The sequence below is a fragment of the Tiliqua scincoides genome, chromosome 2, assembly GCF_035046505.1.
Source record: "Tiliqua scincoides isolate rTilSci1 chromosome 2, rTilSci1.hap2, whole genome shotgun sequence".
Taxonomy (NCBI): Eukaryota; Metazoa; Chordata; class Lepidosauria; order Squamata; family Scincidae; genus Tiliqua; species Tiliqua scincoides.
Window position 1 is genome coordinate 97738812 of NC_089822.1, and position 110374 is coordinate 97849185.

Consider the following 110374-nt stretch of genomic DNA (forward strand, 5'->3'; position numbering starts at 1 on the left):
GCAGGGAGGTGAGTCCACATCCTGAACCATGACCTGTGTTTTCTTAAGGCTGATAGTCAGTCCAAAATCTTGGCAGGCCTTGCTAAAACGATCCATGAGCTGCTGGAGATCTTTGGCAGAGTGGGTAGTGACAGCTGCATTGTCGGCAAAGAGGAAGTCACGCAGACATTTCAGCTGAACTTTGGACTTTGCTTTCAGTCTGGAGAGGTTGAAGAGCTTTCCGTCTGATCTGGTCCGGAGATAGATGCCTTCTGTTGCAGTTCCAAAGGCATGCTTCAGCAGGATAGCAAAGAAAATCCCAAACAAGGTTGGCACAAGAACACAGCCCTGCTTCACGCCGCTTCGGATGTCAAAGGGGTCTGATGTGGAGCCATCGAAGACAACAGTGCCTTTCATGTCCTTGTGGAAAGATCTGATGATGCTGAGGAGCCAGGGTGGACATCCAATCTTGGGGAGAATCTTGAAGAGGCCGTCCCTGCTGACCAGGTCGAAAGCCTTTGTGAGATCTATGAAGGCTATAAAGAGTGGCTGTCGTTGTTCCCTGCATTTCTCCTGCAGTTGTCTAAGGGAGAATACCATATCAGTGGTGGACCGGTTGGCTCGGAATCCGCACTGTGGGGAAACCTGTGGGGAAGGCTTTCATTTCAAATGATTACACATGAGCAAAACCACTTGGGAAGCCTTACACTTGTACCATACCACCTGTGGAAAAAGCTTCTGACGGTTCTACCTGTGTTAAATGTCAAATGATTGATACAGCAGAGAAATTCTATTGGACTCAATCAGTTTACTAGAGATCTAACTGTATTGAGAGTGATGGAACCTATACAGGAGAGAAGCTATACACATACAAAACTGTACTATGAGCTTTGGCTGGATGTCACCCCTTGTAAAACAAAAAAAACCCATACGCATGTTCAGTCTGTGGGGAAAAGCTTCAGTTTTACATTATCTCTTGGGCTGTGCAGCAGACTCCAACAAGAAAGAAAGTCATATATATGCTAAGCATGCAAGAAACACATCAGAGATCATCTCTTTCAATGAGTGTATCCACACACCAGAGAAACTAGGCACTTGGTCTGGGGGAAGAGCTTTCATTGGCAATCAGACGATACAAGGTAACTTGTACATCGAAGAATGGTAGTAAACTGTAAGAAAACAAACGTTGAGTGACTGTATAATATATAAGAGAGTCCATCCAAAAGGATACACCATACTTGTGGAACCTATGGAAAAATGTTTTCAGTGCAAATTGCACTTTGTTATACAGTGGAAGATCCAAATCGGCAATCAATCTTATAAATGCTTAGATGGTGAGAAGCGCTTCATACAGAAATAATCTTTTATTACACATATTACATTAGAGGCACTGCATGTATACACACACTGTGGTGAATGCTTCCAGAGCAAATCATGCCTTGTACATCAGCAAATCATCACATGGAAAGAAACCAGACAGCCACTCAACAATTGCTTGAATGTGGCACAAAACTTGATAAGACAGCAGCTTATTCCATTAGATTCATAAAGTGGAGAAAGTGCTAGAAATAAATACATGTGGAGTCCCACTGGAGGCTAAGCCAACAGGATGCACTAAAGATGTCTTCAATACTACTAACAGCTTATGGTAAATGTATTGGTGGGAGTTTGCTTCACAGACAATGGTCATTTAGCACACCGCATTTATTCAGGTCATTTAGCACACCACATTTTAGTGTCGTTGCTAACAGAATGTGTGTTCAGAGGAAGTATCTAAAACTGCAAGCCTATGCCCACTTTCTTGGGAGTAAGCCCCACTGAACCCAATGGGACCTACTTCTGAATAGACATGCATAGGATTGTACTACAAGTTCAGTGAGATGGGATGTCCAACCAAAGAAGGTCTTTGAACTCACTGTTGTGGCAGTGTTGTGTGTGACCATGAGTGCAGGAAAGCATCTCCTACACTTTTCACATGGACTGCACAATCAGTGTTCTTTCTGTGCTATATGCACTGATAGGGGACCACCATGGGCAAATGGCAAGGATCCACTGTGCTGAAGTGACGCACCCAGTCCCCTACAATAGCACCATCTGTATTGAAGGATTGGCTATTAGTGTCTCTAGAAACTCACTTTACATGCATTGATGAAGCCCCCCCCCCAAACTCCTATATTATGTTTTGCCTTGGTCATTATTTGCACATATTGGCATACCAAAGTGAAAGGATTTTCAATCCATTTGTCCATGTGATACTTGGCCTTACATTCCAGCTAGTCCTCAAGCAATTATGGCTAGTGATACTGGGTACCATGTACATACCATGGCAGGAAGAACCTCATCACCACAATCAAAAGTAATCTCTAGTGTATCTATGGGACAGGAAAAAGCAAGTTGGACATGCAAGATTCTACACAAGAAATGAGTTCTGCTGCTGACCTCAAGTTATTTAAGCCTTGAGGGCTAATATCCATTAAAGAATGGGACCAAACTGATGAATTGTTTATTTCAGCCTAGCTGTTTAAGCTATCCACTATTTTTATTGGCAGAATGATTTTAACAGCAGACACTTAACTAGGCACTCCCACAAAGGATGGAGAGTCATTTGGATTTGTCATCTCACACGCAGGATGGCATCCTGAATTGTTGCACAAGGCAGAACAAGGCTGCCGTGAGGGCAGTATACTGGCACACTAGTAGTTTTACATTCAGTGTAGGATAGCCCCTCTCACAGGCTTGTTTAGCTGCCTGAACAAACTGGTGGTAACTAGAAACAAGATCCTTCAGATTGACTGCAAGGTCTTTGTGCCTCCTACTGCAAAGGCCACAGTTTGTGAATTGAAAGCACACTTCTGTCAGCTGGAGAAGGTTCTGGAAGGTATCTTGAATGGCATTTTGTATCTCCGTGGAAGGTCCATATGTTTTAGTCACTTTCTGGCAACTGGACATTAGCCTTTGGGATTCCATACACAAAATGTTCTTATTTTCAGAAAAATTGATTGAGCATCTATCCCGAGTGTGTTTCATTCTGTTTCCCCCAAACTGCCTTAAAATTTCCTGTAGCTTTACCACATTATCTAACAAGTGGCAGAAATCAAGTGGTGAAGCACACATTCTGTTTTTTAAACAGCTCAGTGCTTCAATATGAGATTCTGGAAGCCACACGTGATTCTGACCATTCTGTGGGCCAGTGTTAATTGGGTTACATTCTTGAATGAGTCTTGTGGGGTTAAAATCTAGAGACTGTGGGCTTCTTGGTAGTGGTGGGGTTGTTAACGGCCTCTCGGAAGTGCCACCTGCATTTGGCCTTGAGTCTTTGAATTCAGCTTCATTGTCTAGCCCACAGAAACAACTAGCATAAGTAAAACGGCAACTGCATTTATCCATTCTATCTTTTGGTGACAATGTCTCCTTAGGATTTGCCAAAGCTGGAGAACCTGTGCTGTTGCCGCTTACAGGCGACTTAGAAGAACATAGAAATATTTGATTTGAAACACTATTTTCCTCATTGGGCTCTACAGACCTACAGAAAGCAGCAAGTGAAAAGTAGTTCCGTTCATCTGAATTGTCAGGTTTTTCTAGCTCCCCATTCCCCTCGGAAAGAACAGTTAGTGTGCTGTGCTGTTCATGTTTGTAATCCAGATGGGGGACATCTCCTGTGAAGTCTTTTGTCTTTGACTTCTGGTCACCAGCAAGATCCGTAGAAAAGGCCCTGTTCTGAGAAGTGGTTAAGGCTGATAAATAGTGTGGTTCTTGACTCAGGACATCTGAAGGCAAGTGATCCTCTTTTGAAGAGAAATGATTAACAGCTGGGACACTTTGACTAGCAGTCCTCTGGTGTTTTTCATTTGGCTGCTGGCATGTTTCTGCCTGATCTACCATTGGACAAAAAGAAGGACAGTAGGGGTGTGTTGGTATCCTTGAAGACTCATCACAGTGGGGAAGTAGACCAGTCACATTTGAGAAACCCAGTTGGTTTTGAATTGGGCCTTCATTGCCATTTTCTTGGAGCAATAAGTCACCAGGTGCCTGGCTTGATTTACGCAAGATGGGATCACAGGAGCCGAGCACAAGCTGTTCATGTTTCTCCACAGGAAGAGCATCCAGGTCAGAGGTTGGCACATAAGAAAACCGTTTACCTTGAGGCCTGCCCAGAGAGCGGGAGGGTTTGGTAGTTGTGTGTATTACTTCCTCAATCAATACATACCTGACTTCTGTTTCAGGGGAGGCTTTTGTCACCCCCACTGTATTCTCTAATGTTTCCTTTGCAGGATGTCCTGTGCTTGCTACACAGTGTTCCTCCATGCTACAAGATGTTTCTGCAAGATCTGCTGTTTTTTCATTGCAAATTTTGTTCCGATTTTCCATCTGATGACTGGAGATTTTTGACATGCTTAAACTAGTGCTCTGGTCAGACACACAAGAGGAGATAAAAGAAGTACCATGCTTCTCTGCAGGCAAAGAGTGAAGAATGAAGTCTGAACTTTGTGCATCTTCCTGGGCATTTTGGGAACCAACAGCAGAGATAGAAGGCACAAGAGAATCAGTTACTGCCTTTGTTTCTGATGTTTCTGTCTTCATTAAGTCTGAAGAAGAGGTTGTTTTCTTGGATCCTCTGTGTGTGTCTAGTTGGACTAGGTGACTGGATTCAAGGAGACTGGTTTCTCTCTTACTGTCTATCAAAGAAACCACATTTGGGGAGTACGAAGTACCTGAAAAGTCACAGCACTTTTGATTAGTGTCCTCCAGGGAGTCAGATGGTGCTAGAGGAAACGTAACTTGTGAGGTATAATTAGTCTGTAGGAAGGACCTTCTTTTCCTCAAGCTATTGACACACGTTGGCTCCTTTTCTGGGCCATGCTTTGTTCTCCTACTTTGTCTTGCCAGAATGTTTCCACTCACACTGCAACAGGAAAGCACCTTTGGGACAGTACAGTTCTGCGGACTCTGTAAGGAAATCTTTCCAGAACCTGTAAATAAAAAAGATTATCAATAGCTTCTTTTCTGTAGATAATGGAGCAATTCTTTAAAGTAGGGTGACATATTTGTGAGGGGCTTTTTGAATCCCCTACAAGTTTAGGATTCAAGGGTTTTTCTGCTCCTCCTGCACAATAAGCCATAGCAAGCAGAAGAACTGGGGACAGCAAGCAGTTGGAAGACACCAGCCCACTGAAGGAACAGTGTCTCCTACCCTGTAGTGGCTACATTCCCTTCTCAATTCTCGGTCTTTCTTGCAGGTGGGTAAGGGGAGTAGGACAGTGTTCCTCAAACTGTGGGACACGACTCACTAGTGTGTCATGATCTGATGCTCACTGTTGTACTACAGAGCATTACTGGGAGCCACCAGAGGCCACTTATGGGTTGCGCAGGCCCACAAACCACTCCATTAGTCTCCACATTAGTCTCCATTATCCCCTGGGGGCTGGGGATAAGAACAGGCCCTCGGTTTGGCTGTACTTGTCGTAAGAGGCGACTAAACAGCCACCGGGTAGATGGGACTCGTCAGCCTGGGAAGGCAGCTCATCTGAGAGAAGGGAAACTCTGATTCCAAACCTCCGCTGCCTTGTGGCTACATTCAGTTACGGAAAAGGCTTCAGGAGTCAACCTCGAGGCAAAATCCGGAGCCGGAGTCCCTGAGGCAGTTCATGGCTGAACACAGTCACGTTCTGGCAACTCCTGCTGGAACCAACCGTATTGGCTTCTGCCTTTCCATTTCAGCGACGTGGAGAGGGGAGGATTTGCTGCATGGGAAACAGTCTATCCTCCATATCTACTTTACCCAGGCTTTGCGCACTGGAGAGGACACTCTGCTCCAGAACCACCATTCAGAGCGCTATACCATAGTCTTCCGAGACTGAAGGATGCCAACAACCAGCCTCCACAGGCCTCAGAAAGCCTTGTGGAAGTGACCAAAAGCAACTTCTAGTTTTTGTCTGCAACTTCCATTTTGCTTCCGTGACTTCCAGTTTGCTTCCACAAGGCATTCTGGGGCCCACAGAGGCCAATGCAGTGGCCTGTTGAGGTAATGTGTATGAGTGTTCTCAATAGCTAAATGAATATTCTCTGAAGAGACCAAATTGAAACCAGTTTTGCATCTTACTCTAAGAAAGAATTGTGACTCTGAACAGAATTATTCTGTCCTGGAGGAGAGTTTGCAGTATTTAAAATCCTGTTATTATCACTAAAATTAAATTTCAATGTCTGTAAAGGCACTGTGAATCTGCCACAGACCCTTCCTAGGCGGCACACACAATTAAAACAGTGACTGTTTGAATCCACTCTTGAGCAATCCTTGCCCGGTTTCTTTCTCTCTTACCTCCTCGTGCCTCTGTTGGCATTATCCTTTCTGCTGCATCGTAGAATTCATCATCTGAACTGGTATCTCCAAAGCCAGGGGGAGGCGCCAAGATGAAGCCACGGGTCTCACCTTTACAGTCTCCACTGCCATCTCCATCAGGTTCAATGGCCAGGTCTTTCAAAGAGCTACACTCCGAGCTACCGCTATGGGCGTTCTTCTCCCCACTGCTAGTTGGTGAGATGTTGGCACAGAGGCTGTAGTACTCCGTGACGTTGTTTTCTGCCAGCTTGGACTCCAGTGTAGCAATGCTTATTTCACTTTCTCTTTTGAATTCTGCATCAGGCTGTGGCAGCAAAGGACTGGGCATGTGGAGTGGTGGGAGAAAGGAAAAGAAATACTCGGGGGCTGCTTTGCTTTCATCTTCTCTGTCGACACCCAGCAAGGCTTTGTTATTGCCAGTCAGTTCCTGAAGTGTGGGTGTATAGAGATGAAAGAACTCAGGCCTACTTGAGGAACATGCTTCTAAATCATCCTCCTCCAGCGCATCTAGGGAGTCGCTTGAACCACTGGTCTTAAACCCCCGGCTCTCTGTGTTGGCAGAGTCTGAGGCTTCTGACAAGCTATCATTTGTGCTGTCGTAGCCGTTACAAAAAGTCATCTCTTTGTCCTGTGGAGTCTTTCTTTCTTTGTCCAGCTCCTCTTGCTCGCTTCTCCCTCTAAGCGGGGGGCTAATACACTTTGGTACATCTGAAAGTCGGTCCAAGGAGGAATCTCGCCCAGAAGATTCTTCAGAATCACTGCCGGTTCTAGATTCATACCCTTCAATCAAAAACATGCAGAAATGGTTTGTTTTGAGTTGTTCACATTTGCTATCTGCCTTAGACCTTTACTAGAGAGAAAGACTCTCCACAGTAAAATATGTTCTACTACTACTGAATAACCAGGGCTGACCCATCCTTGAAGCCAATGGAAGCAGTGGCTTCAGCCAGCAGATCTGTGAGGAGCATTCATCTCTCTCCACCTACTTACCTCCATTACTTTTCCTTCTCCTTCCACTCCCTGAATTGCAAAAGGAAGAGGGGGGCAGAGACGAAGAGGAAACGTGGAGAAGAGAGTGCTGAGTTAGAACACTGGAAAGTGGAAGGAACAGTCTGGAATGTCCTTGGGTAAGGGGGGCACCATCTGACAGGTCACGTCAGGCATAAGCGGGTCTTGGGCTGGCCCTGTGAATAGCTTATAACTACCCCAGGTATTTCTCGGCTTAGAGGAAGTGGTGGTCAACAACCCACCCTCATTATTCACTCTTTAGTTAATAAATGCTCTGCATTCTCTTTCTTTAGCACTTTGATCCCAAGAATCAAGGATCCCAAGATCCCAATGGAACCCAAGATAAGGTTACGCAGATGGGTTGCAATCTGAGGTAGTCTGGGAAGGGGCGAAAACAGCTTCTGCCCAAAAGCAAACATCATTGATGCATGAGGTAGAAGTGCACACCCAAATGATAACTGTGACAATGCTTTCTTACTTTATCTTAAGTGAAAGGCTGATATTGACTCCTATGGAAAAAATTGAGCGCTACACTATATTGGCAGATCACGAAAGATCCATGTTATGCCAAGGAGTTTGTGGTCTGCACAGTTCTCCCAAAGGTCAGTCTGCCCCTCCATTATTGGGTCAATCTTTGGAAGAAGTGCCGAGTCACACTTCATTAGTCTGCACCTGTTAATCTTATCACAAGACATTCTGGGCAGCAGGCCAAGATCACAGCACCTGGCTGAAGTCATCCTCTTGGGATATGTCAGATGCTTTTCCCCACTGTATGATATAAAATGTGGTTTGAGAAGCCATTTGACAGAATCAGCAGAAGGAATCACATGCAACCAGCTGCAGATGAGCCATATGAAACTTGCTCATGAGTGGGATCCATCAGTTAGAGGAAGGCCACCTCTACCTTCTTAAGAGGAACATAAGAATGCTGTGTTTTGTTGTAATCTGTTTGAGGGAAATTGTTTGCCTGTGCAGAGTAATAAATCCTGGCTTCTGTCTGTCTCCCACTGGTCTGCAATTTGTCACTGTATCTGAAAAGAACCTTTGGCCTTATGGCAATACATGCACTTGAGAACTCCATTGTGGCAAAGAATCCTCACACACAGCTGTAGAATTACAACTGTTCACCGAAGCCATAAGATTAACTACACACAGTTGACAAAAACAGCAGCGTGCTCTTACCTTCCTCAGTGGACAAGCGGTGCAGTTGGGGCTTCCTCTCCTCCCAGACAAATATGGACCTGCTCGAATCCACAAGCAGCCGGTAGTAGCCAGCAACAAGACAAGCCAGATCTTTTGCACTGTTTGATTCCAGCAGCAAAGTCAGCAGCTTCGAAGGGGAAAACCAAAACAGACGAAAAGGATTCAAACATATGCATAAACCTGCATCCACATTAACTAATAGATCATTTGCATCTATCCCATCTTCTGCATACACTTAAACATAATTGCATAGGCATTTTATTCCCAACAACCGAGAGAGAGAGAATAATGGATGAGTATTATCAAAAAGAACCCAAAAATGACTCCGCTTCTGATTTTTCACATGCACAGTGGTTGAATTGGACCACTAGAAGAATCAGTGGCTTCCGATTCATTATTTTTTCATTCCAGGATGCCATGATGTTGGAGGTCCTTTTTTGATGGAAAAGTGGCAAATACATTCAAATTTTAAACACAAAATATCAAGATCATTATTATTTAGTAAACGTACAGAGTTCCTAGTCCCATAAGGAAAGACTGCATGGCTGAATCATTACTAGGCTCCTTGCTCATACAGACAGGGGACTACTATCGCACAACAACATCTGGCATTACAAATGCTGAATCTTGACTATGTAATTGGTTCCTCCAATTAGGAACAACAGTACTAGGTTTCATGAACATTGTTTTCGCCTGGTGTAAAGTGGCTCCTTGTAGCTCCAGTTTTATTAAAATGTAGAATGGTAGATTTTAAAGAACTATCTAAAACATGTCACTCATACAATCACAAAAATGTTGGTCATAAATAATTACCTTGACATCTTGGAGGTAGATTTTTACCATGCTGACTTTCTCAGATTCTTCAGTAAGCTCCACTCTGCTAATATTTGCAAACTCGGCCAGCATGGTAACAATGTTGAGTTTGTTATTCACAACTTGGCTGATTCCATATTTGGCTCCCACCAGGAGGGCAACACACGATTCTCTGTCCTGTAGCTATATGGGGGAAAAAGTGGTTTAAACGCTAGCCTACAACTCATTATCAACAGTGAGTTGGTTCACCCCATGCATGTTCACCATTTGACAGCCTCAGCACTTGATAACTTGTATGTGCTAATGAGTCACCGCACATCAAAATGCCACTGTCAGGGAAAGGGACTCTTGAAATAAGGCAAGCTGACCAAGGGGAGTAGTGCCTACTGGTTTGCATGTACATACCCCTTCCTGCTCCCCACTTTTCCTGTTACTGGACCAGCAGCTGAATGGGGGGAAAGCTTTGGTAGTTTGTATCTGCCGCCACAATCCCAGGTTATAGAAACCAGGCAAAGACGGGCTATGGGAAAAAAACCCTTGCAGAAGAGCCCTAAATCCCAGAAATTCTTATTTAAAATCAATCCCACAGTAATGTCTACATGGTGAAGAGATACGACGATCCACTGAACTACCCATGAACAAGGACCAGGCAAACAAAGGGTCAAAGTGGAACTAGTTTATTAAACAGTCTAAACAAAAGGGATTAAACAAAATTGGGAAAGAAAGGTAGTTAGTAATAGTACAACCATGCTGAGAGAAAATGACTGAGCTTGGCTGGAAAGCATAAAGAAAGGTTTTCTCCAAATTGATGCAGTAACCATTCATGCCCAGTAGATGGAGGTGGGAAGCTACTCAAACTCTAGCCCACCCATCACCCCAAAAATGTCTCTAATCTGGGGAAGCTTGCAGTCTTGTTGGAGTCACTTAGCAGACAAAGCAACAAAAGTTCCCTTATCGTGATTGTGTAGACGGTCCCCAGTTTAACCCATTTTTGCCCAGAGGTGTACACATTTGATCCCTGTTGCGTACATGTAAAGTTGGGCAAAAATGGTACTTACATTGCTCAAGGACTTTCTAGTCTTTGCACTCGCAGGTGAGTAACTGGGTGCTCCTCTCTGAGCTCCCAGTAAAAGAATCACTCAAGCAACTAGCAAAGAACAGCCCCCACTTCCAGTGGGTTTGGAAATACAGGTGTATGCCCTTTAACAACCTTCTGGCCAGTGACAGCTTTCATATGAGATGGCTGCCACTGGCCAGGAGGTCACACCTCCAAGCCTCCGAAGCTGAGGGAAGCTCTGCTATCCTCACTTCCAGAGGCTTTTCTGGGAGGCTCAGCATGCCCCAATTGTGCAAGAGACGCGATGCCCGGTTTCCCATAGGAAACCAGAAGTCACGTCTCTCTTGCAATTCCAGCATTCTGAGCCTCCCAGAGGCAGCACGTAGACATGCACTGTCTCTGGAAGGCTCAGAAAAGCCTCCGGAGGTGAGGAGAAGAGCAGAGCTTTCCCTTGCCTTCAGTGGCTTTGCACAGCATCAAGTCCTGCTTGATGACAGGGATGCATGGTCTGCATCCCTGTGGTTAAGCGGTGCACAACTGTATATATAATTCTGCTTTGATGTTGCCATCATGTGATTGGAGGAATGGAACCACATGGTCAATCCATCCTACTGCCTTGACATAAATGGACAAGTTTAGCTGCCTAATCACTGAACACTGCCAATCTCAGTACTGCCTTCATGGAGGAATTCCCCCAAACTACAATGCAGATGGGGTTGGGTAACTGGATTTCGAACAAAGGCTGCTTTGCTTTGTTTGCTGCCCCAGAAGGTTATTAGGTTGCTGAACTTGTACAGGAGTTCCTGGGGAGTTAAAAGAATCCAAAACCACAGGAAAATAGGAAAAAAACATAGAGGAGGGAAAAACAGGGGATTTATCACAGCCACAAACGGACCTTTCATATTATAGCACACAACAGTAGTGAGTGGAGACAGTGAACATATTCTGCTGAGAGTCACAGCTTCAAAATGTATGAATCTCAGCCTCCCACACTGCTAAGAATTGTAGAAGATTCCATTTATTACATTTTAGCAGGTTGAGCTCATTTCAGTTCACATTGCCTGATTGCCAGTTAACTCTACAAATTCCAAGTGGAACTTAGGAAAAGCACACTGTGAGACCACCCTGGCCTGAGGATTTATCCAAAGTGCTGGTGCCCAAAATGGTCTGGCATACCTTTCAGAATGTTCATAAGGCTTCCAAAAGAGCCCTCCTTATCAAGATTTTGAGCCAGACTAGTGTTCTGCCCCAAGCAAGGTTGGCATGATTCCAGGAAGGTCACTTGTAGGAGTGGCACCTCAATGATGGAATGCTCTCCACTATGAAGTGCATAGTTCAAGTTCAAGTTAGAACTGCAGTATGCAGGCCAACATTATTTTGATCCAATAGGTCTTTAAAATTATTCTCCAGTCTGTCTGGTATGATTTCCCTTGTCATGACTTTTGGGTTTTGTTTTTTTATAAATAATGCTGTTGGTTTCAATTTATTGTTCTATTTATTCGTCTGATTTTCATTGTTGTAAGCTACTTTTGGGATTGACACTGGACAGAAAGGCAAGACAAATATGAATAAATTAATAAATGAATTAATGAATGAATAAGTGAGCAGTCTGACTGCACTGCAATGTCCCCACCAAATGGACAGAATGGCAGGGAACAGAGGCCCACTGGCGTCTCCACACACATGGAAAGAACAGGTCGAGTATCTCAACCTTTGATTTAAAAGGGAGCATACCTTTTCTTCAGCATTCTTGGCATCCTGGAAGCTAAAGCTAGCAACAATATTGCTGGCCGAGGTCCATAAAGAAACACTTAAGAACACATTGCAATGGCAGCCTCACAGTGCAACTGTTCCCTTACTGTTGTCAGCAGCTCTTCACTTGAAGGACGCTTTGAAGGAGGTTGAGAATCGTTGCAAAGTGATAATGCCTTTATGGCTTTTATTAAAGGCCTGCCAGAAAGCAGAAAGGGGAGTGAAGGAAGACAAGATGCCAGGCATCTAAGAGCCCACTCTCACTGGACAGTGGTAGCTTTGCTGCCACATCCAGTCCCTGGCAAGAAAGGCAGAGGCTTTTTATCCTGCTTCCTACCAGAGATGCCCTTTCTCAGAACAGTTATTAAGGTAGTAAGACTGGCACAGGGTTACACTGGCATTCAGAGGGTACCAGGAGGCCTAAGAGGCAAGATTCTGTGTATGCTGCAATTTTGCACCAGATAAAAGCTCAGTGCATGGTCTTAGAATAAGATTCAGTTTCCTGTAACTTACAGCTTTCACATTTTCTTTTAAAAGTTTCTAGCTCTTCTAATTGTGAAGATATGTTTGAACATTTGCAGGCATTGCTTAAATGAGATCTCAGAAGCTAGACACTAGTCTTGAGGATCTGCAGTAGCCTGAGAGGTGGGGCTTCAACATCCTATAATTCCTTGTATCTCTGCCTCTCCCCACATAGAAGCAGAATGAAAATGATGAAACACACACAAAAGAAAGGGAATTTGCTTAAATGGCGTAATTTATGCAAGCTTCATATGATATAAAGATTTTCATATAAAAGGTATATTTAAGCAATGGGTGTCATACACTAAACAAATCACAATCTTACCATGAGTGTGGCATTAAAGATCTTTCCTCCATAGAGTTTCAGGTCTCCAAGAATCTGCAGGTAACACAGGCGCACTTGTGCTGCTGAGAGGAGATGCTGCCATTTGAGAGAAGAATGGTTTAGGACGTTAATAGTAGTAAGCTCCTATACCAGCCATGGGTATTGGGAAGCACTGAAATCATTGCGCTTTCACTACCATCCAGCAGATGGCCCCAGTAATGGGGACAGGTAAGAAGCGAGTGCTTCCACTGTTCTGATGCTACAAGACTAAGAGACAGCAGCAGTGTGAGACAGCTGGCCATTCCATTTCCCACCTAGGCTGGTACCTGGGACAAATATGCCATGTGTACAGAGTGCAGCCCTGACCAGGGCAATTTCTGAAAACACCATGTGGGAATATAGAGCATGACAAGCTCAGAGAATACATGCTGATCATTGATCTGTATAGTTGCCCCTTGTCTTACACGCAGTTAACTTATGTGAATTCAACTCGTACATGCCAAAATAAACAAACCCAGAGGAAAAACAACAGCTTAAAAAGAGCAGGTGATTCCATCAGCCATCCCATTTACTAAATACATGCCTGAGACAGAGATCGGAGAATAAAATTACTGCTCCCTCAGTCAGTCTTAGAACCCTCCTGTCTCTCATAATTGTTAAAGAGACAATACATTATTTCCTGGATGCAAAGGATTTTCCATGAGATTTTGATTATATGCAGTTTTAGCTTTATGCACTGACTCTGGAACAATGACTCTGGCATAAGATGAGTGGCAACTGCATTTTATGGGAATGCTCCTATGAAGATTTCCTGCTACAGGCAGGGGGTTGGACTAGATGACCTTGTAGGTCCCTTCCAACTCCATGATTCTATTCTATAATCTGAAATTTAAAAAAGACAGTCCAACCTCTTCCCCCCCTACTGACACATATAGAAAAAGGTTTGATCTGATTTCTTCTCTGACATCAAATACCAAGTACATGATACAAATGCAGACACCTGTAATAGTTGGTGGAACTGATGATCAGCCATTAATACAATATGGAAGCTTCTGTACATATAGAGCCTTATTAAGAGGCTAGTGAAAAACCACCTCAAAAGCTCAATAAACAAACATTCGGGTCATATTGCATACATATAGCCAGCTTTATCTCAGTTTTTCAGTGTGCTGCCTGTCTTCTCAGTTGATCTGGAATGAACTGGCCACCAATTTTTTCAGAGAACTCTAGAATACTGGGTAAGATTAGAGAATGCACTCATCCTAGTACAATTGCAAAAAAACTAGGTCAGCACAGCACTTGACCTGACCCTCTGAGAGTCCTTTGCTAAGCAACCTTTAGCAGGTATGCCATGGTTACCTTTGGTCTTGGATCCAGCAAAAGTTGATTCCTCTTCATGTGGAAGCTAATGGCTTTTTTAATATCTTTACCTCTCATGTTTCGCAGCAATGTTGGGGAGATAAAGTTTTCTATTCCCCAGTCCTTCCTGTACCAAAAGTGGAGGGAAAAAAATCCTTGAGATTGTATCCCAGAAGTGTTCCTTACACAGAATCACCCAGGAAAAAAAATCAACTCATTGCCATGCATAACAATTCGGGCATCACTCACACACACACACCCACCCCTGCCCAACACTACTAGCACAGTAACAGGAAAAAAGCACTTTTCCATTTTTTCCCCACCAATGCTGTAGCTAGTCTGGGAGAGAAGTCTGAAGTAAGGAAAAACAGGAATTGCCCCTGAAAGTTTACATACTGAGGAGCAATTGACAAACTTGGGCTTGAGTTAAGAATGGCTGCAGACCTTCCAGAGCACTGCTACAAACATTAATTTAGTTATTTTTAAAGATATTTTTATCCCGCCTTTCCCCTTACTTACAAGGCACCCAAGGCCAGCCAAGAATTCCCAGCTTTTGGTCCTCAGAGAGACCCCTGCTGCTGACCTCTGACTCAGCTGCTATTGTGAAAGAAACCTGTAGTGGTTTCCTTTTTTCACCTCTACCTTGGCTGGTACTATTCAGCAGCCCAATGTACGTTATTGTACAAGACTGGTGACCTTCAGTCAGTGAGAAGTCCCAGCAAGGCCACTCTGTCTGACCTCATGCCTGGAACATGAAATCTACATGTAGATTACTACTATGCAAGAAATCAGTTAAATGTAGGAGCTGATCAAAAGGGGAATGTGAGATGCTAGGCTATCACTCTGGCACGGGGTAGGTCCTAAGCTGCTTGAACCATTTCCATACCACTTTTTTGTAGCAGTATCATCATCAATCATCAATCATCATCATCATCATCAAAAATATTTATATACCGCTTTTCAACAGGAGTAGTTCAAAAAGCAGATTACATAGTAGAATAAATAGGCACAAGTCTTGCATTCTCTGAAGATACAAAGATGCATTTTCTTTAAAAGCCTGTGGAATTTATGACGACACACATTGTGTCACTTACTCTATATATTTTAGAGAGACTTTCTGCGGCTGAGCACAAGTGATAATCCGCTCTTGTATGTGCAGCGCAGCCAAGCGCAAAGCAACGCTGCACTTCATCTCCACAGCAAATCTCTCCTGAAGCACATCACTGCAGCTCTGAAATGGACAGAGCTAGGTTAGCAAGTGGGGGAAAGGTCAAACACATTTAGGACACACTATTGCACTGCCTCCCCCTCTTTCAAATCACTTCTGTTCTTGACACCCTGGAACAGATGGCTAAAAGTCAGTTGTAGTTCTCTGGTCTTCTGTGGGATATGCGTCTGGTTCACACACTCAGGTGTATCACTGAGCTGTAGCATCAAGTGATGACTTTAATAAGTGAATGCACTAGCACAGACCAAAATGACATACACATATCAACTCCCACACACTGCCATAAACATGCAGCCATGTGTCCTGAAGTGTCTAACTAACATGTGATGAAAAACCAGGAAATGAACGTGGATAACCAGGTGAAAAATTCCTGAGCAGCTTTCCTGTATCATCCCCATTGAAATGAAAGGGAACAATGCAAATGTACAGTGCTCTTGGACACGTCCCATTCATTCAACAGGATTAGTGCAAGAGAACTTCTCAGCAAACTGTGATTTATTTAAATAGGTCAGCAAGGAGGGCTGTTTGCATCTAGTATTTTAGATATTGGCAGGTATTCAATTGCATCAGGGTTTTTTTTTAAAGTCATTTCTGCCCAACGCTGCATATATGCAAAAGGAATAAAATGTGTACACCTGTGGGCTGGGCAGAAATGGGTTAAATTATATGTTTCAGGTGCAGCAATGAATCCTCATGAAGTGGCAGAATGAAAAACTATAAGCAACATAAAGGTCACCAATGTTATGAATTAAAATGGGGCAGAAGCAGGATGAAATAGAACCTCAAAGTCTAATTTAATTAGACCAATTCATAAGCGATCCCCCCCCCCCAAATTTCTATGACTTGCTTACAGGGCTGTACACTTGATGTTGTATTTTTGTTCTCTTTTCTCCTCAGTTGCAAATGACAAGCAACATCAAAATATGGGTGCAATCCAGAGTTAGCTGTGTCAATCCTACTGATATAACAAAGACCCAAATCCTAATTTCCAGTGCCGGTGCAAGTGTGCCAATGGGGCATGCATTGCATCCTGTGGCGGGGAGACAGTCACAGAGGCTGTCACAGAGGCACACTTTCCCTAGGAAAGTGTGAATAGGATTGCAGCCTTATGGTGGACTGGGCCTGGAAGGAGGGAATGTTTAGCGGTGGAAGCACATTCTAAATTCTGACCCAGTTCCTGGACCTGATCTGTCTGTATGGACCAACGCTGACTTGAACCAGTGATATCGCTGGCGCAGGTCCAAGATGACCCGTTGCAGATGCTGGGTCTTACTGCAGGGCAAAGGGACAAATGTCCCCTTACCCAGAGGAGAACTCCAGCAGCTAAAAATCCTCTGTGGAATAAAGTTAGTGCCACTGCATCACCACAAGGGGATTTAGAAAGGATTGGGCTGTTAAGCACACCTGGCTTTCTCTGGACCTAAGCCCATATTTTTATTTGTCTGTTAAAACATTGGTTGCAGGCATCTCACAACAGTTCAAACAGCACTAGTGTGATTTTCTCACAGGTTTGACAAACTTTCAGTGCCCACAGTGTCTCTTACATCCACACCGTCACTCAAACTGATACCCCAAGCAATGACCCTCAAACCATAAAGAAACACAGATATGAACAAACGTACAGAATTAACTTAAAAATACAAAATACCATGTACAGCCCTAGTTTACTTATACAAATATGCCCCTCTTCTGTATTTAAATACACTTAGGACAGATTGTCTGAATTTGGTTCAAATCTGAATGGGGATTTACAAGTTCTTAAAATACTTCTACTCTGAAAATTTGTATTTGAGTTCTAAAAATAAAGATTATTATTTTGTGAAAATTTTGCTGACTCAGGGCCCAATTCTATCCAATTTTCCAGTACCAGTGCAGCTGTGCCAATGGGGAGGTGCATCCTGTGGTGGGGAGGCAATTACAGAGGCCTCCTCAAGGCATGGAAACATTTGTTCCTTGACCTCAGGGCTGCATAGCAGTTGCACCAGTGTTGGAAAGTTGGAAAGGATTGGGCCCTCAGTTGGTTTGTGAAGTGTGAGGAAGTCATTGATGGGACATCAGTGGAAAGATATGAACGGGATGTGAAGGCACCACAGTTGTTATGAAAGTATAAAACTTGAGAAATACCTCTCAGGTTTCTGTCAGGTGTGGCTAAAGACCCAATCAAGGCAGAGAGGAGCATTATAGTCTGATACATGATGTATTACAACTTCACCTGCAAATAGAGATATTCAAAGGCAACTGAATCTTGCTGCAACAAATCCAGCGGATCCTTGGGTATGAAGCAGACTCGGAAGAGGCACCGATAATCATGAGATTCCTTCCTCTGAACTACCTGAAAGAAAAGAGTATCTTTATAATGAAGCTGTGATTCTGAAGAAAAGCATAAGTGTGTGGCATTAGGCCCATAATCTAGTTTTTCTTTTTTTTCTTTTTTAAAGCAAATTTCTAATGCTTATGGTTGCAAAGATACTCTTGAAGTGAAACCAACTAGCCTAGCTGAATTCCAGAAGCCAGAAAAATAAGAACCTAACTAGCTTGGCCCTCTGCATGTATATTTAAGGTTTTGTTTTTTTTTAAAGGAATAGTCATGAGGGACTCTCAATCAGGACCAATGGTGGACCTGGAGGGGAGGCAGGGGTGCAAATGCCCCGGGCTCTAGGAATTTAGGCGCCCGGGGGGCGGTACCATGACCCACTCCCCACCCCACCTGCCACCACCAGCTATTGAGGTAGCAGTGAATCATGCTGACAGTGGCTGCGCTTTTTCAGCCACTGTCAGCATAGTTTCACGCTGATCTGAGGGCTGCCCTCCTCTCTTCCCTTTCTTTCAAGGAGAGGAAATGCTGGCCCTCCAATCAGCGATGAACTGCTCCTAGAGTGGCTACGCTCCTGTTTTTTTGCAAGCCTGTAACATTATTCTAAACTACCAGCTGTCGTGGGGTGGGGAGAGTTTTTAGGAAATGCCATATCTAAACCCTTGCAACAGGAAGTATCTTTTGTATAGGGTTCTTCCTGTTTGCCCACCACCATTACTGGAGGTTTCTTAAAGCACTGTAACTGACCTGTTGGATGAGCTCATCCTCATGCAGAAGGTACATCTTCATCACATTATACTGCTCTTCCAAAACCAAGGCAAAATGATCAATGGCTCGAATGGAAAGTTTCTCTTTCAAAGTGAGAATAATGTCCTGCCAATTATTGATGGCAAAAACCACAAGTTAAACAAGCACTGAAGAAACTGACTACAGAGTCCCTACTTTAACATTCTTGAAATGCTTCATTTATACAGAGGCAGGCAGCAGATTTGGGGCCTCATTAAGAGCAGTAGAATGAGAGACAATCATATCTGGCTCACAGGTCACTGGGAAGTTCTCCCCACACACTTGACACACTCAAATGAACATGAGCTGTGCAAGAATGCCTTGTAGCCCAATCCAATCTAATTTTCCAGTGCCAACGCAGCTGTGCCAACAAGGTACATACTGCATTCTGCAGTGGAGGGGGTGGCAGCCATGGAGGCATCTTCAAGGTAAGGGGATGTTTGATCCCTTACCTTGGGACTGCATCAGCACTGGAAAGTTGGTCAGGACTGGGCTGCCAGTTCTCCTGGTACATAAGCTTGCCCACTGCTGTCGATAAATTGATTTCAGGTGTTACTGAGCACCTACAATCCCATTCATTTCAATGGCAGACACTAATTTCAGTGTGCATAACTGTATTGGATTATGGCTACAGTGTTTGTAATACATGGCAAGAATTTCAGGCCACTCCAAATCCACGTTGCATGAAAATAGGAAAAATCAAAACTAGATGTTCTTATCAGATAGATATCAGTAGTATGTTGGGTTTGGTGGATAGAAAAGTTGCCTTCCCAGGAGTGGCTGGTGGTCAGACAAATCTATACCTTTGCAATCTCCATAAACTGTCTTTAAATCACTTTACAGTCCTAAAATACTGAAATATGTTAGTCTGTGCTACCGGCTTTCATATGTTCTATAGCCATGCTATTCAATCTATGATACTTGCAGCTCTGGTGATATTTCACAGTGAGACTTCACTGTGGCAGGTGGTATTTGGCCCCCACTGTCACAGGGGCCTCACGATGCTGCTTTGTTTGGGCTAAATCTGCTGGAAGCGGGGCTACATGTGCTGGTAATAAGGTGTGGCTGTGCAGCGGTTTGGCCCTTTAAAATTGTTGCAGGTCAGGCAAGAAGAGTGCAAAGCAGAGAAGAGATCAGGATGAGGTAGCAGTCACTGCAGAAGTGTCCCCTTCTCTGCAGGGACAACTGTGGTGCAAGCCACCCACTTCTGCACACAGCAGCCTTCTCTAGTAGTTGTGGTCATTGGAAAAGTGGTACAGGTAGTTGCAAAAAAGAGGTTGAACTCCCTGCTCTATAGCATGTCGGGTCATTACCTAACCAGCTCACAGTAAAAAGTAAAAAACAAATGTTTGATTTGAAGTACCTTGACAGTAGTATTTCTTTCAAACTTGAAAGCTTTAGTCTGTCCATTTTCCAAGTACACCTTGAGAACATTGGGCATGCACAGCAGTGAGCTCCCCTACAAAACCAAAGTACAACATTTAATTAGAATGCAGCGCATCAAACATGGCTCTAGCATTCTGCATGCCACCATGTCACTCCGGAAGACCACAGATGACCCACAGGTAAACAACGAGAACTCTTTAAATAAATATTCTCCCACTTACAAAATAAGCTATGTTTAATCAAACCTGGCCTTCCCTGCTCCATCCTGAATATAGACTTGAGTAAATAGGGCTGAAGGATTAATTTAATTCTGTTGCTATCATCTGCAACCCATTCCAGGGACAGTAACCCATTGCCCCATGCTTTGGAGAAGGAAAAGAGAAGGACTCTCAGTAATTGAAAAAAAACTGATGATACTCCTTCAGTACAGTAATAGTGTGAAGGACTGGCACAAGCAACAACGAAGGAGAAGCTGTTCTGAGGCTGCATCCAAGTGGATGAATAGATCATAACTGAATTTGGACAAGGTGATGCTGGTCAGAAATGGCCAAAGAAGGAATAAGACTGCTGGTGCTCTATCTAGGAGGTCTGTGTTACCAGATGAAGAACCAGGGGATCCTCCTGGAAACAATTATGCTTCTAGAGAAGCTGTTCAGAGTTGCCATCAGAAGTGCCTTTTTCCATTTGCAACTGCTCAGGAGTCTCTATCCCTTCCTCCAGGTCAGATTGTGTTGTGCTGATTCATGTATCTCTAACTTCCAGGCTAAATTATTGCAGACACCAGATTGTCCCTCCCCTGGATCACTCCTTGCGGCAAATTCCCCCTTGTCCTCTTGGTGCTATGTATGGAGATGCACTGGTTTTTCACCTATACAGTTTCTACTGATAAGTATATCTTGTTTTCAAGTGCCATTTCCCAGTGGACTGTGCTTTAACCCATTTCTGCCCAGCTCAAAGGTGTACACATTTGATCTCTGTTGCATATATGGCTTAAGTTCCCAGTTTTACAACAATTCTGATGTGGAATTTTGTGGTTGTGGGAATTTTATCCTTTGGTTGGAAATCACTATGAACACTTTTAGTAGAAAAGTGGCTGGCAAATTCATAGATAAATCATAATGTCAGACGGCAACCCAGGTCATGCAGAGAGAGCATTTCCGATGGACATGACAAAGCATGGCAATCCAGAACTCCTGTCATTTACCTTGCAAAAATCCTTGGATGACTCAAGACTTGCCACCAGGCAATAAACAAAACTGACCGGAGAAAATTAAGGTTTGAAAGCATTTGGTCTCATCAACTATTCATGCTCTCAAACAAAGGATTCTTATTTCCACTGTACGGAAAGCACTTCTGGATTTTTTCCAATGAAAACTTGATTTAGTTACAGTGCCCTATTAGAACAATTGGGGTGTGCTTTTACAAACAGTTTGCTATGACAATTCTGAGAGTGTACTAGGGTTATGTGGACATTTCCTTTTCCTATACAAGTACAGCACCCATGGAAGGATCCCCACAGGACAAAGCAAAACTCCCTTTCACCATCCCTAGGTGCATATGCATGAAATTCACATTTCCTGATAGCTGGAAGAGGAGAAGGGAGTTGTGCATATACCTCCGATTCCACGTATAGGTCCATGCCTATAAATCAAGAAGGGAAGCGGGGAGGGAAACAGGCTCCTACAGGAATAAGTCCTATAGAATATATCTGTGAATGCTGCAATGCTAATAGAATTGGATCCCTTTCTTGATTCTAAAACGTGTAACTTGCTTTACTTCAACTGAACTCAAGGCAGCTTACACATGTGGAAATACAATGAAAAAGACTCCACAATTCCATTTTCTACTAGGGGGAACATACTGAGATCAGAATGCTAAATAGTTAATTGCTTGACTTAAATACTGTTTCACAGTAGTAAAGAAAAAAATTAAGCGTCCTTTCAACAAAAGACATGCGCGAAGTGGTTTACAAAGCAAAAGGAAGAAGGTAATCATTTCCTGTTCCAAAGAGTCTCACAGTCTAAAAAGAAACACAAGGAAGACAAAAACAGCCAGTGGGAGAGATGCTAGACTTGGATGAACAGGGGTACACGCTTTCTCCCCGCACAATTTAAGGTAACTGTCACTTTATAACAAACCTCTTTGCCTAGTAGAGATGATCAACTCACATGTATCTCAAAAAGATACTCATAATGACGTTTTGGCAATACACAAATGAATAGTGAATTGTAATTAATCAATTTCATTCAATACATTGAAAGGCAGGTAATTAAACAACTAAGTTTTTTGACTGTTAGCCCTCTTCATCACTGCTTCCATCCAGTAAACCTAGTGCATAAACGTTGCTTACTCTAAGCCCTTAGAAATTAAACAAATTTTAAAGAAAACTTGGAATTGAATCATTCTTCCACAACCTGTTTCATGCAGCTCGGCGACTGCATTTGCACAGACCTGAGTATGTCCATTCACAACTACTTCTTCTGCAAAACGGACTTTGACTGGATTCGTCTTTAGCTTGGCTCTTTTCTCGGCTGTAAGAAAGGATGATTTAGGGCCACCCTGGAAAATAAGAGCATTGGGTTTGCAAAGCAGGACACAACACAACAACAAACATTGCCAACAAATCTCGACCAAGGTCTCCTGACGCCTGAGACAGCAAGGCAGAAGCTGGCCCCCCTTACCCCAATGATGCGCCAGCCTCTGCCCCTCCCACTCTCCAATGCCCCAATTATCTTTCCCACTCTCCAATTCTCTCAGCGCTCTCCTCCCCTCTACATTTCCTTCTCCTCTTCTTTCTTTTCCAATCTAGAGGTTGGAAGGAGAAGGAGATGCACAAGCCACTGGACAAAGATGGGTGCCATCTATCAGTCTACTCCTGCTTCAGTTTGCCTTATGGATGGGGCAGCCCTGCTCTGCATTGTGAAGAAATTGAAGGAGGGGGGAGAGGCCAGACAGCAGCTGAACAGGGAGCGGCTGGATGTTTTGACATTCTTGTAGACAGAGGAATGGCGTTGCCAAGGCTACAAGTATATACAAGATAAGAGAAATATAAATAAAACAACAGTACACCAGTGACATTTAGTGGATTTTAAAAGACATTGCAAGAACTGGATTTGTGTTTATAATTGAAGCAAGGAAGATAATACGCTGAAGACATCTAGTGGCCTTAAAGAACACTGCGAGCGGAAGGAAGGAAGAGCGAAGATGGCGGGCAAAACAGTGAAAGTCCGAGGCTCGCCAGCGTCGGATACGGGACTTGCAAAATTAGTACAAGAGGAACTGAAAGGGAAAGACTGGAAACAGACTGTGCAAGACAACACAGAAAAACTGTTGGCAACGGTACAGCAACTAGCAAACCAATCTGTACAAACTCAAGCTAGTGTGGATGCTTTAACAACTAAACGATTAGATTATCTTAATGGACAACTGATAGAGGTGAAAATTACATCAGAAGAAAATAAACAAAAGATTGAGAGACTGGGACAAAAGATAAGAAAAGATGAAGCTAAAATATCGGAGATAGAAGAAAATCAGCACGATGCAGAGATAACGTTAATGGAAATTCAGATGGATAGTGCAGCTCGAGTGGTGAGGATACAAAATATACCAGAGGAGAAAGGAGAAGATACGTTGTGACGAATTGTCAGATTAATATCAGAATGGATTGATACACCGATGGAGGAGATATCTAAAGAACTGGACTCAGTGAGAAGAGTGAGCACTTCTTATCTGAGAAAACACGAATTGCTAAGAGAAATCCATGTGAAATTCATCAGAACCTTTTACAGAGATAAATTACTGAAGGCCTCACAGGAAAAGGAATGGATGGTGGATGATAACAAAGTTAACATTTTGAGACATGTTTCATGGAGAGTGAGGAAAAAGAGAAAAGAATATGAAAACCTGACAAAATTTTTAAGAGAAAAGCAAATACCATACAGATGGCTTTCTCTGGAAGGTATGTTTTTTCAATATCAGACACAGAGATATAATATAAATTCAACAATGAAAGCAGAAAACTTCTTGAGTACAGTGATGAAAGACGAGATAAGAAAGGAAGAAAAGGAGGAAGAGAAATTGAGAAGAAAAGAATTAGAAGAATATCGACCAGAAATGGAGTTGGATGAAAAGAAATCAGATGATTTAGAAACAACAGATGAATCGGAGAGGGAAGACCCTAGAGGAGCGAGTAAGAGGCGCTCACCAATAGCAACAAGAAAAAGATAAAAAGAGAGGAAGAACAGTAAAAAGAAACGTGATGACTAATGAATAGGGCATTGTTGGTGAATAAAAAATTATAAGTTTTTGAGGCTTCAGATGAAAAAAAAGGTGTCGCCAATTATGTAAAGAAAGATTGAGATCAAAATTAATATATGCATTATAAGATGAACTACTGGACTTTGAGATGTAAGAAGAAACAGTAAAAGAATGCATGATAAAATGGGCATAAAATATAGGCCACAATATCACAATAGATCAATGGGAACAGATCTGGAAGTATAATAAAAAACCTTACTGGAGCAACAAATTTTATATTATTTTAGATATTATAGATAAAGAAAATGATGTATACCTAGTTATTATGATTTCAATTGTAGTGAGGATCTTATATGTTAGATATTGGAAGGATTCTAAAATACTAGTGAAAAATGAATTAATAGAGAAAATAATGAATGTGACGGAAATGGACAGACTTTTAGAAGTTTTGGATTAACAATGAAAACCGACACAAATTGAGCAAGGGAAAAAACCCTTTTATGCTTGGTTGAAAATGAAGTTTTAGAAATATATGATAGGGCATTTAGATGATTGTATTACATATATTATCTTTGATATGATATGATACATGTATGATGAATGAAAAATGATATTAAGAGGTAAATTTAGAAGAGAAATTGATCAAGATATGTAATGATTTATTAGTTTTAGTAATATACGATAATGATATATGATTTCCTGCACCCTTTGTGTTTTTTGTGTAGTGAAGTGTGTTATGTTTTTGGTGTTATGTGTATTTGTTTATAGTTTTTTTTGAAAAAATTAAAAAAAAGAGATTGAAGAAGGATATGAGAAATGGGTGACAGCCCTTCTGTTTGTCTGCAGCAATGGGGGATCAGAAGGGTGCAATTTCTGAATGAAAGGCCTTAACTATTGAACCTAATAGTTTTTAACAGATTAATGCTTCATGAATTGGTCTGATCCTTGCTATCCAAAAGAAGCGGCCATCAACATCATCTTCTGGTAGTGAATTCTATATATTATGTGCCTATTAAACAAGGACTTCTTTTTGTCTGTCTTGAACCTGCATTGATAAACTTAAGTGGAATAGGAAAATACTGGGTGGGGATCTACCCTGATGCCTACTGCTTCTCCATTGCTGATTGCTTCCCAGAAGCAGAGTTCCTTCTTCTAGGTGGGCTGTCAGGACACCATCACACGCGTGTGTGTATTTTGAGCTAAGGTCCAACACTCTATGCCAGAGGTTCTCATACATTCAGCACCGGGAACCACTTCTTTAGAATGATAATCTGTCAGGACCTACCGGAAGTGATGTCATGACCGGAAGTGACGTCATCAAGAAGGAAAATTTTTAACAATCCTAGGCTGCAAACCTACCCACACTTACCCAGGAGTAAGTCCCACTGGCTATCATTGTCAAAAGATAATACATAGTAGCTTGTTAAAAGTACAAGTCTGTACAGATTCCCAAATGCAGTCACATACCATGGTAGCATCAAGTCTAATATATTAAAAATAAAATATTGAAATGAATTGAGCCACCTGAAATTGGCTCAGGACCCACCTAGTGGGTCCTGACCCACAGTTTGAGAAACACTGCTCTATGCACTACACCCCATTAGTTTCACATTGTACTTGATGATGATACAATGAACACAAACTTGTAGCACTTAACTCTTAAGATCACCCTCCTAGAACATCTAATTTGTGAGCCCATGCACACACTTATCAGGGAGCCAAACTCTTCCCCATCAAGGACCAATTCAAACCCCAGCAGTACATGAAGGCAATTTACCGAGATGCATCGGAGAACTGTAAACTGGGTAGACTCTTCCAAATCCCTGTAAGACAAAAATGACAGCTGTTTCAGGAGGGGGAAAGATACAGTTTTTTTTTTTCCTTTTTCAAGAACAGAAACTAAATACTTTCCATCAGACACACTATGAGTCATTGTCTTCTTGGAGAGCACCACTAGGAAGAACTAGCGACCACCAGAAGCCTGGATCCACCTGGGGATAACATAACCTGCTTTCACATCAGCATTCTGCATTGTCTTAATACAGGCTGGTGTCTTAAGAACCATGAAACAAGGTTTGAGACCCTGGGAGGGGGCTTTGGTAGTGTTTGTCTTGAATAGCAGCACCCTCTGTGAAACATGAGCTTTTAAAAAATGGGGAAGGCCTCCAAAACTGTTTGTGATTTGGCATGGCAGCCAGCTGTACTAAGAAAAAAGGCAAACATTTCACAGTTCAGTGCAACTCCCTTGTGGGAACCAAAGTAGCCCTTTGGATCCCAGCCACGAACTTCAACACAGTAAGCACACTTTCACACAGCACCTTAAAAGAACAGCTGCCTGTTCACCAGTAACATCTTCGACCATTTCATTGTTTATTGCAAGAATGTGGTCACCTGGCAGGAGCTTCCCATCAGCAGCGCTGCCTGCAAAATATTAGGACATTCTTAGGGACAAGTCATCTTTCCAGGTAACAAAATCACCTTAAATAGCAGTACAGCATTTCCTCACTTAATGTTGTTGATAGGTTCTTGGAAACGTCAACTTTAGCGGCATAATTCAGAGTGCCCCTTCGGCTGGCGCAAGTCCTTCGTGCTGGGTGAAGAGTGTCGTGAAAGTGCTGTAAAGCACTTTTGCACCACTCTCAGGGTAGATAGGCCAGTGCACGGATGTGTGCAAGAGTCTGGGGGGCATGGGGAGGTCAGAGAGGAGGCATAAGGGAGGCATTTCAGGGCAGGGGAGGGTGGGTGGTGTTTGTTACTGGGGGCAGGCTGCAGGAAGTGGGAGGCGGGGCCAGGATCTGCCACTTATGCTGGATCCTAGCCCCATTCCCTAGCAGCCCAGCGTAGCTCCAGGCTGCTTGGATTTGTGCCACCGACTTCGGTGGCACAGATTAGAGTAGGGTGAGGGGAAAAGTTTTTCCTTGCTTTGGTCAGAGCCTCAGCCAGCCCCAAACTCACTCTGGATATAACCCAGGCCCACCAGCCTGCCTGTTCCAGGGCAAGTTAGGATTGCATTGTAAGTGAAACAACTTATAACAAAACCAATTTCACTGATCAATAAAACTCCTTCGTGTGGTGGGTTTGCTGAGTGCTTTCCTATTGAGCTGCAAAGCATTAATGCGCCCCAGAACACCTTGCAGCTATCTACAAGGCAATCAGGAGCACGACAAGGTCAAGGAAGTGGGTCGTGGGCCTGGCATGACCTGGAGGTGACTTCTGGTAGCCCTACAATGTGCAGCCCTGGAAGATGCAGAGATCAGAAGACTGAGAACCGCTGACCAACTTTAAAATGAAACAAGGTTGAATTAAACAACTTTAGGTGGGGATTTGCTATATAATGGAGCCATGAAAGATATAAAGTATCTCTTAAGATCTAGAAGTGGATGTCAAATATATCAGAAGATCATTAGCTGTACTCATTTAATGACTCCATAGTGCTGGGGGTCAGTAACTGCCTTTTTCGCCAAGTCTCTTCGGAAAATTAAGGTACAGCAACCGAGCCTCTGCTCCTTCTTAACATAGTTTGTTGCCTAACTCCATGCCATTTGGTCCATAACACTTTTGCCTTTAGCTTGGCAACTGTGAGGTTGGGGGTGTATCTTGGGCTGCAATCCTAGGCACTAGTAACTGGGAGTCAGCCCCACTGAACACAGTGGAATTAACTTCTGAGTAAATACGCTTAGGATTGCACTATTACCTAACCAACTTTGATAGCAGGTCGCAGAAGCCTCAGTTTGAAGATAAAACTTAACATCTCACCCATACTGTCATTATACATAATGAAAACTCAACTTTTGTTGCTTTTCTATTTTCTTAAAACCATCCTGGAAACTACGTTGCAGGACAACATAAACATATTTAAAACAGAGCCCTACTACAGTTCTCAACACAGGAAGAGAGGAGAAAAAGGTTCCTTCTCACCTGCAGCAACAGCTGTGACAAGAAGGGGAGGATTTTGGGAAACTTCAAAGCCGTAATTCCCAAGTAATGCATCTTTTTGGATATCCACTGTGAGCTTTATACGAGTTATCGGTTGAGCAATAATATCAGACGGTCTATCACTCACTGAAGCTCTCCCTCTGGAAATTAAGAAAAAACATTTGAGAGGGTTAATTTAAGCTTCCAATTATCTCAACTCAGCATCTGCCCCAAAAGGTCCCTGCCAAAAGAAACCATACAGTACAAATGTGCTGTGACCCATGCTTAAGACCTCAGGTGCATGAAGTTGACAGTAAATATTTTGGACAATATTAGATGAATCAACCTAGGAAGCTCAGCTTTGCTCACTCTGCGTAACAATGGATGGACAGATCATTGCTGTTTGAAGTGACTTGGCCTTAACAGAAATTGTGGTTGGTTATGTTAATCCTCATATATTCACTGAATACAAGGAGCAGGTCAGTTCCAGCTAAGTGAGGGTAAGGATTCCCCAAGACAAATAGCTTGCCCCTCCTGCCTTCCTCCATTGCTTTAAAGCAGGGGTGCCCAAACCCCGGCCTGGGGGCCACTTGCGGCCCTCGGAGGCTCCCAATCAGGCCCTTGGGGAGCCCCCAGTCTCCAATGAGCCTCTGGCCCTCCAGAGACTTGCTGGAGCCTGCGCTGGCCCGATGCAGCTGCTCTCAGCACGAGGACAACTGTTCGACCTCTCATCTGAGCTGTGGGATGAGGGCTCCCTCCACTACTTGCTGTTTCATGTCTGTGATGCAGCAGTGGCAGTGAAGGAAAGGCTGACCTTGCTCTGTGCAAGGCCTTTTATAGACCTTGAGCTATTGCACGACCTTCATTCATCCATATAAGTTCCATCTCTAATATATTCATTTATGTAAATTCATTCAAATTTGAAATGTAAATTAATTCTTTAGTTCTCCTGCCAAAATGTTTGGACACCCCTGCTTTAAAGCATGCATCTCTCCCCTCTTCCCTAATTTATGCTTGTGTTTATGATGGAAGCATTCATAGGAAATGCACCATTAGTTTTCTTTCAGAAACCTAATATGTGGGAAACCAGCTTCTTTCTCTTAAACCCACTTGCCCCCTCCTCCACATATTGTGAGCTGTCACCACCTAGAGTTATACGCACACACTCAGCATTAATGTGAAAGGGTACTATGCATGTGTATCTGTTTGAGACAAACATGAAAACCTGGGGCAATCATCGTTCCAGATCAGGAGGAAGAACTGGATGCAATTATACTTTCATACTAATACCAAATGTGCAGATGTCAAGGGTGGGGGCAGTGGTTCTACTCCCCCTCCGCACATTCAGAATATGCATTGGGGTGTGTCTGTATGTGCAGATACCTAGGATGCCAGATTTATCAATATTCTCCAGCACAGCACCTTCATGCTCTGTCCATTCCTTATTTCACTCCGGAAGGAGTGCTGCCCTTTTCCGAACTCATGCAAGTAAGAGATTTTCTATTAGAAACCATTATACGGTGAAATTGTAGGCTCCATTTGGCAAAATGCTATTTTGTAGCCGAACACAACAATTTGCCAGCATTATCCTCTGGTTTCCAATTACATTTTTAAGCAAAAGTCTTTAAGGTGAAAATGCTCAAGATGCGCAAATGGTTTAGGAAGGAATGTGAGCGTTCGGGGGTGTTTTGGACAAACATTCTGTAAATTTTCAAATTGCATCCCCAGGGATGCAGCAGTTGCTTGGAAGCCTATCAGCAAGGAGTCTCTTCCTTGCTAAGAAAACTGATAATGGCATGTTATCCCTGAGAGGCAGCTTGTCCACTACCAGAGAGCTTCCCTGCTCATTGAGGGAAATAATGAGGATGTTCTAGTCTACCATTTGGGGCTCAGTTCGCACCAATAGCAGATGAGGTGCAAACCTTGTTTGGGCCAAACCATGTTAGACAATGGGAGCATAGAGTTCACATGTCTGAATGTTCCTCAGTATAAAATAATCCCTGCTTGTAGAAAATTAGCATGGCAATGAAAAAAAGAGTTCTAGCCTTGCCTTCTCTCCCATATGCCACTTTTCTATATGCATGGATGAGGTGTGTTGGATCATATCAGCTTTCTAAAACACTACAGTCCAAACAGAAGCTTGCCACCCCAACTCCCATTTGAGAGAAGCAGACATTGCTCTACGTGAAGCCAATGAGGTTGCAAAAAGCTGGACTGACACCCCCATTCATTTAGAGTGTACTCTAGTGGATAACCCACAATCCACTCCAACATGCAGGACTTCCATGGCAGACGTGCAAGACTTCCTCAGCAGACAAGTCCAGGAAGAAAGAATCACCTGAAATCTGCTGCCATACAAGTAGGGCTCCATCTTGTTTGCAAAAGAGTGCAAAAAACATAAAATACCTAAAGTAAAAAAAGTAAAATACCTAAAGCAGTAGCAAGTGAGCATCTGAAAGACCTATTATCTTGAGTTAGTTGTCCGTGAACTGAATGAATGGCCTGAGCTTATGACAAAAGCATGCCTGTGTTTCTTCATTTATTGTGGTTGGGGAGCTGTGCTTTTTGGTTGCAGGAGAATACTTCTCTTCATTATGCTGCTCTTACAGGTATCCAAACAAAGCAACATGTCTCCAATACTCTCACCCAAAGGAAATGAAATCCCACAGTATTGCCCCTGGAAACTCTCAGCACTTGGGGAGGTGAAGAGTATACACATTTTAAAGGCTTCCCCAAGATCAACTATGAGCACTTTGTTAGTTACACAGAATAATTTTAGGGGCAGAGCAAGTGGGTGGCAAATATGCACAGCCATGTGTAAGCCATTTACTCCTTTATCACCACATTACAGTGCTTGCCTAGCAGGGCTGTCAACTTGGACTAAAGGTATTCCTAGAGATTTATTTTCTAACCTGATGCAATGTTGGGAGAGGCTTCATTACAATCTCCAGGATTGCTTTTAGTGGATACCTGGAGACCGATGCTGATTCCTGGAAACTCCTAGGCAGTCATGGATGGCTGGCAACCAGACTGCCTTCTAATGGGGCCGGATGTGCCCATCAGTAAATGCTTTCATAGCTTATGCCACAGTTAACAAGACCCGAACCATCATTGGCCACTATAGCAGCCTGACATATTCCATCCAGCCTGCACTTGATCCAACTGCATTCCCCAATGAACTGGATGGGTTCAACAGGCATCTCTCTTTTGGACAGCAGTGTGAGTAGTTGCAACACAGCAGAGACAGAGAGACGAGAAACTAACAGCCCAATCCTACCTATGCCCCATACTGAGATGCAGTGATGCCAACGTGAAGTCTGCTACATCCTACAGGGGTGTTTTGGCCTCTGGGGTACCACTGCCACTGAGCCTGACCTCTTCCCCTGCCCAATCGGTCCTCCTCCCCACTTCCTGTTCTGCCCCCACCTCCCCCTAACCTCCTGTGCCCACTTACATTGCACTAGTTTTAGGTTTGCCTTGGATAACAGTGCCAAGGTTCAGGTCAGGTGGGAAGGCTCAGAGTCCAGATAACTGCCAAAACAGTAAGAAGTACTGCTTGCCACAGCTTCTACTCAGGCCTTAAGTAGCAAGGTTGGGCTCAAGAGAACACACACACCTATGAAACGAGGGTGTCCTACAGCTAATGAAAAATCCTGAATATCTACACATTAAAATACATACCTGGCAGAATTGTCCCGTGACCGGCGCAGCCATTTCGCTACCATCTGCTCTATCCTATGTGCTTTGCGTGTCTCCAGATCATCCATTTATCTGCAGAAGAAAGATATTACTCCTCTCATATCACAAAATCATAAGTCCCGACAACAGCTTCTTCAAGGAGGAAGACTTTTATATCTTTCAGAAAAGGGGCCCGCCAAGATACTTTCTGCTAGAGAATATGCTTTAAACCCAGCAAGAGGCCAGGGGTGGCTTGGGAGTTTATTAAGATATGCTTCAAGCATTTCTTGGGGTTGAGAAGAAAAAAAAAAGAGTATGCCCCCCCCACCCCAACTAACCTCTCAGCTGCCCGGAACTCATCCTTGCTCTGGGTGGCATACGGTGGGCCTCCAGCTGGAACTGGCTCAGCACAAAATGGCACTGAACCAGCACCAGCGCTGACCTAGGGCCAAGTGTTGCGGGCGTGCCTTACGGTGCATTTGCAATACTCAGTGCCAGGGGTAAGTTGGCACTGAGAGTTCAGGATCAGGCCCTGAGTCACTGTGTCCCAGCCCTAACTTGCCTCACCAGGTTCTTGTGCGGACAAGCCCTGAGCACTCTGGAGAATGTATCCCATTTCAAACATAAACAAGATATTTCCCCAAGCTGATGACTTCCATCCAATATCTGCCCTATTAATGAGATGTCTGAATGTTAGAGGAATATAGGATAAAAACTGGTTTTAGACGAAATTATTTTTGTTTACATAAGAACGTAAGCATCTTTTTAAATGCATCATGTTAGCAATTCCTGATTCTATTCAGATGCCACTCCAATGGCACACACAGCTACCAGTGTGATCAGTTGCATTCCTGAGGCTTTTGCCACCTGGGGCCACCTCCCACTTTGCCGCCCCCTGAACTGGAAGTAATTGTGGCGACATCATCATGTCACCGCAATTACTTCCAGAACCATGCTGGGAGTTGCAGCCACTCCCAGAGCAATTCTGGGCCACCCCCTCCTTCCTCTCCTCCTTTTTTTAAAGGAGGAGAGGAAATACAGGGCCCAGAGTGGCACGGAATCATATCTGGAGTGGCTGTGACTCCCAACAGGATGCCACTCTGGGCCGTGTATTTCCTCCTTTAAAGGAGGAAAGGAAGGAGAGGGCAGCCCAGAGCAGTGCGGAATCACACTCAGAGTGGCTGCAACTCACAGCCACTCTTGGCTCAATTGAGGCCACCTCCTCTTTATTCAGGAGGAGATTTATTTTAAGGGGAAGAAGCCAGTGGAGTTACCAGCTTCTTTCTCTTAAAAAAATAAAAATGGGTGGGGGGGGTGTGAGGCTGGTGGCACCACCTCCACAGGTATGGCGCCTGGGTCATTTGCCCATCTTGCCCCCCCCAGGTACACCACTGAGTGTGATGTTCATCATATCCTAAGTCAACTCTCACCTGTATTGAACTGATGCCAGAGAAGCAACGGGCCAAATGCCAAGCCTCTCTTGACAAAGCAACACAGGTGCAACCCTTCCCTGTGACACCCTCACCAACCATGGAAACACCAACACAGCCTGTTATGGCAGTGCATCATCACCATGATATCAGCACGCTGTCGGTGCAATGTCTGCGTGTCATTACTGCCATGTCAGCACACCATCCCTGTGTCGCTGGTTGCTGTCCAAGGAGCCAATCACTACATCCAAATAGCCCCAATACTGGTGGCTAGAGTAGTTGTCACCAGAGTGGATTGAGCAGGGGGTGGGGGCACATGCAGGGCCAATGAGTGGCCAATGATGGGGGGGCACCCCTCTGCTAGTCACAGGCACAACCATCCAACCATGGGAAGATGTCCCAAGGACACCACATATGCAACACAAGGATCCCACAGCATTCCCATCTTCTACAGGGGTTACAGCACCATCAGCAGCAAAGCGGAGAAAGCAAAGAACTGCTAGGAATCCCAGCACCCAGGGTTTAAGCCCCTTCATTCCCTTCACACAAACACACATATCCAAGAATTACCTTTACCTCCGAGCACTACTGGAAGTCACTTCTGGTCTCATCGGGAGGTCCTCTGTGAACCCCCTCCTCAAGGATCTCAGTATCCACAGGTTCGGTATCCATGGAGTGTCTGGGAATTGATCCTCCATTGATAACAAGGTCCCACCTATACATTGCAACCAGAGATTCCCTCCCCCTCTTGGCTTACCTCTGTGGTGTGTGTTGTCTTTCCCCTGATAGGGTGGTGTTCCGGTTGAGTGTTTGCGTTTGGATTTGTCCTGGGGCAGGCTGCCTGCAACAAGAATTCAAAGAAGACAGGAGTTAACCAATTATCTTTGCCATACTGGTTGTGAGGGGCAAGAAGTTGTTTATGCAAACTGCTCCCTTTACGTGCCATGTACTCTTTCACCATGGTAACCATCACCAAAGTTCCCCTTTGAGAGACACAGCCCCATGCTGTGTTTCTGATAATCTGAGCTGTACTCTCCCTGCCAGGGGCTTCACTTACTGGGGTTAGCATGCCTGACAGGCTGCCAAATGAAATCTGCACCCTTCGCTTCATCACAAGAAAGTGGGCAAGACAGGGGGTGAAAGGAAGTGGCATTTTCTACTGTTTTTTCCCTTCCCCATTGTTCCTTATTGGGTTATTCATACTTATGCCAGCATTGTTAACGGCATAGCATTTCTCTAGTGTTGGAGGCATGTCTGAAGAGGGGTTAGGATACGATGTACGTTGACTCCTCATCCCTCCCATGGAATGCCCAAATCTCCTCCCTGTTTTGGTCTCAGGGCTGGCAGAGTTGCACTGAAGTCAAAGTGACATCTGAGTTACATCAGCACAGCATTTTTCCGGTATTTTTCCAGCATTGTGCCGGTGTCTGGAATGCATCCGTCAGCTGGTGGGCTTTGACAATGGTGGGGCTGTTGCTGGGCCAACGTATGTGGAGATACACTGGTGTACTTCGAGGATAAGACTGGCCCTTAAAACTGAAACCCTATACACACTGACCTGGGAATAAGCTGCATTGGATACAATAGGACTTACTTCCAAATAGACATGTATAGGATGTGTAATCAGTATAGCAGTGATTATCAACCTTTTTCATCTGAGAAGGCACTAAAATTGTCAAGGCACACCATCAGTTTTTTTTTTTACAATTGACAAGGCAAACCGCATGGCTGGCAGAAGGCTCATATCCCCTGGCCCTATTAATAAGGACCCTCCCACAAATTCCCATGGCACACATGTGGACCATTCATGGCACACCAGTGTGCCATGGCACAGTGGTTGAAAACTGCTGTAGTATAGTGTAGGGTAGAAGTTTCCAAATGTTTTTGATTGGTGGCTCTCTTGATCTACTGGGCTTTTGGCCATGGCTCCCATTAGGGCTACAATCTGACACAATATACAGGGCAGGGGTGTTTTTGCAAGGATTCCCTGCCTCCTCTGGGGAGCCATGGTTCATGGTTTGGGAACTTCTGGTGTGGATGCCAAGACTGTGCATTGAAAAGTCTTTAGTTCACATCTCAAGAATGGATGTGCCCAAGGTCCATTCACTTGGTTGCACTGAGTAGAACACCATTCATCTCCACCCTGTATATGGGAGTATTAATATTTGTCTACCTTACAGAACCAATTAAAGGACTGCTGAAATTGTATACGTGTTCAAAGCACTATTTAAATTATTAGTAGTAGTATTGATGAGAGTCTTGAGCATAAGCATTGTTTATGTGACAGCTGCACATTAAAAACTAGAGGCCTAGGGCCTCTAGTCATCAGCGCCATTGCCCTGACATTTTCACATTATCTATTTTACTGTCTTGATAGCTTGTTATTACATTATTGGGAAAAAAAATAGCCATAAGGTCCCATGACACAACCTCAACAGTACAGCTGTGTTGCTTTGCAGCAAAATTCCAATAAATGGACCCATCAGCCAGAGGACAGTAATGATTTCAAGCAATTACGCACGTGCAACTTTGGCTCCAGAACTGGAGCTGCTCAGATTTCAAATTCCATATACTATACAACAACAGATTTGTACCAGATCAATTCATTCAAACTGTAAATGTTCAACAGTTAGCCTGCTGAAAGCTATATGCACAGAAAACTCAACAAGCAAAATGCATTGTCCTAGTTTCTGACGGCAGTCTGTCTACTTAAATCTCCTCCAGGCATCGCAGAGTCCCATCAACCAAGTTAAGCCAATGGACAAAGCAGCCCCATAACAGCTGAAATGATATTTTAATGGGTATGCTATAAAGATTACTGGATCAGGGGAAGAATGAACAAAACGATTAAAGAATACAGATGATGTTGGTGGAAATAGGAAAGCAGGGGGATGGGCAAATGTTCTCTAGTCTAGACAGATGCATCTTCAAACTGATGTTGCAAGCCAGCCTCCAACAACCTTCATTATCAACCAAGTCCAATAATGACTTTACAGTAAGAGTGGCAACTTAGATGCAGTGTCAAAATCAGCCTACACTAAACACGTACAGCTGTTTGCTTCCCCAGGTAACCACTATTGAAGAAGGCAGGGGGCACCATCTGAGGTCACCCAGTGCATGGCTCCGGGCCAAATCCCTGCCCCATTAAATTCCCTGCAACTTTGCTTGAGGAATGTGTTGCTCTTGCATACTCCTTGCTGCATACTTGAAGGTCCATCTGAGTTTTGGTCCAAACTGGATTAACCTTGAGCTTCCATGGGAGCTCTCCCAGGTCCTGCAGAAACTGCCCCTGATTGGTTACAAATTATGCAGGGGATGGATAGAGTGGATTGAGGGATGTTCTTCTCCCTCTTGCACAACACCAGAACCATGGGACATTCACTAAAACTGAGTGTTGGGAGAGTTAGGAGAGTCAAAAGAAAATATTTCTTTACCCAGTGTGTAACTGGTCTGTGGAACACCTTGCCACAGGATGTGGGGATGGCATCCTACCTAGATGCCTTTAAAAGAGGATTGGACAAATTTCTGGAGAAAAAGTCCATCATAGGTTACAAGCCATGATGTATAGGTGCAGCCTCCTGATTTTAGAGTTAGGCCACCTCAGAATGTCAGATGCAATGGATGGTATCAGGATGCAGGTCTCTTGTTGTCTTGTACACTCCCTGAGGGATCTGGTGAACCACTGTGAGATACAGGAAACTGGACTAGATAGGCCTTTGGCCTGATCCAGCAGAGCTCTTCTTATGTTCTTAACCCGTTTCCTTCCTCTGCTCCACCCCCATTTGCTACTTCTGTTCAAGATCAGTCCCTTTCAGGCTTCGAATAGCCACATGGTGGGCTCACAGCCTGGCTGCAAGATGCTAGGGTGGGAAAGCGAAGAAGGGTACAGCTTAGTCCACCAAATAAAGGTTGGCTGTCAATTGCCTCTCAGGCCTCTATAGAGCAATTTCATGAATATATAAGATGCATTTCTGTACAGTACTGTACTTAGAAGGACAAAACACAAGTGGAATGTTTTATGAAGGCGGCAGCAACAATGCTCACAGGACACAGTGTTTGCTATCTTTCTACATAAATATTATATACTATCAATCTCTTCCAGGAGGGGATGAAAATGCTCTCCACTGGTTTGCTACGTAAGAGAGAACAAGTTGTATAGTGCACGTTCAGTACAACTACTGTCTCATTTTATTGCATCCAGCACACAGAGGCATAGAGTGCAATATAAATAAGGCAAGAGTTGTTTGGAAAACCTCCCTACATTAGAAATGCTGGCTAGTTGGAGAATAGTTACAGAGACTGGAGACAATTTGGGTGTAGCTGAGTGGGAGATTGAGGGATCTGATTCATAGAGCAAAATCCATCAGGAAGGCCTTCAGAAAAGTCTCCACAGAAATGAATGGGCAGCTCTTGTTTTATTAGCAGATATTTGATAAGTTATCACCTACTAAGCTTTGCTTGCTACAAACAACATTAGGGTTCAGTTGGGGAGGCACTAGTTGATGGCTCACACACATGGGAGAACCCATCTGGCCAACTCCGCAAACCCCAGTACCCAATGGCAGAAGTATCCATGGGGGGGGCAGGGCAGGGTTTTGCCCCAGGGGCCACAGCAACCTGATGCCACTGCTGCTGTCTGTCCAGGACTGTCTATGCCTAAAGAACAGTACAATATCCTCATTCGCACAATGCCTTCAGGTCATACAGATTTCCACAGTGAATGAGACATTATACGGCTTTCCTTCAAGGCCCTTTACCATTTGAACCATGATTAGTGACTGCAAAGAACTTGGCGTTTTCTGTGGTGGCACCCACATTGTGAGGCCCCCTTCTGGAACTGGCCCTTTCCAGGTATTTCACAGACAGGTGAAATAAATCTTTTATTCTGCAAGGTATTTATTTGATGACAATTCAGTTGACCCACACTTATTCCTCAGCTTGGCTGCTGTGGTAGTTTCTATTATATACAGTTAATTGAAACTACTGAACTTTAAATTTATGGATGAGGTTTTAGAATGTTTTGTTTCTTTCAGACAGTCAGTCAAAATGGTTTACAACCAAAGGCCATCAGAAAAACAAGGCTTCATTTTAGGGCCCAAGACAGAGAACTGCTGTATATACAAATCAAATGACTATAACCATAAATATTACTACGGATTCAAAAACCAAGGAAGATTATTATGTAGCAGAAGAAGCTCATAGGCCATTGTGAAGATGTCCAATATCAAATGATCTCCATGATACATGATGGCACCTAAATTAAATATACTTATTTCTAATTTTTTGGTGGCTACAGCAAACTTAGACTTCTCACGGGTAGAAAATTTGCCCAAGTCATTTGACAATAACAGCAAAAAAACAAACCAGAACTTGTTCAACATCTGAGCCATAACAGTTCAGTACCTATCCAGAGACAAAATGCTGTCTAAAATGCTCATATACTTTCTATAGGAATACAGCTGGAAATATCCTCAGTTGTGTTTAGACAGCCTGCACACATATCCTCAAGGAAAAATGTCTAGCATTGGCCAAACTGAGCACTAGCCAAAGACCCAGCCAGCCAGAGCAACCCAATGAGCACCGACCCCAACTGCTAGTAGTAGTGGTGCAAGTACACCATTGAGGGCACCTGGCATGCGCATCTAAAAATGGAAGTGTCCCATGAGAGGTCCCTGCATCATTGTGGAGCCTGTAGGGGGTGCTTGCATTGGCCAGTAGCAGGGAGAGAAGGAGACATGAGCCTCTTAGAGTCTTGAGTGGTTTGCTCCTGGGTGATCTTGGTTTTCTGCCAAAAGTCCTTGCAGAGACTTTGGGGAGGAAATCCACTGGTAAAGTGTGGAGAGTAAATGGGGAGTGGGACGCAGCAACCACAGCTAAACATTCTCCAGATTCACCAATAGGAAGAGTGAGAGGAGCCGTCATCTGCTGTTGCCACTTGAAGACGTTTTCAAGGTATTATTAATTTCTACTCCACCTTTCCACTGCAGCATTCAAGGCAGCATACAACAAAGATAAGGCCGCCGCCACCACCATATTAAAACAAATCCTACTATATCAATGATATTGGCTGAGTTCAAATACAAATGTGAAACCATGGTTTGTGCTAACCACAGTTAAGAACCCACACTAAAATTTGAGACAAACACAACAGGCTAACAATGATTTGGCGCTGCTTGTCTGTCTTATGTTTCCCCATGCATTCTGGGCTCAATCTCATAAATTCATTCCCATCTCCATGGCATAGCAGCCTCTTGAGGTAGGAAAATAGTCCTAATGGTGGATGGTCAATGGTAAACTGAAACACAACTAGTTCTCACAAATGTTGTTTGCACGCCAGTTTGCAAAGCATGGTTTCAGATCCTGGTTTGTCAGCCCCAAGCAAACTGTGGATTGTCACCAGACTCAAGTTCAGACACAATGTGAAACCATGTTTTAGCTACACAATAGTTTTGCATAACTTTTGAACCCAGTCTTTGTCTGGAAATGCAATCTTGCCTAGGTTTTTTTTCCCCCTCAGGGGAAAAAAATCAGTCCACAGAAATAGCTGATCTGGCTATGATCCATTTTGAACAGATGGTACCTTTTAAAAATGCAGGTAGCCTGGAGGATTCCCTGTCTTAAAAGGTGCCTTTAACAAAGCTCACACTTTGATTGGTTTCTATGCAGTCTCATATTCAGCTGTATGCCACACTTCTGTGGGCAGATCAAACACAAGTAATTGTGCTTCTCACCATTTTGATTTGCTGTCAGCTGATAACTGCTCCATAAAGCATTTTCTGGATAAATTATCTAAATTTTTTAAAAACTGGTTAAAAGTACTGAAGTTAGTGCTTTGCTTAGCCTGGCCTTTTGTCGTGATGGGGTGGAGGGAGCCATGAAATCAGTGCCTCCCTCAGTTCTCCTGATCTGCCCCTATGCCAGGGCCAAAAGTGGTAGACTCTGCTACCAACAGGAGAGCAAAGCAAGCCAGAGAGAAGCCATCCTGAACATCCATACCTGTCTCTGATCAGATAAGGTGGACTCAGTAGACTAGGGCAGGGGTGCCCTGCCCTGGGGCCACTTGCAGCCCTCGAGGCCTCTCAATGTAGCCCTCAGGGAGCACCCAGTCTCCAATGAGCCTCTGGCCCTCCGGAGATTTGTTGGAGCCCTCACTGGCCCGATGCAACTGCTCTCAGCGTGAGGGCGACTGTTTGACCTCTCATGTGAGCTGTGGGCTCCCTCCCCTGATTGTTGTTTCACATCTGTGATGCAGCAGCGGCAGCGAAGGAAGGGCCAGCCTTGCTTGGTGCAGGGCCTTTTATAGGCCTTGAGCTATTGCAAGACCTTCATTCATTCATATAAGTTCATCTTTAATATATTCATTTATGTAAACTTATGTAAATTTATTCAAATTTTAAATGTAAATTAATTCCCCCCCCAGCCCCCGACATAGTGACAGAGAGACAATGTGGCCCTCCTGACAAAAATTTTGGACACTGCTGGACTAGGGAATGACAATCGTAGGAAGTAAACTGGCTAGACCAGGGCTTTTCAAACTGGGGCGTCACAACGCCCCAGCCTGTGGGCCCTGGTCTCTGCCCCCTTAAGGGGCAGGGGCAGCCTAGAGACAGGGAGGAGGCATGGATCGCATCACTCAGGGGGCTGCATGGGCTTGGATGCACTTACCCAAGCCTCCTGCAGCCTCCCTGGGGTGTGGGGAGCCTGGTGCGACCTTTGGCAGGGCTCCCCATAGCAGTGAAAGTAAAAGCGGAGCGATCGCGAAGCTGAAGCGGAAGTGGAGCAATCGCGAAGCTGAAGCGGAAGTGGAGCGATCACTCCGCTTTTACTTTCACTGCTGCAGGGAGCCCTGCCAGAGGTCGCACCAGGCTCCCCACACCCCAGGGAGGCTGCAGGAGGCTTGGGTAAGTGCACACAAGCCCCTGCAGCCCCCTGAGTGGCGCGATCCTAGGGATTGCACTGCTGCCTTCCACCCGCCCCCACTGCTTTCCCCCCCACCCCTGCAAGCACTTACAGTGGCTCAAACTCTCTATGAGAGTTTGAAAACCACTGGGCTGGACCTAGTGTTTTTGAAGAAACCAGAACACAGAATCCACAAAACGATCCAACCGCCTGGCCTTGTGGTCTTTCTGCAATGACGCCGATGTCACAGCATCTCTGGGAAGCCTCTTTCCACTTAAACTTCATGATGATGCTTTCCTTAAGGAAAGGGTATGGGAAAAGAGGAGGAAACAAGGGAAGCTCAATCATCAAATCTTTACTATGGGAACCTACTTCACCTGCCACCATTGCAGCTGGTATTTCCAAAGGTGGACACTAAAAAAACCTTTGAAAAGGGTTCTGGACTGTTTCTAAGATTATACATTGTGTTGGCACCACCACACTTTTCTATGTATTATTTGCTCACAAAAAAACTTGAGTATGAGAGAAAGAGGAAGCCTGGTGGCTCCCTGTTGCTTAAATGGATTTAGAACCAGAAAATCTAATATTTTTTCCCCTGCCATAGTAAGCATTTGCTATAGTGAACCCACAAGAAATTTAATAATTGGGAATCTGTTCTATGTTAAAGACATTCATTATCCACTTACGTTTCTGCAATCTTTTATCAAATGCCATCACTATAGTTCCATTATAGGGTATGAATAGCTGCTTTTTTTTTTTTTTTTTTGCAGAGAGCACTAACATTTTTGTTTTGTTTTTAAAACCACCAAGCCCTCTGTAGGTTAAAGAGATAAGGGCCATGTGACCTTCATATAGTGACACAGGTGTCTTGCAATCTGATAACTAAGAAGGGGAAAATGTGGGCTGCAAGTTCTCCTGGTATTTCATTAATACAGAAACTGCTCAACAAAGTGCCAACCCTGCGTGGCACATCTTTGGTGGTTACAATGCCATTTGTCACCTGACCATCCAGTTTTGTACTCACTATTCAGTACTGTGTTGGTGTGATGAACATAAATATATTAATTTAACAGTCTAATATAGTGGTTCCCAAACTTTTTTAGCACCAGGACCCACTTTTTAAAACAATAGCTTTACATGTAGCTCTACACAAAAGCCTGTATTTATCCTTTTTAGTATGGTATGGACCGTCTTCTGGAGCATATATTGAGCTCTACATACATTGGATCAGGATCATGCTAACTGCTTTGCATACCCCTTCACTTGGCCTTTGATAAGTGCCAGAGCATGTTTGCCTACTCATGAATAAACACACATGCACACCTCAGTTTCACTTTCCATAGGGCTCAATACAATTTCCTTGTCAGTTATCTGCTTGTCAGTTTCATGAACCACCAACAATCAGGTTGAAACCCACTGGTGGGTACTGTCATGGAAAAGTAAGAGTTAGGGACTACTTCACTTTAAATAGCAATTGAGAGATTTTTCTCTCTCTCTTGATCTGGGGTGATTGAACCTATAATTAGGAACTTAAAAACATCTGTGAGGCTAAAGAGGAAGGAGGAGGAGTGAGCTAACTTACATACTTATAAAGCCTCCCCCAGTTAGTAAGGAAGGACTGAGCTTTCTTGAGTTCTGCTGAGCTATTGTTAATTCTTACTTTCCCATGACAGGTACCAACCCACAGTTTGGGAAAAAAACCAGTCTAATATATTCTCTCAGGCCATATTTATATAGCAAGCATCTCTCACTCTTGAATTGCAGAGGGGGGCTGTAAAGTCTATTGGTTAACCATCATCACCACCACTGAGAAAGAGCTGGCTCCTTATCAGTTTATGAAGAATTGCTTAGCCAGGTGGAGAAGAAAGGAAGGATCTGCTCCACAGGATAGCAGACAGAATGAAGTTTACAGTAGAAGGATTGTTTTTCTATACAGTTAATAAAAGGTGGTATTCTGTGTAACTAATACATACTAAGAACTGGGTTTTGTCTGTTTAAAAAGTAAATGGAGTTCTGGACCTGTGCCTTTGGCCTTTCCCTTAGCCATGCCCCTCCACCAAAAGCAGGCAGGTAAAAACGTCCTTATGCCATGCCTTCGTGCAAAGTCATCATGGTAGACACTTGTACACAAAATCTGATGAGACAGGCCAGCCCATCAACTTCAAAAGGAGTTTGGCCAAATAAAGGCAAAGGAAGAAGAAAACGACACCAGCTGCCGGGGGTCAAAAGAGCACTGAACATTTGCAAACACAGTGCAAGTGTTGAGCAAAGTGAGTATTTTTCCCCAGTAGTGTAATCTGTTTCCCCAGTACTGCAATCTGTTTGGCTATATTGTTTGCTGCCTTTTCAAAGCAGATATCAAAATCAGAGGACATTTGGCACGGCCTGATACAAATCACAGCCCTCTCCCCTGTGGCAATTAGATAATCATTTAATGTGCTTTCCTCTACTACAGATGCTTTCCAACACGCATCTACTGTCCCAAGTGGGACAGTAAAAACAAAAACAGGTTATTGAAAGAATACAACATGCATAGAAAAGGAGGGGAACAGGAGCAACTTCTTTGGGAACAGGTTGGCTAGCTGGGAAATGCTCCAGCCCACCCCTTAAAACAGCCCCTTCTCAGCCTGGTGGCTGAATACAATCCATATCAACATCCATCTTGGGGTGCCAACCAAGGTCATGATTAATCCTTTTCCCTTCTTCAGAGATCCTAAATAAATAAAGCTGCATCCATTCTATGACCTATAAATAGGGCATATTGAGCTGACTAACTTCCAAGTTAAGCATGAACTGATTTCTTCTGTTACAAGTGGAAACTCAGGAAAACTCAAATTTTCAATATAAATTAATTCTTTTTCCCCCCCGACCCTCAACACAGAGAGATGATGTGGCCCTCCTGCCAAATGTTTGGACATCCCTGGCGTAGACCAACAATTTTCAATTGTTTTCATTCCATGGCACACTGACAAGACACTAAAATTGTCAAGGCACACCTGCAGTTTTTTTGTCAACTGACAAAGCACACTACACTGTCAGTGGGGGGCTCCCATCCTTCAATGACTCTACTAATAAATGACCTCCCCCCAGCAGTTATTCCGAATCCTGACCCTGTTCCCGGGCAGTGAGAGTGGCCCCAGGCTGTTTGGTTCTGTGCCATTTCTTTAGGAGGAACAGATCCGCTTAGACCAGGGGTGTCAAAACTTTTTGACAGGAGGTCCACATTATCTCTCTGACACTGTGTCAGAGGGCAGGAAAAAAAGAATTCACACTTCAAATTTGAATAAATTTACATAAATGAATATATTCGAGACAGAACTTATATGAATGAATGAAGGTCTTGCAATAGGTCAGGTCTATAAAAGGCCTTGCACAAAGCAAGGCCAACCTTTCTGTCACTGCTGCTGCAGCATCACAGATGTGAAACAGCAAGCAATGGAGGGAGCCCTCATCCCACAGCTCATGCAAGAGGTTGAACAGTCACCCTCACACTGAGTGCAGTTGCGTTAGGCCAGTGTGGACGCCAGCAAATCTCCAGAGGGACAGCGGCCTATTGGAGACTGGGGGTTCCCTACGGTCCAGATTGGGAGTCCTCGAGGGCCACAAATGGTGCCCAGGCCGGGGTTTGGGCACCCCTGGTTTAGACCCATTGGGGCTGCTGCGGCTCTACCCAGCAGAAGGGGAATTACTTCCCCCTGCCTCAGGCTGACCCACAGCCATTCCAAAATTCACCCTGGATACGGCACAGGCCAGCTGGCCTGCCTATTCCAGCACATCAGTATGGCGTTGGTAGTGACTTATCCATAGACAGTCACATCTACCAATTACATTTAGATAATGTTGTGTTCCTTTCCAATCCCAACAACTCTATTGGATTTGCTTTATCTAGATGATGTATTTCTCTTCTCTGGGCCAAGGTTAGGCTACAAAGTGCAATTCTGGGCAAAAGAAACCACTGAATTAAGAGTAAATCCCTGCAAAGGGAGACAACTCAGCACTTCAGTGGGTATTGATCCACGTGTCATGATCTTTCCAAAGTTCCTGTGGTTAAGAGGCAGGACGACTTTGGTTTGCTTTGCTTTTTTCTCCTCAGTACTTATGGTCAGGTCTTTGCAACACTGTTGTCAGCTTCAGCCCCTCCAACAGTAAAGTTGGGGCTCCTGTGAGGATCAGCAGGGCAGTGAAAACAGGAAAATTCACAGAAACGGCAAGTATTTCCATGTGATTAGGGGACTTCACAGGCACACAGAAGACAAAAATAAAACAAAACCCTGATAAGGGCACAAAGCCTCCCACAGGAGCAGAGCATTAGAAACACTTTAAAATTCCAATAACTGTGAAAGCAAAGGGGAAGAGAATGGATCAATTTTCTCTCCCCCCCCCCCCCCAATTTTCAGGATGAAGATGCTCAGCAAGACAATGAGATCAGTACTCATTGTTGGGGATGGGCTGTGTAGCAGCCCTGACACCCTCCCACATATAATTGTAGTGCTTAGGTTCAAGTTCTGGATTGGCAATACAATGGGTAGATAAATTTCCTTATTGTAACACTCAGGTTGGGGGCTGCCCTCACTATCTTCCTGCAATTTTTCCTTCCCAAAGTAATCACTTTTAAAGAGGCAGAGTCCCCCACCTTTCCCAATAAGTTTACATAGCAAAGTAATACAAAAATGGTTCCCATTGTCATACATTTATGATTTCAAATGTGACAGTTAGACTGGGAGACTTGTGATGTTTATTTAGATTTAGATTATATAACTGTCACAGTACTTATTAGAGCTGGAAAGAGATGGATGAGGTTTTAAATTAAGGCACAGAATATGTTAATTTGCAGAAGAATAGTGGTTTTGCACATTGAGAGCCAGGATGAACCAACTCTTACAGAGGTGGGACTTAGACCTGGAATATCCAGGTTCAAATCCCCACTCAGTCATAAAGCTTCCTGGGTGACCTTGGGCCAGTCTATCTCTTAGCCTAACCTACCTCACAGGGTTGTTGTGAGGACAAAAGGAGAGGAGGAAAAATGTACATTGCCTTGACATCCTTGGAAGAAGGGTGGTATAAAAATGTGAAAAATAAATAAATAAATGTGTGTCCCAAATTGGATGAGGTGGATAAAAGGAAAAGAAAACGTAAGTAAATATAACTCAGTAACTTCCACATATTGTTTAAGAGTTCTAGCTCGGTGGATGGAAGTGAGTTCTCCCAATCCACTGGGTCAGCTCATGAAGAGTTACAGAATACGTATGAACATTCCAATTGCTCAGAAGTGTTTTTAAAAGGCATCAACGCACAAGGGCTAGAATCAGATGGAAGTGTAAGAAAGGTGAGTCTCTTCTGTCACAACAGCTGTCACAACTGAGAGGTCCATCTGTGCTTGTGTGAGAGGTATACAGACAGATGGTGTGAATGGGTATCTAATTAGAATATGAAGTGAACCAAGCTCAGAGAAGGTATCACAAATGCCTATTCAATGTTTATAGGTCTCCTTTGTTTATATAAGTTGTAATACATCAAGTATGCTACAACACTATTACTATGTGCAACACTGTTCTCCTTCTACAGGGGTTGCTACCTTTCCATACAGCATAGCAATTGTTAATTACTGGAAATGACTACTCCGATGTTTGTCTGTGATGTTAACTTCCTGGTGTGTATGATCAATGTGGTTATATTAGAGAGGCCTGAATGAATCAGCTATGAATGATAAATACAGTACTAAACATGTCAAGTAAGATTTTACAGTATGAATGAACCTCTACCAACAAGCTTGTGTGGATACAAACTTACAGACAAAACCAGAGAGAGAGAGAGAGAGAGAGAGAGAGAGAGAGAGAGAGAGAGAGAGAGAGAGAGAGAGAGAGAGAGAGAATGGAATATGTATACATACATGACTAAACTGAATCAACAATCCTGCCAAGACTTACGTGTGTGTGCTTCACATCAGCTTTAACACAGCCAAGTTATTCCCGTGCTTAGCATCTTGCAAGATCCCAGCTCAGCCGCCCGCCCTGGATATAACCAGCCTGGAAGACATGGGTTCATTCGTTTTTCAACCTGTGGTGGGGGGAAAGATTAGCACAGGGTTCAGGTAAGATCTTCAGTGGTACATGGTTCAATTCTCCTCTTCCACTTGTGCCCAACAGACATTGGCATTCCTGGGAAGCACTGAGAAAAGAACGTAAGAAATGCCTTGTTGGATCAGGCCCATCTAGTCCAGCACCTTGCTTCCAATGGCAGGCAGCCACAGTCTTCTGGAAACTCAAAAGCAGGGCATGAAAAAGGGTATTCCAGCAACCGTTTATTTATTCCTACCTAATAATCAAAGGTATATAACTTCTCTACATGGAGGTTTGTTTTAACTGTTGGGAATAATTCTTGTGGCTCATTTAGATAGCTGTTTCTTTAACACCACTATCCATCATCACTTTTGCAGGAATGCATTCCATAAGTTAATGGTAGGTTTAGGTTTAGGATGTATTTCCTTTTGTCTGTCCTGAACCTTCCATGTCAACATCAGTGTGCCCGAGTCCTAGGATTATGAGAAGAACTATGTCGTATCTATCCATTCTCTCTACACTTCATGGTTATATAAGCAGTCCCTCCCCTTGGCTGTCTCTTTCCTAGGCTAACAGCCCCAAATACTTTTGCTCCTTATTTGGAAGAAAATCATTCCAATCCCTTGATTATGAGTTATCATTGCAGTATGGAAGCCAGTCATGTAAGGAACCATCACAAAAAAGCAACAACAATCAGACAGGGCTTTGAGGATCCAAGAACCCATCAACCTACCACTGTAATTCTATCCAGCCATACTGCCAAGAAGTATGCATACTGCCTATTTACTATTGGGAGTCCCAGCCTCTACTATGAAAGCCCTTGTACCTAAGCCCAAGTGGATGTGGGCTAATTTTGATTACTAAGAGGCTTGAAAAACATTCTGTACATGCTCAGTGGTACCTTTCATCACTACTTAATGAAAATAAGTAGCGTTTCCTATGAACATATTTTAATCAGGAACCAAAAATAAGAGAGAACCCTTTAAAGTCCTAGTAGCAAGCAACTAGTCATCTGCAATGGGGCTGCTCCTACTTCTTTGCATGATAAGAACCATCTATTGATTCCTTGGGGGGCAAACATCATGTGTATTATCATCAGCCAAGCAGGTATAAGCCTACTTCTGCAGTCAATCTTCTATGCTGGATTGAAAAGACTGCCTCTATTATTCTCCCTGCAGAAATGGCCACTGCAGGATTTCTCATCCTTCCTTTCCAGGGTCACTAGTTCTGACTGAATCCAAGCATAAGCCTGAGATGGTTTTTTCCACTCAATTATCATCCTTGCCAAAACCAGTACAAAATTCATTCCCACCTCTAATTACTTTGAGATTTTCAAATGTATTTTTCACATTTTTACACCGCCCTTCCTCCAAAGAGCTCAGGGTGGCATACACAGTTGCTCCCCTCCTTTTGTCCTAATAACAACCCTGTGAGGTAGGTGAGGCTGAGAGAAAGTGTCTGGCCCAAGGTCGCCCAGGAAGCTTCATAGTTGAGGGATTTGAACCTGGATCTTAAATGAAGAGCCACTTCTAGCTGAGGCAGATAAAACAATGTTACAAAATTGAAAACAACCATTTTCCCACCACACCATGCTGGTGCTACCCCGCCAGTGACAACTGATTGTTAAAAATGGATATTTGTTCTGCCGCTTCCCCCCCCAACTCCTAAAACTACAGCTGACAAGCTTAAAAGCTTTTGTGATGTTCCAGAGATACACTGCCTGTGATAATTACTGATTGAAGGCACAGGATGCTCTTCTAACATCTCAAGGACATGAGCTGCAAGAACTGTGAAATCCCATTTGAGCCAAGCCCTTGTATTAGCTGCACTGAAAGAAATCAAGAAGTTATTTGAAAACCAACATCAAGCAGCTCAGAAGACAAGTGGTTCATCTCCAGAGCCCACCCTTGTGTGGTGCCATTGTGTGCACTCTCTTTGCATTTCCCAACTTCCAACAGTGGTGACCAGGTACCTTTGGGGGGCATAAAAAGAAATTACAGGGGTTTCCACTAAGGGAAACCTTCCCCCCCCCCAAAGATACATCTCAGCAAAACATGGGACAGTGTTCATCATAGCCCTGCAGGAGTCACGAATTAGTGCTCCAGTTTGAGTTCCTCCTTAAATATTTGGGTAGTAGGCTCACTGCGGGCAGAGATCCATCTTGTCATACTCTGAAAAACAGCAGTGATCTTGATCTTAATCAATCTGCTTTCTGGGATATTTTGAGGACTGTAAATGCCACTACTTCTTAGTAGGCAACTTGCACTAAGAGAAGGATGGGGGGGAAATGCAGTTCTACTAAGCTGCTTGGATCTCTCAGCAGCTTTTGATGACAACCTTCATGGATTGCCTGCAGGAATTAGATGCTAGAGATATTGCAGATCATTGGTTCTACTCCCAACTCTCAGGTAGGTGCCAAAAGGCTTTCATCCCATGCAAATTGTCCAACAGAGTGCCACAAAGTTGAGTGTTGTCTCTCCTGCTATTCATTATCTACATAAAACCACTGGATACAGTTATCCAGAGATGTGTAGAGTGAAGCACCATCAGTTATGCTGATGATCCCCCAACTCTGCATTTCCTTTTCAGCCACTCCAGGTGTAATCTGAATGGAGATAAGTGATGGCTCGAATGAGAGCAAATAAACCAAATTCTGCTTTGGATGGGGTTGCACACCCCCAATAAGGATTGTGAATGCAGCCCGACTACCTAGCTGTCAGAGATTCTCTGGAGTTTATCATTTTTGACCAATTTGTCAACTGAGCCCTCTCACAGGAGATACAAACCTTGACACTTGGTACCTTCTAGACCAGACTACCGCAATGCATTCTACATTGGCCGTCCTAGTTGGTTTTATTGGTCCAGATCAGGGGTGCCCAAACCCTGGCCTGGGGGCCATTTGCAGCCCTCAGGGACCCCCAATCTGGCCCACAGTGAGCACCCAGTCCCCAATGAGCCTTTGGCCTGCTGGGCACTTCCTGAAACCCACACTGTCCCAACACGACTGCTCTCAGCACAAGGGCCAACTATTTGAACTCTCACATGAGCTGCAGGCCGAGGGCTCCCTCCAAGCCTTGCTGTTTCACATCCGTGAAGCAGCAGCAAAGGAAAGACTGACCTTGCTTTGCTCAAGGTCTTTCATAGGCCTTGAGCGATTGTGAGACCTTCATTCATTCATTTGTTCCATCTCCAGTATATTCATTTGTGTAAATTGATTCACATTTTAAATATAAAATTAATTCTTTTTTCCCCGGCCCCTGACACAGTGTCTGAGTGATGATGTGGCCCTCCTGCCAAAAAGTTTGGACACCCTTGGTCCAGTTTGTAATGACATGTAATGATAACTATCTGGTCCTAACTATATTACACCAGAATTGCTTCCAGTGACTACCAATGTATTCCGGAGTTGAATTTAAGGTGCTAGTTTTGACTCTTCACCAACTGGGTTCAGGGGACCTTAGACAACACTTTCCCCCACAGGAGTCTCCTCAGCACTAATTGTTTTGGATAGAACCCATTTGTTCTCTCTCTTAGGCCCAGCATGTCCTGAAGTAAATTGAGACTGAGACCCTGCTTGTACCCTCAACAGTTGTGCAAAAGGAAAAAAGTTGACACTAGCAGGTGTAACTTTTTTTCAGCCTTGTATGACAAGCTGCAGCTGCTGAAAATCCCTCTTCTCCACCTCAGGAAAAAAGGTACCACAGCCCTTTATTCATACTAGAGTTTTTGTATAGAAAAGTAGCATTCCCCTCCCGCTCTATAAACAAAAGCTTCTGGCACAGTCTGTCCACAACAGTCAGAACAAGACAGACCGGCACGGTAGCTAACGTGCAAATCTATCTGTTCACCACAAAACAATGCAGTTTCTTTTGTTTGCTAATACAGTACAGTACTAGACAAACATGCTTTCTTCAGGAATTCTTCATAACAAAATAGATTTAGCTAAATTGCCACTTGGCTGGATTTGTAGACTTTTCTGAAGACTGACCTAGACTTTTCCAGTAGTACCTACGTGATGGCTTCTGACTAGAGATGGAAGGACAATTTGACTATAGCCCAAAGCTATGCATGTGTGCTCAGAAGGAAGTCCTACCAAGTTTAATGGGACTTAGGGCCCAATCCTATCCAACTTTCCAGCACCAGTGCAGCTGCAATGCAGCCCTGAGGTGAAGGAACAAATGTTCCCTTTACCTTGAGGAAGTCTCTGTGACTGCCTCCCCATCACATGATGCAAAGCATGCCTCATTGGTGTAGCTGCACTGGCACTGGAAAATTGGATAGGATTCGGTCCTCATTCCCCAATAAGTGTACATAATATTACAATCTTAGACTGCAACCCTATTCACATTTTTGTGTAAGGCTGCAATCCCATATACACTTATCAGGGAGTACATCCATTGAGCTCAGTGGAATTTACTTGTGCATCCCATCAAACTCAGGACTTGCTTCAGAAAAGACGTGCATAGGATTGAACTGTCAGTCAGAGTGCTTACGCCTTCAACTTATAGTCCATTGTTCCCTCCCCACTTTCAGATTTGGTGGAAGGCCCAGTTAGCTTGGCAGTAAAGTAACATATTGTAGGACTCAACAAATAGTACAGTAACTGCAAAATTCGGAGGTTTTTAGTGTCTGTAGAATGATGGGATTTACTCAGATTGAAATCAGTCAATTGATTCAATGCAAAAACAGGCTCCTTCTTTCTAAATATAAATGCAACATGCAGGAAATCCATGTGGTTTGCTGACACACAAGCAAGGAGTCATCCTTCTCAGAAGTTTTAGCCTTTGGCACTTGCTGCAAGAACTTCCATTCCAAGCGTCACCATAAAATATAAGTTACAAGCTTGGCAACAACTCTGTTGCACTTAGGCAGGGGAAAAAACTGAAAAGGATTTGAGAAACAAAACAGTTTAGCATGCGTAGGACTGTAGCCTAAGATGGGGTAAGAGCCGTTGATGTTTTCTAAACAAGCATGAATCTTTCTGTCCTGGAACAAGTTTGGAAAGGGGATGGAGGATTCTGCAGGTTTTCAGCACTGTTCATAATGAACTGGACAAAATCTAACTGGAATGGGTACAGACTGGCTAGTCCCTGAGACATCATCAACATACTCTACCAATCCCTAAAACAGTTTTTTCAACTGTCCTTAAAACTTTTATGAATAAGTGAGGGAATCAATGCGTAAATGCATGTGCACCACTTTACTATATAGGTTATATTGTTTTCTTTTAAAAGGCAGACAGCTTGTCAGGTGCATAAGGAGGTGTGGCTTGTCAGGTGTTTGGCTTGGCAAGCCACCTGCCAACTTTGAATTTGACTTCCTGGTATGCAATACAACCTGTAAAGCTGGATTAACACTGTGGGTGAAGAATCTGCTGAGGCTATCCTTAGAATCCCTGTTTGGGATCATTCAAACATCACATACTTTTTTGGATCTTTCTAAGCCCCGCTTCTGGTTCCAACCCTATCCCTTTTACCTTGATGTGCAACATCCTTTATAGATGGTTCACTTGTCTCCTTTCAGCAACAACTGCATGGAATCTCTCCTGTTCTTCAGATGCTCTCCATCTCACGATCCCAGCAAAAACAACCCCTCTGGAACACATGCTTTGGTGGTTACTAATCTCCTTAACAGGATTAGATTCTGAATTATTGCATCAATTACTTATCTCGTAGTTTCCCCCCAACGTCCTAATTTTGCTTACTTTGGTATGGAGGAACAATTCACTCTGGCATATGAAAACAACAACTGTGTGATCATGGCTGCGTCCAAAAGAACTTTTTCGTCACAGCAGCGAGACAGAATCAGACTCATTCTGGCACAGTTTAAAGAATAAGCAAGCTTCATCCTGGAGGAGGAGGAGTTTCTGAGCTGCTGGCCTAATTATGGATAATTAATGGGGTTTCATCATGCTGTCATCTGGGCCAGCAGCTTTGTAATGCAGAAACAAAGTGGTATCATAAAACCATCTGTTACTGACAGTACTACCTCTGCCTCTCTTGAAGCCTTGACTGCTATCGGAGCTGCTACATTGTACAGTACAGGCAAAGTGCATTTTCATCCATGACATGATCCACTTCATGAAGAAGCACCCATTAGAGTCTCTACATAACAAAAGCCTCTGGGTGGCTATAGCAGCTGGTATAATGGTTCCCAAACATTTTAGCACCAGAATCCACTTTTTAAAATGACACTGTATCGGGACCCATCTAGCTTTACAAGTCTTTAAAGTTTCATTTTACCAGCTTCTCAAACCCATTTTTATCCTTTTTTACTATGGGCCGGGGGGGGGGGGAGAGACAGCCTTCTGGAGCATTTGTTGAGTCCATATTCATTGGATCAGGACCATTCTAGTGGCCTTGCATTCCCCTTCACCTGGCCTTCGCCTGGAACCCAAGGCACATTCACCTATTCACAAGTAAACACTTACATGTGGCTCAGTTTCACTTTCCATTGGGGTCAGTACATTTTCCTCATCAGTTTTGCGACCCACTAAAAAGTGGGTCTTGACCCACTGGTGGATCCTGACCCACAGTTTGGGAACCACTGAGCTACTGGATTGCTGAGCTGCTACAGCAACTCCTGGAGAACTCCTCTCATCAGTGGGGCAAGTTAATGTAGCCATGCCTCTATCCCTCTCAGCTGTTACAAGGTCCAGACATGGGACATGAACTGGTGGGCAATGTTCTGAAAAGGGTCAGGAAGGGAATCATCCACAGGTAGTTGCAGCAGCTGTCCATCATGCCAGTGTTAAGACTCCTGCCATGACAAGGGCTTATATATTAGCCTGGCACTATGGGATGGAGCAGCATTGCTGCAGCTCTCATGCTGCCACATAGGAAACCAGACTTGGAACACAGCCCACCAAAGTCTCATGCAATAGATATCTACATATGTTTAGATATTAAATCATTGGTCCGGTCAGGCTGGTATTTCCTGCCACATAGCACACCAGAGTCATTGGCATATATCAACACAAGGTGACTGTTAATAGTGACATGCAATGACACACGATCTCACTGAAAGGTGTTTGGACATGCAAAGACAAGAGAGAGGAAGTCAGCAGCCATGATACCAACTCTGCTGCAGACAACACTGCACCACCAGTATGTCTGGAAATGCTAGAGGGAAAGCACCTTTGACATGGCTGGATGACAGACACCTTTTGAGCAAACAAAACTGGAGTCCAAATCAGGAAGGATCTTGTGGCAACAAAACAAGAGGTCAGCCAGCTTCTTTCCATTCACTGGCACACAGCTGCCCTAAAACAAGCTACTGGGCACATCCTGAATGTCAGACACCTGACCGATATTTTCCAAGAGCAGAATGATTAGTTCAGAGCAAGGCAAGCAGAACCAAGACAAAGCTAAGAGGAGAAAGGAGGGCTTTAGCAAACGCCTGTCACACTCGAGGATGTTTACGTTCTGGTTGACCAATTGGACTATACACTAGAATGGACAGGTTTAGTTCTGTGACATGCTTCTGCATAAAGAGCATTAACTACAGCATTGTGTGTACACAAACCCAAGCTATGATATTTAGAATTGTTTGCAATAACTTGTGCATCTAGTGGTTTGCAAGTCAGTCCCACCAAGATTCATGGGGCATTCTCCCAAGTATGCACACATCGGATCATGATGCTTCCTTTTCAGGGAAAGGTAATAGGAAACAAGCCTAGCATCACCGGAGACAAAAATTCCATCCTGAGAAATTCAATATGAGAGGGGGGAGGGAAACTAAATACGTAATCTTCAAACACCCTTACTAGGGAGTAAGGGCCCAATCTTAAGCAATTTTCCCGCACCAATACAGCTGCAATGCAGTCGGTATGGGAACAAATATTCCCTTACCGTGAGGTGGCCTCTATGACTGGCCCCCCACCACAGGATGCAGCACACACCCAACTGGCATGGCTGCATCAGTGCTGGAAAGCTGGATAGGATTGGGCCCTAAGTCCCACTGAACATAGCGCAGTTTACTTCTGAGTAAACACACATTGGCGTGCACTGCATGTAAAGCGAGTGAGAGATTCACTGTTTAAAATCATTTGTTAAAAATAAGCTGATATGCCAGGAAAACGGACTGGAATCTCTATGAGGGGGTCGGGTGCTTCCTATGACTATGCATTCCCCCACACCCGATTCATTATGCACAACTGGGATACCACACTGTTGTCACTGACAAAATTGAGAAAAGTTAAAATGCAACTGGGCACACTTTGGTTGTGGCAAAAGGCCCCGAGGGGTCTGGTTTATTTCAGAACACAAACACAGGAGATAATAGAAACATCAACTCCGAGGTCACATTACAGGAGAGCCATGGAACACAATTCTAGGGGAGGATGCAAGAGCCGGGATGGAAGGCAATCAATACGTTGCCTTTTATAGGGTTTTTGGTTCTAAAAATACACCTAGGTGAAGTGTGAGGAAGACGTCAGACAACAGCAGGCTGGGATGGAAAGACAAAAACAAACGCAGTATGGAAGAGTCTACGGTTAGTCTTTTCCCTGACTCACTTCCCTCATCAGAGAGCTTGATTGTGTATTACACAGGCCTACACACATTTTGTTGTCATAAAATTTAGACCTATTCTTGGGTATATTTGGGGTGCTAAATCCAGAAATGGCATCAGTTTTGCCCAATTGGGAGGTATGGCATAGCCATCTTATATGCCAAATCAAGCAGCTTTCTCATGAGGAATCCATAGCATCAGCTTCCTCATGTGGCTATGCAATACCCCCCAAACCAGAGCCAGCTGGGCAAAAGTGATGCCATTTTTGAATTCAGCACCCCCAAAATACCCTAAATTCGTTCAAACATCCTAGTCATTTAAAAATAATTTTTTTTGTAGGCCTGTGTTATGGTCGCCACATAGAGACCACCAAATCCACTTTGGAACATATAACCAGAGCTCTGTAAATGCCAACATTCTGTGGGGGCACAAAATTGAAATTAAAATCAGATTCCTGAGAATTTCAGCTTTCTTTTTAGAACAGGGGTGCCCAAACCCTGGCCCTGGGGCCACTTGCGGCCCTCGAGGCTTCTCAATGTGGCCGTCAGGGAGCCCCCAGTCTCCAATGAGCCTCTGGCCCTCCGGAGATTTGTTGGAGCCCACAATGGCCCGATGCAACTGCTCTCAGAGTGAGGGCAACTGTTTAACCTTTCACAGCTCTCGCATGAGCTGTGGGATGAGGGCTTCCTCCACGGCTTGCTGTTTCATGTCTGTGATGCAGTAGCGGCAGCAAAGGAAAGGCCAGCCTTGCTTTGTGCAAGGCCTTTTATAAGCCTTGAGCAATTCAAGACCTTCAATCATTCATATAAGTTCCATCTTTAATATATTCATTTATATAAACTTACGTAAATTTATTCAAATTTTAAATGTAAATTAATTCTTTTTTCCCCCCGGCCCCCGACACAGTGTCAGAGAGACAATGTGGCCCTCCTGCCAAAAACTTTGGACACCCCTGTTTTAGAACAAGTTCCTTGCTCCTATGCTGGTTGAAATCTCAGGAGCTGAAAGAGTTGCTGAATGAGATTTCCAGTGGTGAGGGTTTCCATGTCCTCTGTAGCCCCTGCCCTTCATGACAAACACACACACAATTATGTAAAATAGCTAACACTACAAAATAAATGATGCAAATAAGGGAAACCAGAAAGTGTCCTTATTTGGTATAATTATACAAAGGTATACAAAGAATTCAAAGAATTCAAATTATACAAAGAATTCAGCTTTTACCATTATGGAATGGGAATTTCCTTGACACATCATTCCTTGTTTTTAAAACACAGAAAACACACAGACCTAGGTGCAATGTACATCACATGCTTAGGACATAAATCAGCCCAGTTGCGTGGAGAACATTGGTTCAGCTACCAAATTGGTGGGGAAGTTCCAAGTATGAAGGGATGGGGAAGAGTAGAGCATAAAACTAAAAAGGCAAGTAGGAATGGAAGATAATTGGGTTTTGTGCGGCTGCTATTTATAAATGGTTACACGACCTCCTTGCAGTATTCAGGATGGCTTGCAACAATATATTAAACAGTATGCCTCTCCTCCCCCACCAAAAAAAAAAGCAATGCTCCAAAATGGAGATGGTCAATCTCATTAGGCTGGCTCACAGAGCAAACAAAATACAACAGTTTACCTCTGCCATTACACAGAGTCCAGTCACACAGAAGCAATTTGAGAGGCTCCTTATAACAGCCATTTTCAACCACTGTGCCGTGGCACTCTGGTGTGCCGTGAATGGTTCCCAGGTGTGCCGCAGGAGTTTGGGAGAGGGTCATTTATCAGTAGGACCATTGGGGGATGTGAGCCCCCCATTGACAGCACAGTGTGCCTCATCAATTGTCAAAAAACTGATGGTGTGCCTTGACCGTTTTAGTGCCTTACCAGTGTGCTATGAGATGAAAAAGGTTGAAAGTCACTGCCTTATAACTTTTAAAAGATAACCCAAGACATTCTAGTAACCCAAGGCATAAAATACAGACGACGACCCTGGTGATTACAAAATATTATATTACCCTGCTACCATTTCATGGCAGAATCTGTCACCGGAGGCCTCTCTCTGAGTAATGGCAGGAGTGGCCCTATACCTTTCTGAGGTGCATAGGAAAGAGAATATTGCCAGGTGTGGCTTTTCTGTTCACACCAGGCCAAGAGAAGTTAGACCGGATATGAAATTGACAGTAAATTACTAGTTAGTGGAAGATCATCCCATAGTTAAACAGTGGCAGACAAATTCTTGATACACAAGTGGTGTCTGGTTCAAAATAAGGAACCACATGGATCAGAGAGAGCACTGAAGTAGCAAAAGGCTTTGCAACAGAAGGGCCAGGGGCAGTGGCGTCACTAGGGTTTGCGTAACCCGGTGCAGGATGCCAGCACGTCACCCCCCACGCAGTGGGCAGGGCAACACCCCAGGTGGTGGGCATGGTGATGTACCATCACTCTGCCCCCACTGATTTTTTGACTGTACCTTTTGATAGAACAAAGACAGAACACATTCTGCATGAATTGACGCATTGATTGATACATAACATGATGGGATTTTCCTCCAAACTGTGATTTTAGTCACTAATGGTGTCACACATACACCCCCAGGGTACCAACTTACTAACACCTTATTGCAGCAGTTCTCAAAATTTTAGCACTGGGACCCACTTTTTAGAATGACAATCTGTCCAAGACCCACCAGAAGTGATGTCATGGTGGAAGTAACATCATCAGGCAAATTAAAATAAATAAGTATAAATAATTAAAGTAAAACAAATAATTAAATAAGCAGAAGCCAGCCCTGTTCCACCAAGTGAATTTCCTCTGTAGCCAGTCTGCAATAACACCCCCCCTCCAAAACCCATAAGGTTTTCAGCCCTACCCAGTGCCCAGTTCAATTTAAGAACTTCTGTTTAAACCAGATCACTGTCAGGATCTACCTAGCTTTGCAAGTCTCAAAAAAGTTCACCTTATCAGCTGAAGCCTGTTTTGATCCTTTTTAGTGTGGGGGGGGAGGCTGCCTTCTAGAGCACTTGTTTAGCTGCAGGTGCATAGGATCAGGACCATTCTGGTAGCTTCACACTCTCCTTCACCTGATCTTCCACACCACCTAAGGCACGTTTGCTTACTCATGAGTAAACACAACCGTGAGGCTTATTTTTGCTTTCCATAGGGCTCAATACATTCATCGGCTTGGAGGGAGGGACTATCTTCTCAGGTGTTTTTGGGGGCTGCACTCATTGGATCAGGACCATTCTGGTATCGTTGGATTCCTCTCAGCCTGCCCTTTCTGAAGAACTAAAGCAATTTTGCCTACTCGCAAGTAAACAAGCAATACGCCTCACTTTCGCTTTCCATAGGGCTCCATTCATTTTTTGTTCTCCAGTTTTTTGGCCCTAACTTTTGATAGAAAGGAGATATTTCACTCTGGTTTACTGCACTGCATTCTGCTCAAAATTCCACATCCAACGGTATATAATATGATGGGGTTACTCCTAACCACCGCAATTTTAGCATGTCACCTCCCAAGCGCGTGTCGCCCCCCCCTGTGCACGTCACCTGGTGCAGCCCGCACCCCCCGCACCACCCTAGCGATGCCACTGGCTGGGGGCATGAACTACAATAGCTTGTTCTACATCTTTCAACTGCTACTGCTCCACTCCCTGACGGCTGAGTAGAGAGATCCATGCCAAGGCCACCCTGACCATGAAGCACCATGAAATCATTATTTGGAGCTGCAAAGTTGGAAGGACAGATAACTAACAAGCCCCTCAGAAGCCCTGGCCTGTCTGCCTGTGCCTTCTCCACCCTGTCTCTCTAGTTGGAGCTCCAATCCTCTGTCAAGTCGAGGAGCAAGTGAGAAGAGGAACATGGCAGTGGCAGACCCCTTCTCCCTCCAGTGCTGCTGGAGGAAGAAAGAGGAAGAAACAAAAGATGCCATAGCTCAGATCACCTCTCCCTACCCACCCAGCTGCTTACAAAGCACCAAGTAGGCAGAGCGAGGCAATCTGGAGACAGTTCACCCTTCCCTTTACCCTTGCATGCTCTTGGTACGCAGCCTCCCTCCTCTACACTGCTTCTGTTTCAAATGGATAGGAGCAGGTTCCCAGCATACAGAGCAGGTAGGCTGCATGCCTAGCTGCAGGGAAGGGAGATGGGGTGTCCCTCTCTCCCCTCCTTATCAACAGTGGGGGATATGTGCTTGCTTACTCACCCCCCCATCTGCTGCCTTTATCCACCAGAGGGTGGGTGCTGCAGGGACAGGAAAATGAGGAGGGGGGTAATTCAGGCAGTGGGGAGGCATCAGTGCTAAGCATATACCTGAAATATTCATATGCTGAGAAAGGATGCCTTGCCAAACACTAGAAAGAGTACATTTCAGAAAAGAGATTTCCACTTTTGAGGACCATGCTTCTGTGCTTTTCGTAGCCCAACACACAAAAATGTAGTTTAGTTTTCCCTGGTATGGCATTAAGTGGTAGGGCAGTTTCCCTGGTCATGTTCCCATGTGCAAAGCAGCCTGTTAATGACACAGAAGTCAGGAAAAAAGCCCCCACATTGTAGAAGCCCTGCCCAAAACCCCAACTACAAGCCTGGCTCTCTCACATAGAAAATTGTTTTGTTACTATGCAGTTGCCAGCTGCCTCAAGGGCTTGGGTACTGAGTGGGCAGGATATACCTTAGGAAAGAATTACAATAAACTATTCTGCACGCCAAACTATTTCACTGATCCCTCCTGAAGAGCAATCATCTAGCCAGCCTGCAGGCCCCATCTCTCATAACCTCTCTGCCCTCTTGCTATTATTCAAGACTTCATTGCTAAAATGTTGCTTTGTGCACATTCCTCTTCAGAGTTTGCAAAAATTCCCCAGCTATGCAAAATACCCATAACAAATGAAAATGGGGGGAAAAAATTGCTAGAGTGGCCAGATACTGAAAGCTAACACAAAGGGAGAGTTGTCCTAGGCAAGTCATTCCAGGCTCCCTCTTTCCCTCCCTCAATCCTGTCTTAGTCAGAGGAAGCTGGCAAGAGCTTTATCAGCCCACTCTAGCAGGGTCAAGGGCAGCATTACCCAAACAGGGTGGGCATTTTTCAGCCTAGGGGCCCTGTTGTCAGTTACTGGTACAGGAGAACTTGAACCTGATCTAAATCAGGAAGGAGGTACTGCTGTGTTGACTCAATCAGGAGAGAAGGGCAGACTCCTAGCCAATCCACAAGTTTTACACTGCCTGCCAATTGCAAGAAGTGACATTGCTAATCCCCTAAAACCTTTGGTACTTGAAAGAAGGGTCTCAAGCAAGTGCTTCGAGAATACTACTGTATGTGTAAAATCAAAGGATTTATCTTGCTCTGGGAGGGCCTGAGTGAATGACAGAAATGCAATTTTAATGCATTCATATCACGTTTTAAGACTGCTCAATAGCCAAGAAGGGAAGGTGGCTTCAGCTTTACAGTCACTTTTAAACATCCTGAATGCTTTTCTCTCACCTGAGGATGGATGCATTCTACCTGCATGCCCTACAGTGTTTCTCAAACTGTTGGTTGGGACCCACTAGGTGGGTCGGGAGCCAATTTCAGGTGGGTCCGCATTCATTTCAATATTTTATTTTTAATATATTAGGCTTGATGCTACCATGGTATGTGACTGCATTTAGGGAAATGTTACAGATTTGTACTTTTAACAAGCTACTATGAATATTCTTTTAACAATGATAGTCAATGGAACTTACTCCTGGGTAAGTGTGGGTAGGATTGCAGCCTAGGATTGTTAAAAATGTTCATGCTTGATGATGTCACTTCCAGTCGTGACATCACTTCCGGTGGTTCCCAACAGATTCTCATTCTAAAGAGTGGGTCCCGGTGCTAAATGTGTGAGAACTACTGCCCTACAACACCCATCTTTTTTTTTTTCCTGTTGAGTCATGCAAGGTTCCTTACAACCTTTAAACAGCTCCACTCTATTGCATCAAGCAGCCAAATTTCTTTCTGGTATTTACTAAGAAGTATGGCATGGCTCTCTTGCCCAACATCTCCTTTTCCTGTGATGCTCTGCAAGGTTGTTTCCATCAATAACCCTGTCTCCCACCTTTGAGAAAGTGACAAGGTTGGGGAAAGGTCACCAACGCCTAGTCAGTTTCTGAAGGTCAAAAAATATCATGTGCAACAGCTTGAATATGCAAAATGTCTTTTGTAAGGGGTAGGGAAACAGACACTGAATACACTGACACGACTATCTTCATCTTGTCAGTTTTACCCAACTAGTGAGATAGGGAAGGAATGGAAAAAAAGGGGGGCTATAAGCAATCACTGTCACCAATGGCATCATAATGGGACTGCATCTGAGTCCAGTCATAGGGCTGTATGGGCCATTATCTGAGAAAGAGAGGTACCTTCTTTGACATTGGAGGATGTGGGCATGTGGGTGTATGACATTTTAAAATAGGAGTAAAATACATCAGTTGTGAATGGTGACTAACTGAAATGGGAAGATTTCCAAATGATCATTAAAACACTTGAAAATGCCCATGTGATTTTGGCCTCAGTCCCAGACTTAGTCCAGGAGGTTCCAAGTTCAGCAGGCCTCAATTCACCCTCCTCTGGCCTCATAAAGCGTCTCACATGGTCCTGATGTTACTAGAGAGAAGCTCTGTTCTTTTGACTTGGACTTGCACTGCCTGACAGGGTGCACTCATGTCAGCTATTAACTGCTGGCTCAACCCACAGTATCACTGTAGGCTGCGGTATCCTCTTGAGTGGTTGAACCAGCAATAGCATCCCACTGGAATGTTCCCAAATGATTCTATAATGCAGGTGAACCACTTCAGTCCTTAACAGAAAGTGTTGTCAGAGAACAGTTAACAAATGCTTTGAAGTTTTCTCTCCCTCACCTTCCTGTAAAGGGATATGGGAGATAGCTACAGCCTATCTGAAACGCAGCAAGAGAAAAACCAGTGGAAATGGGAGGAAATGACATCAGGAATAATTACAGAGTGCATTGAGTTAGAAGAGATGATACAAGGCAAGGTTTCATTCTTCAATAATTAGCAAGAAAAAAGGAGTTACACAGGTATGTGCACTCCAAGATTGCCACATTTATTTCTGCCTTGCTCCAGTGCCTTTAGCAGCAACCTAACAAATTCAACAGGTGATGTTTTTGCCACCACTTTCTTATATTCATAAGAGGAAAGTCTTCATTTGTCTTAGCTACTTTTAAAGACATAAAAAAAGAATGTTCAGGATGGACAGAAGTGTGTATTTTTCCATTTATTTGCAATACTGAATATTCGATATTCCTTTTGTCAGATGTGAATTGGCTTTTACTTGTAGATTGAAACATTTAGGGGCCTCAATTTATTTAAAAAAAATATTGGGTATCCATTTAAGTGGATGTACATATCAAAACCACACATAGATGCCTTTTTCAGACTGAAGGAAGTGAGAACTTACATTGTAATACATAAGATCTACCCCTCAGCAAGAGACGAAAAGCAATTGCTAACGTTTTGTTTGCCATTTTCTATTCCAATACACCATATAAATACTTGTGCCCTAAACTCATAGCCCTACCAATTAGTTCGGTAAACCTTTAGTAATTGATTCACCAATTAAAGCACACTTTGGAGGTGCGTGTATTTGGAAACAAGCTCTAAGTTTTATCTGAGATCTGATTTACTGAAAATATTGTGGCACACACAGGAATTTATACTGACTCTGAAAATCAAGGCCAATCCAGAGGTAAGCCACAAAGAACAATTTAGCGAGCCTAACATCAATACCACTGACTCTAGTGTGCTCCCTCCCTCAGTGAAAGCAACTTGCTGCCACTCTAAGAAACTTGCTTGGTAATGCTTATAAAAGATCAGAAGAATCTTTTAGATCTATCAGTCTGAAAATAAAACTACTGTATATTTGTTTCACATCTGTATATTTGTTTCCCAAAACTAAGTTGAGTTATTTATTTACCTATTTAATTTTTCACCCCACTCTCTTCTGAGGGGCATCCAAAGTGGCTCACAACAATTTGAACATATATACATCTAAAATAAAACTGTAAAATGTAAAAAAAGCAGCAAACAATCACAGGCATTATGGATGAACACAAAAGCACATAAAATACAACAAATCATAAAACCATCAATAAAAGTAGCAGATGCCAGGTGCCAGAGAAGACTGAAAATAGAAGGCTTGCTGAAATAGAAATGTTCTTAGAAATCACTGGAGGCTTCTAAAAAGCAAGGAAACCTAAGGCGCCCTCTTTCAAACCACCACCCCGCTTATTTCCACAAATCTAAAAGGCATATCTAATTTAGAGCCCAGTCGTGTGCCTGTCTTCTTAGAAGTAAGTCCCATTATAGTCAATGGCGCTTACTCCCAGGAACATGTGCATATACAGTTTGAGAGGTGCAAGGAGCTGGAGAAAATCATAAGAGCCAGCAGCTTACCTTTAGGAACTGGAATAGAATAGGGATCATGAATTACAAATAAATGATGAGATGATGATTATTACTAAGAGGCCAGGCCAGGCCTGCTCTGAGTGCCAGGTGCTGCTCACTGCTCCTGCAGCTTGCCTCGCATGCCTTGCCTTGTGTGCTCTCCTCTTCAGGTTCCTGTGCAGGGAATCACAGCCAGCCAGCCAGCCAACTGAGAGCCCAATCCTATGCATGCCTACTTGGAAGTCAGTCCCATTATAGTCGATGGGGTTTACTCCCAGGAAAGTGTGCATACGACTGCAACCCCGGTGAGCAACTTAGATTGGGCTGCAGTTGTAGGCATGAACTGGCTAAACTTTTGCCCCCCTTCCTCACACTGGTCCCAGCACCCAGTGTCTAGTTTCTAGCTCTTCCCTCCTGCCTGACAATGTTTGGAGGGGAAGATCACAGTGCCCGAGCCCACCATAACTGGCACTGCAAGATAGCAGCCAGGAAGGCAGGGAGGAGGGAAGGCGAGGGGAGAATGGAAGAGGAGCAACATCAAGCAGTTCCCTCTTGGCTGCCAGTCTGTGCCTGTAGTCGAACCTAGGCTACAGTCCTATGCAGTTTCCTGGGAGTAAGCCTCATTGACTATAATGGGACGTAATTCTGAGTAGACATGCATAGGGCTGGGCTTCTAAGTCTCTGCTGTATGCCTCCCTCCTGTGTGACTGTCTGGAGCTAAATAATTGCCCCCCTCACCCTGCAAGCAGCAGAGATCAATCTTCTTGCTGGACATCACAGCAGTTGCTGAGGGCAAGCAGCAGCAGACCACACAGTGCCCAGCTGCTGCTGCTGCTGCCGCCGCCGCCGCCGCCGCCGCCGCCGCCGCCTCCTCAGCTGCTGGGCTGGCTGCTTCGCCCCGCACCTGCAGCCCAATCTAAGTCGCTGGGGGTGGTGAATGGCAGCGAGGAGCGAGTGAGTTGACTGTTGCCCCCCCATCTCCTCTCTCCTGCTGCATGCCTGCAGCAACCACTCTCCTCCTGTGTATGCCTTGCAGCAGCCCGATAGGCTTGTGGGCATTGTTGCCCGCGTGTTGTAGCCCCCCCCACCCTGTAGCCCACGTGCTGTAGCCCCTCCCATCCTGTAGCCAGGTTCATTTGCTACCCCCTGCACCCCCTTAGCTATGCTACTGCCTAACCAACTTCCCAGCTCTGACATAGCTGTGCCAAGGGGACATGTGCTGCATCCTGCAGTTGGGTGGCACTCACAGAGGCCTCCTCAAAGTAAGGGAATGCTTGTTCCCTTACCTCAGAGCAGCACTGCCCTTATGTCCGTGCTGGAAAGTGGGTTAGGATTGTGCCCTATGTTGTAAATTAGCACATACCTGGCTCAAATCTTATCTCTGTCATGAACTTACTAAGCCTTAGGCAAGTCACTCCATCTCAGCCTCAGTCCCCTCCCTCCCAATCAGCAATAGGGGGACAATAATGCTCACACTTTACAGGGCTGTTGTAAGGCTTATCTAAGATAACACACCTGAAGTTCCTTCAGCAATTGGGACACCCTATACACATGTCAAGTATCTGGTTCCAGCGGCAAATCGGAAGTGCATCCCTGAAATCCAACCTGTAGTTTGTCTCCACTGACCAAAGCTCCCCCCAGTGAGGCTGTTTATTCAGTTTGCCTCCAGCGCAGAAGCAACAATGAACTCGGGATTGATGAGTCAGCATGGTGAAATGGACAGAGCACTGAAGGGGGGCTTCCAGTAACTCTTCAGTGCTCAATCCATTTCATCATGCTGGCTCATCTTTATTCTGACATCTTTACTCAGCCCTGTAATTTCAGGTGACCTTGGGTCAGTCACTATGTCTCTGCCTACCCTACTCATAGGACCGGAGAGTAGATAAAAAGGGTTTACCCCATACAAACTACCTCAAGGTCTTTGGAGAAAGGGTGGGATACAATGTAATAAGCAACTATTGATAGGATAAGGGTTTTGCTTCCCACATCCTACAGGAGTGGTTTTCAAGTTTTTTCAGAGATTCCCTTTCACATTCGTTTGTCACTGAACTTTTTCATGTCATATGGATTTTGTGCATCTATCTAGGATGCATATGCTCTTGACATAGCATGTTGTCCTGGCCTCTTAGTTGTTGCCCCCATGAATAGAGGGCCAAACCACACATTATGACAAGCACGTCAATGAGACACATCCTTAAAACTGGAAGCTTCTCCCTCCCTCTTATTTATTTTTAAATAGCCACCAACAGCCATTGGAGATGAACAGAATTGAGACTGACATTGCAGCATCTTGAAAGGAAGGGTAATAACCCTTTCCTCTTTGGATTCGTTAATTTTTTCCACATTTTTATATTGCCCTTCCTCCAAAGACTTCAAGGTGGTATACATGGTTTCTTTTCTTGTTTTGTTGTCACAACAACCCTTTGAGGTAGGTGAGGCTGAGAGACAGTGATTGGCCCAAGGCCACCCGGGAAGCTTCATGGCTAAGAACGTAAGAAGAGCCCTGCTGGATCAGGCCATAGGCCCATCTAGTCCAGCTTCCTGTATCTCACAGTGGCCCACCAGATGCCTCAGGGAGCAAACAAGACAACAAGAGATCTGCATCCTGGTGCCCTTCCTTGCATCTGGCATTCTGAGGTAGCCTGCTTCTCAAATCAGGAGATTGCACATACACATCATGGCTTGTAACCCATGATGGACTTTTCCTCCAGAAATTTGTACAGTTCCCTTTTAAAAGCATCTAGGCCACATGCCATCACCGCATCCTGTGGCATGGAGTTCCACAGACTAATTACATGCTGAGCAGGGGTTTGGACCTGAATCCTCCAGGTCTAAGTCCAACTCCCAGATCACTAACATCCTGGCTCTTTTTCTATTTTCCCCACAGAAAGTTACCTGCCACAGTGGCTATTTCCTGCAAATTAAGGTGTGGGGAAAAAATGCTGCTTGTACTTTTTGCCTGTAAAAAAGGCAGGGGGTAGGATATCTTTGCATTACTGGCTGATCTGAATTCTGGAAAGGCAGTGCACCATAGCCAATCTTGCCTCTTGAGAGGAATCTTTCATGACACATACATTCCTCAGCACCCTAATCCACAACCTCCTCTCATCAGAGGGCATATTGGTTGTACTCATAAGCCTTGACTGCTGGATATGCCAATCTCATTTTAGAACCCACAAGCATGCACAAGGCCACTGGAACTGTCCACTCCAGGTCCAATAGCAGCAAAATAAAGTAACCCTCAAGAATGCGGAAGTTGGCTGCTCTTATCCTACTACATCACAGGGCTATCAGGACAAACAGCATAAAGCCCTCCTGTGTGTGAAGAGCCATTCACCCCTGCATGTTTTTTAAATGATGCCTCACCATTTGACATGTTGCTTGCTGACCGTGCCAACTGCCTCCATTTGAAAGCACTGTGTCTGAAGGGATGCTGGTTGGTGTAGAAGCTCTCTTTGTACGGTTTGAACTGTGATGGCATGCAAGAATGCACTCATTGAGTGGGGAACCTGTGAATCAACCCTAAGTGAATGTTATAAATGAGTTGTACACTGTGCATTAGTGCTAAAGCCTAATAGTGTGGCTACTATGGCTACAATCCTACACACACTTATTTGGAAGCAAGCCCCATTTAACACTAATAGGGTGAAATTTATTTCTGAACAAAGCTGCAGAAGATTAGGCTGACCAATTGACAATGACCACATGACAAAGGGAAGCAACAAGTCTGCTTGCCTGAATTTCTGTGTGTAGAAATACTCAGATTTCCCCAAAGCGGTTTGGATAAGACCATCGTGAATTATATTGCCAGAGTCATTAGGGCAATAAGTACTTAACATTATGCTGTTTGAGTGCCAGATGGGTTCTTCTCCATAGAAAAACAAGAATGTACTCTGCCCCCTAATCCCACTTATAAATTCAAGATTTATTCCCCCCCCCCCCCAATTGTGATCTCAAGTACATGGCTGAAGGCATTGTTTAACATTTATTTATTTTTAAAAGAGGCACATTACCAAGAACAGGGTACAGGTCCCCAACTTTTCTCCAGTCCCAACACACTGAAATGACAGGGAGGGGGGTTCATATGACCATTCCCCGCTTTTCTACATCTCATTTATCACCATGTGATAAAGGTTCACCTGCACCATTTTTTCTGCATGTCAGACAGTTAAAGCCATAGGGGCATGGCCAGTAAAAACAGCTGGCAACTACAGGATGGTGATATTATTAGGTGAGGCTTAAGTCAGAAGCATCCCTGCCTGAGAATGCACTTGGGGTGGCAGTGGCTACACTTACCTTCAGCAGTGCTCTGAAAGTTCAAGGGAGAGACATAATTATGTCACCCCCAACCTTCTGGGCTCTTGGTTTAAATGAGAAAAAATGTGAGAAGCTCACTTCCCTTCGGCGATTTTCAGGATCTGTTTTGGGCCCAGCCACCGCAGGCTGTTGCTGGTGAGCGGCCAAAACATGATCAAAGGTGCAAGGTGGTTGGGCCCAAAGCAGCCCAAAAATTGTCAAAGGGAGGCTCAGGCAGTGTTGTGTCATGTTGTGCCAAGCCTCGCACACAGGGTGGCACTCCCCCATCGGCCCCACCTTGTGCCACTGGCTTAAATGCATCTGCACAGCAAGTGGCACTACAAAACCATATATTAAATTTTTCCCCAGCATCTGGGTGTCCCACAATAACCTTTAGATAGGTCAGCTGTAAGAACAGTGGTTTATCCTGCTTTTACCAAACACCTAGAATAAAACAAAAATAAAACAAAAAAACAAGCAGTGCCTCATCTGTGCTTCCTTGAGAAAAAAAAAAATCATTACGTTTGAATATTTTATGCTCTGATTCCCAACTGGCAGGCAGACACAACATAAAATACTTCCAAATTTGCACATGGATTGCTATTTCTGTATGCTGAGAGTCCTGAGGTCAGGACACCTCAGATGACCAGATGGAAAGGAAAAGGGAGCTCCTGGATCTTGCACTGTTGTAGCAAAGCAAAGAATGTTGGCAAGGACAGCTTTCCTTATCCCTGAAGGCCAACCTGCATTGGACTATCCTACATAATGATTAATGTATTATAATCACATAATTATCATGTTACTGTAACATCCTGCATAACTCTTATTCATGGTATAGGAGCCCCATCCTTTGCAAATGGATGGCCATCTATACTTAGGGTACAGTGGTTGCCTAGAAAAGACAAGAAGCCCGGACATTGGCAACTATGGGATTCAACAACATCCCATACTTACAAGTGTGAAACTGCTAGGGTTTAATGTTCCATAACAATAGAACACTTTCCCCCAGCATGTGGGGACCAAACCAAAGCAGACCACCCAACATATGGGAACCTGACCAAAGGCCACATGACCATTCCGAACAGTGTCATTATACAAGAGTACAAAATCGGGAATTGTAATGAACTCAGGCAGCATAAGTCCATGCTTGTTTACAAACAGCTGTGTTCAGTAGGATTTACTCATAGGTCAGGATGCACAGGATTGCATCGTTTATTCATCCAAATGGAAAGGCACCTGCGTCTGTTCTTAGTGACAAACCTGGCAAGGTGACTGTAGTGACAATCCAATGCACATTTACCTGAGTGTCAGTCTCACAGATTTCTGTAGGGTTTATGACAGAGTAAACCAACCTAAGATGGGGCTGCAACATACAGTAACTCATTCTGTGAACAGATCACACAGTACAAGTGAATCTCTTTAAAAGCTGCAGGATCTGGCTAAACTTCTAAGTCTGCATAGGGAGTATGGGGGGGGGCAAGCACCTGTCCCACCCCATGCTCACCACTGCTGAATCCTTGGAGTCATTTGAAGTGCCTCACAGCCCAATCCTATCCACACTTTCCTGGGAGTAAGCTCCATTGACTCTAATGGGGCTTACTTCTGAGTCGACATGCATAGGATTGGGCTCTCAGTCCCCTCTCAGAATCAGAAGGGATTTAGGCTGCAATCCTATGCACACTTTCCTGGGAGTAAGCCCGGTTGAATTCAATGGGGCTTACTTCTGAGTAGACATGCATAGGATTGGGCTGCCAGAGTGCTTTGATTTTTTCATATAGTTATCCATTTCAGTTGGCCTTCAAGGATGGGAACATTAAAGTTCAAGACACCGTTATTTTTCTTGCAGAGTCCCAACATGTGGGACAGAGCTTGCCTCTTCAGATGTGCACTTTGCCCCTTGTAACCCCCCTCCCTCCTTTTTGCTTCTGGTACTGTCTTTACTCACATGCCAGGAGTGAAGCCCCATTGAACTTGGTGGGACTTATTTCCGAGTAAGTGGAAATAAGTAAGTAAGTAAGTAAGTAAGTAAGTAAGGATCTGGGCTGTTCCTTTCCGAGAAGGAACTGGGGAGTCATTCCAGTCCAGCAATGGCTGAATCACAACAGCAGCTAAGAGCCAGGACTATTTCCACTGACAGTAATGGACCGAGGAGCCTGGGCGAGGAGGGGAGCTTGTGCCTCTCCGCCTGCGAAGTAACAGACCACTCCGAGGAAGAGGAGCAGCGATCACCGGCTTCCAGGAGGGCGCAAACGCTCTCGCTTGGAGCCACGATCATCTGTCTCATTTTTTCCTCCCAGTTCGGAGCGAGGAGCTCCCTGACCATCGCAGGAGGCGGAGGAGTTCAGGAGAATCCCTCACCCGTCCAGGCTTCGTTGCCGAGGAAGAGCGAGATCAGAAGGCTTCTGGAGAAGGTCCAGGTGAGCGACCTGCTTCCAGGCACCGATCAAGGGGAAACTTTCAAAAGAGACTGTCATCCCATCCCATACGCTGAACTTGAGAGCAAGCAAGCAAGCCGCCCTGAATCCAGAGGGACTGAGGCTGAAGTCCTATCCACACTTACCAGAGAGTAAACTTTGTTGACCATAATGGGGCTTCCTTCTGAGTAGACATGCATAGGCTTGGGCTCTAAGACATCTGAGAGCCCCAATCCTATGCATGTCTACTCAGAAGTAAGCCCTACTATAGTCAACAGGGCTTACTCTCCGGTAAGTGTGGATAGGATTGCAGCCTTAGGCAAAAATCCTACCCACACTTACCTGGGTGTAAGCCTCACTGACTACAATGGGACTTACTTCTGAGTAGACATGCATAGGCTTGGGCTCTTCCGAGGGTACATGCATAGAGCCTACAACTGCAGTCCTAAGCACGTCGAAGGGCCCCCTAGCAGTGGAGCTTACGCTGGAGGAACCGCGCACAAGATGAGGCTGCAAGTATCGCCCTGCTTACCTTAGGAGCGCGAAACCTCAGGCGATGCTGGAACGCAGCTTCTTAAGTTCGGCTTCCTGCCACCAGGGCGCGCGTAGTTAGTGCAACTTTGTTCCGCCCGCAAGAGACAGGGAATCACCGCACGCGCACAACAACGCTCGGTGCAAACCACCGAGCTTTGCCTCTGTCCTGCCAGCAGTCAACTCCGACTGCTGGTCGCATTCTGGGAGAGGCGGAGCCCGCCCTGCTGGAAGCCCCGCCCCTTAATTAGCTCCTGGCTTCGCCTATTAGAGCATCCTCCACCTTCCCCTGCTGCCTTGATTGAGATTCTTTATCAGAGGGCGGTGCCAGGGAGCAAACCTGCTGGACGCACAGCTGTAGATGCCACCATATAAATATACTTTGCACATGCTCTAAAGCAGTGTTTCTCAAACTGGGTGCGAACCCATTAGGTGGGTTGCAAACCAATTTCAGATGGGACCCCATTCATCTCAATATTTTTTTTTTGACTGTATTAGACTTGATGGTATATGACTACATTTGGGGAAATGTGACAGATCTCTACTTTTAATGAGCTACTATATATATTCTTTTAACAATGATAGTCAATGGGACTTACTCCTGGGAAGGTGTGGGTAGGATTGCAGCCTAGGATTGTGAAAAATTGTCCTGCTTGATGATGTCACTTTCTGTCATGACATCACTTTCAGTGGGTCCTGACAGATTCTCATTCTAAAAAGTGGGTCCAGTGCTAAAAGTTTGAGAACCACTGCTAGGACATGGTTGCATTATAACTTTATGTTCTAAAGCAGGGGTGTCCAAAGTTTTTGGCAGGAGGGCCACATCGTCTCTTTGACACTGTGTCAGGAGCCAGGGGGAAAAAGAATTAATTTACATTTAAAATTTGAATAAATTTACATAAGTTTACATAAATGAATATATTAAAGGTGAACTTATATGAATGAATGAAGGTCTTGCAATAACTCAAGGCCTATAAAAGGCCTTGCACAAAGCAAGGCTGGCCTTTGCTGCTGCTACTGCGTCACAGATGCACTTCAGTGGTCCATGGGGGAGTGCTCCCTGGAATTGACCAAAGGTCACCTTTTTTTTACTCAATCTTTTTCTTTTTCCTGAGACCTCATGGACCACTTCTCAGCAGGGTCTAGGAGAGGGAGGTAAAGGGGGTAATTTGTACCTGGGCCCAGAGTCAAAAGGAGGGCCCAGGAGCCAAAGGAGGGGGCCCAGAAATTTCCTGAGATTTTACGTTTTCCTATCTACTCAAGAAGCTGACAGAACATACCAAGATCCAGGTCTACAGAGCTTGTGTCCTGAGTACATTTCTGTACTGCAGCGAGTCATAGACTCTCCGCTCACAACTGGAGAGGAAACTGAACGCTTTCCACATGTGCTGCCTCCGATGCATTCTCGGCATCACCTGGCAGGACAAAGTTCCAAACAACACAGTCCTGGAACGTGCTGGAATCCCTAGCATGTATGCACTGCTGAAACAGAGACGCCTGCGTTGGCTCGGTCATGTTATGAGAATGGATGATGGCCGGATCCCAAAGGATCTCCTCTATGGAGAACTCGTGCAAGGAAAGCGCCCTACAGGTAGACCACAGCTGCGATACAAGGACATCTGCAAGAGGGATCTGAAGGCCTTAGGGATGGACCTCAACAAGTGGGAAGCCCTGGCCTCTGAGTGGTCCGCTTGGAGGCAGGCTGTGCAGCATGGCTTTTCCCAGTTTGAAGAGACACTTTGCCAACAGTCTGAGGCTAAGAGGCAAAGAAGGAAGGCCCATAGCCAGGGAGACAGACCAGGGACAGACTGCACTTGCTCCCGGTGTGGAAGGGATTGTCACTCCCGGATTGGCCTTTTCAGCCACACTAGACGCTGTGCCAGAACCACCTTTCAGAGCATGATACCATAGTCTTCCGAGACTGAAGGTTGCCAATACAAATATCTACTCAAACTTGTTGCCCGCATGGAATGCTGGGGACACTACTGATGCCACATGGGTAGGTAGGCCTGGGCTCCAAAGGCTTTTCCAGCTGTACTCTTCCCCCACCCTGGTTCGCTCTTCTCTGCCCCTATTCTGCTCTCTCATCACCACTCTCCCCTGCTGTTTCACCCATTCCCCTTTGCAAAGGGGCCAAAAAAAACTTTGTACCCCCTGATAAAATTCCTCTCAGAGGCCCTGCTTTTCAGGGTCTCATAGACCATCTATGCTCCCTGGACCACAGGGTGGGAACCACTAGCATAGATAGATGTGAGCTGCAGAACACCATCAAGGTGAACAACAAAACTCTTCAGCAGCTGCAGTTCCACCCACATCCATTGGGGGCAGCAGGGTCTCAGATGCCACATGATCATCTGTGTTCTGTTCATGGCCAGTTTATTGACTTTGCCAGCACTGAGGGACCATTCATATCACCAATTAAATTGGCTTTTGTACTAAGTATACAGGCCGAAGGCACACATTCCTTTGCTTCAACAAGTGGGCATGTGTTGAATACCAGAGAGAGGGGTCATCACAGTGGCTTGGAGTTTACCTGCTCCCTTTATTTCGTCAGAACCGTGTCCATTTCCACCAAATTTACTCCCTTTCTCCAAGGCTTCTTATACTATCACTAGCCTTCTAGAGACAGTTTCTGGTTTCCTGAACACTCCAAGGCACCATCTCTGGATTCAGGTCCTTCTGGCCCTCCCTTATACACCACTCCTCTCAAGCTCAGTATGGTTGTGAAACAACAAAGCATGTGGGTGGGCTTCTGGAACTTGCAGAATTCTGCATTTCCTTGACTACAGGAAAATATTTTGTACTGAAAACAGAGAGGTAGGAAAATATCAAAGAACACAGGCAGTTAAAAAAAAGAAAAGAAACCTCAAGCTATTTTCTACCCAATGCTCAAATTATGGGAGGGAGGGAAAGATGAAATTTACAAGCCCCACATCCTGACTCCCATCAGTTTTAGTCAAATAACCCCTAAAGCAGTGGTTCTCTAACTTTTTGCACCAGGGCCCACTTTTTAGATTGAGAATTTGTCTTGACCCACTGGAAGTGATGTCATGACCGGAAGTGACATCATCAAGCAGAAAATCTTTTAACAATCCTAGGCTGCAGTCCTACACACACTTACCCAGGAGTGAGTTCCATTTACTGTCATTGTTAAAAGCATACAGTAGCCTGTTAAAAGTACAGAATTGTAACATTTCCCCAAATGTAGTCACATATCATACTAGCATCAAGTCGTAATATATTAAAAATAAAATACTGAAATGAATGGGGACCCACCTGGAATTGGCTTGTGAGTCACCTAGTGGGTCCCGACCCACAGTTTGAGAAACACTGCCTAAAAGCCTTCTAAAAACAGTGGGGGAGGGGGGCTTCATATTAGTTATAAAAGTTCAAGCTCTTTCTACTTCCCTGTAATTTAAACCCCATTTCTATATATAAATTTTATTTATTTAAAAAATGTATAGCTTAAGAACATAAGAACAGCCCCACTGGATCAGGCCATAGGCCCATCTAGTCCAGCTTCCTGTATTTCACAGCGGCCCACCAAATGCCCCAAGGAGCACACCAGATAACAAGAGACCTGCATCCTGGTGCCCTCCCTTGCATCCGGCATTCTGACATAGCCCATTTCTAAAATCAGGAGGTTGCACATGCACATCATGGCTTGCAACCCGTAATGGATTTTCCCTCCAGAAACTTGTCCAATCCCCTTTTAAAGGCATCCAGGCCAGATGTCGTCACCACATCTTGTGGTAAGGAGTTCCACAGACCAACCACACGCTGAGTAAAGAAATATTTTCTTTTGTCTGTCCTAACCCTCCCAACACTCAATTTTAGTGAATGTCCCCTGGTTCTGGTGTTATGTGAGAGTGTAAAGAGCATCTCTCCATCCACTTTATCCTTCCCATGCATAATTTTGTATGTCTCAATCATGTCCCTCCTCTGGGCGACTCTTTTCTAAGCTGAAGAGGCCCAAACGCCGTAGCTTTTCCTCATAAGGAAGGTGCCCCAGCCCAGCAATCATCTTAGTTGCCCTCTTTTGCACCCTTTCCATTTCCACTATATCCTTTTTGAGATGCGGCGACCAGAACTGGACACAATACTCCAGGTGTGGCCTTACCATAGATTTGTACAACAGCATTATAATATTAGCTGTTTTGTTCTCAATACCTTTTCTAATGATCCCCAGCATAGAATTAGCCTTCTTTACTGCCGCCGCACATTGGGTTGACACTTTCATCGACCTGTCCACCACCACCCCAAGATCTCTCTCCTGACCTGTCACAGACAGCTCAGAACCCATTAGCCTATATGTGAAGTTTTGATTTTTTGCCCCAATGTGCATGAATTGACACTTACTTACATTGAAACGCATCTGCCATTTTGCTGCCCATTCTGCCAGTTTGGAGAGATCCTTCTGGAGCTCCTCACAATCATTTCTGTTCTTCACCACTCAGAAAAGTTTGGTATCGTCCCAGGTATCCAGGTCATTTATGAAGAGGTTGTCCCAGGACAGATCCTTGGAGCACACCGCTTTTCACTTCTCTCCATTGTGAAAATTGCCCATTGACACCCACTCTCTGTTTCCTGGTCTTCAACCAGTTCTCAATCCACGAGAGGACCTGTCCTCTAATTCCCTGACTGTGGAGTTTTTTTAGTAGCCTTTGGTGAGGGACCATGTCGAATGCCTTCTGAAAGTCCAGATATATAATGCCCATGGGTTCTCCCACATCCACAGGCCTGTTGACCTTTTCAAAGAATTCTAAATGGTTTGTGAGGTAACACTTTGCCTCCACCAATGTCAGGGACGTGCTCAGACTTGCATATAAGTTTGCACCTATAGTCTTGACCAGTCACTAAAGTCGTGTTTTTTCAACCATTGTGCTATGACACATTGGTGTGCCACAAATGGTCTGCAGGTGTGCCATGGGAGTTTGGGGGGGGGAGGGCAATTTATTAGTAGGGAGATGTGGGAGATGTGAACCACTGGCTCCACCAATCTCCAACCAATCTCTCACTGGCAACCAATCTCCAAGTAGGGAGATTGGGAGATGTGAACCACTGGCTGGCAGTGCCTGCCTTGTCAGTTGTCAAAAAAACCAATGATGTACCTTGACAATTTTACAGCCTTGTCAGTGTGCTGTGACATGAAAAAGGTTGAAAATCACTGCATTAAATTCTCACATTTTCAGGTGTACAGAACATCCCTGGCCATAGATGGAAATCTATGTTCCAGTTTAGTTGAAAATCTAATCTAAATAGCTGGAAATAGAAACCTCTCTCTTTCCCTGCTGAAGATCCCAAAGGCATAGAATGGATAATACTCTTTCCTCTGGAAAAATTGTCTAAGTTCAAGGGGCCAAAACAACTTAAGGGTGCAATCCTACCCTGCACTGGAACAGGCAAACCAAGCGTCTTGCGCTGTATCCAGCGCAGGATAGGGGTCCAAGGTAGTTCAGTCAGAGGCAAGGGGAAACTTTTCCCCTTACCTCCAGGTAAGGCACCCTTTCCCCTATGGGTCTCCTCAGACTTGTGCCTCCTCCCTGCCCACCCAGAGACTTGCATCGGCCCAGCTGGGCCGAGGAAGCAGGTGCTGAGGCTTGTGTCAGTTTCCGTAGGCTGGTGCACCACTGTGTGCTGGGTCAGCTTACTCTTGAGGAGGCGCAAACGTGCTTTACGGCACATTTGCAACCCTCCTGGGCTGGTGCAAGGTACTTGCGTCAGCCCAAGTAGTTCTCAAGATTGTGCCCGAAGATGTTAATTTCAATCCCAGTCAATGTTCACAAAATTCCCATGATCAGGTGACCTGTGAATATTTCCTTTGAAATATTCTATATACTTCGATTTTATATACCATCATATTCTATCCTTTGAAATATTCTATATACCATCATCTTCAATATATTAAGACCCCCCCCCCCTAATTGTCGTTCTTCAATGAGCCTGGATCTGAAGAGTTTACAACCTTCAAGGGAGGAGTAAACCATTATGTTAAGGAAGGGTAATGTTCTAGGTCAGTGGCTCCTAAACTGTGAGCTGTGGCTCCCTGGTGAGCCATGGAATCCTCACAAAAAATTTGCCATCTCATACAATGTATAGGATTGTAGCCCTAATGGGGAGGGGGGGCAATGGCTCAGTAGGCCAAGAGAGCCGGCAGTCAAAAAAGTTTGGGCAAGGGATAGCCACTCTGCACCTGACTGACAGCCCAATTCTGAGCTGCCTGGGGTGCCCAGCGTCGGCGGCACCGAGAACAGCTGCTGCCGGATCCTGCGCGCCTTGGGTTACAGCGGACGGCACCTTTAGTCCCTTTCTCCCCTTTCTTCGTCCCCTTTTGTCCCCTTCTTCCAGGTAATGGAAGCAGCCCCGCAATGGGGCTACTCACTTTACCACAGACCAAAAGGGCAAGGTGCAGAGCTCTGAGCCCTGTGCAAACGCCTTGGATCTGGTGGAGCGGAGCTCCACGAACCCACCTCCCTCCCTCCCCCAGCATGCCTCCTGCCTGCCCCCCTCCCCACCCCGCCTCCCCGTCACGCCTCCCCCACCCTCTTTCCACCCCACGCCGGCCTCCCCCTCACCAGAACGCCTCCTCCCCACCCCCCTCCCCACCTCTGCTTACCATGCTGCGGCTCAGCGGTCCATGAGACCGCCGAGCGGTGGACGCTGGACACCCGCACTGTGCTAGCCCAGCACTGGCTGGCACTGGGCTAACATGGGCGGTAGCCCGGCGGTAAGGCTCGCCAACGTGCCTTACGGCACATTTGCAACAGTGCGCGGCAGCACGGAGCTGCGGCACCGAGCCCAGGATTGGGCTCTAAATTGGTTTCTGTACCACAGGACAGTTGAGTATTTCATTTCTGAAAAATATAAAATGTCTAGGGAGCACAAGAAAAATGGATTAGAAAAATCTAATTAAAAAGATTAGAAAAATTGAACTTTTTTTTGAAAAGCTGTATATAAATACTGTTGATGATGATGATGATGATGATGATGAAAGGATTTTGTGTCACCTGCTATTGGACTTGTGCTACTATAGTTGCTGTAGTTATTATGAAGTATTAAAAGGTAACCACAAGAAATGCTCTTAAAATACACTGTACTTTTGCAAGTTCTTTGCATTCAAGGTTAAAATGACACAATTACAAGGTATTTTAAGAGGATCTGTTGCGGTCACTTCTTTAAATCCAAAAAAGGAGCCTTAAATTCTTGTTGAGAATCAATGAAATCTGATACGGTGCACCTGCGTGCGTGAGCTGTTGTGGGGGTGGAAACACCACAAAGCCACAAAACACCCATCAATGTCACAGAGAACTTATTGGTCATTCAGCTGGAACTGCAGCTGTTATGCAGCCAGTCACCTGCTGGTGGTGAGCATGGTGAGTTTGCAGTACTGAGGTCGAGGGAGAATAATGTCTCCTATGTTTGACTACTATGTTGTTGCACTTTCACTGTGGTATTTATGGCAAAAAAAGACCATAGAGATACACAAAGCTTCTTAGTAGGAAAAAGAAAATGTGTACAGCAACAACATGGTACAGACCTCCAAAGGTGCAAGCATTTTTACCTCACCCGATCAATTAGAGGGAAATCTGGTGGTGTGGACACAGTCTTAGCCCTATATTCATTTACAGAGAAGTACATTCCACTCACTGACTTCAACAGAACTTACTACTAAGAAAGAGGTGCAATTATGGCAGCCATTGTGTTGTGTCACAAGAACTGTGGTCCTGGATCAGACCAGGGGGCAAGGAGGTGGCTGGACGGGGAGGATCTAGGCAGCAAAAGCACATGCTGGATCCTATCGACCATTTTCCAATTCCACCTCCTTCCTCTCCTTGCGTCCATATGCCAGCTACATAGCTGGTGTGAATCCGAGGAGACCCATGGATGGCCAGAAAGCCTACCAAAGGGTAATTTTAAAAGTGTTTACTATTCTAGGCCATCGTCTTTCCCAAGGGCTACCTGAGAGTATGTAGATCATGTTACAGTAAGGCTGTAATCCTATGCAAATTTACCTGGGGGTAAGTCTGACTGAACATAGTGTGACTTACCTCTAAGGGAATATGCATAGGCTTCTAATAGGAATATGCATTCCTATTAGAATGCATTAGAATTCCTATGCATTCCTAGGAATATGCATAGAACTCTAATATACTTTTAATATTCATTTTGGCAGGAGTTCTGGTCTAGAGGGTAGAGCCTCCGTCTGCCTGAAGATAACATCCACAAGGTCGCCAGTTCGAGGCCACCGGCACCGTGCGACCTTGGAGCAGCTGACAAGCTGAAGCCGAGCTATTTCCATCTGCTCTGAGCGTGGGAGGATGGAGGCCAGAATGTGAAGCCAGATCGGAATGAAACACCTTGAATGTAGTGGTTCTTGAAAGAAAGAACCTTATTTCAAATTGTAAAAATCCCTATTTAATAAGGGATTTAAATAAAAGACTGCCTATGTAAACCGCCTTGAATAAAGTCTTGAATAAAGACCAAGAAAGGCAGTATATAAATACCTGTTGTTGTTGTTGTTGTTGTTGTTGTTGTTGTTGTTGTTGTTGTTGTTGTTGTTGTTATATACGTAGAACTTTTCTAAGCCTATAGGCTGAACCTGTTTGAGAAACTAGACCCAATTTGGTTGAACATGACTTGCCTGGATGAGGAGGGGTGGAGAGAATACTTCCTGAACAATCCTCAAATGTTTGTTCAGCACACAAACCATTGGGAAGGTACTAAATGCTACGGTTTCTTACCCTGAAGCACATTGCTCTGGTAAGATCTCAACTTCCCTGTTTAAAACATCTTCCCTTGTACTTTTTGTTTAAACCTGCATTTTTACCAGCTAACAGCATTTCGTCATTCAGACACTTGAGCGAGTGTGGTGAGTGCCTTAGTCATCCAGTTCCTAGAATTCCAAGTCCTGAGGGCATCCAGTGCATCCTGCCAACTCGGAAACCCTACTCTTTTCAGTTGGACTCACTTCAGACTAAACAGGCTTAGGGTTGCTCTGTTCGTGAACTAAGGTATTGGATGTTCCGATGTTCATAAAAGCATGCGCTACAGCTCTGAGACTGTTCTACTACAGAATTCAGTTGGGAGTTCTGTTTTTCTTTATAAGTTCCTCATCGAAGGTAAAAAGAATAAAAATAAAACTCTCCACTAGCACATCCAAGGGAAACCTAACATAGAATTATTTTCCTTGATTCCTTAGCTTTTCTCTGACAGGAAGCTATTGACACAAGGGAGCATTCAGCCATAATATGCCTCACCTGCATTTGGAAGTGATCCCATCCCAGGAAGACTATACCACATACTTTTTTCTGAACATGTAGATAAGCTCTTTATCCTTTTCAAACATGGGTAACTATTGACTAAGGTTGAACACAACACTCCATCTCTGCCGTTTGCATGGGCATCTGCATGTATCTGTCCCATTTAGAAAGGCCTAATAAGTAGTGTTTCTCAAACTGTGGATCGGTACCCACTAGGTGGGTTGTGAGCCAATTTCAGGTGGGTCGCCATTCATTTCAGTATTTTATTTTTAATATATTTGACTTGGTGTGATGTGGTGGTATGTGACTGCATTTGGGGAAATGTCACAGATTTGTACTTTTAATGAAGATCCTTTTTAACAATGATAGTAAATAGGACTTCCTCCTGGGTAAGTGTGGGTAGGATTACAGCCTAGGGTCGTTAAAAATTTTCCTGCTTGATTATGTCACTTCCACCCATGACATCACTTCTGGTTGGTCCTGACAGATTCTCATTCTAAAAAGTGGGTCCCGGTGCTAAAGGAGTGAGAACCACTAAATTACAGCATTGAACTTTGGCATGGGAAATAGAAATTTCTTAAATAAATAAATAAACTTGTCCAGGTCAAACAAAAAAAAATTCTTCAACCCCGGATGCATGACCTTGTATCTATAGCTCAGCCCTAAGCAGGGTGGCTAACTCTGACCAGAGATATTCATGGAGATTTTTTTCCAACCCAATGTAATGTTCAACATTCTGAGAGTCCTTAAAATCCCCAATGCATTGCATTCACTAGTCACTCGGAGACTGATTCTGATGTCTCCAGGCCAATCCTGGAGGGTTAGCAACCCTACTCGTAAGCATGTTTACTTGAAAGTAATTGCCAGTGGAGGTAGAATAACAGGTTACAAGTGAAGTCACGTACTATAACCTGGATCACCACCAGTTCTAAAAAACAAGCAACAGGGAAGTGAGGGCTGAACCCTTTCTCACCTGCCATTTTCCCCCTGCAGCTCCCCTCTGCCTCTGCTCCCCTTCCAGTTTTAGATTGATAACTCTTGTAAAGTTGCATTCCATATAGCAAGAAAGGAATGACTGGCAAGAAATAAATGTGAGGGACAAGTGTTAAGCGCCCACTTCTCCTCAATCCTTCTTCAGATTACTTCCCCCTGTGCCAAAGCTGCTTTTTCCCCAAAAGAAGTGGCTATGTAGTCACTGAGGTTAGCAAACCTTACTCCTGCGGAATTGCACACAGGACTGTCATTCTGTGTCTCTGAAAGATTGTTTAAGTTCATCCAGCACCAGTTTCCAGCCCTTCCTTGTAAGAACAATGCCTCCTGTGTCTTGGGTGCACATTTTAATAAGCTAGTTTCTGCTGGTAAGTAGCACTGGCATCATCTGATCCTTGCTGTTCGGTGATCACTGTACACACTGCACACATAGTTTGATTGTATCCTGTTCTGTTGGGGATGCCTCTTTCATGAGTCAGTGAAGAAGTTTTATATTGTCTTCCAGTCTTAAATAATAAACACTTCAGGAGGGCTCATGAAGTTTAAGGAACAGCCTGAGTGGTTTGCCAGGTGGCCAAGTGACTTGAAAAACACCTGAGTTTGTTTCTTGTGCCTTTTAACAGCAGTTTGATCTGCAGAAATCCGAGAGGTGAACCTTTTCATATGTCAGCCAGTCCAATCCTAACCACCCTGGTGCTGCCGGGTGCAGTGTCACTAAAAGGACTACTGCTATGGCCTTATGGAGGCAGCCAGTGGTCTCCTTGGGGGAAGGGGGCATTTGTAAGGGCACAGGCCCTGCAATGGGGCTACTTGAGTGCACAACCCAACACAGAGTATAGGATAGGATCTGGCAGAGGAGGCCTCTGCTGGTCTCTCCCCCTGCCTAACCCTCCCCCCATCCTGGAATGGCCTCCCCAGCCCCCAAAAGCCAAACTACCACCTGGTGGTGCAATTTCCTTCTGGCTGGCATCCTCCTGGCACAAGCCCAGCACCAGCGCTCCCTCCTCCCTACTCCTCTGTGCCATAAACATGCTTTACGGCACATTTACAACACCTAGCACTGGCACTGGAACTACTGGCCCATAGGATTGGGCCCTAAGCCCCACTGTGTGCCATGGGACTTACTCCAGGGTGGCATGGGTTGGCTTGCCCTGTCCAACTATAATCCTGTGGGTGCTTACTTGGGACTAAATGCATGGAACTCAATGATTCTTCATGGAATTGTGATGGAAGGTCTAGCAATGGCTACTCACTGGATCTCTGAATGCTGGCCCCCTAATTATGTTTCTGGGGGAGGCACCAATTAATGCTTCCAGCTCTATTGTCCACTAAGTATACATAGAACTAGGTAGTAAAATGTTTATATGTCATGTTATATATTTACAATGACAAACGGCGATTCATTTGGACGCTTGTCCCCATAATAGTATCACAGGTTGATAAACATTAAGAGTCAAAAGCACTGTGATTTCAACCCCTTCAGCCTTCTTTGCCAGCATCAGAAAATTGCCCCAGTACCAGAGGTCCTCTAAGCCCTACCCTTCTCCAACAGCATGATCTCAGCCAGTATCCATTTTCTTTGCCATGCTCATCAGTTATACATTAATGGTCTGTTTTGTGCTGAGCATTAACAGACGGCTGGCTTAATTACATTTGCATGTTTGTTTGGCAGTTGGTGTGCAGTTTTGAATCTGTTTCTGGACCTTTTCTGTAGCTGTCCTCCATTTATTTATTTATTTACGTTGCACTGTGAAAAACAGTAGTTTGCATGGATGAGAAAAGGCAGCTGATCCCATCAATGTTTTTGTCTTATAGTGAGAAGGAGGGAGGGAGCATGCTTTCATCCCTTTATCCTGCTGATTTTTCTCTCCAAAAGAAATACGTATATTCAAAGTGTTCTTGCTGGAATGGGGAAGCTGCAATCTCCCATAAAGGCTTTCTTCCTCTGGTCAGTGCTTGGGGACCAGACTGTCATTTAGTCTACAAAGAAAACTAATAGCTGGCAGAACGAATATATTCCTTTAAGAAGCGGATGTGTTTTGTATAATCTTTTTTCAAGGGAATCTTCTGATCCAGAACAGTTCCCTACATAGGCTTTAACCAAATGAAGCCTGGTTGTTTCCCCCCTCATTTCGGCTGTCTATGCCACAGAAGTGAGTGCGTCAGATCATGCATGCAGCATTGGGTCATGCAGGTCACTAACCACATGGGGCTGGTTTGAGCACTAAAGTATCATCTGAACTACTCGTTGTGATTGTACAACTTTGACCTTTCAGTTTATTATCACCTACCTACACATAGGTCAACAAGGCCTCTTATGATGTACTTCTCTCACCGGAAAAGAAGAAAACACGCACACATCACAGGCATAACAATACCACAGACACATTGATTTTGCCATGGCATACATTTCCTACCCAAATCAGTATTAAGCATTGGGATAAAAAAATACACGCATGCCAGTTTTCTTTAAAAAAGAGAAGTACCCAAAGATGCTTGAAAATAGCTCAGATGACCTGTGCATGAGCTTTACAGTGCAATCCTATCTTGCGCTGGAACAGGCAGGCCAGGAGGGGCCTGAAGTGGCTCAGCCGGAGGCAAGGGGAAATTCTTCCTCTTATCCCTTGGTAAGCACCACAGCCCCAACGGGTCTCCTTGGACTTGCAGCATAAGTTCAAGGAGAGCGAAGCGGCTTGCAGCCACTCCACGCTGCTCAGGGAATGGGGTTGGGATCTGGCATAACAGCTGGGTCCCAGTCCCGCCTCCCACTCCTACCCATTTGCTCCCAGAACTGTCCTGGAACACCTCCCTCCCGCCTCCTCCCTGCCTTCCCCAGACCCTTGTATTGGCCACGCTCAGCTGTTGCAACCCTCCCTGCCCGAGTCAGTGCGGAGGCTGAATTCAGGCTGGTGTGTGTCCCTGTGCTGACCCAGCTGACTCTTGAGGAGGTGCAAACATGCTTTATGGCATGTTTGCAACCCTCCTGGGCTGGTGCAAGGGACTTGCACTGGCCCAAGGTGTAGTCAGGATTGCGCCCTTAAGTATACAGCGCCTTGCTAATGTTACTCAAAGACACAACCTTTCCCTCCCTATTTGCACCGTGGAAAACAGCTGCCTGTTGTATTCAGTTAATTGCTAGTAGCAATTTTCGTTCCGTTTATTTGTGTTGCTAGGGGGTATTGCATGTCAACACATTTTGTGCAAAGACAACACTTGGGACTGGACTGAATCCTTTTGTGTAGGGTTTCTGACTGATGCTATTCCGGGATATTTTTCTTTCCATCCTGATATAATGTTGGATATTCCAGGAGTCCTTCTTAAAACCTCCAGGACTGCATTCAGCAGTCACTTGGAGATTGATGCAGACTCTTGGAGACTCCAGAACTTGGAGACTCCAACTCCTCTTAGAGGATTGTCAGCCTTACTTGTGGGTTTCAAGGAAGACAGTTTCTGTGGGTGGTGATTTGTGAAATGCTAGCCCAAAGCTCATTTCGGGGTGCAGTGGCACTCAAACATAGTTCCTTATCCATGCAGCTCTTTGTGTGGAATTGTATTGGCAACCTTCAGTCTCGAAAGACTATGGTATCGCGCTCTGAAAGGTGGTTCTGGCACAGCGTCTAGTGTGGCTGAAAAGGCCAATCCGGGAGTGACAATCCCTTCCACACCGGGAGCAAGTGCAGTCTGTCCCTGGTCTGTCTCCCTGGCTATGGGCCTTCCTACTTTGCCTCTTAGCCTCAGACTGTTGGCAAAGTGTCTCTTCAAACTGGGAAAGGCCATGCTGCACAGCCTGCCTCCAAGCGGGCCACTCAGAGGCCAGGGTTTCCCACTTGTTGAGGTCCATCCCTAAGGCCTTCAGAGAACCAAAAACTAACTTTGGCAACTTTGGAAAAGGGTGTCAAACTCAGGTGTGGCTCAGACTGCAAAATGTGCCAGATATAGCCTTAATACCAAACTGAGGTCATGGGTAAGAAATCTGGAGTGCCAATGGAAAGCAGGATTCTGGAAACAATCTTTCAGAGCAGCAGTGACAGCAAAGAACACATCTGGAGCAGACAACGATTAGCTTAGACTCAGAATCAGAAAAACTGTGTTTCTTCTGAACTGTCAAGTAGACACAGATGAGCAGGCTCTTCCTATAGCTCCAGATGTATATGGAAATAGCACACCCCATGCCCATGGAGCAATAGAAGAAAAGGCAGAATGACTTCAGCTGCACAGCCCACTGATCATATTATGCATGCAGTAGGCAAAAGTGGTGATGGGGACAGTGGCGGACTTACTCTGCCCTGCTCCCGGGGCAAAGGTCCACAATGCCACTCCCACGTGCGTGAAGCCGTCCTCTACCTTCTAAGCATGTAGAAGAAGCTTAGAAGCTTAGAAGTGAAGTCCGCAACTGTGAAACTGACTGGGGAAGCCTTCTAAAGCTTCCCCGTAGTCTTCCCCATGGGGCATTTGCCCAGCGCTAGGTCTGTTGCTGGACTGGGATATCATGAGCAACAGTCATGGAAAAGAGAGTTCATAAACCTACAGCCTCTTCACAAGAGAGCCTCAAGAGATTGTAGCTCCAAGAAGAGAGAGTTTACAGTCTACATGTCAACTGTATGGCAAAATGGTGAGTAGAGGGGAGGAATGTCAGAAGCAAGGGAAATACAGAAAATACATGCACAAATATGGTGATATGAACTTAGAATTAGTTTTAGGAGGACTTGAGTACTAAGGGGTTGGGGCAATGTCTTCATGGAAGGAGTTGACTTTGAGCAAGGTGTCCCAAGATGTCCTGATGCCTGAGGTGGCATGCCAAATACTACTACGCCTTACTCAAGGAAGTGCCAGCCTCTGCTCCTCCCACTCTCCAGTGTCTAGTTCAGCCATTCCCTTCCTCTCTGTCCCCCTCTTCCTTTTCCAATCCAGGAAGTGGAAAGAGAAGAAGCAGTGGAGGAAGTAGGCAGAGATGGGTCGTGTGTCCCCCCCGACCAAGCTGCTGCCTGAGGCGACTGCTTCATGGATAGGCTTGCCCTAACTTGGAAGCATAGAGAGAGCAGATGGAGCAGTGAGGGATGATGAGTGGAGTCATTGAAGGCAGCAGTATATGTTTGGTGATGTCTCTCTTTTTTCAAACTGGGAGTCCGGCAAACCGTCCATTCAGGGGGAGAATCAGCTGTAAATTGTCCTTGAGGGATTGCACAATGGAACAGAACAGGCTGTGACATCAACTCTCATTCCTCCTACGCACCAGCAACCCTGAAATCTGGGTTTTATTAAATTATTAAACATGGGTCTGGTTTGCAAAATGCGCTTGAGTGAGGCATGGAGAACAGATTGCTGTTCAATATATGGCAAGGAAGGTTTTCAGAAATAGTATCTAAAAGGATATTCAAACTGACCATGGAATTTAAACCCTTAATACTGAGTGGTGTTTGGTGTTTTGCTTAGGGGAAATTAAGAATTCCTAAGGATCCCAGTTTGCTCCATATCTTGTCCCTCGAAGCCTCCATCCTTTGCTGAACTGCCTCTCTGTTTAGATGCGACTGGCCCAGCCTGGAGATACTCCTCCCCCCTCCCACCCTCTTCCCCAGGGATTTGGGTTCTGCCTCTGCAGTGCTCCTAACCTCTGCCAGCCGAGGGAATGAGAATGAATTATAGATCACCACTAATTGCCTATGTGTGAATGTTGTTCCCTAGGCACTGCAGCCTTCCTCGAACTTCTCGAATAAGAGAACATCAGTGACAAAGCACTTCTATGACTTCACGCCATTCGCAGAGGGACTTGAATGTAGTGAAAAATTGGGGGGGGGGGCGACGACTCTACAGGATTGAAACATAAGCAATCAGCATACCAACTGCACAGGCTGTTTCTTGTGTTGTGCTTGACTCCTGGCCCACTGAAGCCTAACACAGGGGTGTGTGTGCATTGAGGGAAGAAACTACCCCTTCCCTAGCAACAGTGTTGGCCCGTTCATGGGGTCAACTGAGGCAGTTGCCTCAGGGCCCAGTCATATCCTATCCAACTTTCCAGCTCTGGTTTAGCCACAGTGCAGCCCCATGTTACAAATACATGTTCCCAGAACTTGAGGCCCAAGTGATTGCCCCCCACCACAGGATGCAGTGTAAACCCTATTGGCACAACTGCACCAGCAGTGCAAAATTGGATAGGATTGGGCCCTCAGGCAGTAGGCTGGTAGGTGATGCTCACATTGGTCCACCCACTTGCCTCCATTGTACCTTCTCTTCCATCTTGCATTAGAAAAGGAGGGGAATGGAGTGGAAAAGTGAGGAGGAGAGAAGAGAGATCTGGTGTGCTCCCTGGGGCATTTGGTGGGCCACTGTGAGATACAGGAAGCTGGACTAGATGGGCCTATGGCCTGATCCAGTGGGGCTGTTCTTACGTTCTTATGAGGTGGCCTGGAGTGGCTATCTCTTCCACAGCATCTCCCTTATCCTTTTCCAATACTGGAAGTGGGAGGAGCAGAGGCTGGCATGTCATCAGGTAAAGGTGGAAGTGGCATTTGACGTGCTGCCTCAGGGCCCAGTCCTATCCAACTTTCTAGCACTGGTGCAGCCACAATGCAGCCCCGAGGTAAGGGAACAAACATTTCCTTACCTTGAGGAGGCCTCTGTGACTGCCTCCTCACCACAGAATGCAGTGCATGCTTTATTATCACGGCTACACTGGAACTGGAAAATTGGATAGGATTGGGCCCTAAGGCATGAGGAGGTCTTGGGCCAACCCTGCCTGGCAACCATTTGCCTCTCGTGAAGCTCATCCTATGGATTGAATATTTCCCAAACTGTAGGTCGGGACCCACTTAAGTGGGTCGCGAGTCAATTTCAGATAGGTCCCCATTCATTACAATATTTTATTTTTTTAGACTTGATGCTCCCATGGTATGTGACTGCATTTGGGGAAATGTGACAGACCTGTACTTTTAACAGTCTACTATTTATATGCTTTTAACAATGATAGTCAATGGGGCTTACTCACAGGTAAGTGTGAATAGGGTTGCAGCCTAGGATTTTCCTGCTTCATGATGTAACTTCCGTTCATGACCTCACTTCCAGTGGGTCCTGACAGATTCTCATTCTAAAAAGTGGGTCCCGGTGTGAAATGTGTGAGAACCACTGCTCTAGAAACATGAGTAGCATACAACCCTTGTTTCCCACTACCGTTTGAAAGCCACTCTTTTGTGCCAGGCCATGGTGTACATAAGGGTAGTTGCTTCAGCCCCATTTCTCTATGGGATGATGCTACTAATTGCTTTGTATTAATTGCCACCCTAATGGCAATATTTCATTGAAAGCAGGACTGATTTAAACTGCTCTGGGATGGTAACAACTTGGATCCTAGAACAATGGGACCTTTTGTCTGGCCCTGCCCTGTCTTGTGCATTTAACTATAGCCTGACCTAGCTGGTGAATCTTTCCCCATCTCCTATTTCGATCATAGGAAAAGATGTCTCTGATAAACATCTACGTGTCAAGCTGCTGCCTCTAAAGGCAGATGAGCCAGTCTAAGAAAAACATAGCATGCTTAGAGACGGAAAGGGGGGGGGGGGTTTGGTCCATGCAATGACAGATGTTGTCTTAAACCAGGCTTGATGGTTATTCCATTAATCATGTTATCGACACCCCCAGAGGAATGAAATCCATATTGTGCCTCAATTGAATTACTCCCCTGTGGTGATGCCTAGTGGTACTCACAGTGGGATGTGCACTGCATCCTTCTCTGTAGATGAATTGTGATCAAGGTCACAAGCATTAGGGAATTGGATCTCAACATGTTCACGGTTGGAGGTGACTCTTCCAACAGATGGGCAAGCAAGGCTCTGAGGTCTTCCATCTGTGTCTCCTCTTACTTATTATGTCTCTTGATTTTGGACTATCAGATTCCCCAATTGCTTTTGTGACCAGGAGTGAACTGAGAGATGACTTCATATATGGGCTCCTGTAGACCAGTAGAAAGAGTTTCCTACAGAAAGCAATCTTTGTAATGACAGAAACACAGGCCCCAAAGGACTGGGGCCTTGAGCTGCCAGAACTAGCGTTCCAGCAGAGCACGTAACTTTTGGGAAGAACAAAGGCTGGGCCACCTGCCACAGATAGTGGCAGCAGTAGCTCTAGGAGGCTCTGCAGGTGCCAATATGTTGATGGTGGGGGTGAGTGAAGAAGGTTCGGGAGTGTTCTGAAGCGGTGAGGGTAAAGGCAAGGGATGGGGAATGAGTTTTCACAGAAAAACTGGCGCCGATCCCCAAATGGAACAGTTTTTCACATCAGGGATGTCCATGGAGGGGGCTGCAGGCCTTCCAGACCCTCCCCAAGGTCAGTGGGTCCCCCAAGCAAGGGGAAAACCTCTGCATGCCTGCAGCACAACAATTGCTGTGGCACCATCAGGACACCCATTACTGGGCCCCATTAAGGGGGAATGACCCAGTTTTGGTTCCTGATGGTGGCTCTCACCACTTTGGGAACCACTGCCCTAAGGTGCTTTCACACCAGCTCTTTTCTGCAGATGGGACATCATTTGCTTGCTCAGGTTTTCTGGAGAATTCAGGTGATGTTGCTGCCTAACAGTGGCATTCCAATGTGTTCCACGTTGCCTTTCCTTCTTTTTAAAGCCCTGGTTTGTGGTGGTTTTTCCAACAAGGCAATTGCTGTTCTAAAGTGATCGTGACTCATCTGTCATGCAGATGTGGTCTCTGAGGCAGTTGGTGGAGCCTCTGCCTTCAGGCATTGCTCGCCCTGCATTTCCAGGTTGCCACCATGAGCTGTCCTATAACCATGCAGCCCCTTCAAAAATTGTGCAGATCAACTGTGTAGGACAGATTCTCAAATAGTGTGCTGCAGCACATTGGTGTGCTGCAAATGTTCTGCAGGTGTGCCGCAGGAATTTGGGGGAGGTTTATGTTTTAGTAGGGCCATTGGGGGATGTGACCACCCACCAGCCAACAGGACAGTGTACCTTATCAATTGTCAAGAAACCGATGGTGTACCTTGGCAATGTTAGCTGCCTTGTCTGTGTGCTGAGAAGTGACAACAGTTTCAACAGTTGAAAATTGCTGGTGTGGGAGACAGGAGATTAGATATAGCTTCCTCACCTCCCCCACCAAAGAGTTGATTTGCTTAATGTGCAGTGCTTGGTTTCTTGCTTTATTGCCATTACACATCTTGCAACAGGCTTCCTTCTCCAGCAGCTGGCATTTACCTTTTTCTGTACTGTCTACATTTTCATTTCATTTTTGTGCTAAAGTGCAAGTGTGTTGGGGGGGAGGAAATCAATTAACTTACAGATATTCAATTATTAATATTATGATCTTTTTCTGCTTGGGATTGTTATAGCTGTTTCATGCAGTTTCATGCTGCCCAGTTTTGATTGTACAGTGGGCAGGCATTGCGCAATGGGATACATAGGTCTATGTGTTGTATGGAATCAGAGTGATATAGATTCCATTCCAGATGACTATTGAAGACTAGGGGGGCATAAGGAAAGGCCTATTGTTGATTCTTGGGAGAAATGACAACAGCAAAAAAAAAGTACAGTATATGAAAACTAAGTCCATAATAATTTTTTAAACTTATGATTATTTCTATCTGACATTGAATTTCATCCTTCTACCAAGGAGCTTAGGGAAGTGTTCACGATAATCACCTCATTTTACAGTACAATCTTGCAAATGTCTACTAAGAAGTAAGCCCATTCATTGGGATGGTAAGTGCATGTCAAATTGTAGCCCTTAGCCTTGCAACAACACTGTTAGGTAATGCCAGGGACAGGTTTGAAGAATTGTTGGTGTTTATATTCTCCAAAAAAAGAAATTCCTTCTTTGTCCTATTATGCAACCTGAGATCTTTTGCACTTGGCATGAACGAGAGTGGATAGAGAGATGCTTTTTACACTCTCCCATAACACCAGAACCAGGGGACATCCACTAAAATTGACTGTTGGGAGAGTTAGGACAGACAAAATATTTCTTTACTCAGCGTGTGGTTGGTCTGTGGAACTCCTTGCCACAGGATGTGGTGATGGCATCTGGCCTAGATGCATTTAAAAGGGGATTGGACAAATTTCTGGAGGAAAAATCCATTACGGGTTACAAGCCATGATGTGTATGTGCCACCTCCTGATTTTAGAAATGGGCTATGTCAGATGCAAGGGAGGGCACCAGGATGAGGTCTCTTGTTATCTGGTGTGCTCCCTGGGGCATTTGGTGGGCCACTGTGAGATACAGGAAACTGGACAAAAAGACATAGTGGAAATGGAAAAGGTGCAAAAGAGAGCAACTAAGATGATTACGGGGCTGGGGCACCTTCCTTGAGGAAAGGCTACGGTGTTTGGGCCTCTTCAGCCTAGAAAAGAGATGCCTGAGGGGGGACATGATTGAGACATACAAAATTATGCAGGGGATGGACAGAGTGGATAGGGAGATGCTCTTTACACTCTCACATAACACCAGAACCAGGGGACATCCACTCAAATTGAGTGTTGGGAGAGTTAGAACAGACAAAAGAAAATATTTCTTTACTCAGCGTGTGGTTGGTCTGTGGAACTCTTTGCCACAGGATGTGGTGATGGCGACTGGCCTGGATGCCTTTAAAAGGGGATTGGACAAGTTTCTGGAGGAAAAATCCATTATGGGGTACAAGCCATGATGTGTATGTGCAACCTCCTGATTTTAGAAATGGGCTATGTCAGAATGCCAGATGCAAGGGAAGGGCACCAGGATGCAGGTCTCTTGTTATCTGGTGTGCTCCCTGGGGCATTTGGTGGGCCGCTGTGAGATACAGGAAGCTGGACTAGATGGGCCTATGGCCTGATCCAGTGGGGCTGTTCTTATGTTCTTATGGACTAGATGGGCCTATGGCCTGATCCAGTGGGGCTGTTCTTATGTTCTTATGGACTAGATGGACCTATGGTCTGATCCAGTGGGGCTGTTCTTACGTTCTTAAGTGTCTTACAGTGCAATGCAAACAGCTTCACAGAATTAAGTCCCTCTGTGTTCAAAGGGAATGACTCTTCCCTTTGTGTTTAGGGTTCCAGCCTCAGTTAGTATACAAACAGTTTCTTGAATATTCATATTAAGACCATTGCATTACAGGTATAAACTGGGCTTCCATCAGGCCCTTTACCAGCAGCATCATTTTTCTCTGTTCTTCCTCCTTTTAATTCCATCGTATCTAGGTTGAAGAAGAATTCTGTGAAATCTGCTCACCACTTGGGACCACAAGGGCCCAACCTTATCCAACTTTCCAGTGCTGTTGCAGCTGTGTCAACAAGGCATGCACTGCATCCTGCAGTGAGGGGGCAGTCTTGGAGGCCTCTACAGGGTAAGGGAATGTTCCCTTAGCTTGGGGCTGCATTGGTACTGGAAAGTTGGACAGGATTGGGCTTTGAGTTGTTTCTAATAAATAGCCGCAACAATTATGAACAGGCCAATAGTAGGTATGAAATCAGGCATAGCAGCACACAAATGGAGAAAAAAGAGATATGTTTATATTAAACACAAGTTTACTGTGTTAATAAAGTGTTTCTCTGTTTGAGAATAAAGCATATTTTGGCCTTGAAATCTAGAACTGCACAAGCATGCAAATTTAGAGATAAAACCTTTTCCTGCTCTGCCCCTTTTTTGTTTTTGACTTAAATAAAAAAATGAATCCCACCAGGACAGTCCAGCTGAAAGAGCATTACAAACAGGGAACTATTGTCAGAATAAGCATTGGAAAATGAAGAGCGCCCCCTGTCAGCCACTGCAATGTTTCTTCTGTGAATTGCACCCGAAAGAGCATGCCTCAATCAACTCAGGGTGCTTCCACATTTGCTTGACTTGCAGTGGTACCAGCGCGATCGGCCAGTGAAGACTTGCACTGGCTGCTGCGTTTCTAGTGGATGATTCTGCTGGGCTTTGCTCATGTCACAGCATCTGGGTGCTGTAGACACAGAGGCCAAAAGTAACACGCGTGACACTATTTAAAAAAACAACACTATAAATTTGCTTTAGGAATAACATGTATGCAAGTGGGTGAACCAGGGCGGGAAGAGGGTGGGAACAGCGCAGCCCTGCTCTGCCATATCCTATGCCACTCCCTGTCTGACCGAATTTCCCTGGTTGACCAACTGATTCTTCCAACTGCTTTTTGAACATTCCAAATGCCCCCCACCCTTCACCCAACACCTATTCTCTGGGTCTGGTCAGTAAAAAAGACTCTGATCAGGTTACAAAGGACAAAGAGGGGGCAAGGCAATACTGTGTCTAGCTGGATTACTTGAGATCGAGTTGTTCACACAGGGGGGCTACCCAAGTTGTTCTTTAAGGGGGGGGTCTTCTGTCTTGAGCTTTTTTGTTTCTGCAAATGTGGTCTTTGCATACTGTATTTACCCAAAAGGAAGACAACCATGAATCAACAGCAATCCCCTTTAAAGGAGAAAGTAAACAAAAGTATTTTACTACAAGCCTGTATTCAATGTGCAATAATGATTCTTCACTAACTTTCAGTAATACGTTGTCATCTTCTTATGCATTATTCCCTAGACTACAGGCTTCCCAATACCTAGCCAACCTCAGCCAGGGGTCACCTGAGGGGTGTTTTGTGCATGCACATACTTCATGCCCTACTCATACCCGCTGCACCTCGGTGGTGATATCATTCATAGAAATAAATGGAGCTAGAAAGCAAGGCAAATAAACCTTGTAATGAAAAGTACGCCAAAAAGTCCAAATAAATCATGGAAACAGCCAGATTCACCTCTATTTTTCCACCCCCAAAATATTTACAGCAAATGAGGATGCCTTCAGAGCAAAGAAAGGAGCATGAAAGGGCCTTGGTGAGGCTTTGTCCAATCTTGACCTTGTGGCTGGTTTACGATTCCTTGTGGTCCTGACAGTGGCAGCTACCATCCTATCATTGGGGCCTCTCTTCCTGGAGATGGCAGCAAAACTGGCATTGCTTGCAAATTTAAGGCAGTGCCCCTCCCCCAATTATGATGGTAAACCCTCATCTTCCTTTCAGGTATATACAGGATTTGTGGATAAAGCAAATATAACTGAAATGCAACAAAATCTCCTGTGCTCTCCCCTCCAAAGGAAACTGAGTGAGAGCAGATTTGCCATTGAATTTTTTCACTGCTCAAAAAAGTGGGGAGCCAATCACAGTGCAGAACAGAAGCCTCTTTCACCACTGTCTCACCTGGTGGGATTTGAAGATGCCAAAAAAGGAAAAGGTTGGCTGGTTTGAAGGATTTAACCCCATTTTGAGCATCACGTTTCAGATAACTCTTCTCTGGCTGGCAAGAGACAACTTGCGAAAGTAGCCTGGAGTATCAGAGAGATTCCGATTGTAGAAGCCATTAAGAAATCCCTCTTAGATCTTTCAGTATGTTATCATCTTTCAATCTGTATGGACAGGAGGAAAAAGAATGAGATTCCTGCCAAAAATGCACTCTCCCCCTTGATCATTTGACCCGACAAAATTATGAATACACAACAATAACCAATATGAGCAAAATAACCAATACAAGCAGCAACTGTTACCCTGCACATGCCCGATCTCGTCTGATCTCGGAAGCTAAGCAGGGTCAGGCCTGGTTAGTACTTGGATGGGAGACCGCTTGGGAATACCGGGTGCTGTAGGCTTATACCATAGTCTTTCGAGACTGAAGGTTGCCAACCAACTAACCAATATGATCACCAATACTCTCTTCATCCCTCCTTCTCACTAATCTCTTTATAATAGTAAAGACTGAAAATGCGAAATTAGGGTGGACCAAGAAAGACTTTTGGATCTGGCGAGGGCAGCGTTCTGACTAACTGACAGTTGAACTATGATGTCAGAGTGTGATGTCATGATGGCAAAATCTGGATGTAGGAAAGATGTATCTAATGGAATGAGCAACTTTGTATGTGTAAAGTTAGTATTATGAATAACTTGTGTGGAGGAGGGAAGTGGCTTTAAGAGTTAAATTTCCTCTCTCTGAGGTAAAAATTTCCCACCCTTTACTAAATGGCAGTTAATGACAGTTGGAACACCTGGCCCCACTGCCAGTCATCATCATTTAAGGGCATTAAGTTCCAAAGCCACACACCCACACTCACTTCAGCCACATATAAAAGGACAGAACATGCTGTACTCAGACCTCCAGCTGCCAACAAATAGTGTTTGCCACCGGGCTGGTGCTCTGCAAGGCCAACTGGGGTGCTAGCCTGTTGTGGGTTAGTTTCACCAGATCCACTCCCTTTCTTTCCTCTGACTCTTGGTACCCTGAGGCCACTGGGACAGTCAGTCTTGAGCTTCCATCCTGGAAGAGGCCACCAGGCTTAGCCTCCATTACTTTGGGCTTAATCCTTGGTTCTTGTTTTGTTGCCTCACTAATAGAATCCTTATTCTTCTTTGAGAGAACCTTTTTCTTGAGTCTTTCTTTGGATAATCCTGCCAAGCCTGGCTGTCAATCAAACAGGTTTAGTAAACAAACTCCTTGCTTGGGCCTCTTAGCCTCCAAATTTGGCTCACAACAAGAAGGCCATCACGCTACCAGCAAACCCCTGCATAATCAGAACATAATGGGTCCAATAGTCTAGCACCCCCTTTTTCACAGGGACCAGTCAAAGGCTTTGGGGGAGCCCAGAAGCAAGGTGTCAGGGCAACAGCAAGTAGTATTAGTGGCCTCTGAACGGAGAGGTTTCACTTGGCAATCATGGGTTAGTAACCACTAACTCTTCTCCATTAAATTGTCTCCTTTTAAAGCCATTCAAGTACTAGCCATCACCACTTTAAACAGACAAAAAGTAGGTGGGAAAGAACAGAGAAGAACTTAAAGTCAAACTTATTGAACTTTCCGGAGCTGATGCAGCTGGAATACAGCCCCAAGATAAGAGGACAAGTGTTCCCTTACACTGAGGAGGTCTCTGGGACTGCCCCCACCCCACCTCACAGGATGCAGTACACACCCCATTGGCACAGCTGCATTGGGACTGGAAAGTTGGTTAGGAATGGCTTCTTACTGCTTCTTAATAGTCTAGGACTGTGTTTAAAAAATAGTGTAATCACGTTTTCCCCACAGAATAAAGACTTGAGTTTAAAATTGTGTGAGTCTTTCCATCCATCCACCCACCCATTTGAGGAGGGGAAAACCTGTCCCTGCCCAAACACTACTACAATCAAGTCCTAAATTCATTCATTGGCATCCTTCAGACTTGGAAGACTATGGTATCGCACTCTGAAAAGTGGTTCTGGGACAGCGTCTAGTGTGGATGAAAAGGCCAATTCGGGAGTGACAATCCCTTCCACACTGGAAACAAATGTAGTCTGTCCCTGGTGTGTCTCCCTGGCTACGGGTCTTCCTTCTTTGCCTCTGTCTGTTGGGCAAATGTCTCTTCAAACTGGGAGAGGCCATGCTGCATAGCCTGCCTCCGAGTGGGATGCTCAGAGGCCAAGGTTTCCCACCTGTTGAGGTCCATTCCTAAGGCCTTCAGATCCCTCTTGGAGATATCCTTGTATGACAGCTGTGGTCTACCTGTAGGGCGCTTTCCCTGCACGAGTTCTCCATAGAGGGAGATCCTTTGGATTTGGCCATCGCCCATTCTCATGACATGACCGAGCCAACGCAGGCATTTCTGATTCAGCAGTGCATACATGCTAGGGATTCCCAGGACTGTGTTGTTTGGAACTTTGTCCTGCCAGGTGATGCCGAGGATGCATCGGAGGGAGTGCATGTGGAAAGCGTTCAGTTTCCTCTCCTGTTGTGAGCGAAGAGTCCATGACTCGCTGCAGTACAGAAGTACACTCAAGACGCAAGTTCTGTAGACCTGGATTGTGGTTTGTTCCGTCAGCTTCTTGTTGGACCATACTCTCTTTAAGAGTCTGGAAAATGTGGTAGCTGCTTTACCGATGTGTTTGTTTAGCTCAGTAACAAGAGAAAGAGTGTTGGAGATCGTTGAGCTGAGGTACACAAAGTCATGGACAACCTCCAGTTCATGCGCAGAGATTGTAATGCAGGGAGGTGAGTCCACATCCTGAACCATGACCTGTGTTTTCCTCAGGCTGATTGTCAGTCCAAAGTCTTGAAAGGCCTTGCTAAAATGATTCATGAGCTGCTGCAGATCTTTGGCAGAGTGGGTAGTGACAGCTGCATCGTCGGAAAAGAGGAAGTCACACAGACATTTCAGCTGGAATTTGCTCTCAGTCTGGAGAGGTTGAAGAGCTTTCTGTCTGATCTGGTCTGGAGATAGATGCCTTCTGTTGCAGTTCCAAAGGCACGCTTCAGCAGGATAGCAAAGAAAATCCCAAACAAGGTTGGCACAAGAACACAGCCCTGCTTCACTCCGCTTCGGATGTCAAAGGGGTCTGATATGGAGCCATCAAAGACTACAGTGCTCTTCATGTCCTTGTGGAAAGACCTGATGAAGCTGAGGAGCCTGGGTGAAAATCCGATCTTGGGGAGAATCTTGAAGAGGCCGTCCCTGCTGACCAGGTCGAAAGCCTTCGTGAGATCTATGAAGGCTATAAAGAGTGGCTGTCGTTGTTCCCTGCATTTCTCCTGCAGCTGTCTAAGGGAGAATACCTTATCAGTGGTGAACCTGTTGGCTCGGAATCCGCTCTGCGATTCTGGGTAGATATTCTCTGCAAGTACCTGGAGCCTTTTTAGTGCAACTTGGGCAAACAGCTTTCCTACAGCACTAAGGAGAGAGATGCTGCAGTAGTTATTGCAGTTGCCCCTGTCGCTTTTGTTCTTGTACAGTGTGACGATGTTTGCACAGGAGGACCTGCAGGTTGCGCTCACTGAAACAGGCTTTCTATGCTGCTTGAGCTCTCCTCTTTCCCTCAATGACTCGTGTCAACTCCTCAGAGTGGGCTTCAAACTAGTCTGTTGTCTTGTTGGTCTTCTTGCTGAATATGGACAAGGCAGTGTTGTAAACAGCATTCTTGAAATGTTCCTATCTGTTGTATGCGTTTGCATCGGCCGGGCCTGGAAGAGATTCCTCAAGTGCTCATGCAAATTCCTCCACTTTTCTCTGTTCCCGGGTCTTGCTGGTGTCAATGTGAGGTCTTCCTTCCTTTTTCATGTGATACAGTCACTTTGTTCGAAGTTTCACTCTGCTGCACACCAGGGAGTGGTCAGTGTCGCAGGCAGCACCCTGATAACTGTGTGTGATCTTGATGTTGGGAAGGCTGGAGTGTCTGGTGAGAATCAGGTCGAGCTGGTGCCAGTGCTTTGATCATGGGTGTCTCCAAGAGACTCTATGTTGGGGCTTCGTGTTGAAGAATGTGTTGCTGACGCAGAGACCTTGATGACAGCAAAACTCTAGCAGGTGTTGGCCATTTTCGTTCATCTTCCCAGTGCCGAACTGACCTAAACAAGTGGGCCACGAACTGTGATCAGCACCAACTCTAGCATTGAAGTCACCAAGGATGAATGATGGCTCTTTCTCTGAGACTTTCTTGATAGTGGTGGCCATCGTAGAATTTGTCTTTATCTTCTGCTGGAGATGGCAGAGTCAGTGCATATGCACTGATAAGAGTGACAAGTCCTGCTGATGAGTGGAGCTGCAGGGACAAAATTCTTTCACTGCCCACAGAAGGTGGGATGATGGATTCCAGCAGGGTATTTCTGACTGCAAAGCCAACACCATGTTTCCTGGTCTTGTTTAGTGGTTTTCCTTGCCAGAAAAATGAGAAATTTCTCTCCTTGACAGATCCTGTATCTGGCAACCTTGTCTCCTGAAGGGCGATGATGTCCATCTGCAGTCTGGTCAGCTCCATGTCGATGACAGCTGTTTTGCGTGCATCGTCTATTTCTTGCAGGTCGTCAGAAAAGCCAGGTGTCATTGTCCTTACGTTCCAGGTGCCCAGCTTTAGGGCAGGAGTTTTCTGTTTTCTGCTGCCTGGTGCAGAGTTGTCGATCCACTTGTCGGTTTTCACCCTAAACCCCATGCACCCCGTGAGGTTAACGGACTGAGGCGAGGCAGCACCTTACTGGCTGGGGACTACCCAGCTTAAGGTGGGTGGTAGCTGCCGAATGAGATGCAATGATCTCTCCCACTGTTGGAAGCAGCCCCTGGCATCATGCTCTACGCCAATTGAGCAAAGACTTATAACCGGTAAACTGCTGCTTCCCATGTTGTGCCAACACTGCATGGCGGTTGGAGTGTCCTTTCCAGTGTGCAAAGCCTGGTTAAAGCAGGTATGGAGGATAGGCTGTTACCCATGCAGCAAATTCCCCCTCTCCATGTCGCTGAAATGGCCCAACGGAAAGGCAGAAGCCAATATAGCTGGTTCCAGTGGCATCGCAGGAGTTGCCAGAGCATGACAGCCAGAGCATGACAGCCATGAACTGCCTCAGTGACTCCAGCTCCTGATTTTGCCTCAAGGTTGACTCCTGAAGCCTTTTCCATAACTGGATGTAGCCACAAGGCAATGGAGGTTTGGGATCAGAGTTTTCCTTCTCTTAGATGAGCTGCCTTCCCAGGCTAACGAGTCCCACCTACCTGGTGGCTGTTTAGTTGCCTCTTAAAACAAGTACAGTTGTACTGAGGGCCTATTCTTATCCCCCAGCCCCCAGGGGAACCTGACCACTATGCAGTGGAATGACCAGAACTACAGTGGCAAATAAATGAGGGGCAAAAACGCACAGAGCAGGGGATCCAGAACTGCCTCCAAAACATAGGGGAGCCAAAGGCAACCAATCCAGGCACACATGGCCCTCCACTCACCTCCCTCCCCCCACAACCCCTGGCCTATAAGAACCCATTAGCCTATAAAGGCTATCACGCCCAAAACTGGTGCCAAAGGAGTACTGCACACTTTATCAGCAGCCATCTCGTGACAGAACTTAATTGGAGGATTTTAGTCCTGCCTTCTCACTGCAAGTGTCCATTGTGGTTTACAATTAGAATAAAACTGCAAACAATTGCAATATGTGGCTGGCTGTTCTCTGTGTTCTGGCTAAGTCACTCAGAGCTAGACAAGGAAAGCTACTAGTAGCACTATTCTAGCACTCAGCCTTCTACTGAGTAGCACAATTTTTTTTCTCTCTCTTCCCCTGCCCCCTTTCTTGGAAGTAGACACTAGACATTTTTCTACTTGTCAAAGGTTTAATGCCAGGTTACCAAGTTACCAACGTGTCAGATGCTGAACTGCATGATCCCAGATGCTATGGTCTAATTGCATTACGTGTTGTTGCTTCTTACTGCTTTATTCAAATTCCTTGCAGTCGCGCTTTTTAAATGTAGCACAGAGCTTCTGTCTTTTCTTAGAACATACTTGACTTGGCTCATGGTGATGGTCAATGTTACTATTCTCAGGGATCTTTTCCTTTGTCGCTCCCCAGGAAACTCTGATTCTGTTGATGATGCTGTCCCAGAAGAGGTCTGAGGCGCACAGAGTTGAATCAGTTCACCTTGGTTTCCATTAGCACGATCTGAAGGGGTCTGAGAATAACATATTTCCATTCGTTCTTCTATGGTGTTACCCATCTCCGTGTCTGAAGAAGTCCTAAATATTTCCATAGAAGACCATAGAAGTCCTAAATATTTCCACTGTTTTCAGTGAACATCTGTGCCCCATCCAAAATATTCCCTCTCCCTTCCAAGGCCCACTTTCAGGTTAATTAACACCTTCCCTTCTCCAAAAACAGCAGCTGGGGTGTGCAGAGGAACTACAGGACACCCTTATCAGTTTGAGAACAAGATTTATTGCTACCCAAAGGCTCCCTGGCAATTGCTCTTGACTAGAGGCTTTCCCTTCCTCCAGACTTCACTTAGCTTAATGCAAATCTAAAGCACAGTCCAACAGAATCTTCCCAGCGCAGTGGCAATTCAGCAGCACCAGTGGCATAGTTAATGATCCTGCAGCCTGGTGCCAAGCTCAAAATGTTGCCCCAGAAGTGATGTCACAACCAGAAGTGATGTCACGTCAGGCTTTCTTAAAGTGAAAATTGGGAGGAACCCACCTCCTCCCTTCAGCAGCTCACCACCTAATAGCACTGCTGCCTTTTTTGCAGATTTAAGATGGTAATCAAGTGTGTGTGTTTGATTTTCTTGATGGCCTTGCTTGAAAGTTGAGAAATTACTTTCTCTAAATTATGTTTTCAGTTTCTGCCATCTTCTTCTGGGCGGTAAGAAGTCAATTTTTTTCCAAGCTTCAGGTTTTCATCAAGGCCAGAAAAATCTGTGCTCTCTTGTGGTGGACCCATTTTGGCCAAATTCATTTTTCCATGCTGCAGCTGAGCAGTTATTTTTTCTTCTACCTTCTCACTTGATTTTAATAGTTGAGCACATCCATTTGTTTGGATCTCCTCAATGACCACAGCAATATGCTTATTAACACTTGCTTCCAAATGTTTTTTTCTCTCAACAAAGTCCAATTCAGATTGATCTTCCATAAGACTCACTGCTTACATGGTGGAGTTTTTCACCAGTTCCCTCAAATCCCTGACTGTTGTGATTTCCATAGCACATACACTGCAGGTTGCCGGTGGAAAATTCCATTTCTTTTTCTGCCAGATCACTTAGAGAGGCCTAAGGGCCCAATCCTAACCAATTTTCTAGTGCTGGTGCAATTGCGCCAGAGGGGTGTGCACTGCATCCTGTGGTGGAGGGGCAGTCACTGGGGCCTTCTTAAGGTATGGGAACATTTGTTCCCTTTCCATGGGGCTACACTGTGGCTACACCGGGGCTGGAAAGTTGGATAGGATTGGGCCCTTAGTTGAGATGAATATTTCTTGTCCAGTTAGGTCCAATTTTAATTGTATTCTTTGTAATTTGTCTTTGAAATTGCTGTTGCTTGTGGAAATTCTGTATAAGAACATAAGAAGAGCCCCGCTGGATTAGGCCAAAGGCCTATCTAGTCCAGGTTCCAGTGGGCAGCACCCCCACATCTGTCCTTGGATGGGCCCAACACAGAGCTGTCAAGTAGAGCCTCACCATCCCCCTCCATGTTCTTCCAGCAGTGACCACTCCTCTGTCCTCCACGCTCCTTCTGGGGTGGCTTTATGTTCTTGTTCTCAGGGGTCCAAAGTGAGGCTCAGATGCGAGCCGTCTCCACTCCATGCAGAATCCCATCATCATAAGGGCAGCTGTGAGCTACCCCTTCAGTCCATGCCCATGCAAGTGTCCATTGGCCTTAACGGGTCACTAGCCCTGCCCGTCCAAACGTGGGAATCGCTGTCTCCACGTCTCAGGAGAGATTGCCATCGTGTCCCCCTATGAACTTGGCAATCCCCCTGCCAGTCTGTGAACTGGGAGCCCAAGCCTAGGGCCTGCCTATTCAGAAGTCAGTCCCATGAGAGTCAATGGGGCTTACTCCCAGGAAAGCGTGGCTAGGATTGCAGCCTCACAGCCCAATCCCATGCGTGTCTACTCAGAAGTCAGTCCCATGAGAGTCAATGGGGTTTACTCCCAGGAAAGTGTGGCTAGGATTGCAGCCTCAGAGCCCAGTCCTATAGATGTCTACTCAGAAGTCAGTCCCATGAGAGTCAATGGGGCTTCCTCCGAGGAAGGTGTGGAGAGGACTGCAGCCTCAGAGCCAAAGCCTATGGCTGTCTACTCAGAAGTCAGTCCCACTAGAGGCAATGGGGCTTCCTCCCAGGAAAGTGTGGATGGGATATAGGCCGGTCAGCCTAACATCCATACCGGGTAAGATGCTGGAATGCCTCATCAAAGATAGGATCTCAAAACACATAGACGAACAGGCCTTGCTGAGGGAGAGTCAGCATGGCTTCTGTAAGGGTAAGTCTTGCCTCACGAACCTTATAGAATTCTTTGAAAAGGTCAACAGGCATGTGGATGTGGGAGAACCCGTGGACATTATATATCTGGACTTTCAGAAGGCATTTGACACGGTCCCTCACCAAAGGCTACTGAAAAAACTCCACAGTCAGGGAATTAGAGGACAGGTCCTCTCATGGATTGAGAACTGGTTGGAGGCCAGGAAGCAGAGAGTGGGTGTCAATGGGCAATTTTCACAATGGAGAGAGTTGAAAAGCAGTGTGCCCCAAGGATCTGTCCTGGGACCGGTGCTTTTCAACCTCTTCATAAATGACCTGGAGACAGGGTTGAGCAGTGAAGTGGCTAAGTTTGCAGACGACACCAAACTTTTCTGAGTGGTGAAGACCAGAAGTGATTGCGAGGAGCTCCAGAAGGATCTCTCCAGACTGGCAGAATGGGCAGCAAAATGGCAGATGCGCTTCAATGTCAGTAAGTGTAAAGTCATGTACATTGGGGCAAAAAATCAAAACTTTAGATATAGGCTGATGGGTTCTGAGCTGTCTGTGACAGATCAGGAGAGAGATCTTGGGGTGGTGGTGGACAGGTAGATAAAAGTGTCGACCCAATGTGCGGCGGCAGTGAAGAAGGCCAATTCTATGCTTGGGATCATTAGGAAGGGTATTGAGAACAAAACGGCTAGTATTAGAATGCCGTTGTACAAATCTATGGTAAGGCCACACCTGGAGTATTGTGTCCAGTTCTGGTCGCCGCATCTCAAAAAAGACATAGTGGAAATGGAAAAGGTGCAAAAGAGAGCGACTAAGATGATTACAGGGCTGGGGCACCTTCCTTATGAGAAAAGGCTAAGGCGTTTGGGCCTCTTCAGCCTAGAAAAGAGACGCCTGAGGGGGGACATGATTGAGACATACAAAATTATGCAGGGGATGGACAGAGTGGATAGAGAGATGCTCTTTATACTCTCACATAATACCAGAACCAGGGGACATCCACTAAAATTGAGTGTTGGGCGGGTTAGGACAGACAAAAGAAAATATTTCTTTACTCTGAGTGTGGTTGGTCTGTGGTACTCCTTGCCACAGGATGTGGTGCTGGCCTCTAGCCTAGACGCCTTTAAAAGGGGATTGGACAAGTTTCTGGAGGAAAAATCCATTACGGGGGTACAAGCCATGATGTGTATGCGCAACCTCCTGATTTTAGAAATGGGCTATGTCAGAAGGCCAGATGCAAGGGAGGGCACCAGGATGAGGTCTCTTGTTATCTGGTGTCTCCCTGGGGCATTTGGTGGGCCGCTGTGAGATACAGGAAGCTGGACTAGATGGGCCTATGGCCTGATCCAGCGGGGCTGTTCTTATGTTTTTATGGGATTGCAGCCTCACAGCCCAATCCCATGCGTGTCTACTCAGAAGTCAGTCCCATGAGAGTCAATGGGGCTTACTCCCAGGAAAGCGTGGCTAGGATTGGGCTGTCAATCAACTGAGAGCAGCAGACCTGCGAATGTCAACTGAACTCGTATGTAGCGACACCCATTGAAACGAGTGGGTTTGGCGGAGGGACGATGAAGTTTGCCCACAGCGGGCACCCGTAGAGAGGCGGGGCGGAGCGAGACGAAGGCCTTTCCCAGGATGCTTTGACCCAGAGGGATCCGATCGGGCGGAGCCGGAGCCGAGGTTCTCGACGCAGCGAAGAGCATGTTCCGCATCGAAGGGCTGGGGCCCAAGCTGGACCCGGAGGAGCTCAAGCGCAAGATGCGCGAAGACGTCCTGGCCTCGGTCCGCACCTTCTGCATCTACGTCCTGGTGCTGCGCATCAGTGAGTCCGTCGCCGCCGCCACGTGCTGGTGGCTGCCACGCGCCCCCCCCCCGAACTTGCTGGGAGTGGGGAAGTCGCTGGGTCCCGGGTCAGGGAGGGGTGCAAGTCTAGGCCCTGATGGCCTGACAGCCCAATCCTGTGCGCGTCTACTCTGAAGTAAGTCCCGTTAAAGTCAGTGTGACTTACTCGCAGGAAAGTGTGGATAGGATGGCAGCCTCAGGCAGCAGTCCTCGCCACACTTTCCTGGGAGCAAGCCCCATTGACTAGAATGGGTCTTACTTCTGAGTAGACATGCATGCATAGGAGTGGGCTCTCAGTCAGAACCATGAGGAATTTGGGCTGCAGTCCTATGCACACTTTCCTGGGAGTAAGCCCCAATTGAATTTGGTGGGGCTTACTTCTGAGTAGACATGCATAGGATTGGGCTCTCGGTCCTTACTCTTGTAGCATGGAAAATCTGCTCACCTGTGTTGTCAATCCCTATGACATGGAGTTAAATGTATGTTCCTCTAACGACTCCTAAATTGGCTCACCTTACCCATATTGCAGTATAGTCCTATGCATGTTTACTCAGAGGTGTGTTCCACTGTATTCAATGGGACTTACTCCCAGGTAAGTGTGTATAGGACTGCAGCCTAAGTACCGTCCTAATGCCTGTACACAGGGGAAAGCATTTAAGGGGGCAATCCTAACCAGCTTTCCAGGACCAAGGTAAGGGGCAATGCAGCTCTGAGGTAAGAGAACAAAGATTCCTTTACCTTGGGGAGGCCTCCATGACTGCCACCCAACTTCAGGGTGCAGCATATGCCCCATTGGCACAGCTATGTCAGTGCTGAAAGTTGGTTAGGATTTGGGTCTAAAGCTCCAGTCCTTGTGTATGTGTGCTGAAGTCCCACTGAACTCATGGGATGTAGATTTGAGTAATTATGCATACGCATTGAATAAGTATACATTTGGGTATGTATGCATAAGTTAATACTGAAAGGTGCTGGCTAGATACAGATGACTGTTTACCAAGCAGCAAACTTGCAAGAGTGGGTGGTTGGTCGGTCATTTTGACTTCCAAAGAGAATTTGATCTCTGCTCTGCAAAATCTCTGGTCAGTTGCAGATGTCTATATCCAGTAGTTCAAGGCTGTACCTTCAACCTTGGTAAACATTAATTGGTATTCACCTGCTTTCAGCAGCAACATGTGTGGGGGACAAAAACATGTCTTAAAGTGCAGTATCTGAAGGCCTTAGGAGTGGACCTCAACAGGTGGGAAACCCTGGCCTCTGAGCGTCCCGCTTGGAGGTAGGCTGTGCAGCATGGCCTTTCCCAGTTTGAAGAGACACTTGGCCAACAATCTGAGGCAAAGAGGCAAAGAAGGAAGGCCCATAGCCAGGGAGACAGACCAGGGACACACTACACTTGCTCCCAGTGTGGAAGGAATTGTCACTCCCGAATTGGCCTTTTCAGCCACACTAGACGCTGTTCCAGAACCACCATTCAGAGCGCGATACCATAGTCTTCTGAGACTGAAGGTTGCCAACAACAACAAGGTGCAGTAACACTGATGTAAATAATGTAGTTGGCCAGGCTTTTCTACTACTGGTGTGCATGTGTCAGAAGAGGCATCTGTCTCCGTTTGCATTGTAGGGATGTCTGAGGTCCCCCTGAGACCCTGGAAAGTGTGAATGCTAGAGTATTGAGCTTAGATATGGGAAACCCAGTTCTGCATCCCCACCTGGCTATGAAGCACTTAGCGTAAATTATGGTCTTTCAACTTAACTTTACAGGGGTGTTGCTGGGCTAAATTGTAGCATTCATTCCATGGAAGAATGGCAGGATATAATTGTGGTAGATAATGCACAGCTTTTTCCGCCACAGTGTGTACAACTTGTAGAAACTTGCTGTGTGGAGTTGTGACGTGTCCTGCAGGGTGGGAAGATGTTTGCATTTAAAAATTTGCAGTTTTAGTAAGTGCAGCATGGGCCTCTTAACATCTGGGATATTAAGGGACAAGATAGCAGTGCAGAAACAGAAAGGATAGTTATGGGTTAACCATGTATTGCTCAGGGTTGACATCCAGGTAATACTCTGAGCAAGTAGTTTGTCTGCAAAACCTTGTGGTTATGAGAGAATATGGCACCGTTTCTTTTAGTGGTGACCCAGTCACTGAGTGTACTTTGTGGATTGTGGTCAAGGCATGAGCCCACAAACATACTCACTATGCTGAGTGTTCTTCTCTGAGTGCTCTTTCTCTTTCTCCCAAATGACTGGGAAGGAAAGGATGGATGGGGGGGGGGGGAGAAGGAAGATTGTCCCCACAGTAGTACTGTAATTGGGTGTTGTTTCAGGTGTCTCTGAAGCACAGAATGACACAAATGCGCCCCCAATCCTGAGAGTGGGAAGGGGATTATCTCTAAATCTGAGCTAAAGAGACACTCTGAGTACTCTTAAAGCAACCATAGCTGGTTACGAAGACAAGCCAAATCTTTTAGACCCCTGGAGTTATCATTGTAAGGTCTATATATGCCACACAATCACATAGCAAATACTGTATAGAAATGTTTTGTCTTGGAGTGCATGGTTCAGAATATGGTTGACTGCAATCTGTACCTATGCACAATTAATTTATGAACTTCAGTGCCATGAGATGTGATGATGACCACTGGATTAGATGACTTAAAAAAACCCTTCTCTTCCTTTAGCTCCTTACATTTTAAAGAAGCTGGACAGCATCTGAGAACAGAAAAATTTCAAGGATAGCCTGCATGGAAGACCAAGTTGGACTGTGGTTGCTCTCCTTGTTGGTTAATAGGGTGTAAAGAAGATTCTCTACACCCCAATAAATGGATCCAAACATTGCTTAGAAAGATCTTTGAAAGCTATAAAATAGCTGACAGAGAGGAATCACTTTTTGTCACTATCCTTTTCATGTGTCAGAATGCAGCTTCTTTGTGTGGGTACAACATTTTTCTTTTCAAAGATATAAGTCCTTATTCTGGGAAAAATCTAAGCAAAGTGCTTTGGAATAGAGCTACCTCTGAAGTATCACAAATATATTGTTGTCATGAGACTGTCTCAGTGTTTGTTGTGAAGACTGTCATATGAAGCCTTGGTGGAAATAAAACAAAGTATATATTCCAATTACAGTGTTCTGTGAGATTTCCAGTCAAATTATTTATGCTGATTGTTGTAAAAATCCCCCCTTTCGTAGAAGTTTTTCACATATTGCATAAGTGAAAAAATAAGCATAGCTTGAATAGCAGAATGGACAACAGTGGTGCTCTAAAGACTCATCACAACTGAATATTGCAAAAAAGATTCAAAACCAAATGATGCTGATGTGTGCAATCAGCGTTGAAGGTGACTAGTTTTAACTGCTTCATAAATCAAGGCATCATTCCAATCAAGGGCCGCAGGAAAAGATATGGAAAGTGGCTAGAGACAACCATTTCTATTGCAATCTCAAGTCTGGTATCACTCCATGATGTTGATTGGTAGTAGTTCAGGACAAAAACAGGAAGTATTTCTCCAGGTGCTGCACAGGTTATGCAGTTCATGGCTTTGGCATGAGCTGTGTGATCCAAGCACAAGTATGGAAGTCACAGTGATGTAGTTGCTCCTGTGTTAGTAACATAAATGAGCTTGATTTCATGGATGGGGTGACAGTACTACTTCCTGTGCCAGAGCTGGGAACAGCTATGCTGCAATGACTCCCACACTGTTACTTGGTTCCCAGAACTCAAGGGATGGCAAAAATCACACTATAGCAAATCAATTTAAAAAACAAAGTGCCTTTGCTGAGGTGATTTTAAAAAAGCCTTGCTGACCTTTGGGATGTTTAGAGTCATTAAGACAACAATGTCTCTCTCCAGGTGCTTAGAAAGGATTATCTTTCTTTCACTGTTCAGAGGGAAAGGGAAATACTCTCGATTTGAGAGAGAATGATTGATGTATTGTCAGCTGGCTGTCCCCTCTCTAACTATTGTGAAGGACTGTTTTCCTTTAGGGCCCTTATGTTGAGATAAAAATCTCAACAGTAAGAAAAGCATTTTAAAGGGATGCATTTTTCTCCTTCTCCAGGGATCAGCACATTCCTTCTCATTTGCAGTGGCCATTCGTGTTGAATCAAATCCACGTATAACAAGGTTGGACCTGTATAGTATGCATTGGCCATGAGATGGTATTTTTAAAGGATTAGATGAAAATCATGGAGGATAGTTCTGTTGAAAGCTATGATACCATAGTGAAGGATGTAGACCTCTAAATTTCACCTACATGGCTTTCCTTGTTAGCTTCTAGAGGCACTTGGTTGACTCTTCTTGGAGACAGAATTCTGGACTGAAACTTTTGACTCATTTAGCAAAGCAATTCTTAAAATGGTGACACCTTATTTAGTGAGTCTTCTGCATGCAACACCTTATCATTTGTTTCCTTCTCCCCATTTTGATTGCCAACAATGCAAGATTAATGTAGTAGGAAATTACCACCAGTGCTCAGAACTGAGCATCTCAGTGCATGAATGCAACCAGCAGGTGTCAGCAGCCAGCTATTTTTCTCTGAGGCATGATCCTTTAAGTAGTTAGTTCAGCTACCACTCATACAGATTTGAATAGATTTATTTGATCAAGAACAAATCCCTTCAGTGAGGCCTTGCAGTAACATCTACAGGGTGCTAGAAAATTGTGCTATTGGTCTGTGTGGCCATCTATTGTGGAGGATGGTTTTGCTGCAGTGTCAGAACACTTGCTGGCAAGCAACAGTGGGAGGAGGGTTATTTGCTCATATATTTCACTCTTGGACTTCACAGAGGCCATTGGGAAACAGGCTGTTGGATTAGATGGACATCTGGAGTGATTCAGCAGGACTCTCCCCCCTCCCCCAGTATGCAGGTCAGGTTCACTGGTGACAGTGAAAAGCTTCTGGTGAAGCATCAGGAAATGCTGTTGTGATGCACGAGTAACACCCAGATACCCCACAAACACTGTTATAAATCTAGGTAACAGCTTTTTCCCCCTGCCCCTGTGCTTTCAACAGCAGTCTGATGTGCCTAAATTAGGCAAGTGCTGCTTTTCCCAGGAATATAGATCCAGTGATGAGAAATGCTTCTGCCATTACTGGCATGGGAGTAAGAACAAAA

At 45.0% G+C, this 110374-nt stretch overlaps 2 protein-coding genes and 1 pseudogene across 2 annotated transcripts; 2 read left to right on the forward strand and 1 right to left on the reverse strand.

Moving 5' to 3' along the window:
* Positions 1-1328: 1328 nt before the first annotated feature.
* FRMPD1 (FERM and PDZ domain containing 1) lies at positions 1329-71653 on the reverse strand. The gene is made up of 18 exons (XM_066616018.1): positions 71479-71653; positions 47176-47305; positions 34107-34190; positions 31923-32012; positions 28245-28402; positions 26645-26747; positions 26104-26149; positions 22521-22628; positions 20047-20142; positions 18645-18770; positions 17796-17915; positions 15450-15586; positions 14356-14482; positions 12997-13092; positions 9341-9523; positions 8507-8654; positions 6296-7096; positions 1329-4949 (listed from the first exon to the last, which is right to left on the reverse strand). Exons 4-18 carry the CDS (start codon positions 32006-32008, stop codon positions 2599-2601), a joined length of 4686 nt encoding a protein of 1561 aa, XP_066472115.1. The 5' UTR covers positions 32009-32012; positions 34107-34190; positions 47176-47305; positions 71479-71653; the 3' UTR covers positions 1329-2598.
* Positions 71654-95229: 23576 nt separating this feature from the next.
* On the forward strand, positions 95230-95349 carry LOC136642865 (5S ribosomal RNA; annotated as a pseudogene).
* A 9691-nt stretch (positions 95350-105040) lies between these two features.
* Positions 105041-108378, forward strand: TOMM5 (translocase of outer mitochondrial membrane 5). Its single transcript, XM_066617365.1, has 2 exons — positions 105041-105246; positions 107940-108378. Exons 1-2 carry the CDS (start codon positions 105126-105128, stop codon positions 107972-107974), a joined length of 156 nt encoding a protein of 51 aa, XP_066473462.1. The 5' UTR covers positions 105041-105125; the 3' UTR covers positions 107975-108378.
* The last annotated feature ends 1996 nt before the right edge of the window (positions 108379-110374 follow it).

Excerpts from the sequence above, each read along its gene's own strand:
- FRMPD1 (XM_066616018.1), bottom strand. The coding sequence starts at position 32,008 with ATGGATGATCTGGAGACACGCAAAGCACATAGGATAGAGCAGATGGTA. Across the intron at positions 28,403-31,922 it reads TCACGGGACAATTCTGCCAG|AGGGAGAGCTTCAGTGAGTG; the intron begins GTATGTATTTTA and ends CTTAATTTCCAG. Across the intron at positions 17,916-18,644 it reads AGGATGAGCTCATCCAACAG|GTAGTTCAGAGGAAGGAATC; the intron begins GTCAGTTACAGT and ends CTTTTCTTTCAG.
- TOMM5 (XM_066617365.1), top strand. The coding sequence starts at position 105,126 with ATGTTCCGCATCGAAGGGCTGGGGCCCAAGCTGGACCCGGAGGAGCTC. Across the intron at positions 105,247-107,939 it reads CGTCCTGGTGCTGCGCATCA|CTCCTTACATTTTAAAGAAG; the intron begins GTGAGTCCGTCG and ends CTCTTCCTTTAG.